At 39.4% G+C, this 102,808-nt stretch overlaps 4 protein-coding genes and 1 long non-coding RNA gene across 6 annotated transcripts; 4 read left to right on the forward strand and 1 right to left on the reverse strand.

The window, feature by feature from the left end:
• Positions 1-3,852: 3,852 nt before the first annotated feature.
• Positions 3,853-9,368, reverse strand: LOC307166997 (uncharacterized protein). Its single transcript, XM_079885854.1, has 11 exons — positions 9,075-9,368; positions 7,397-7,580; positions 7,005-7,224; positions 6,621-6,894; positions 6,353-6,530; positions 6,167-6,243; positions 5,889-6,069; positions 5,487-5,735; positions 5,229-5,400; positions 4,692-4,840; positions 3,853-4,516 (listed from the first exon to the last, which is right to left on the reverse strand). Exons 1-11 carry the CDS (start codon positions 9,363-9,365, stop codon positions 4,269-4,271), a joined length of 2,223 nt encoding a protein of 740 aa, XP_079741980.1. The 5' UTR covers positions 9,366-9,368; the 3' UTR covers positions 3,853-4,268.
• Positions 9,369-12,219: 2,851 nt separating this feature from the next.
• Positions 12,220-12,876, forward strand: LOC307167127. The gene is made up of 4 exons (XR_013822737.1): positions 12,220-12,280; positions 12,367-12,461; positions 12,690-12,735; positions 12,824-12,876. It is a non-coding gene; the product is annotated as an uncharacterized lncRNA (long non-coding RNA).
• A 39,368-nt stretch (positions 12,877-52,244) lies between these two features.
• Positions 52,245-63,085, forward strand: LOC307167004 (E3 ubiquitin-protein ligase RNF14-like). Of its 2 annotated transcripts, XM_079885861.1 has the most exons (8): positions 52,251-52,320; positions 52,613-52,731; positions 56,547-56,707; positions 57,946-58,076; positions 58,243-58,746; positions 58,872-59,094; positions 59,551-59,672; positions 61,783-63,085. In XM_079885861.1, exons 2-8 carry the CDS (start codon positions 52,652-52,654, stop codon positions 61,915-61,917), a joined length of 1,356 nt encoding a protein of 451 aa, XP_079741987.1. In that variant the 5' UTR covers positions 52,251-52,320; positions 52,613-52,651; the 3' UTR covers positions 61,918-63,085. The 2 variants fall into 2 exon arrangements, with proteins under 2 accessions (XP_079741988.1, XP_079741987.1); XM_079885862.1 differs by lacking the exon at positions 52,613-52,731 and having other exon boundaries at positions 52,245-52,320; positions 61,783-63,083.
• Positions 63,086-63,436: 351 nt separating this feature from the next.
• LOC307167225 (E3 ubiquitin-protein ligase RNF14-like) lies at positions 63,437-72,961 on the forward strand (the record flags this gene model as incomplete). Its single annotated transcript, XM_079886214.1, has 7 exons — positions 63,437-63,475; positions 67,081-67,238; positions 68,245-68,375; positions 68,542-69,045; positions 69,171-69,393; positions 69,736-69,860; positions 72,827-72,961. Exons 2-7 carry the CDS (start codon positions 67,088-67,090, stop codon positions 72,959-72,961), a joined length of 1,269 nt encoding a protein of 422 aa, XP_079742340.1. The 5' UTR covers positions 63,437-63,475; positions 67,081-67,087.
• Positions 72,962-79,490: 6,529 nt separating this feature from the next.
• On the forward strand, positions 79,491-97,947 carry LOC307167226 (E3 ubiquitin-protein ligase RNF14-like). The gene is made up of 8 exons (XM_079886215.1): positions 79,491-79,554; positions 80,203-80,363; positions 80,748-80,878; positions 81,054-81,557; positions 81,683-81,905; positions 83,783-83,955; positions 84,305-84,427; positions 97,665-97,947. Exons 2-8 carry the CDS (start codon positions 80,213-80,215, stop codon positions 97,797-97,799), a joined length of 1,440 nt encoding a protein of 479 aa, XP_079742341.1. The 5' UTR covers positions 79,491-79,554; positions 80,203-80,212; the 3' UTR covers positions 97,800-97,947.
• The last annotated feature ends 4,861 nt before the right edge of the window (positions 97,948-102,808 follow it).

Below are 102,808 nucleotides of genomic sequence, written 5' to 3' on the forward strand. Positions count from 1 at the left end.
GGCTGGTTTCACACTACGCAGATGGATACGCGTATCCGCACAACCTATATGGGCCACAAAATGATCTCGAGCCAGTAAATCCCTTGTGGCATTATCCACGGACGGATATGCCTTCGAAATTAAACGCCTCAAAGCATTTCCAAACTCGCGCACGGTTTCATTTGGCTGCCTCTTGCGCGAGGAGAAGCTCACGCGATTCCAATCAGTACTTTCACAGGGCTCTAAACATCTACCCATTGCGACCTTCAGTTGACTGAAATTTCGCCGAGCCTCATCTGGCAAGCCGCAATAAATATCCCGCGCACGACCTGACAATAACAAAGACATAAATTTAAGCTTTAATACATCATCCCAGCCGTTAATCTCCGCAGCCATTTCGAACTGTTCTGCCCAATCAGACCACTCACGCCCTGTACACGTAAATGTTTCGGGCATAAAAACAGGACGAGGCGCAGCATTTATCTCCCCCAAAAAAACACCTGCCACCGGCACGGCATTACTACCGCTGGCCGCCTCTTGCGGTTCTAACATTCTGACAAACCGTAGGCTATCAACAACAAAAAAAAAAAAAAAAAAAAAAAAAAAAAAAATTCAATGAAGTTTATAAGATCCGCAATCAGCGCTGATCTCACCGCTGCCACCAGTGTAATAAACCTCAAAACAGCCCTACGGTGGTCAAAGAACAGCCAGCCGTTTTAATCAAAGAGAACACTTTATTTCAAATACAGAGGCTAAAACTCATACGGGTACAGACAAGGTATGGAGCCAGGGAAGAGAAACACGGGAAACTCCGCAAAGCACAACACTTCACACAGTGAGTTTTCACGCTCAATACGTCACACAGTGTTTAATACTCAACATAGCACCCCAGCCTGCACAGCACACCGTGAACACACGTAAGGCGTGTTTCCTCCGTTCTAAATTCCCCAACCTCCCTCTCTAACCCGCTGTCCGTTACACAACACACAGTCACACAATTCATGTAGGAATAGATTAAAAACACTTCCCTCTCGCGGGGCAGAGAAGACCCATCTGTAGGGGGTGAGTAGTGCGAGCAGCAACCCGTCTTCCCGCCGAGGACGTCACTCTGCCATCCAGGTGCGGAACTTACAGCTCATTCGTAAAATCCCTCCGTCGTATGCATCAAGGCATTCATAGAGTCTCGGTAGCACGTGGGCATTCATTCATAGAATCTCGGTAGCACGTGGGCATTCATTCATAGAATCTCGGTAGCACGTGGGCATTCATTCATAGAATCTCGGTAGCACGTGGGCATTCATTCATAGAATCTCGGTAGTACGTGGGCGTCAACCGAGCAATATTCTGAGGTAGTCGGTGACGCTAATTCCCCCCCCTCTACAACTCAACTATCTCAAACAAAGGCAGCTAGCTAACTAGCTATCTTCATCTCCGGAGGACCTATTGTCCCCGAGAGACAGCCAAAACGTTCTCAACCAGTCACCACCTCAGCCACGCTCGGTTGCACCACACCTCTTTTTTAAAGTCCCCTTTGTCCTCCATTCACAGGTGCATGCCATCAAAGCAGTCATGTAATCAGCCAATGACGACACACTACACTACGTACACTTCAGGCACCTATATGTCCCACAATGCAGTGCGACTGTGACGTCACCACATACCTTGTATAATCACCACCACAACAAACAACTCTATGATATATTAATTATATATTTTTTAATTTAAAACGACCCAAACACACATATATACATTTGGATCATATATACATTTGGATGCTGCATTAAACAAATTCTTAAAGGGAAAAAAAATGTAAATAATAAATAAACTCCATAGCACTTGTGCAACGTAAGCAATGACGTACATCCGAGTGAACGAGACGGAGGGAAGTTAGCAAGTGAAGGGCATGACAATTTTGGACTGGAACGCAGCCCAGTATGAGAGAGCGTGAGATAGGGGTGTGCGATATGACGATTTTTGATCGTGGACGATTAAAATGTCTCCACGATCTGCTTTTGAAGAAATATCGTAGTATATCGTGCATTCTATCAGTTGCTGTTCTGTTGAACAACGCGACGTATATATTCACATCAAATGTTAACGCAGCGGAACGGGACACTGTAGTTCACAAAAGTTCATAATTTGCATGCGCTTTAATGCCTTGTTGGTTAAACATTTAAAGGGGTGGTAAAACACATTTTTTCGAAGGCTTGATTGTGTTTGTGGGGTGCACTATAACATGTGTTCATGCTTCGTTTTAAAAAAAATGCATTATTTTTCATATATTTTACCTTTATTCCACACTGATGGTCTGATGGTTTCCGGGTTCTATGAAGCCAGTCCCTCAAAAATATGCAAGGGGCTCAGATTGGTTAGCTGGCCCAGTGTGATGTGATTCGCTAACTGCCTAGTGCACGTTTTTCGGAAACGTCACGCCCATTACCTTTACCGGTAGTCTGTGCTTTGGTGGTATTAGAAATAATGGCGTCAATAAAACCATACCAATTTGAGCCCGAATCGGACCCAGAACATTTTAGTGAAGATGATCGAGCAGAACCTGTTCAAGGACGGCTGTTAAACGACGTTTCAGAATTTTTTGTTGTTGTCGTCTCATACTTTTTACATACGTTGTTATATAATTGTACCAATTATAATAGTTGCTGTTTAATTTATAACAATAATACGTGTTTGTCTATTAATAAAAGACTTTAATAAGTTTTTTTATATAAAAAAAAATATATTACTCTATTAGGTGTACATGTAATAACTGTGCAAAAATGCCAACTGAAGTGGAAAACATCTGCTGCAAAGAAATACAGAAGGTAGTGTAATAAGCTAGTACCAAAATTATGCATAATGAATTTATAGTTATGTATAATCCTTTTTTCATATTTAAAAGACGAACAAAGGTTAGTTGTACCGTATATACTCATTGTCTTACATTACTGTTTAGGTTGTAAAACGAATGATGGAAGTTCCAGACCCTCCTACATACTATGGTTGAGCATCCAGGTTTCGAACCAAACTGCTTAAAGGACAAGTTCGGTATTTTACACTTAAAGCCCTGTTTACAGATCGTTTCTGATGAAATAGAACGGTTAAGATTACATTTTGGACACATGCTCCTGTCCCGAGAATTTTAGGTTTCTTTCGCTTTCCCCCCCACCTCCAGAATGGCAGCCTATGGGCACTGGAACAATCCTTCATAAAACGCATTAAACTTTCGTTTACAAAGACGTGAAACTCACCGAGTGGTCAGGGGTGTTCACTGATATGCTCACACAAAAATCGCTGCAAAAGATGCTTTCCAACAGGTGTTTTACCATTCGTTGTAAAACTGTGGACCTATTTTTCCAAACGCCTCACACCCGTACTTCTTCCGTTGAGAGCTTGAATAATAGACACTCCAGCCCAGTTGGTGGCGATAATGCACCTTTGCAAGCAAACCACTGGCATTTCAGTTTGCGATCCGCCGTAAAAAAAAAAAAAAAAAAAAACAGAAGAAGAAGAAAACAACCCCTGAACCCCATTTCAGTTTCCAGCGGCGGAGTAATACCGTACCTCACAGCACATCCAATACAAGTCAATGGAGTTGGACAAAAACTACGATAAAACCTGTTGGAAAGCATATTTTGCAGCGATTTTTGTGTGAGTATATCAGTGAACACCCCTGACCACTCGGTGAGTTTCACGTCTTTGTAAACGAAAATTTAATGCGTTTTAGGAAGGCTTGTTCCAGTGCACCTATACAACCATTCTGGAGGTGGGGGGGGAAAAGCGAAAGAAACCTAAAATTCTCGGGACAGCAGCATTTGTCCAAAATTTAATCTTAACCGTTCTATTTCATCAGAAACGATCTGTAAACAGGGCTTTAAGTGTAAAATACCGAACTTGTCCTTTAAATCCGCATACTTTACAAAACATCAATAATATTTACAGAGCCGACTATGGACCAGTGAGGCGCAGAAATGAAGAGGAGTAAGTATTTATTATATTTAATGAAATTATGTTGTGTAAAATAATATAAAGACAATAGATTCAAAAATATACACAAGACATGTTAATCAGAAAAAAAAATTACAAAATTTGTTCTGTATTAAAGACAAAAACTATCAAAATATAAAACAAAATTCTAACATATTTACACATCACATATACATGTTTCCTATATACCACTGGTTTTATATACAATATTGAGGTTTTCTATTCCTGCCATAGGCGTTTCCATTATCTGGCCTATCGCAGCTTTGTCAGCTGGTGCTGGGGATACCTAGGACGTAGTGTGAGGGTTGTCATCCCGTCATGTGTTGTTCGCCGGATACGCCTGCAGTTTCCTGATCCAGCTGGACAGTATGTTGGGTTCCGGCCACCCCTCGACTGAATCGTGACACACGGTGGGCAATCACCTCTTCTTTGGTGGGTTTTTCAAACTGTGATGACAGAGGAGGTGGAATGGGGATTGTGTGCAGTTCGTCAGCATATGGCTTGGGATCCACAAAGACTTTATGTAGCAGAAGGCTCATAAGGTCATCGACATAGTCTGTAATAAGAGAATACCGAGTCACTCTATGGTTTTACATAATTACTGATAAACAATCTACCTTTGTTGTATAATTTACATTTGTGTAATATTTAGAATTTTTTTTTACGTTTATATTTATTTTTATTATAGCTTTTTTAATATTATTGTTAATAAAATATATTTTACAACTTACTGTACGTTGGGTCTATTTTCACTGGCTTTGCTGTGCATTCCCCCTTTTTGGACTTTGGAAAAATGAATTTATACACAGCCTGTCCTGCAGTTGTTGTTGCCTGCTCACGGTTAGCATTTTCATTATAGTGCATTGCTGCAAGATACAGCCTGTAATCATTGCACAATCCATAAAATATGCAAAGATTAGTAGACTGTATTGTTGGAAATAAACAAACAATTCTGAATAAGAGACAAATGTTCAATCAATGATTATAATGGTTACTTTCTTGCAAGAAAGGCTCACAGTCGCACAGCCAGTCAAGAGATTGTGAGAGTGCGAGCCAAGACGGGAGGCTCTCCACCTCTATATATCTCTGCTACTTATAACATAAGGCCACAGACAATGCTCCTAGCCAACTGAACCTTTTTCTGCCTTATTAGGAAAGTACATTATTTATTATAGGGAATGATCATTAATATGAATAAAAAAACATTTACATAACAATTGTTAGAAACTATGTTTATAAATATTACTGATTATGTCAAAGATTATTACCTGCACAACATTCCTATGAAAGGGAAGATGACGTTCTTTGGGGCAAAACGCAAAATCAGACTGTGGAATGCCTCCAGTGACGACGTCTGAAAGTGGTGGCTGAGCTTTTCTATATCCTTGAGAACTCTCTTGTTGTATAATAGCTTTTCCACTTTGTGGAGTGCTATTGATCCTGTATCCAGATAAAAAAATATTAATAAAATATACAAAATGTAAAAGTTTACTGTCATTTTATTTAGTGTCTCTATATAGTCATACCTGGTTGGAACCATTTTGTTGGATCCCTTGAAACTTTGTCTGGGTGTTCACACTTGGGGAAGAGGTGATTATCATGAACATGTACATTTTGTATGTGGTTCTGCAGTGAATTCCACTTCGCCACCTTTTCTGGCCCAGACTCAGATGAATTCGCACTCCAGTAAACATGGTTTTTGATGCTGTGCAACCATTTTTTCAGCACCTCGCAGTCCTTCATTTTTGAAAGTTTGTCAAGCTTCTTAGATAAACCTGTACAAAGTAAAAACTCGGTTGTACAATTATTATTTCAAGATAATCAAATTACACCAAAAGTAAAAATGAACAAGTTAGGTTGAACAGTTGAACAATTAATTGAACAAGAATCAACTTTGTATTTGATTAAATACACAGATAAATAATTACCTTTCTCAAAGTGCCACACGTCATAGAACTGAGTGATATTGCGGTCCCTCAGGTACTTCTGAATCTGCAGATGGCGATCGGTGACTATGTAGTCAACAGCTAAACCATTAGACTCCAGCTTATCGAGACAACGCTTTAATCCCTCCTTTTCCATATGATAACTGCCACCAACCTCGTTGCTCTGTTGTTGGGTACACAGCAATTCAAATATAGGAATATAAACAATAACAGATTAAAGAAAGAGTCAAAATTATTTTATATGCTTAGGAATTATTAACCTGAACTAGTTGAAGATCCAGAATTTTGTTGGTTTCCATGTGCATAATGGTGTAGCTGCCAAATTTGGCTGAGTGTCCTATTTTAAACATCATAATCATATATAGAACATTAATGAGAACATCTTTTAGGAAAAATCAAAGACTATAAAATAAACAGCATAATTTTTTTTTATACTCTAAACGTACCTGGTGTGTCAGCACGCATATCTCCAGCCACAGCAACATTTCCTCCCTCTTGCAGCTGCCTAATAAGATTCAGTCGATCTCGGTTCCACTTGTGTATTATGGTAGGCTCAATGAAATTCCTGGCATGAATCCTAAAAGTTACATAATGCATCATCTGGAGCTTCATGGCCTTGAAAATCTATGAAAATAGAAATTAAATAACATTGATACAGTTCGTATACTGAAACAACACAGTACTTTTTATTTTATTTTAATGTAATTGTAATACCTTCTCTAGTTGTTTAAAAGATCCACCGGTAAAATATGTTGCTGCAGACAATAGCAGGTTTCCAAGTGGGGTACTCCCTACAATGGGCTGGCTCTGCCACTGTCTGTGGTAGTTACACTTTTCACAAAGCTGGGTGAATGCAACAAATGTCCCCCTTCGTCTGCTCTGGACAACACACTTCATCTTACAAATTGGACATGACACAAACAGCTCTCGAAGACAGCTTTCAAAAACAATGTATTTGTTATCGCTGTGGTCGGGCTGTGGATCTATCCTAAGGCAATATAAATGAATAAATATTAGGAAGTTGCTTTCATGTTATATATATTTTGAAAACACAAATGTATTGGTAAAAATGTATGTAAATATGTATTTATATCTTACGTCAATTCAGATTCTTGAGTAACAACAGAATCTGGGTTATATGTGGAGTCATTGGGTTCGACATGTAATTCTGATTCTTCCTCCTCATCTAACACCAGACGAGGTCTCTTCCTGGGCCTAAAGATTGAGCCCCTTACTGGTGTTGATGACAGCTGCACATCAGGAAACATCTCAGTTGTTTCAGTGCCCACATCAGGACCATACAATTTTGCCTGAATGCCTACAAGTCCAAAAAAAAAAAAAAATTTTTTTTAAAGTGAGACGCATAAGCCACTTTCTAATGCACATAATTTTAAATAGCCTGTATAACAATTATAATTAAAATAAACATTATGTACTAGTACTGCATATGATAAAGTAACACAAACACATTTAATATATGTATTTCAAACCTTTGCTCCTGAAGTGGAAATTGCTGAATGTACCCATTGAAAGTTGTGTGCCCACTGATCTCATCTTGGGCTTTATCTCTGTGGCTACAGTTTCAGTCTCTATAGGGTCTGACTGACATCCAACTTCATGGAGTGTAGATGTAGTGGGGATCTCTTGGGAACTCGAACCCTGCTGATATGTTGTCTGTAAGAAATAATGACAATATGTAATCAATGATCAAATAAGAGGAAAAATACATTTGACACGTAAAAGAGTACAAAAAAAATTTTATTACTGTATAATAATCATTACACCACAAAAAAATAAGCTTCATAAACACGAATTTCATATAGGTTATAATCATTCTAACAAATAATACTACAGTCCTCAAATGGATTTTTTTTTAGTAAAGACTGCGGACCTATAGTGATCACTACTGAATGGCACCGTTACTTTTGTATTTTTTGAACGATTGTAGCCAAATATCTGTCGCAAGAACTATTAACCTCAAAACGAACACTACACATTGGCTTTACTACAGTAACGTTAGCCAAATCAAACACAGAACCTTGTTTAGCATGACTGTAGATAAACAAGCATGTAAAAAAAACAAAACAAAAAAACACATAAAAGCTCTAATCAAAGAATAATTTACACTATAATTAAAAGTTCGCTGTTGAGATTTTAAAAAAGTTTGTAACGTTAGGTGTTTGTCGGATAACGTTAAATATGAAGAGCATTTAACAAACAGCGTTGTCATTTGTTTACTTCCTTGCTACAACGTACAATTAACAATACGAACTATTACAGGAAAACAACGACGAAAAATAAATCATACTTACAGGTTGTGGGCCGTAAACAGCTTCTGTTTTTAACGTTGGAACTGCTCCATCTTTCAGAACAAGCCGTTTTGCGAATCCTGCATTGAACTCGCGAAGATTGTGGAAGCTTTCCTCCGTAAAATGTGCAGCACAGAGAGCGAGATTTGGGTAATAATTAAGAGGGACCGAGTTAAAAATAAATTTCAACCATTGATCTCTAACTCCCTCGTCCCTAGGAAGGTTGAACAAACTGGACAAGCAATCAGGATGAAAATAACAACGTCTCCTCGGCATTGCGGCAACAACACTCCAGCCTACTACACAACAACTCTTCTCCAAAACAATAGATTGTCTCGCCCCCCTTATTTAATATTCTCGGAGGAGGGGTTTATGTAAATATTGGGCTTAGTGACGTCAGCAAGCCCGCAGGAATGTCGTGTAGTCCCTAGCGGCTTCTGTAGTCCTTAGAAATTAATTTCAAACTTTAAAGTCCCACTCCGATCATATTTTGAGCTATTTTTAAACATTCTCAGTGGTCTTTAAATTATTATTATGCCGTTTTAAGCCAAAATCACAAAACCTGTGCCGTTTTCTGGGACTTCGCTTCAGCAGAGTGGGCGGAGCCGTTGGCACGGAGACGACCCTCCCCTCCTCTCCCCTCCCCTCCCCTCCCCGTTGCTGAGAACTATGACTTTACGCTAGAGTTGCCACACTGTTGCAGCACTGGCGTTTTTGCCCGGTAGATAGCTGATGTAATGAGCAAACAGGCGGGATCGTTGAATTGGCTCCTGACAGAAAAGCGCCACTTTGGGCGCACTGTGATAGCAAACAGGCGGGATCGTTGAACTAGCTCCCGACAGAAAAAAAATAAACTTACCGGTAAAGACACAGGCTGTCCAGTTGATGATGTCTTGATGGAAGGCACTGCATCCGGCTTCAAAAATAATTTACTGACGAAGCCCATTTTTTTCTCCTGCCAGTTGGTGAAACAGTCTTCTGTGAAGTGCTGACCGCAAACCGATGTGTGGTTTTTAACATTGCCGTGACCAAGGAACGTAATCCATTCATCTCTCACAGCAACATGTTTTGGTAAAGCATGAAAGCTAATACCAATATCTCTCCTCTTAGCATTGCAACCCGCTACCGCACATAGGTGTTGATCCGCCATCGTCTTCTCTATCCTCAGAACCTGAGCGGGCGGGCGGAGGAGGGGAGTATGAGCTTGTGGCCCCGCCCAGTGGAGTTACTAGGTCACAACTCCAGTCTATTTAACATGAAGTAGACAGTAGATACTATGTTATTAACCTGATTTTTATTTTAGCAAAGTTTTATGTTCATAAATGTAAATTTTCCAACTCAAAGCCATTATTATGTCTCTTCATGTCTGATAAATCCTAAACCTACCAATACTAGGGGGGTAATAATTTGGCAGGGGTCGAAATTTGGCACAACACCTGTTGTTCAAAATGGAACTGCGTCAGGTCCATTTGGACATTTTCACTTAGGGGTGTAGCCTACTCACTTTTGTTGCCAGCGGGTTAGACGTTAATGGCTGTGTTGAGTTATTTTGAGGGGAAAGCAAATTTACACGGTTATACAAGCTCTAGACTACTTTACATTGTAGCAAAGTGTAATTTCTTCAATGTTGTCCCATGAAAAGATATAATAAAATATTTACAAAAATGTGAGGGGTGTACTCACTTTTGTGAGAAACTGTATTTGAGTTTATATTAAGTTTAAAGCATAAAAAATACAAGCCAGACTAAGGTTTGCGACAGGCTACATAATAGCAAATGAAATTTGCTTAATAGCAAAGATTGATCTAAATTTAAAAATGGGCTTCTTTAGGAATTAGTGATAAACTGTGTTCTGATCCCAAAAGCAAGAAACAAAAGAACAAGTTAAATTACTTTTAGAAAATATAAAAATAAAAAATATTTTACTGAAACAAATGTTTGTGAAATTCATTCACATGACCTATGTTGCCCTCTGCTGGGGACACCAGCACGGCATTCTTACAGTATATCTCAAATGTAGCTCTTTATTTTCTCTAAAATAAAACTTTTCACCTTAGCCTAAATTTATAATTAAGGCTAATAAATTGTGAAAAAAATATTGAATAATTATCAACATATTTTGCAACAATCCAATGCACAAAGTAAAAGAGTTATAGTCACTCTCTCTTGTTTCACTGTTATTTTAGCAAATGTATTGGATCATTGTGAAAATCTGTAATTCAAAAGAACAGACCCATAAAAAGATTAAAACAAGAAAATTCTGTAAAGTCACACACCCATTAGTGTGTGATGACTGTTTTCAGTCTCTGGTGATTGTGTCTCTGTAGCGGCTTCACTCTTCACCAGCAGCTGATTCTGAGAAAATGGGACTGACGTCTAAATACTGAGAATCCTACAATAAATACTCCTACAGAGACAACATTTTGGAGAATTAGATAGTTATTAGTGTATTTAGGGTGAAGTACATAGTTTCTGCGACACTAATGCCCAGAGGCGTCGCAAAAGGGCAGGCAAGCCAGGCAATTGCCTGGGGCCGCGCATTTTAAGGGGGCCCCCGAGGGCGGATCATTCAAACAATCAGGAATGTTAAAGGTCCCATATTGTACACCTTTCTGAAGTTTTATTTTAGGTTTTGATGTCCTTAAGAATATATATTTGCGGTATAAGTACTAAAAACCATCCCAATAAATTTTTACAGCTCCTTTCTCAGGAACTCTGCTAAGAACAGATTTTGGCCTTTCTAATTAATATTCATGAGCCTCTCTTCTGATTGGCCTGTTGTTTTCTGAGTGACGCACGGCCAGGCCAACCACAGGTAACTAGGGTCATGTATGCTGTAGCCTGCTGTGGTTTGGTGATGCTCACAAGTAAGGTGAATTAAACTGTAATGATGGACATTGCTGAGGGAAATGTTATCCGGCCTTATATGTTCGAGCCGGACTCAGATCTCGAATCGGCGACGACAGGAGACAAACAACCACTTCCTTACTTTCGGCGTTATTGTAAGAGTATTATAATTACCATTAGCCTACATCAATAATGCACGGAGATTTAATGTTAAAGTGTAAATTGCAGGTTACATTTTTCACGAAGATAATGCAATGTGCTTATTAATCATAAAGATACGAACCGCCCACCATTGTTTTGTATGTTCTGTATGTTTTTTTATACCAAAATGCTGAATATAATATGAAAAGTTGGTACTTTTACAGTGGTTTTAACCATTCCGGGCATTATTAGTGGGGTAATTTACGAGATACACCCTAGTATCCATTATATCCAGTATCTGCCTGCACTACGCCATATGGCTGATATTTCAAAATAAGCTTTAACTTTAATAATGTTCAACCAAGGGAAAAAAGGCTTCTGGGGGGGTGTTTGGCTCGAGGTCATGGTGCAAAGGACCCTAGGTTGATTTTACTCCGAACCATCCCTTTAATGTTTTCCAGTGAATTAAAGAAAGGACTGATGAAGGTGACATGAATCCTTTCAGTGCACCACTTCAGATGAAGAAAGACAAAAGGACAAAAAGTTACTCAGACTATCTGTCAGTAAATGTACTTAGATGATGAGAATCATACTTAAAGGAGAACTCCGGTCAATTTTAACATTGAGCTAATTTTTTTGTAAATTTGGAGTGCTGTCAGTACAGAGAACAACGACAAAAATCGGTGTTGCCTACACCGTGTTATCCTCTTTTTAAAATTTGCACCCTGTTGACTTCAATGGGGCAAGTTTTAAACCTGCTTTTAGCCTCTTAACATCCTTGATGTGTCATTACAAGTGCACAGCTAATGTGAGTGATTCCTTCAGAGTGAACGCGGTGAATCTGACTGCAGTAGATGTGAAAGATATGAATAAAAATTATGTTAATTCAGCCAGCGCACATACAGTACCTGTATTTTCTTCCTGTTTTCGGTCGAAGTCCACAGTAGTCGATTGTCGAGTTCACGCGGGTGATAACCTATGCGCGTGAACTCGACAATCGACTACTCTGGACCTCCTGTCCTTCCCGCTGCTGAGCTTCAAACTCGAGTCCATGACGCTCCAGTCCGTAAGACAGCAGGTGAAATGTCCTGTCCTCTCCGTAACCAAGTCTCCAATATCTGCAAAGCACCACTAAACATTCCTCTTCTGTTCATCTTTTAACAGACGCCATTTGCTGCCGATATGCAATTGGCCGTAAGCTGAGGCAAGGCGGATTTGGTGCCGTCTATGAAGGCACTCGTTTGGCGGATGGCCAGAAGGTTTGATTCTTTTCTTTTTTTCTTACCACTTCTAGTTTACCAAATTGTGTTTGATACAAATTATTTCTCATCCTTTGACATCTCACTTTATCCTAAGCAAGACATCAAGACATCAGTCATATATTCACTATTTAGGGGCTCTTCTTGACCTGTTAGGATTTAAATTCTTGCTTGGAATTTATGATATGATCTCTACACACATTCATTGCTTTTTGTTTTGTCCATCAGGTGGCACTGAAATTTATCCAAAAGACGAAACACATGTATCAGCATTGTGAGTATAAGTGATTTTATCAGCAGACAAACTCAAGAGTTAAATCCCTATTTAAAACCATCTGACATCATATGTTTCTTTCTTCCAGCCTGATCATCCCGAACCTCTTCCCAAAGAAGTCGCTCTGACAATCCTGGCCAGTAAAAAAGGTCAAGCGATGGACATCATCAAGCTGCTGGACTGGCAGGATCAGCAGGACTTCTACGTCATGGTCCTCGAGCGTTTCTCGCGCTGCATGGATGTGTTTGACTTTGTGAAACGCAACGGCGGCAGCATTGATGAGAAATTTGCGCAGCACATCATGTGGTCGGCAACACTAGCCGCTGATGCGTGCTGTTGCCGTGGTAAACCAAGTTTACCATGGCGACATCAAATTAGAGAACCTGCTGATAAACGTTAAGAACCACGACATCACACTCATTTAGGGCTGGGTACCGAGTTCGATACTTTTTAGGTACCGACCGAATTGCCTCGGTAGTATCGAGTATCGAAAAATGACTTGTTTTTCGGTACCAGATTTCGATACCTAAGGGGTTAACTCGTCAACGTCAGTGCTCAAACAAATACATATGAAATGCACAACGACACGCCTAAAGTCGCTCATGCACATACACGCAAACTCTACACACACGAGACGCGCGGAACTCTCCGCGTACATACTCATATGAGACGCGCGCGCCCACACAAACTGTCCACGCACATTCTCATATGAGACGCGAGCACACACACACAAACTCGCGCACATACTCAATGAGACGCGAGCACACACACTCACAATACTCTAAAGATGTGGAAAAGTCGATCAAAAGTGTGGCTGCATTTCTCCAGGCTCGATGCCAACAGCTCGCGATGCAGTATTTGCGGTAAAATAATTGCTGCAAAGACCGGTACCACGACAGATCTGATGAAGCCCTTGACAGTGCACGGCCACGGAGTAAACATAAGAGCAGAAAGTGGCTCCGTCTTTGACTGGTAAATGAAGAGATACCTTGTTGATCACTCTGACCGTGTTTATATTGCAATAATGACCTACTGCCTTTCAAAAAAGTGTTGGTTGGTCAGAATTGTTTCAGTAAGCATTAAAGTGATCAAAAATGACCTTAAAACGTGTAATGTTAAAAAATATTTCTGTTTCAAATAAATGCTGTTCTTTTGAAATTTTTATTCATCAAAGAATCATGAAAAAATGCATCAGTTTCCAAAAACTGTTTTCATATTTCTGAAGGATCCTGTGACACTGAAGTAATGATTTTGAAAATTCAGCTTTGACATCACAGGAGTAAATTACATTTTGAAATATATTCAAATAAGATTTAAAATTGTAATACTATTCCACAATATTACAAGTTTTGCTGTATTTTTGATCAAACAAATTCAGCTTTGGTGAGCATGAGCTCTTTATAAAAAATATGTTGTTCCTTATGTATATGTATAAGGAATATTTTGTTCCTTTGTGCTTTTTTTGTTCCTTTGTCAAACTGAAAAAATAAAAACCAAAGTTTTTCTGAGGTAATGGATTTCATAAAATTGGTATCGAAAAAAGTATCGTTCAGGAACCGGTATCGAAATCAAGGTATCGGTATCGGTATTGGTATCGAAATTTTTTGAACGATACCCAGCCCTACACTCATTGACTTTGGATGTGGCGATCTCCTGACAGAATCTCCCTACACGGGATACAGTGGTGTGTATTAGTTATCTAAACTCTTGTGAATCAGTTAACTCAACACTCGTATGCTAATGGATGCTGCTCTATCCTCTGCGCATTCTCAATGGGAAAGTGCCCAAGCAACATCACTCAGCAACATTGCTTGGCAACATTGGGGTGGCAGTGGCTCAGTGCTTCATGTAAGTTGTCTACAAACTGGAAGGTTGGTGGTTCAATCCCCGACAAGCTGGATGGCGCCTTGCATGGTTGACACCGCCGTCGGTGTATTAATGAATGGGTGAATGTGAGGCAATATGTAAAGCGCTTTGGTGGCCATAGGTCTGTTGAAAGTGCTATATAAATGCAGTCCATTTACATTGCTCAAAAAGTTGCCCTGTGCATCATCACCTTTATCAATCAATTTTATTTGTAGAGCGCCTAACAACAGCCAGAAGGTGCACAAGGCGCTTTCCAGTAAAAACATCAATAGACAACAATATATAAAAACATAAATGTACATAAAAATAACAGTCAAATCGGAAGCTACGAGTTAAAAGCTTGTCTGAATAGGTGTGTTTTCAACTGTGATTTGAAAACACTCAACACGGTAATGCTTCGTAGGTTTGCTGGAAGTGCGTTCCACAGCTTTGGGCCCTGGACGGCAAATGACCAGTGTTGGAGAATTTTCCTTGATTCATGTCTAAGTATGATGTAATGAAAATGACAAGCATGACAAAATGGGTCTGAGAAAGGATGAGAGAATGGAAAATAACCAGTATGCATCAGCAAATGCAAAGTGTCAAAATACAGTATGAAACAGAGCACCATTGTGTGAGGTTTGACCAATAGAGAAGACATGTCTAGCTGTGCCAAGGTCACCAGGCGTGACAGAGGGGAAGAGATAGATTTGAGGGTGCCCATTGGGCACCTAGCGATAAGAAAAAATATAAGACATGAACACTGGCCATTGTAACTTCAGATGTCCGGACGGCCGGCCGGCTTCTCACTTTGTTGCTTGTCAATAAAGTTAATTCTTCTGACCTGGAACCTCGACTCTGAGAAACTACTTTGAGACCTGAACCAAAAAGAACTATGAATTCGCCACAACATAATTGGCGAGCCAGCCAGGAGGGACAAGGGGTCGAGGAGTGACCACGGTGGGCGTGCTGTCAGAGGCCTCACAAAACAAAGGCGCCATAAAAATAAGGTAAGCAAATTTTGCTTATATTTGTTTTGTGCTGCCCCTGGTAAGCTAGAGCCCGGTTGGTGACGGCCTTAAACAAAAGACCCCACCAAAAAGAACCTAAAAGTGATAAAAGAAGGGAGGAAACAGGAGGGTAGGTTCCAGGTTTTGAGAAAAAGTGCATGCAGTATCTGTTTGTCTGTCCATACGCAGAAGTGCGTATTCCATTCGCATGAAGGTGCATTGTACATGTGTGCGTCACAGTATTTTATGCGAAAAGTGCGTTTGCAAATTTATCTGTTTGTCTGTCCATACGCAGGAGATGCGTATTCCATTCGCATGAAGGTGCATTGTACATGTGTGCGTCACAGTATTTTATGCGAAAAGTGCGTTTGCAAAATTATATGTTGTATTGTCCCTAAACGCAGAAGGTGCGTTTTGACGTGAGAAGCACGTTAATTGAGTACGCGAGAAGGTGCGTACCGACGCGAGAAGCGCGTCCCCAACGCAGAAGACGCGTTGAAGAACGTGAGAAGCACGTTATATACGCAGGAGATGCGTATTCCATTCGCATGAAGGTGCATTGTACATGTGTGCGTCACAGTATTTTATGCGAAAAGTGCGTTTGCAAATTTATCTGTTTGTCTGTCCATACGCAGGAGATGCGTATTCCATTCGCATGAAGGTGCATTGTACATGTGTGCGTCACAGTATTTTATGCGAAAAGTGCGTTTGCAAAATTATATGTTGTATTGTCTCTAAACGCAGGTGCGTTTTGACGTGAGAAGCACGTTAATTGAGTACGCGAGAAGGTGCGTACCGACGCGAGAAGCGCGTCCCCAACGCAGAAGACGCGTTGAAGAACGTGAGAAGCACGTTATATACGCAGGAGATGCGTATTCCATTCGCATGAAGGTGCATTGTACATGTGTGCGTCACAGTATTTTATGCGAAAAGTGCGTTTGCAAAATTATATGTTGTATTGTCCACAACGCAGGAGGTGCGTTGTAACGAGAGAAGCACTTCATTGTTAGTCTTATCTGTTTTATTGTGTGCGCACGTGATCTGTTTTATGTGAGGAGAAAAGTGTTTGTGTTTGTATGTCTAAGTGATTTTTCATCTTAAAAAATAAGGAGGAAGGTCATTTCGGAGAAAATTAGCAAAAGTGACAATAATAATAAAACCTTTTACTAATAATGTTTTTTTTCTAAAAACCCAAAGTGATAGAAATTAAAAGTTAGAAATGATATAGCCGTGTTTGAGCAGAATTCATAGAAAGGACGGAGACGCATAGACAAAGTGTTTTTAACTGAGCTCTGTGCTCTGCATGGAATTACATTTGAGCCACTGTCCCGAAATTGTTACAAAGTACAAAACCTTGGCACCGCTCAGTGAGAGAAAAGGGAGTGAGAAAGCTGAGACAGACAAAGGCACATAAAATAAAACTCTTACAAGAAATAATTATTGAATCAGTGTTATTAAAAGTTTAATGGGTAATAAAACAAAAATTGATGAGAGGAAAAAAAACTAAACAAAAACAAGGTATCAAGGAACAAAGAATATTCACCGAAATTGGCTTTGTCGGCTGTTTGGCCATTCTCCGAACTATAATCGATGTGATCCGGATAGGGAATCACAGCCCATATTGTCAAAAGTTTGATTGATTGACTTCGTCTTTTCATTTGTTACAAGAAAAATAGGGAAATAATAAGTGTGTGAGAGCGGCGCTGCGTGAGTGAGAGAGAGAGACTTTGTGTGTGTGTGTGTGGCTTTGAGTGAGTGAGAGAGCGGTTTTGCGTGTGAGAGCAGCTCTGTGTGTGTGTGTGACTGAGTGTGTGTGCTTCAGAGCGACTCTGCGTGGGTGTGAGTGACTCTATGCACGGCTGTGTGACAGTGTGTATGAAATCCCGGGTGTATGAGTGTATGTGTGTCAGAGTGGCACTGCGTGTGTGTGAGTGGCTCTGTGCGCGGCTGTATGTGTAGGCCTACATTATAGCAGACTGAAAGCGTTTGTATTGAGATAAAGAAATAAGGAGAGAGAAAAGTGACAAGAGTTTTTTCACCTTATGACACCTGAAGAAAAGTACACATGTGGTCTAAAGTGAGAGATAATTACGAGGCTAGATTGCGGAAAGAAGAATGATTTTCAAGAGGCATTAAAACTAACCAAAGGTATTAAGAATCACTTCTGGTTAGAATAGATAAACTCAGAGATAGGAGTTAACAGACCAAGGGAAGGATGAGCTTTTGAAAAATTTGACAAGAATAACAAACTTGAACCAGGTTGAACGAGAGTGGCTCTTAGGGGATTGACGTGATGTGATAAAAACAGATAACTCTTGAAGCTCAGAGACCACACTTGAACAGATTTCACCTTCCCATAACTACCCTTTTGGATTCATTGCTGACAAAATTAGAAATAAAGCTAAATCCATTGTACATCCCATACCTGAAAAGAAATGCGTGGTACACTTGGCCTTGGGGTTTTGGAGGAGCCATGATTTTGAGGAACATGTATATGGTAGTGAGCTCAAGGCCAGAAAAATGGGAAAATGACACAATTGTTAAAATCGGACAGGGAGGGGAAATCAGACCAGCACAGGTAGATAATTGGACACTGGAAAAACTGGTGGGAGTGGTAGTTTTGAGGAACAACACCGACCATACCAGTCATATGTTGGTAGAAATTCATGAAAAAGACAGAAGTGCAGTCAGTTGTCAAAAAAGAGCAGTCAGTAACAACTGAGAATGTTGCAATGATGGACAAATAGGAGGGGCAGGAGAGGAAACAGTGAGACAAAACTTAAACAAAAATAATAATAATAATAATTAATTAGAAATAATTTGGCTTTGCCTCTTCATTGTTACAAGAAAAAAAATAAAGTAAAAGTGTGTGTGTGCGCGTGTAAAATGCACAGATTAGGACTATTTGAAAAAGAACGATATATTCATTTATAAAGAGAAACTAGAATTATGAAAGAACACTTGTTTCTCTCTCACATAGCAAAAGTAAATGGTGACTGTGATATGAGAAAGAGAGGCAGAAAGGAGGGGCTGCCTCTGACAGAGAGAGGAGGGGCTGCAAGAAGAAAGTGAGACTGCGTGTGTGTATGTGTGTGTGTGAGGAAGGAAAGGAGGGAGACAGAGAGAAAGAGTTCACCTTTCCTAGTTCTGACTAGCTTATAAACCAGAGAGTGAGCAACCATTTCCAACATACACTTTGAACAACACTTTGAGAGATTTTATTTATAACTGTTATCCCCACCAGTGGACCTGTAATAGAGGAACTGAATTTTAAAAATACCTGAGAAAGACTAATCAGATATCTTAATAAATGTCTGACCATCTTGCTGAAAACTAGTTAAGAATAGATGCAAGCTGGGGTTAGTAAGGAATACTAAAAAGGAGTGAAACACACTGATAATAATTAAGATTATAATGGCATCAACACCTGTAGAGATACCAAGATCAAAATATTATTTTTGCAGAGATACTATAGGACAACCCTCCAAAAATGGAGAAAGAAGCCTAAAAACAAAATGACCAGCTGAGGGAACATTAGATGTGGCTATGTGCAGAGACACTGAAACATTCATAAAAAAATAAATAAGTAAAAAGGTATTCAAAACAGTTTACTAAGAGATCAAGTAAGATTGGTGAAATCTGCTAATCCAGTCAGAATTAAAAGTAGACTAATTTCACAAATACCAGGAAAACACCAATAAAAACAATTGATAATAAATTAACCTGAAAGAAAATATGAAAATTGCTTAAATGTTAGTTGACCGGTCTATGGGGGAATTAAATTAATAAGCAGGCCTAACAGGGATTGATATGGAGGATTGCACAAACTGGTGGCCATCAAAAACACTGGAGTTTTCTCTTTAGTATAAGTGGTTTGTGTAGTTCCCAGAGGAAAATCAAATAATTGATAAAAAGGGTTATAGAAATATCTGACATTTAGAGATAAAATATTTATATAGAGAGATACATGCTAGCTGTGGGTATGACTGAGCTGTTATATAAGGACATGGCCTGTGATGTTTGCATCTTGTTGTCCCTGAGACAGTTTTAAATTTGATCCATTGCAGAAAATGAGATCTTTGGATTGTGTTACTTAAAATAACTTGTGCACTGTGTTAAATGAGCAGGATTGGGTGACCAAGCTAAACAGACATTTTTGACAGCCATACTGTATTATACACATTTCACAGTAATGAGACTCATTGATTTAATCCTAAAATGCTTGAGAGAGTAGGGATTGATATAACGAATGATGAAAATACTATATATGTGACTGAAAATAAGGCAACTCAGACAGACTGAATGGCTGCTATTTTCTGCATTCTGCAAAGAAGAACTTGCTTTATTAAAATTGCATGGGGAAACTGCTGTTATCAACCAGATGATACTTCTGAAATTTAGGGACAATTGAAAGAGATGGTTGTAGAATTTATAAAGGATGAATTTGATTCATGCGGATCTCTGAGTGTTCAATTTCCAGATGACACCAGACAGCTTTTGGGACGGCTGCCTCAACATAAACAACAGCAACTGGACTGTGCAACAAGTGAGAGCAAGAAACATAAGGACACGGCTGCAGAGAAAAGAAGAGGCGTTTGGTTGGTGGGCCTTCATCCACCCTGAAAGAGGAAGCTGAAACTTCTGAGGGGCTGGTATGGACAAAGACTGTGTTGATGCAGAGACAACCAAGAAAAACATCCTGCCATCATGCAAAATTGCCTTCTCCATGGCTTGGCCAAAAGCCAGACTGAGGAGAGGCAGAGAGACAACAGCATCCAGAGTCAAACCACTATGTCCAAACATGACACCAGACCCTTGAATGCCAACAAAGACTGACAGATCAAATGCATCGGATGAGGAGGGAAACACTCAGACAGCAGCCCAACCAGTTCAACTGATCGCTGGTCCAAGCAGAAGGGCTTCATCCTTTACTAAGTGAGCACAGGTGATCCGTTTTCATTGATCACTACAGAGACCGCTTCAAATTTCATTGATTGGCAATATTAATTGTATTTTGATTATTCACTGGTCCAACAGCAGTTCTCTATATTCTGTGAAGCTGACACTCTCTATTTGCTTTCTTTCAATAGACATTAGTCCAGCTGTAAGCATTAAAAAATGGGAGGTGAAGTGTTTGCATGACTCAATAATTAACTACAACTGACGCTGGACTTAGCATAGTGAGGGACTACTGCATTAACCAACTAGGGGTAAATGCATAATTAGATAATTGATGATGTTGTCGATTAAACAGAGAGCTTTTGGGCTCTGCTTTCAAGACAGAGCTGATATAAACTTGAGTGATACTGAGCTCTCTATCAGGAAAAAAGAGGACATAATATATTCAACAACAAAAATATGGATGATAAAGCTATGGTGCTGGTCACTCCATCTTGGTCAATAGTTAATTTTTTTTAGGTTTAGAAATAAAAATAGTAATTACACAAATTACAAACACGTGATATCACAAATGCTGTCATTACCAGGGATTGCACGATGTTGATATTGTTGGTCATGAATTCGAGATTATGCTAACATCTCCAGTCATTTAAAAGAGCATCTCATAAGCAACAGAAGAAAAGATTATGAAGAGAAATTAAATTAACAGATGAATGACAAATCAGATAAGAGAAATTGATAATGGTTCTTTCAAATGACAGCATGTCCAGACCTACCAGAAATTTTTATCTATTAGATATTGAAAAATTTGGGGTTTATGACAGCAGTGTTTAACACAATCAAATGGAAACTGATATCGACCAGCTGTGTTATTCAAAACATTTAGACACTGTCACATAGGGAATGCCACATTGCCTACATTCAGTAGCTTTTGTCATCAGAGTTGTGTTACCAATTTACAATGCGCACCTTGAAATTTAGAATAGATAATTGAATATAAAATTAAGTCTCTATCATTAGTCAAGAAGGCATAAGCAAAACCCTCAACTTCAGACTATTGGACAAATGAGGTATTAAAAGACAAATAATTACACTAGCAACCCTTTTTACTATTTTAATTTAAGATGCGAATGGTTTTGACCATTGCGCAAGGGGGGAGATTATTAGAATAGTAGAATTAGAAAAATAAAAAAAGACAAAGATTCACAAAATAATGTCAGAAAAGGAACAGCAACTCCAATAGGCTCTATCCAAGTTCCAGAAGGACCCTTCAAACATCTAGTGATGGATTATGTGGACATGATAAAATCAGTAAGAGGAAAAAGATACAGATACAGTTTTCATAGATAGATTTAGCATATGGGTCGAAGTAGAACCCTCAGCAGACCAAGGAGCAGAGACTGATAAAAAATTTAACCAAAGAAGTCATCCCAAGATTTGGCATACCATCTCAGATTAGCTCTGACAATCAACAGAACAATTAAGACTAAGATCAAGCAATGGATGCCTTAGGCCATTAGCTAAAATACACCAGCAAAATGACATGGCAAAACAGACAAGCTCTGAATTGGCTACTGGCAGAAAAAGGAGGGGTATGTGTGATGTTTGGAATTGACTGTTGTACCTTTATTCCGAATAACACAGCCTCTGATGGAGTTTTTACTAGGGCCATGAAGAAGCTGAAGGATCTGAGACAAGAAGTTGCTGAAAATGCGGGGAGATACAGAGACGTTGGATACTGGTTTGACTCTATATTTTTGACTCTAAGATCCATGCTAGCCAACGTGGCCGCCAAACAGATGATTAATGTGTCAGTCAAACCATCGGGAGTTGACATCGGGTGCACAAACACAAGAGTGCACCAAATTGGGCCAGGACTGGACGAGCTAGATGACTTCCTGTAAGGAGTTCTGGTGAAGGAGTAAGGAATGGGGTACCTTGTTATTTCTGACAGTTTGATTCTGTTTCGGATAAGAGAGGGAGGTAGTAACATTGTGTATTTTAGTTTTTGGGGTAAAATTAGACAGATCATTAGAACATGAGTAGAGCAGGGAGTTAGTTAGAGGGTTTTTAATTGTTTCTCTGATTTTTATGAAGGACCCCTTCCTGAGTGTTTTCTTTTTTTCTTTTTACACTTATAATCCTACTGAGAATATTTTTACATATAATCACACTAACAGTCACAAACATGAATATGTGAATGAGAGGGGACGATACAAGGTTTGAAGCAGGTCATTGCCCGTGGTACGAGGTAATGCAACCAGATATAAAGGGAAAAGATAAGAATGTTTTTTACTATTACTAATCATTTTATTCTTATAACAGAGTACTTCTAATATTTTAAAGTTTTTTATGAATCAAAAGTGAAGTATGTGCATAAGACTACTGGTAGATGTTTCCATGGGGTAAACAGAGAAATTAATAACAAGCGCGGTCGCCAATTGCCGGACCAGCAAGGGCAGACTCAACTGGTGGTTTAAAAGCCCGCTGTCTGCTCCAACACCAGATAGTGCCCAAGGCACCTCTGGCAACGATGGAGCAACCCAGATAGCACTCCAGGCCACCGGAAGCGCCTGTGCAGTTCCTCTGCCACCATGGGATAATCCTAATTTTGTGTCTATACACTGAAATATGTTGATTATGTTGAAAAATCAAATGTTTGAAATAATCTATCCCTTCAAGACTGAAGATAGAAAAGGAAGGTGGGATCTTTTACTCCACCCTAGTCAAGTGGGGGCGGAGATGTTTGGTCTCACTATTCCTCCAGGGTGTACCTTTGTGAGTGGGCTTATTGATAAGAGAGATGGATGGTCCATATTGGCCATGATTGAAAGATAATGGAGAGAAGCCTGATCATGAAGATACATTCTGGGACAGAAATGAAGGTGGGACTAGGATTAGTCCCAAAGGGGGGATATGTTGGAGAATTTTCCTTGATTCATGTCTAAGTATGATGTAATGAAAATGACAAGCATGACAAAATGGGTCTGAGAAAGGATGAGAGAATGGAAAATAACCAGTATGCATCAGCAAATGCAAAGTGTCAAAATACAGTATGAAACAGAGCACCATTGTGTGAGGTTTGACCAATAGAGAAGACATGTCTAGCTGTGCCAAGGTCACCAGGCGTGACAGAGGGGAAGAGATAGATTTGAGGGTGCCCATTGGGCACCTAGCGATAAGAAAAAATATAAGACATGAACACTGGCCATTGTAACTTCAGATGTCCGGACGGCCGGCCGGCTTCTCACTTTGTTGCTTGTCAATAAAGTTAATTCTTCTGACCTGGAACCTCGACTCTGAGAAACTACTTTGAGACCTGAACCAAAAAGAACTATGAATTCGCCACAACACCAGCCTCCAAACTTTTTATATTTGAACTTGGGAATGACCAGAGAGGTGAGTTCAGAGGAGCGCAGAGTTCTGGCAGGTTGGTAGACCGTTACTAATTCAGTGAGGTAGGCCGGTGCCAGACCATTGATGGCCTTGAACACAAACAGCAGGATCTTATATTCCACCCTAAACCGCACCGGGAGCCAGTGGAGCGCGCGGAGGACTGGGGTGATGTGTGAGCGTTTGGAGGTGTTGCAAAGAAGGCATGCTGTCACGTTTATTGTGTTTATTGTTTATTTATTGTGCTGGAACCTTATGGACTGCCATGGACCGTGTGCAACCAAACGCGTCCAATATGAGATTAAACAGATATGGACAACAGTGATGACGATGTAAGCTCTGCACTTTTGTGGCTCCATTTAAAGGTGCTATTCTCAAGCATTACTGGCTGAATCATGGTACCTTTGGTCGTGGATATTCAGTACCAAGTCTTCAACTGTCCATGTCCCTTTAAGACATGGGGTGGCCTGCGTACACACTTGTATCAATATTACAATTCACAAGAAATTGAAGTGTGAAGTTGTACAATCTTTCAAATGTAAAATTTGTGACTCATTTTATTTCAACACAAAAGACTACTTTAATCACATCAATTCCCATTTGAAAAGTCACAAAACTATACAATGCGTTTTTTAAAGGATGTGATTTTAAGACAATCGTATATGGAACTTATGCAACACAGAAGCAGCAATCACAAATCCTGATTTTAAGACTGATGTGATTGCACAACAGCCAGCTTTTACTGACAGTGAAATACACTCTCCAGTGTCACATGGTCATGTGGACATAGATAACACGGAAGAGTTGGGTTGTGAAAGGGATCCTTCAAGCAATATAGTGAAAAATTTCGGTTCTCTCATCTATAACATCTCTGGAAAATGCATTGATGGCCTGGTGGAACAGCTTCAGTTAATTTGCACGTCATCTACTCAGTATATTCCAAAATTAGTTGATGATATCTTTACAAAGAATGACTGCTGTTGCAATATCAAGATATTGTCAGTGAATTAGTAGACAAACTGTGTCACTGTTATGCCCTGGGTAGGGAGGAACAATAAAGGAGGAGGAAGAGAGAGCGGTGTCTACAAAAACAAATTTATTTATGAGGGTCAATTACAAAAAGTTCAGCTACGAAACCTTCAAAAACACGCGGCAGCGCCGGTTTACACCTTGGTCCTGGCCAGGGATCGATGTAAGGAGAAAAAAGTGAACCCCATGAAAGAAAGCCAGCATGTTTTTCTATACAGGACACACCTGTGCACGGTGTGCACCTGTGTATCCAATCCAGCTGATTACTCCCTGCAGCACTGCAGCGCACAACAAACGGCAAAAGAGTAACAAAGAGCAGCGGCCGTGACAGTCACTTTAATCCTTTGAATGTAGCCTTTTGGTCCCTTTTGTTCAGAATTTAAGAGAGAAAATTATTTTAAAGAAAACTTTAATGTGATTGAGCCAGTAGAGTATATTTTGGATCGAGAGGAGAATTACAGCTTTCAGTATATGCCGGTTCTTCAAACCTTACAGCACTTGTTGAATAATGAAGACATTCTAAACTGTATACTAACTAAAAATTCAAACACTTCACATTTAGCATCCTTCCATGATGGTAAATATTTCAAGCTAAATGAATTTCATGCTAAAGAAGATTTTAGCATTTCAATTAGGCTATACTCTACGTTGACAATTTTGAAATCTGCAATCCTCTTGGATCTTCGCGGAAAAAACACACACAAAGTCACAGCCGTGTACTGGGTTCTTGCTGATGTACCATCTGAACTGAGATCACAGATAACATCAATTTATTTGGCTCTTCTTTGTAAAGCCAATGATGTGAAAAAATATGTCTATGCACGTGTTCTGGAGCCTTTTTTGAAAGATCTCACAACATTGGAGAAGGAAGGTATTTTGAGTACCAGAGGTACTGTTGTTTGTGTTACAGCAGACAATCTTGGTGCTCATTCTTTAAGTGGACTTGTAGAAAGCTTTTCTGGGTATTATAGATCTATAGGTTTTGTATTGGGGACCATTCTGACTATCAGCAGAAGGAAGTGCGTTCAGGAGCTTTTCCGCCAAGAACAAAAGAGATTTACATGTTCAGACTGTTAAGAGAGATCCTGCGCTCATGCACTGTTTTAGCTTGAAGAAATGTTGTCCTATAACTGATAATTTAAGTTAGCCTACTTCCATTTTGTAACTGGGATGTTCTTCACAATCTTTTTTAAGGAAAAATTCCATTGGAATAAGCATTAAGTCCTAATCTGTTCATCCACAAGCAATATTTCACCTTGACAGAACTTAAGACCATAATTAATTTTCCATACAGGAAAATTAATAGGGAGCATTTTTGAGCATAAATGCTTCCAGAGACGTTATAGATGAGAGAACCAATTTTTTTCACTATATTGCTTGAAGCATCCCTTTCACAACCCAACTCTACAGTATGTCCACATGACCATGTGGCACTGGAGAGTGTATTTATTTCACTGTCAGTAAAAGCTGGCTGTTGTGCAATCACATCAGTCTTAAAATCATTCCAAAATCAAGGATTGGCAGGAACGCACATGAGAACTGAACATTATTAAGACTATTGTCATTCATTATTGGTGCAAAGAGACCACTGAATGATCTAGCATGGCAAGTCCTCATGAATTAAAAAGACATTACTAAACTTGTATCTCCTCTTCATACAGAGGGAACTATTTGCTACCTGGACACACTGATATCAGAACATCGTCACAGACTGTTTTTCTTCTAAGTTTTTCAAAAACTGTCTCCAAAGCACAATTTTCTAGTGCATTATCCGGACTTGATAAGAGGGTTTGGACCTCTGGACTATGCGCTTTAAGGCTAAACATAGCTTCTTTAAGCGAGCTGTTAGGTACACAAAAAGCTTCTGAAATGTGTTGATGTCACTTGCTTCAAAGCACCAAATGATGATGGCGTACCATTCACAAGCAAATGCTTTAAAACCTGCAACATGTGTCACTAAAATAACGTCACTTCCATTAGAACTACTTGATTTGGAAATACAGCAGTCTTTCAAGGAAATGTATCCAACACAAACCACTGTGGAATTGACCAGTACAGTAATACACCATGAAACTAAATATGCTGCTGGGATGGTATTTCCTTAAGGGTCAACGGGTGGACTACCAGATTTTGTTTAGATTTCACAGATTGTTATTGTAGACAGCAGTCTCAGTTTCATTGTGAAGTTACTTAACAGCTGGTATGATGAACATTTTAGGGCATTTATGTTGGAGTACTCTAAGAAATTAACCTTGAAACAACATTGTGAACTTGGTGACGCATATCACTTGACAGGATATTTTATGGGAGGTAAATGCATGGTGACATTGAAACGTCACATTGTTTACAAGAGTTAGGTAAAAAGACTATGAGAAGAGACTATTAGAAAAGACTATTAAAGGGTTAGTTCACCCAAAAATTAAAATTCTGTCAGTAATTACTCACCCTCATGTTGTTCCAACCCCGTAAGACCTTCGTTCATCTTCGGAACACAAATTAAGATATTTTTGATTAAATCTGAGAGCTGATCACTCCTCCATAGGCTTCTAAGTGATTGAAACTTGCTGGCCCAGAAAAGTTATTAAAGAGATCGTTAATATAGTCCAAGTGACTCCAGTGGCTCAATCTTAAATTTATCAAGCGACGAGAATACTTTTTGTGCGCAAAAACAAACAAAAATAACGACTTTATTCTACTATTCATTTCCTTCTCTCTGGGCCAACACAGACGCGCTACGCAAAACACTACGTAAACTAACTCGAGGCTCAGAGAGAAGGAAATGAATAGTAGAATAAAGTCGTTATTTTTGTTTGTTTTTGCGCACAAAAAGTATTCTCGTCGCTTTATAAAACTTAAGATTGAGCCACTGTTCCGAAGATGAACGAAGGTCTTACGGGGTTGGAACAACATGAGGGTGAGTAATTACTGACAGAATTTTCATTTTTGGGTGAACTAACCCTTTAAAAGACTCCATAAGTCCAACACCTGCCTTCATTCAGGTTCAGTCAGGACCACTATCATCAAATACGACTAACAATCAGCATACAGTTTGTATTGGCAGTATGGTTCTGTTCTGCGCATCGATGCAGTCTAGCATGGATAAGAGCTGGGAGAGCAGCAATAACCCCACTTAGGGTAAACAGAACAGAACCAACATGAATGTATTGCAGATATCATTAATTCAAGATTTTAAAGTACAACATAATTCGAGAATTTATTCTGATTCAAGGGGAATCAGAATGCCAAATCCTGACTGGGCGAGAGGAGGAGCTGGGGATGGAGGAGGGTAATTAGCTCCTGAGAAACGCGATAGCTGCTGATAATACTGAGGAGCTTATATATGTATACAGTGATAGACGTTGTGTTTCTATAGGTAGACGTGGATCAGCTGAGAGTCAGCTGATGTGAGCTTGACTAAAGTGACCTGCCAGAACTGACGCTACGCTTGATTTATTGATTTTTTTGTTTTTGTCCAGATGGATTTGGTAGCCATGAAAGTTGTTTTAGAACACCAGAGTGAGAAGCTAAACACTGCCTTCAGGAATACCCAGCACTGTAGAGCATTTAAATGAAATTGTGAAGGAGACATTTGGACTAGTTGAGGACCTGCTTTACTTGGATGAGGACTTTGGTGATTACTTCACACTCCTTTCTACAGACCAGATTAAACACAAGGAGACAATCAAAGTTGTGATCATTCTGTCAATAATCCTTACATTTACTGCTCAGACTGAAAATGAGACCAGTGCACGCTCTGCTACTGACACAAGGCCAGACATCCAGACAAATGGCATAGTGTCTCCACAAGACAGTTATACTATCCCCTCTTGGAAGCGCCAATAGGACATCATGGCCTGATGAAATTATCATTCCATGTTTCTGCCCAAGCAGAGGCAGTACTGAAGAATGCCAATGAAAAATTTGTCAAAGATGGTACTTTGCTAACTACTATTCAGGTCAGGTCTGAGATTTTGGAAAAATGGGTAGACTACATGTACAGCTACACAGCCTACTCCACAGGACATCAGATCAGTGAGGTGCAGAGGCTTTAGTCAAAACATACCTGTGTCTGGCAAAACCAGGCAGTCATACTGGTTGGACTGGGTGGATGTATAGTCTTAAAGGGGTGATTGAGTATGATTTCACTTTTCTAACTTTAGAGTGTAATGTTGCTTTTTGAGCATAAACAACATCTGCAAAGTTGCAACGCTCAAAGTTCAAAGCAAAGGTAGATATTTGCTTTAAAATAAATTGTTTTTAAAGGGGGGGGTGAAATGCTATTTCATGCATACTGAGTTTTTTACACTGTTAAAGAGTTGGATTCCCATGCTAAACATGGACAAAGTTTCAAAAATTAAATTGTACGTTTGAAGGAGTATTTCTGTGCCAAAAATTGTCCTTCCGGTTTGTCACAAGTTTCGGAAAGTTTTTTTCGAGTATGGGTCTTCGTGACGTCAGCTGGGGCGGAATTTCCTTATATGGGTCCTAAGGGCACTTCTCCGCGGGCGCGCGCGCACTCGTAGACCAGACAGAGAGAGAAGAGAGCGAAAGCAGTACGTTACCTCATCAAAGCGCTCTGCTCAGCTTTTGGAAGTCAGTGTCACCAAAGAAGTGGGTTTTTGGTTGCCAGGGCAAGACAACCCTGCACAGATTCCTAAAGAACCCAGCGCTAAGGGACCAGTGGATGGAGTTTGTTTTTTCAGAGACTGTTTGTTTTTGTGCAAGACTGTTTGTTCCCTGCATTTCGACGATGATTGTTTTATAAACAAAGCCCAGATTGACGGATTTGCAGATCGTCTAATGCTTAAGGATGGAGCAGTCACAATGATAAAGGTTCGCGGTCGCAGGCGGTGAGTAAGAAACTGCTTCTGTGTGTTGTTAGCTCGGCGCGTTGGCAGGTTGGCACACAGCTTTAGCTTCGCCCACACGGCCCGCCTCCAGACGCTCGTTTTTTTCCGGAAAGACTCGGTACAGCCTATCTTTCTTTTATAAATATAATAAAACTAAAGACTTTTGAAGAGATATGAAGGACGCAATACTACTCTATAGGTACTGTAAGAAAAAATTATGTGGACGTCGAAGATCTCAAAAATGAAGTTTATTACAGCATAGCAGTGGCAAGGTACACAAAGCACCTTGGGTTCACCGGCGTCAGAATGAACCCAGAACATCCAAATCTTAAACCTTTTATCCTGTTCTTAATGTAAATTAAGTTGATCTTGTTGCAACAGCTGTGGTCTGTATGTTAATGAAGTTGAGACACCCCATTGTCTGAGAAAGTTCTCTGTGTCCCACACCCAGTCCCATTCTACAATTGACTACCATTTGCTCAGGATGTAATCAACCCAAATGGTCAAGAAACAATAGAACTTGACTGCCTTAATCTCTATGATAATTAAGCCATTTTGGGGATGAGCTTATTCTAAAATATATTTAGGAGTGGAATCTGGGTCGAGGCAGACTACAATTTCTTACAGTACTCAAGATTAACAGGAGATTGAGTGAAAATGAGCATTTCACCCCCCCTTTAAGGACTACAACAAACGGCTGGTAGGGACTACACGACATTCCTCCAGGGTTAGTGACATCACCAACCCTATAAGTTACATAAACCGCAGAATACGCAGTCCATGTTGAGAAGAGTTGTTGTAGTTGAGCACATTTGTGAGTCAGCTTAAACTGTAGCATCTTTTCACATGCAATAGACCATGGTTCACCAATCTCGGTCCTGGAGGGCCACTGTCCTGCAGAGTTTAGCTCCAACCAGCTCCAACACACCTGTTCGAAAGTTTCTAGTATGCCTAGTGAGACCTTGATTAGCTGGTTCAGGTGTGTTTAATTGGGGTTGGAGCTAAACTCTGCAGGATATCGGCCCTCCAGGACCGAGATTGGTGAACCCTGCAATAGACAGTCACTCTGTGTGCATCTCACAACAGTTCCTATACAAGCGATTTATAGATTATCATGGCAGAATATGCTAATTGAAGATAGTTAACTCCACATCAGCAACATAAATTCATCAACTAACCATTCAGAGACATCCTGTTGCATTCTACATGTCGTCACTTCTTCTTGAGTCTCTCCATCTTTGTCTGACTCCGTTTAAACATAAAAGGCAGAACAGTTTCTGTCATTTTAGTGTGTGTCTGCATGAGGTAATCGGTGCTGCTAACACACGAGCTCTTGAAACCCCGCCCTCTGCGTCGGGAGCAGCAGCATATTTGCATTTAAAGGGCCAGACACAAAACGGTGCGTTTTTGCTAACCTAAAAACTTTAACATGCTATATAAAAATATCTGTGGGGTATTTTGAGCTAAAACTTCACACACACACACTCTAGGGACATCAGAGTAGAGGTCTTCACGGGTCCAAAAATTCGTGCCCGAACCCGAAAGAGACCCGTAATGTGCTAAACCGAACCGACCCGGACCCGTCTATTATTTCAAAAACTGGACCCGGACCCATGCAGATCCGAGAAATGCCAAACCGGACCCGACCTGGACCCGTCTATTATTTGAAAGCTGGACCCGAAACCGCCGGGAAGACACAGACCCGACTGGACCCGATTGTCACATATTCCACTTTAAACTGCTATTACAAGTCAATAAACCTGTTGCGAAAAATACAACTTTTTGTCTTACCTAATTTAAGGAGCCGTAGTAGCATAGTAGTCTCCTCTCCCTTCCTTGTAACGTTAACATTACCTGACTGGCTGTGATCATGCATTACAATCCTCCGACAAGAAAGTTATTCATGTTATTCCTCTCATTATTACAAGTCCAAGCTTAATCCACTCATTATTTCAGCTTTCAAAACTCCACTTGATGTCACGGTGACGGATGACCAATGCAACTTTGCACATGTAACTTACATTCTGACTCGAGTTTACTCGCATAATAACTTTGACTGTTTGCCCTTTTGAACTATAATAACGATTGCTCGTTCAGTGCCATGGCCATTGCTATCATGTCCGTGCTCTCTGCTCTGCATCGAGTCTGAATCTGACCACTAAAACTTTAAGATTAAACAAGACGGTTAATTTATATTGTAAAATCTAAAGCGCGGTTTGGCGGTCCCTCACTAAAACTCTGGTAACTGGTTGCCATAGAAACATGACACGCGCTTGAGACTGCACATGCACGCTGGCTGGATCAACCTAAAATATGCTTTTTAAAGCAATTTATTTTGAGTGTCCTAATTTTACAAGTTGCAAGTTACAAAAAAAACACAAGCAGTGTCTAATCACGGCCGGGTTTTCTCAGAGTCTGATCTAATGACTCCGATCGCACGGCTATTACACAGAATGTTAAACAGACCCGGGACCCGAAGTAATAAATTCGGACCCGACCCGGACCCGGCTGATCATTTAAAATATAGACCCGAACCCGTACGGGTCCCGGGTCGGGTCCCGGGTCGACGGGTCTCGGGTTCACTGTGAAGACCTCAACATCAGAGATTTACTTTACATCTTGTGAAAAGGGCATTATACCACCCCTTTAAGTACAAGATGGGAAATAACAGATTGAAGCTCAGAAGTCTTGGATGTCCTGAAGTTACCTGCAATTAATTTAAGAACAAGCGCCCTGATGACAGGACACCTGCAAATAATGTAAAGAAAGCTCGGAAAGGAGAAGTGGTGTTTCTTCCATGCTATCCCGCAGGAGACACTAAGGAGCAGCGAGAGGTAGAACGAAACCAACTAATTGAAGAATCAAAGAAGAGAGACAGCATAGCTATCAATGACTTGATGTGCAGAACTTTTGCACATAGAAGACACAATGTCATCAGCCTGAAGATGAGCATCAAAGACATAAAGGACAGATGGTCTGCCTTGTTTGATGTCTCGCAAGTATGGAATGATTTTAGCAATTAAAACCCTCAGTTTATATGTTTGTCAGTATTACATTCAATTGAAAGTTGTATGCAACAATCTTCAGTCCTGCTCATCTCAAAGACTTCAGTGTTGTTTTATAATTTTGATTATATCTACTCAATTTTATTTGTCATATAAAATAATTAAGTAGTTAAAATGTACAAAATTTTTGGAGTGTGAAATGTTTCACCAAAAAAGCCGTTTTCCATAGCTTTACATGCCCATTTTTTCCAGTTCTGAGGAGTGAACGACTGGGCTTAAACTTTGACAGAAGGTTTTTGAAATCACGCTGACTCTCTCTCAAGAAGTGAATCACACTTGCTCTGTTACAAGGCATGTGTTTGAGTGTTTCCTACTGATGTCACTGTTATATCAGCATCATGGTATAACAAAGCCGGATTGGGGTGGTTTGGTTTTGTCAACTCGAAACTAATCCTGGAATCCTGGAAGTCACAAACATAATGAAATGTTATCTTATATTAAGTAGATGAGTAAACTACATTTAATAAATGTGACGTCATTGATATGGCAATTGAATACAACAGAATCAAAACATTAATGCCATGATTTTAAAATTCATAAATAGGAGTACTTACAAATCTGCATGCGAGTAATGTAAATAATTTACGTTTTAGTGCTGTCAGTATGTAAATATTTTACGTTTTAGTGCTGTCAATATTGTACGTTTCTGTGTGTATGAAAAAGTAAGTAAATGTATTTCAGTCATGACAACTCAGGATAATTTGTAAGACATTTTATTAATGAAAATTAATGTACACAGGTTTGATATTGGCGGACTAGATCTGCAATGCTGCTGCTGCAGAGCAAGGATGACTTGCTTCTGCTAAATGCTCAGAACATAAATTATAGGAAACGTTTTGCTGCTGCTAGAGAGTGGGAAAACCCCCCAGAGTAGATCTAGGCAGGTGGTGCTGGGGAGGTGGAGGGCTAGAAAAAGAAGTCGCATAGTGCGCAGCGATAGTGCATTCGTTTGATGCTCCGAGGTTATATAGGGACATGTTAATGGATACGTGAAATCAATTGGCTGGGAACATTACGTTTGGTGAGTTTCATGGCTGAACTATTCATGTGTGGTAGAACCAAACTTTACGTAAAAATAAACACGATTCTCATGAGATCACGTTGGACCACTAGACCCAAAAAGAAAAAAAATGTACTCTCATAAGTCCACAGAATGTTACGCCATTTCTCTTTGGGCCAATTGATGAGTTCCTTGGCAAATTTTAACCGATTCTGCACATGCCGTTTTTTTTTTTAAATGGTTCTTTACGTGGTTAGCTTGCTGTTAGCTTAGCTTCGATCAAACGTCTTCTGACTGTATTTACAGCTAATTTCAGATCATCTTTGATCTTTCTGGAGGTGATGATTGGCTGAATCTTTGCCATTCTGACTAGGGATGGGCATTTTTCAAAAATATTGCATTCGAATATTCGGGCTCATAAAATTCGAATATTCGTTTATTTAAATGACGTTCGACGAAAAAGCCTTTATTTTTTAAGCTAAGTTAGTTTTTTAGTTTGTCACCATTTCTGAAGAAGCTTACGATTAGGCAATATACACAATAAGCTTACAATATATGTTAAAGTTTTCTTTTAATTGAAAACATTAAACAGTAGGCCTATGTGTAAACAAAAAAATATAAAGAACAAAAGGACTTAAGCTCAAGCAGCGCGAACAGAAAAAAAAACGGCTAATAAAGCAGAGTAACAGATTGCGGCATTATCGTACAGAACGTACACATACACTCGAGTCAGCATATGATTATCGTGTTTATATTGTTTCACGTTTATGTTGAGAAAAACAATAATATCCACATGCAGGCGCGCTGCCAGCAATTTATGCTCGAGTGAGAAAACGCGCTGCGCTGACAGACGTTACCATCCTATTGAAGTATTAATATCTGTTTTGTACACTGATAACGTTTCGGTTACTAACGTAACCTCTGTTCTCTCTAGAAGAGGGAACGAGTATTGCGTAGTTACTACGCTACGGGAAAGCCTTTCTTTCTCAAGATACTGAAGCCAAAAATTATCCTTAATTTTTATAATCTTGTCAACGCAGTGCGGCAGCCTGCAGACCTAGGGCAGGCTTACTAGCGTGCCCATTGGCTGCCCTGCGGCAACTGCAGCAGCCTACCGCTGAGCCCTTGGCGTGACGTCACGACCAATGAGCGCGCTTGGCGCGCTTAATGCGTCACAGCCCGCGAAAAGGGGTGTGGCTTAGCGTATAAAAGCGGGGCTCGGAGGCTGCTTCTCTGGTTTCTGTCGCATGAAGCGAATGAGCTCGTGGCGCGAGCACGGCGGGCTACGCAATACTCGTTCCCTCTTCTAGAGAGAACAGAGGTTACGTTAGTAACCGAAACGTTCTCTTACGAGAGGTTCTCTCGTATTGCGTAGTTACTACGCTACGGGAACACCCTTGTCAACGCCGTGCGCGCCCAGCATCCACTGAATGAGTCCCAGGGAGAGCCCGGGGAACGTGATAGCAGAGAGCCGGGCGGCCCACAGAGGGCTAGCGCCGTACATAAGCACACACTAGGGGGTTAGGAGCGGCACGGCCGGTCCGAACTGACAATTCCCTGTATAGTGCAGCTCAACCAGTAGAGCTAAATCACACAACGTAGCCCGCGCACAGATAGTGGGCTGGCATACGCGAGACTTAGACTGATAACACTTTCGCCTGCAAGGCGGGAACATCCAGGTTGTAAAACCTAACAAATGTGGAGGGGGAGGCCCAGCCTGCCGCTGCACAAATGTCATGAATGGGAATCCCGCTGGAACACGCCCACGACGAGGCCATGCCTCTGGTGGAGTGAGCTTGAATGCCCAATGGGCACTGCAGGTCTTTAGACGCATAAGCAGCAGCAATAGCGTCCACTATCCATCTGGACAGGCTGTGTTTCGAGGCGGCGAGACCCTTGGTGCGCCCGCCAAACGAAACAAAGAGCTGTTCCACCACTCGTTTGACTGAAGACAGTGCTATCAGAAAAACGGTTTTGAGCGTGAGGTATTTCATATCCACAGTTTCCAAGGGTTCGAAGGGATGCGCTTTCAGGGCCTCCAAGACCAGTGAAAGATCCCACATAGGAACCGAGGGGGGTCGCGGGGGGTTCATCCTCCTGGCTCCTCTAAGGAAGCGGATGACGAACTCGTTCCTTCCTAATGCGCGGCCCAGCTCTGAACAGAGAGCGCTGAAATGGCCGTGACATAGACTTTGAGCGTGGAGGGGGACCTGCCCGCGTCCAGTAACTCTTGAAGGAAACACAGTACTCGCGATACCCCACATGTCTGTGGATCGAGCCCCTTAGCAGTGCACCATCTGTTAAACACTGACCATTTCGACATGTAGAGCCGCCTCGTAGAGGCGTATGATCGTGGTGTATGATCGTGTTCATGACCCCGTCTGGCAGATCAGCGTGTAATCGTTGAGGCTCCACGCATGCAGAGACAGCGCTCTGGATGGGGATGCCATATCGAGCCGCGGGCTTGAGAGAGAAGGTCTCTCTTCACCGGTATCGGCCAGGGGGCTGAGTCTGCCAGCTGTATTAGATCCGGGAACCAAGCTTGGTTCTCCCAGTATGGGGCTAAGAGGAGCACTGTGTGGCGCGCTTCCCTGATTCTCTTGATGACCTGAGGCAGCAGAGAGACCGGGGGAAAAGCATACAGCGGGCCGCTGGGCCAGGTCTGGGCCAGCGCGTCCTCGTTCTTCGAGAAGAACTCTGGGCAATGAGCGTTGTCTTTTGACGCAAAAAGGTCGACTTTCGCTTTGCCGAAACGGCGCCACAGTGACTGGACTGTTTGGGGGTGTAGAGACCACTCCCCAGGGGGAACGTTGTCCCTGGACAGTCTGTCGGGGCCCTCGTTCAGGTGGCCAGGCACATGCGCGGCTCTCAGCGAGCGCAGAGAGTGCTGAGCCCACACGAGGAGGCGTTCTGCCAGGGTGCAGAGCGTCTTTGATCTGACACCGCCCTGGCGATTCACATAGGCCACTACCGATGTATTGTCCGTGCGGACTAGAACATGGTGACCGTGGAGGAATGGGAGGAAGTGTTTGAGCGCTTTCTCGACCGCGAGCATCTCTAGACAGTTTATGTGTAGGAGATTCTCCTGGTCTGACCAGCGGCCATAGACCGGTCTGCCTTCGAAGAGCGCTCCCCAACCTAGGTTGGAAGCGTCTGTCGAGACAACTTTCCGGTGTGAAATCACTCCCATAGTCACTCCTGTGTGATACCATTCGGCTGCCAGCCAGGGCTGCAGGGCTGAAATGCAGCTCTGATTCACTTTGACTCGCAAGCCGCCGGCCGCCCAGGCTCGGTGGGGCACGCGCGCTTTCAGCCAGCGTTGAAGCGGGCGCATGCGCAGTAAGCCCAGCTGGAGCGCTGCTGCAGCTGAGGCAATATGCCCCAGGATACGCTGGAATGTCCTCAGCGGAACCCGGCTGCCTATTTGGAGGGATGCGGCGAGGAGGCGGATGCGGCGCGCGCGCTGCTCCGACAGTCTGGCCGTCATAGCCACCGAGTCCAGTTCTATTCCAAGAAGGAAATTGACTGACGGGGCGATAGCGAGCTCTTGGTCCAGTGACCGAGAGACCCAGATCCTCCAGATGGCTGAGAAGCGCTGTTCTGTGAGACACAAGTTCCGTCTCTGACAGCGCTAGAATAAGCCAATCGTCCAGATAATTCAGTATTCGCATTCCCTGTTTTCTCAGGGGAGCGAGAGCCGTGTCCATGCATTTCGTAATGTACGGGGTGCCAAAGACAGGCCGAAGGGCAGGATTGTGTACTGATATACTCGACCGTTGAAGGCGAATCTCAAGAATGGCCTGTGACGGGGAGTTATCTGGATCTGAAAATATGCGTCTTTTAGATCGAGAGAGATAAACCAGTCTCCTGGGCGAATCTGCGCGAGGATTTTTCTGGTTGTGATCATTTTGAACGGCCGTCTCATGAGGGCTTTGTTCAGATGTCTCAGATCTAAAATAGGTCTTAACGCTCCGTCCTTCTTGGGTACGAGGAAGTAGCGGCTGTAAAAGCTCGACTCGCTCAGAGAAGGATGAACCTGTTCTATAGCCCTTTTGCGCAGCAGCTTCGCTATTTCAGCTTGAAGCAGGTGCGCAGCTTCTGAACTCACTTTCGTCTCCGTCTGTGCTAGAAAGCGCGGAGGGCGACGAGCGAATTGAAGCGAATAGCCGTGTTTTATAGTACTCAGCACCCATTCTGACGCGCCCTGAATAGCTTCCCATGCTTCCGCATGCATAGCTAGGGGTCGAATGGTCTCTGGGTTCAGATCGCCGCGCTGCGCGGGATTGGGGAACCTGTATCAGAGAGGATGGAGCGGCGTGCGCGCCGCTGGTGCTCGAACACGGGGGCTGGTAAACAGTATTGGCCGGCTGTACAGCGTTCGGTAGCTCGGTCCCAGAGGATGGAGCGCGATTTGCTGACAAACACCCCTGGCGCGAAAGCGGCGTGGGGATTGTAATGTCTAAAAGTGAGTGCGCATGCACGTGAGCGGGCGCAGAGTTTACACTTATGACACGGCCAGTGTTTGGGAGCTTAGAGGGTGTGCGACCCGAGGTAACTGAATGGCAGAGCGAGCAGCGGGTAGGTGTGAGCACAAAGTTGTGGGCACATTTACTACACTTAGTACTCGAGCGGCTTGTGTCCGCTTTATGAGAGAGCGCTCTATGCGCGTTACCATGGGGACCATGTTTGTGTGAAGCAGTGAGCACATGGGAGTGGGCACATTTTCTACACTTATGACACCTTCGGCCAGAGCCGGAATGTTTGTGAGCTTTAGAGGATCTGCAACCCGGGGTAACTGTGTGATAGAGCGGGCAGCAGCTAGGTGTGAGCACAGAGTTGTGGGCACATTTACTACACTTAGTACTCAAGCGGCATGTGTCCGCTTTATGAGAGTGCGCTCTGTGAGCGTTACCGGGGAGACCGTGTTTTGTGTGTAGCAGTGAGCACATGGGAGTGGGCACATTTTCTACACTTGTAACACCATCGGCGTTATAGAGCAAATGCTTTGATGGCTCATATGTTTAGACGCTCATAAATACTCAAGCACCATCCTGTGAGATGCGGGTTCGCTTTCTGTATGTAAGAAAGCTGGCCGCGAGCTCGGAGAAGCCAGCAGAAAAAAATATTTTTCTGCCGCCAGAGCCGGATTTGAACACGGTTCTCCAGTGCAGAAGCGTAATATTCTGCCACTGAGCCACAGGGGCACACATGAGCTTCCAGTTGGTGCGAGCATATGACCGAGCGTCGTGTTTCGGCGTTTGTTTGCAGGCGCGCGTGTATTAAAACAGGCCCGTTTACTGCAGCATTAGTATTTCCAGCCGCCTGAACTTAGAGGGGACTGAGAAATATTTATCCCGTGAGATGCGGGTTTGCTTTCTGTATGTAAGAAAGCTGGCCGCGAGCTCGGAGAAGCAAGCAGAAAAAAAGTTTTTCTGCTGCCAGAGCCGGATTCGAACACGGGTCTCTGGTGCGGAAGCCTAATGTTCTGCCACTGAGCCACAGGGGCACACATGAGCTTCCGGTCAGTGCGAGCATATGACCGAGCGTCGTGTTTCGTTTCGGCGTTTGTTTGCAGGCGCGCGTGTATTAAGACAGGCCCGTTTACTGCAGTATTAGTATTTCCAGCCGCCTGAACTCAGAGGGGACTGAGAAATATGTATCCCGTGAGATGCGGGTTTGCTTTCTGTATGTAAGAAAGCTGGCCGCGAACTCGGAGAAGCAAGCAGAAAAAAGTTTTTCTGCTGCCAGAGCCGGATTCGAACACGGATCTCTGGTGCGGAAGCCTAATGTTCTGCCACTGAGCCACAGGGGCACACATGAGCTTCCAGTCAGTGCGAGCATATGACCGAGCGTTTGTTTGCAGGCGCGCGTGTATTAACACAGGCTCGTTTACTGCAGTATTAGTATTTCCAGCCGCCTGAACTTAGAGGGGACTGAGAAATATGCGAGGATTGGAGGAAGTCCGGCCTAAGCGGGACGAAATCACTCTCTCTTCCTCCTTTCGCCGGTGCTCGTGACGTCCGCTCTGATATCCCTTGAGAACGGCGCAGTTGCGCGGCTCGAACAAAGGGAGAGAGAGCGGGAAGATGTCATTATGTGCTGTGACATCGTTTGTTTGCAGGCGTGCGTGTATAACAACAGGCTCGTTTACTGCAATATAGATATTTCTAGTCGCCTGAGCTAGGAGGGGACTGAGAAATGTGTGAGAAACGGAGGTGGCCGGAGAGTGACGCGCGCGACCGAGGCGCGGGGTAGCTTTCTTATAACGTAAAGGAAGCCAGCCCGTGACGTCTACTTCTGACATCCCTTGTGAGCGGCGCCTTGCGCGGCTCGAACAGAGGGGGAGAGGGCGTGCGTCATCCGGGGGGGGGGGGTAGCTTCCTTGTAACGTAAAGGAAGCTATAGCCCGTGACCGTCCGTTCTGACATCCCTTGTGAGCGGCGCCGTTTGCGCGGCTTGACAGAGGGGAGTAACCAGCTGGTCTGCTTCACCCCCTGATGCGACGGCAGTGCGGGCAGAGGCCGGCCGCTGCGCGTCGGTGAAGGGCGGGGGAGAAGGAGAGAGCGAGGCTCGCGGGAGGGGCTCCGGCGAGCGCTCAGCTATAACCACCGGCTCGGAAGGCCTTTGAGACCGGCGTTTTTTCTTACGCGGCCCGGAAGAGGCAGCCGGAGAAGGTGGAGGATCGTGAAACATGGCGAGTTGAGCCCGCAGGGTCGACATCGGCAAGTCCTCACACTGTTCGCAGCCGCCCGTGAAGGGCGCGGGCTGCGTGGTCGAAACCCAGGCAGAGAGCGCAGATCACGTGGCGGTCTCCGTCGCTGAGCACGGCTCTGCACGAGCCACAGGATGAGCGAGGCATTTGCAACAACGCCTCGCGCTCTTTTAGATGCAAAGTGTGTCGCGGGGCGAACACACAAACACATACAACACAGAGCAGTAAAAGGATATATTCGCCGGATAGCGAAGCAGGCAGGGAAAGCTGAAGGCGGCGAAGGCGGCCGGCGTCCTCAGGCTGAGATCCTCGGCGTGCTGGTCGCTTGTTTCGACGGCGGCTTCCTCAGAGAGCAGCGATGCGTAGAGCTTCGCTGAAAAGACAGAAATCAGAGAAGCAGCCTCCGAGCCCCGCTTTTATACGCTAAGCCACACCCCTTTTCGCGGGCTGTGACGCATTAAGCGCGCCAAGCGCGCTCATTGGTCGTGACGTCACGCCAAGGGCTCAGCGGTAGGCTGCTGCAGTTGCCGCAGGGCAGCCAATGGGCACGCTAGTAAGCCTGCCCTAGGTCTGCAGGCTGCCGCACTGCGTTGACAAGATTATAAAAATTAAGGATAATTTTTGGCTTCAGTATCTCGAGAAAGAAAGGCTTTCCCGTAGCGTAGTAACTACGCAATACGAGAGAACCTCTCGTAAGAGAACCACCAATCACAGCAGTGATGAGAGTCACATGATCAATCAAAGCTCAACACAAGCAGTTCTTCCACAAGAAAGTTAATACTAATATATATAGAAGCTGCACAGTGTCATTCACACAAACATTAAACACCATCATGGTAACACATGAAATTTTAAAAATGCAATAAACATTAATTTAACAACATTAAATGTAACATAAACCCCTAATGTACATAACTGATTAGAAAAAACGAAGAAAACTATGAAGAAACAAACATAGTTATTTCAACAAAAATACATCAAATGTGAAGTGTCACAGGGAATTGTGGGAATGTCAATTTACGGTTTTTCACTGTAAATTATACAATGAGTTGTTTTTTCACTTTCAAAAACTGTAAATTTAACGGTATGTTACAGTAAAATTACATTAAATGTACCGTTAGATCTATCACAGTTATTTACCGTATATAGTACGGAAACTTTCTGTTAACCAATTAACAGTTTTTCACTGTAGCATTTTTACAGTCTTTTACCGTTAAAATTACGATCATTTTTTACAGTGTAAGTTTCTTACAGCACTTTGCGTTTTCTTTTCTTAAACCTCTCCCTCAACGAAACTTAAAGGAAGAATATGTCTCAAAATTATTTTGCTATTAGATAAGTTATCATCTCGGATCACTCGCACTACAGCTGCGCTTACCCGCAGTCGTGATGCAGTGATGGACAGCTGTCTTTCCTCAGTCGACTGCTGTTTGGATTTCATGTGATTTCTCATTGTGGTGATGATATTATAACTCCAGATTAATTAATTAATTTGATCAAAAGTAATTCAATTTTGTAAGATCATTTAATAACCTCATTTTCGACTAGTAATTCCAAACTTCGCGAGGCAGACGACGACATTATGATAAAATGCAAACAACTTGTTAAACGCGCCACAGTGCCACCCAGTGCATTTAATTATAACTGCGAGTTAGTGCTTGGGATTTATCAGGGATTCACTGCATTTACGACCCGCAAAGTATTTACGGCTTCATAAATTCGATAAAATTCGAATAGTATTTTATTTTTCGAATAATAATTACGAAAATTCGAATATTCGTGCACATCCCTAATTCTGACTAGGCTATTCTTCAATCCGTTTTATCAGTAGTTGCTCATTTTCTTTCAAGTGTTTTAGGTTTTTGTTACCATTTTAAAGCATTTGAGATCATTTTAGCTGAGCATACTTTGCGCTTTATACACTTTCCCCTCTCCAATCAACTTTTTAATCAAATTACGTTGTTCCTCTGAACAATGTATGGAATGGCTCATTTTACTTTGCAATTCAGAAGGAAATATAATTTTCATAACAATGTGTGAAACACTTGCTTCCCTTCTTCCTTTAATAACGGACAAATAATACCTGTTTTTCCACAGAATGAGTGTATTATCTAATTAAACTTCACACTGCCATTATTTTGAATACGCCCTTTCAATGAATGAGTCAAATACTCAGAAAACAACAGACCCAACTGTCAAGATATGCATGCTGCTTGTTCTACTACTACAAGTAAATTATTTGCAATGCAGAATATCTAGCCTGGGTGCCAGCCCGAACCCCGCCCACAACATTTGTTGGTCGGGAAGTTCGGTCTGGACTCGATCCATTGAGGAGTAATTATGCCCGGCTCCCAAAAGGCCGAGCCAATCAAATTGCCAGGGCGGGCTTTAATCGATGATGGACAGATGATCTGCGGTTACGTAATCACCCACGTCACCAAAGAGCGCTTGATTTGAATTAGTTTACAACAAAGACGACTGCAGCTGGAGAATTGAGATTTCACGAGTTCACACTTACAAATAAGTCAGATAGAATAAATGCGTATATGAGATTTCACGAGTTCACACTTACAAATAAGTCAGATAGAATAAATGCGTATATGAGATTTCACGCGTTCACACTTACAAATAAGTCAGACAGAATAAATGCGTATATGAGATTTCACGAGTTCACACTTACAAATAAGTCAGATAGAATAAATGCGTATAAGAGATTTCCCGAGTTCACACTTACAAATAAGTCAGACAGAATAAATGCGTATATGAGATTTCACGAGTTCACACAAATAAGTCAGATAGAATAAATGCGTATATGACGTGCTATCCGAGGAGAGGGCTGTGGGCTCGGTAGCCATACAATTCCTGGTTGTGAGAGAACAAGACAAGAGTGAGGATTCGGGGTGGTGGAGGGATGCTGAAAAACTGTCAAGGACTGTTAGGTAAGTTGACAGAGTGAATATGCTTCCTCATGCTCAGGGTTCTCAAGTTTTATCAAAAGCTTGGAGTGAGATCACATGCGGTTGGGGGAGGAGCCATAATGGAGCCACGCCCCCACCTGTCCCAACCCCCCAATTTTACCCAAATTAACCAGCACAAATTGAAATAACAATTGGTAAATCTGATAAATGACAGAGCAATTCATCACATCAAATATACTCTTTAATGTTATATTTCAAAATTACAAATAAGTTATACAAAAATTACAAAAATATAACAAATTTCTCCAGTTTTTGAAAAACAAATCTTTTTGCATTTTGAATGTGTCTAGTCGAAATATAATGATTTATTGTGTAGTGGGACATTCTGAACAAATGACATATTAGAGTATTATTAAGGTGTGTGTGTGTGTGTGTGTGTGTGTACACAAGAGTACACACTCCAGCTTATGAAATGTGTTTTGTGTTGTAAGTGTTTGAAAAATACAAATACAAATGCAATGGCAATGATTAATGTATGTTTTGACAGGATATAAAATATTACCCAGAGCACTCTGCTTTAATACATGTAGCCTTAATGTAACTAGAAAGATTAATACAGAATAATATATAATTTAAAATAAAATAAATACATTTAAATTTATTTAAAATAAAATGAAGAAATACATCTTCATTCCTTCCCATACCCACTAACATTTCCCTTAGTTTCAGATAACGTAAGCTAGCCAAACTGAGCCAAAGCTTCTGGCCTGGTTGCAAAGTAGTTGTAGAGTTTTTGACTGCATCAATAATAATGTATACGATGGGCTATATATTAAATGTTCTAGCCTAAAAATGTTAGACGAGCTTTCTTCCAACTTACCTTCTCCGTCATTCACGTGTGTTCGCGCGATGTTGTTGGTTACCTAGTAACGAACGTACGGCGGCCGAGAATGTTCCGTCAACTTCCGTGTGTTCGCGCATCTGTGTTGCCTATTAACGAACGCAATCTGGCCGAGATACGTGCTGGCGGCAGAAAACTTCACTTTGTGTGCCCGCGCCTCGTATACAACGTTAGCTTGCAGGACAACTTGGTTGACATTGCCTTTTTAGCGTGAGAAATACACGGTGTGGCGTGTGAGCGTGTGAACTGGCTAAATTGCGTGTGTCTCACGGCCAATGCGTGAGACTTGAGAACCCTGCTCATGCTGATATAGGGTAACGTTAGACATGGTATTGTTTGATGACAAGTTGATATTGGATTGATTATTTGTACGTGCTCCTCCCGAACTTTGTTTATGAAACATCATGTGTAGATTCCGCCATCGCGTCTGTTATAGAAGATATCCACAGCGCATTCATTTTAAAAGAGGAGCAGAGAGCCGCGACATTTTGTTGGTTGAAAATATGAATGAAGAACATGCGTCATTTACTCCGTTGCTCTGATTGGTTGTAGGTCTATCCAATTGAGTGCAGAGGTTTTTTTTTTCTGGTTCGGTTGAGACACGCCCCATAATCAAATCTCTATGGAGCAGTATCAGACTCACATTCTGACTAGAATATGAGTATGACGAAGTCAGGCTACAGAATATCCCTACCAACACCAATAACAGTAGTTCATCAGTTTACTGATTTTATACTGCTATTTTTTGAATAACTATATATAATAGATGCCCCTTTTTACATTTGAGCCACTGCCTCTGAGGAACTCTCTGAATGTCCCTGATGGTGGGCATAGAAAGATAGATTAACCCCTTGTTACTTTGTTAAAAGCCCATTGTCCTCTGCATTTGAGTCCTGACAATATGCTTTATTTGTATATTGTCATCTGGTTCATGATTTATAATTACAGATTATAATTTTTATTCTATTTTAAACAACAGTTAGTTCTGGTTCTCAAATCTAATTGAGAGCCTTTTCCATCCATGTGATATTCTTCTAATTTCACACAAAAACATTTCACAATTTGTAACACTCTGATCTATACTGGCAGCATTTCTCACAGCCAGCATCAATAGCGGAGGAGACCAAGGAAACAGGAAACTGACTGTAAACAAGCTTTACCCATATGAAAAAAACCTGCATGCTTCATATACAGCAACCATATATCTTCCTTACTTAAATCGGCCAGAATTACCTTCTGTGTTTCATGTAAGGCCAATACATGTCCTATACAAAATCAGACCGATTATGGCCCATTTCATACTAAATAGCACACATACAACTTGTAGGGGATTTTTTGTGTTATATATGAATACTGTAAAAAGTCTTAGGCCTATATGAGTTTTACAAGACAAAAGTATGCAAATGTATATGGTATTAGTAGAAAATAACTGATATTCATATATAAATCATTTAAAGTTCTTATATTGAATCATATGCTAGTCAAATTAAAGTCATATCAAATTTATACACATTTTGTGTCATTTGTTTATGTTTCATACAGATATCATGTTTTGATGACCAACATCTGATTCACTTATATGCAGTTGGCAAATTTTTAAATTGTACAGTGCAGAAGCCGGTTCGAGGATTACTGTCAGAATATCACTGACCTTTATGAGGACTGTTCTACAGGATTTGAAAGAGCAGTTGAAAAGCAATGACATTGTAAGACTGTGTATATAAATACATTAATTGTGAACTGTCTGGGCCTGTTGTTTGTGAACAAATCATAACATATTATTGCAAATGAACAAAGTTGAGTCAAATATGTTTCTAGAACAGTGATTAAAATGTAGAAAATTGGCTGGAATATGTTTTTGTGTGACATGAACTCTGGTGGTGATGCACTCTAAAAACTTTTAAAGGGGGGGTGAAATGCTCATTTTCACTCAATCTCCTGTTAATCTTGAGTACCTATAGAGTAATATTGCATCCTTCATATCTCCAAAAAGTCTTTTGTTTTATTATATTTATTAAAGAAAGATAGGGTGTACCGAGTCTTTCCGGAAAAAAACGAGCGGCTGGGGGCGGGCCGTGTGGGCTAACGCGCCGAGCTGTGCTAACGCGCCGAGCTAGTGACAACACACAGACACATTATTTGTTCAACAGTTACTCACCGTCCGGTTCCAACGTACGACTGCAAACCTTTATCATTGCGACTGCTCGATCCTTAAGCATTAGACGATCTGCAAATCCGTCGATCTGGGCTTTGTTTATAAAACAATCATCGTCGAAATGCAGGGAACAAACAGTCTACACAACTCCGTTTATGCTCAGGAAAACAAACTCCATCCACGGGTTCCTTAACGCTGGGTTCTTTGGGAATCTGTGCAGGGTTGTCTTGCCCTGGCAACCAAAAACACACTTCTTTGGTGACATTGACTTCCCAAAAGCCGTGCAGGGCGCTTTGATGGCGAACTGCTTTCACTCTCTTGCTCTGGTCTAAGAGTGCGCGCGCGGCCGCGATCTTACCGGAGAAGTGCCCTTAGGACCCATATAAGGAAATTCCGTTACATCTGACGTCACACATACCCATACTCGAAAAAAACTTTCCGAAACTTGTGACAAACCGGAAGGAGTATTTTTGGAACAAAAATACTCCTTCAAACGTACAACTTAGTTTTTGAAACTTTGTCCATGTTTAGCATGGGAATCCAACTCTTTACCAGTGTAAAAAACTCAGTATGCATGAAATAGCATTTCACCCCCCCTTTAATATGATTTACTCAATTTTTTTGGTGAAACATTTTTACACTTAGAATATTGATTACATTTTTAAGCAGTGAAATCAATTACATAAACTGTATTAACTGAGTAAATGTAAGTAAAACAAATTAAATAGATCTGAGTTTGCATCTGGTACATTAACAAATAAACTTGAGTAGAAATAATTGGGGGGGGGGGGGGGGGCGCATTTAAAAACAAATATTTTTGAGTAACATTAACTGTGTTTATATGCGAGTAATATTAACTTCTTTATTTCCTCTAAACCTGTAAAAATATTACATACAACCACCGGTATAACTACATGACGTTGGCCTTTATTGTCGATGAGTATCGTTAGCCTACAGCAATACAGCATATTTTATACTATTTTAACACGTATATTACCTACATTTAAACTCATGTAACAAACATTTTCGAAGTAAAAATTAAACATTTAGGCCTAAATATTCAAGTAATTCAAGTGTAATCAACCGGTCTGTTATCCAGTATCCACCGGATCAGCGCTGGTTCCCGTGCCGGAGATGGACTCGCCTCTGCGGGGGAACTTCTAACTTTACACCGTCGTCCTGCGTCACTCACAGCCGAAAGATGCTGCGACGCGACTGACTCCATAACCAGCCAATAAACAAGCAGTGCACAGTTCTGAGGACATTTCATCATCCAATTTAGTTATATTCATTATCTTTAGGAATATAGTCGTGTGTTTTTTATGCAAGGCGTTACAATCATGCGAAAAGACAGGCGTGAGTCGACACTCGTTTAACTCGTTTAAGGTGAGTAACTGCGTTTTTCTGTAGCCTATGTTCTTTCGCATTAAATAAAATGATTTAAAGCACATTAATGATTATACAGATAAAATAAAACATACACACACCTGAATTTCACAGAGGAAATGCACCAATCCTGCGACGTTGAGAAGAGGAGAGGACTGGAGACTGGAGAGAGTTCAAACAGCGCGCGCTCACTCAACCGTTGGCGATATTTTTTTTCCCAGGATAGGGGAAGGTACCGCCTTTTTCGCCTCTGATTGGCTAGAAGGGCTCTCCAACGATTGGTTATTTGATTTGACCGTGAAACGTCATCTCACGTTCATGGCAGACTGTCGGCTAGTCAGTTTTGATCGTCTTTACAAGTAAGTCAATCCAACATAGCCTACTAAGAAAAGTGCTATATGTGCGTGTCTTCAGATTTATATTCCAAGTTCACAATTTCATAGCCTGTTTAGATCGTGTTTAGATTAGTCTTAGCTGTTTGGGGGAATTTTGTGACGAACATGTGAACTTGGGAGTAGCCTACAAATCTGACCAGCCTACATTTCGTAAACTCGCCGTGGCTCTCAAGTACTGAACAGTTAGAGTATATAAGCATATTTAGGCCTATGCATACATTGCCTGGGTTTAAGATGTATGCAATACAATAAAACGGCACTATTTTGCCCAGCTGTGTGCAGTGCACTATTCTAGACTAATGAACTAGTGATGCATCATCATGCTCAGCTTTGACTTAAGGTCCATTAAATAATACAAACAATTACACAGAGGGAACTAGGTATGGAAAGCAGTGAGACATGTAATGACTATTGTACACTGCAGTGGAGTAACATTGACAACCACCTCTAACAAATAGGCTACAAGTTTCAGAACAGCAGCACAATTAACAGAACAGTCAACAGAGTTCATTAAGGCTCCCTGAGGTGACGATAGATGTGTTGGTCCTAACTTGAATACTGCCTGCTCAACAGAAACTATTTAATGAAACTATTACGTCCAAATTATTACCAAAGTAAAGTCACAGGCATGAACATTTTTAATAGGCTATCACAGATGAATGAAGCCGCAGTCAGCTAATTGTAGAAAAGACACCACAGTATGATTCAAATATGACAGATTTTATTTATTGTGAACCTAACATTGCATAAGTGCTAGTAATAGACAATTTTAGTGCATGACGTTTCACGGCAAAATCAAATAACCAATCAGAGGAGAGCCCTTCAAGCCAATCAGAGGCGAAAAAGGCGGTACCTTCCCCTACCATCCTGGGAAAAAAAATATCGCCAACCGTGAGTTGTCGTCATGTCAGAGGGTGGGGGAGGGGTGCATTGTTTTAATTGAGTAAACTTAATAAATTTCTTATGTGTGTTAAATATTAATAATATTGATTTTATTTAAGTAATATTTGTGGTTCTTGAAACAGATTAGTTTAACTATCCATTCTCTGTATGTAAAAGATACAGATTAATCAAATCAAAAACAAACAGACTGAAAAATAGCCTCTATCTTCAGGCAGTTAAATGCTTAAATGCATAATTCACCTTCATACCTGAAACTCATGCAATAAACCCTTAAAGGCACACTATGCAAGATTTGTACCTTAATATAACAGCTTCAAAATCATTTCGATGGTAAACGAACGCGTAGTAGGGTGAATCATCCCGATAACAAAGTTGCTAAAACCAGCAATGCAAGTTTGAGAGGTGGCGCCCCGACAAATCTCGCGAGAATCACGACTTGCTTTACGGCACGACGTCACATACATCAACAACATATGAAGCAGCCTCTATGGAAGACACTAGTACACATTTCAGACGTGAATCATGGTAGAGTCTAGGGCTGCACGATATGAGGAAAAGCTGCGATGTGCGATAACATTGTTTAATATTGCAATGACGATATGACTTGCGATAAATATTCAAATGTGAATGTTAGCTATTCTGTTCCCATGTCTTAGTGCTTTAATAGGCTCTTTGCGTGATAGGTCAAACGTTTATTACAGTCTGCCTGGTTCAGATTACACGATTTTAGCGCGATTTTGGCACGATCCGGTTGACATAGGGTGTGTGGGGATTCGTAAACGACAACGGGCGTCGGGACGCAAGATTCGATCGTTTCATCTTCGATCGTTTCCATCTAGTCCACGATGGGTTGAGTATGTGAGCGAGAGCGAGTGTGCGCGAGTGAGTGAGTGCGAGCAACAGTGAGTGTGTGTGTGTGTGTGTGTATGTACGCGCGCGCGAGTGAGTGTGTGTGTGTGTGTGTGTGTGTGTCGTTTATATACTGTCTATGGTGTGTGTGCGTGCGAGTGAATGTGTGCGTGTGACGGCACTCGATGACTGGTCGGAAAGCAACGTGTAGTCTGACATGTTTCTTGTCCACAACACGACAAGATTTTAGGAGTCAAAATCGTGTAATCTGACACCGTGACTTCAGACACAAAAATCTTGTAATCTGAACCAGGCATTATTCGTCGTATCAGGCTGTCTGTTGCGATGTGTTCATCACGCGGGTTCATATCGCGATGATGATGAAAATTCGATGTATCGTTCAGCCCTAGTAGAGTCAACGAAGAAAACAAAGAAAGCGCGGTCGGAAGAGTGCAGAGACGGCTCTGCGTGAGTGGTATTTACAACAGTAACGTTAAATACAAGTACTCCACAGCAACTCTAGGGGTCCCTGTTTGAGAAAAACGGAAACTGCATAGTGTGCCTTTAACTTAAAAAAGGTGAAATAACATCTCCTTCCTACACTGCATTCCTGTACTGCACTATTATTCACTTTGCACAAACTCAATGTACATTGTGTCTATCTTTATAGTTATATCTTATTTTGCATTCTATATTATGTCTTTGTTTATTTGTTTAGATATATTCATCTATTTTCATTTACATTGTGTCTATCTTTTTCAATTGTCCCTGTTATTTATAGCTGTTTACATCGTTTATTATTCCTGCTAAATTTGAAGAGCTGCTAACGTGTTTGGCTGAAAGAATAAAGTCATATAGGCTACACCTAGGATGGCTTGAGGGTGACTAAATTATGAGATAGGCCTACTTTTCATTTTTGGTTGAACTATTGCTTCAACACTTTCTCTGACAAGCGGATGCTATGAGAATCCTGAATCCTCGAGTGAAGAAGCCCGGTCTGCGATCTTCATCAAATAAGGCACACAGCAGTTATGGATGGTGCTGACAAAGAGTTTGTAACGGCTCCTGAAGGTTTTCTTCTGATTAAAAGAATCATGCTTCAACTGATGTCTTAACTTTTAAAATCTTATTTGCAAAGAAGTCGTGTGACCTTACTTCAACACCAATTGAACATCGTGACACCCTGTGTTTGTTTGACATCTTTCAACATCTTGAAATCTTTACATCATGATACCGTGGAAAACTGAAACTAATAAAATTACATTTAAATGCACAATGTGTGACTGTATTTCTGCCCATGTCAGTATTATTAAATCAGTATCAACACACAACATTACAAATTAACAGACGAAATCCAAAAAATAACCAAACATACTGTGTGCGCCTTCTAGTCAGAAACTTACAAAACATTATGAGACATTTGGAGACATTTTTCCAAGCAAATATTCTTCTCGATCAGACACCTCTTAGTTCGTGTACGTTTGACAAAAAGGAAAAAAGTTTCACTGTGGTTCTGATATTCACCAAGCTAGCTAGATCACATGACAGGTTATAACTAGTGTTATAACCTAACAGATAGCACTAACTATTTGATGTGCATTTTACATCTGGAAGACGTATTTTTAAGAGTGTTTGGTCATCTGCAATATGTCTATAGGACGTTTCCTGTCAGATGTCAAATAGACGTTTAGAAGATGTCTTTAAGATGTAATGATTTAGAATGTATGTTAAACTGACATCTTCTAAACGTCTATTTGACATCTGACAGGAAACGTCCTATAGACGTACTGCAGATGAGCAAACACTCTTAAAAATACGTCTTCCAGATGTAAAATGCACATCAAATAGTCGGTGCTATCTACATTGTTCACCTGTAGGTGTCACTATTACCAAATTATTGCGATACTCATATACAATTTCCAAATGAACATGCATAATACACTACACAACATTTGTAATAAACACAATACATTTTCACAAATAAATAACTGAAATATTTAGAAAGAAAGTACGCCTTTATTTGTGACAGGAACAAAGTTGCCCACTCGTTTAGAGAAGAGAAGGCTATACTTAATAAAATAATTTAACAAATAATTTTTACAAATGTGTGAATCTGCTAAACAAATCCAGTGTAAAGCTCTCTTGTCTTAAATAAACAGAATCATACGATTTATTGTATTGCCTCTACGTCATTGCTTCACACCCAGTAGTGACGGAACAGCACGAGCTGATTTGACAACCGCCCTGAGCTAAGAAGAAGCAGCAGAAGAAAAAGGTAATAGAGGCTACTACTAAGTAATTTATTTTCTTGATCGGTTTTTCAGAATAAAACGAGTGAACTGATCAGTCTAGCGTTAAAGCAGCTGTTGACATAATTAAACGTAGTTAATATGTACATTTTAGTTTGACACTTTACCAAGGTCCATACCTTTTATTATTATAGGCTGTTGGGAAACATTTTTAGTATTTGATGTAGAAATGCATGTGAGGATCTGCTCTCGAACTATCCATTGTTTTCCCTATAAATACCACAGTTAGATTAAATTATATTCAACAATTGTACACAGGCATAAACAAATGACTTAAAACAGCCAACGCATAGTTGGATGGCGAATGTTTGGATGCGGAAGCGCATGATATTAAGGGACCGTCTGAAAATTACCCACTGCGTTAAAACATCGGCAAGGTACAAGCCATTTCAATGAGTTGTTAACTACATTAGCCAAGTTTTCAAAAACTTTTTGCGTTGTTTTGTTGTCGACAAAGTGAATTTTAGTAAAAAAAAAAAAAAAGAAGAAGAAGAAGAAGAAGAAGAAGAAGAAGAAGAAGAAGAAGAAGAGATCGCTAAATTTGCTGCCTCTGGCCTGTTTCCACCCAATTGGACAAAATGGCTTTTGGTTTAATGACTGTCAATGATCTAATTTCATGTTGTTTTATATTTTATTTGTTCATTATTTATTTAGTTGGATTTTAGTTGGACTTGGTCAGAACTGTTTCAAAAATAGTTATCTGCATGATGCCTGCTGCATTTGGGCTCAGTGATGTTGAATTTAAATGACATGTAAAATAAAGACATGTTATGTTACACTGTGATGTAATGGTGTTTTCTGGAAGGGACTAAAGAACAAATAATTGTATCAGCTGAAAGGCAGAATACAAATGTTTTTATTAAGTTAGATAAACATTATATAACAGTTTCAGGTTATGTTTTAATGTTGGTAACATGTCCCACATTGTCCCAGACAAACTTATAATCGTACCACATTTGGTTTGTTTGATGGTGGTCACCCTATATGTTGTACTTGTATGCTAAAACATTATAACCTCTAGATGTTTCCACACATAATTTCACACATATCGCAAATTATATTGTATAATTCGCAACCTAAATATTTGTAAAATGCTGAGAGTAATGAGACAATTGAAATTTGTTTTATGAAGGCTTATTACTAAATTAGGAAATATTAATCAGAAGATCTTGTGGGACTTGTCTGACAAGACTGCATGTACCCGCCCTTATGTGACAAAGGCCATGGGTTTGGACACAGGGCAGCTCGTTTTTTTCTGTAGGCCTATGCAAAATTTTGGTACAGTGAAATGTTCAGTCATGTCCAATCTTCAACATAAGCCTAGAACATGCAGTCAAGCCAATTGAGATTTGACATGGCCTAGAACGCATACAGATTGTTCAAACCAAAAAAGTTATTTTTTCTTATAGGTTTTAGAATTGAGAAACATCAAATGGATCGAAAACGTACAATCGCTGCTGATATTATTATTATTTTTTTCGGATACAGATGTAGCTGTAACCTAAACATTTTATTTGTATACCTATATTTAACTTTTTTTTAAATGGTCTTAACTGATGCAGTCTTAACAGTTCTAAAATTTGTTTAGAGCTTTTTGGATTCAACCCACATTATTTCCCTAATTTGTTTGAGATAAAATTGTTACATATTAATAAATTAATAATTACATAATACAAAATAACTAATAATACATATTTAATTATAAAATTATATTATTAATAAGTGTCATGTTTGTGATTTTCATTTGTCAAGTATAGCCAGCTTCTGACCATGAAATCGTGATTTTATAGCATTAATTATATTTATTCAGTATGTGTGTTATACCTTTCTTTTTTGTCAGCATTGGAAACTCCAACAGTCATTCCTTCATTTGACAGATGCCCCCCTTTTTTTGACGAGCTGCAGAGATTTCCAAGGCACTACATTTTCCTCATCCATTTTAAAACAAAACATTATTAAATTGTATACATAAAATTATTTTTAACAAGTGTCATGTTTCTTTTTTTTGTACTTTTGTACGTTATATAGACTATTACTTGACGTGATCATCAATCAATATTCAGAAACGTGTGCAGTTGTTTTATTTTTCTGATTGACTTTTTTTAGGTTGTAATCTGAAAAGAATGCTTGGTAATATTATTTTTAAAATGGGACCAACAGCTGCCTATAAAAACAATATATATTATCACAACTTAAAAACTCAGAATAACTTTCCCGGATTTAACTTGAGATAACTCAAATATCCAAGTTGTTGCTTAATAAACTTCACTTTTTAAATTGACTAAACTTAAAACTTTAAGTCAGCACAAACCCTTGAAGTTTAACATTTTTAAGTGTACAGAATGCAATTTGACTTTTACATCTTTAGAACAAAGCGAATATATTTTAATTTGATCAAATTAAGATGTGTAATCAAGAAAAAAGAGACAAAATTACAAAGATAAGAATAAATGATGTTTGAGAAGTAATGCGTCTTGTCCTTACCAATAGTAACAAAATAATTTTATATACAATTTAATAATATGAATGTACCGTAGATATATTTGTAATGTTGCGGTTGAAACATAGGAGGAAGCAGGATCCACGTGCAGCACACTTTATTTAAACAAACTCAAAACTTGACAAAGACAGACTCAGGAACAGAACAACCAACATACAACATCAAGAACTCACCAAGACTGAAACTAGACACAGGGCTTAAATACACAGGCAAACAAGCTAAACAAGATAACAAGGGGGCGTGGCTAATTCGAAACACCTGGGGAGACTACAACAAAAACAAGAACAAAGAAAAACTACAAAGGACTACAAAACATGGCACAGGACAGGAAATGACAAAAGTCCACACAAGGCAAGGGGAATACAAGACAACAAGGTGCTTTAATGTGAACAACGGCACAAACGTGGATTCTGTGTATAGGCTGATTCTGTGTGACAGCACATTTATTGTCGAGAAAAAGTGTTTTCCGACATTTGAAGTATCAACATAGAATTTTGAGGCAGCAGTAAACACTGCAGATTTCTTCATGCCATCACCTCACTGATGTAAGCGGAGGAAGGCTTCCATCTCACAAGGTCTGGTGGTCCCAGAGCTTCCTGCTTTCCCCGTTATGGCCATGGAGGCCATTCCAAAGCGTCTTGCCCTGCCGGCTTCACCCAAGCGTCTTGCCCTGCTAGCTTCACCCAAGCGTCTTGCCGTGCCGGCTCCACCCAAGCGTCTTGCCTGCCGGCTCCACCCAAGCGTCTTGCCCTGCTAGCTTCACCCAAGCGTCTTGCCCTGCCGGCTACACCCAAGCGTCTTGCCCTGCCGGCTCCACCCAAGCGTCTTGCCCTGCCGGCTACACCCAAGCATCTTGCCCTGCTAGCTTCACCCAAGTGTCTTGCCCTGCCGGCTCCACCCAAGCGTCTTGCCCTGCCGGCTTCACCCAAGCACCTTGCCCATTTACCTCATTGGAGGACTGTTATAACTGGGAATGGCATTAAACCCGAGTTGACAGCGACCAGTACATAGGTTAGAAAACTAAGATGAACACATCCAGGCAAAGCTTTTTTATACTTGCTCTTTCGGAATACAGACACAGATAATGCTGAAGTATCATGTTCACAGATAGAGGACGACTTGTATTGTGTGTACTGTATCACTGAGTTTGAGATACAGACAAATCAGCTGTGCATGACAAAAGCAGTCAGTGAGTGTGTGAGGCTCCCGTTCTTCATACGCACAGCTTCTGCGCTGCCTCCGCTCTGCTTGCGCATGTGAAACAGGTGCAAGGTGAAATTTACACTATAAAAAATGGGCAACCTCTAATTGTTCTTTCAAAGACCTATTTGTACTTTGATAAATTAAGATAATTGGGTTTTGTCCATTTGAAGTTCAAAGCGATCCTCCCACGAACACTGCAGTACGTTTAGTGTAGCGATTTATTGCGCATACAAAGTGGAGGCGGAGTTTGAGAACTTAAAGTTGCTGTTGATTTTTTATGTAAAATATTTAAGTCTATGTTTGATCATATTTGTAGACCTTAAACTATTAGTCTTTGTTAAGTATAAACAATCAACATGGGCTTGGCAGATTGGCCACAGTGGGAGTGGCCACAGTCTAGGGCAATCTAGAGTCTAGAAACCACTTTGCAATGCACTGAACCTGAACTTTGCTACAGTTTTACAATACTTGTTTTTTTATTGATCTCAGGTATGTTCAAATGTCAGCCGACCAGGAAGCACAAACAGATGAACTGCTGGCGCTAGAGAGCATATATGACGAAGAGGAGTTTCACAGGACAGAATCAAGACAGAGGGGCAAGATCAATCTGTGCCCTGAGCTTCCTCCTAACTTCAGACTGCTAGTCAAGGGTAAGATTTCATACAAGATATGGTAAAAAACAAAAAGCAAAACAACTAACTGTTTTTTTGAAAAATATTGTACTTTGAGCTATTGTACTAAGATCCTTCACGATGAACTTGATACCAAGGCCAAAAACTATTAAAAACACATTTAACCAATTGCTCTCATACTCAACAATTATGCATTTTTTCTCCAAACTAAGTCATAGTTTACCCATATTCAGCTGTTGATAAAGAGTTAGTCGTTCAAGATGTTCACTTTTGTTGTTCTTTAAACTACCAAACTCAGACTTCTTTCAGCATTTAAATGTGGACCCTGATCTCATTCTTTTTTGCTCAGGAATGAACCAGGAATGAGTCCCATGTCTTTTTCTTGAACTGTTGAACAATTCTCACTTTTTCTTTCCTCACAATTGCAAGTTTATATCACAATTCTCCCCTTTTTTTTTCCAGAATTTTTCTTCAGAATTCAGAATTGTGATTTTAAAATTGTGAAAAATATACTTAGAACTGGAAAATATGGAAGCTTGTTTCCGCCACTGGATAAAACATTTTAAAAGATAATTTCGAGTTTTTATCTCACAATTGCAAGTTTATATTGCGCAATTCTGACTTTACAGTATAACTCTCAATTACGAGATCAATTCTGAGATATTGAGGCCCGGTTTCACAGACAGGGCTTAGACTAAGCCAGGATTAGACCATAGATCAATTAGGACATTTAAGTAATTTTTATAAACATGCTTAGAAAAAAACATGCCGATGTGCATCTTAAAACTAAAAAGGCACTGATATATTTTTAAGATCAGTCAGTGCAAGTTTATTTCAGTGGAAACAGCTCAGACTTACATTTTAGTCTAGGACTAGTCTTAAGCCCTGTCTGTGAAACCAGGGGTCAGAGTTAAAAATTCTGAGATTAAAAGTTGTAAAAATAAAAAAGTATTTTTTTATTCTGTGGCGGAAACAAGCTTCCATAGAAAAAGTATACATTGTGAGACAAAAAGTCACAATTACCTTTTTATTTTTTTCTTCTGTGACAGAAACAAGCTTCCATAGGATACAGGCAGAACGAAGTGGTGCCAAGTACACAGTATATTTATTTAATTAAATCACAGATTGTGTGGATTAATAATTGCAAATAAAAGGCCACATTGCAATCTTGATTTTAATTCAGATAACTTTGGAGCTCTATTGCATGTGTTCCCCAAAGTCTTTATAAGCTGATGTTTTGTGCATATTTTTCATAGGAGAGCCATGCGTAGAGTTTGGAATATCCTTTCTACCCCCCTTGGTTCTGAGTTTTGAACTACCTACAGACTACCCTTCATCATCGGCTCCAGTCTTTACTTTAAGCTCCAAATGGCTTTCAAGAGTTCAGGTTTGTATTTTTAGCATTGATCTGAGCTTGTGTAATTAATAATAACATTAAATGATTAAATAATGTATTTTATATTTGGTATTTTACCATGATATTGGCATAATGATAATGGCATAACCATTAAGATAATCTCTGCTCAATTAATAAGTTATTTAATGTCTAAAAGATCACTGCACTTTGCAAGAGACTGGATGGACTTTGGGAAGAGAACAAGGGCAATGTGGTTCTTTTTACCTGGATCCAGTTTCTAAAGGAAGAAACTCTGGAATTTCTGAACATCCAGTCTCCCCTCGAGGTCCAAACCATTGGTGGGCAGCCTCACTGTGAATCTGGTCAGAACCAAGCAGAAGACACTGCTGTAGAAAAGAGCAAAGTGCAAGAGTTGGACCAACGAGCAGTCCAAGAAGTTGACCCTCACACAGATATACTAACCCTGCTGCTGGATTTTAATGAAGCTCAGAAACAGAAGGAGTTTGATAGCAAGGTTTTTTCCTGTGGAATCTGCTTCTCTGAGAATCTGGGTTCCAACTCTTTGCTCTTCAAAGAGTGTCAGCATGTTTTTTGCAAGGCATGTGTGAAGGAATACTTTCAGATCCAGATAAAAGATGGCAAAGTCCAGAGCCTTACCTGTCCTGAGCCTGAGTGTATGTCCTTGGCCTCTCCTGCACAGGTACTTTTTCTTGCGTGTTTGTGCCTGAGTATGAGCTATGAATAGGTTTTGACTATTAAGCACTTTAGCTGTTTGAACAGTAGCTTAAGAGGAACTAACGCCACTGTACTGCTATTATACTGTAGGTGAAACTTCTGGTGGGTGAAGATGAATTTGCCCGCTATGACCGCCTCCTCCTGCAGTCGAGTCTGAACCTAATGGCAGATATTGTTTATTGTCCACGCATGAGTTGCTGTATGGCTGTGATGATCGAGCCTGACGCCAACATGGGCATCTGCCCCTCTTGCCGATTCGTCTTCTGCACCCTCTGCAAGCGAGCATATCATGCCCTCTCTCTCTGCAAAGAATGTAAGATCTCAGTGGAGTGTCCTTTAATACACACCAGTACAATTAGGGCAAGTCAATTTCATTTGTATAGCGATTTACATTCATGCATTTAGCAGATACTTACAACAGAGGAAGCAATTAAAGCAAACACTATTCATAGTCACTATTCATTGCAATGGCAGGTTTTTATTAGAAAGCTAGATTAGCTAAAACAGTGGTGAGATGCAAAAAAGAAGAAGTGTATGTGTATGTGTGTGTGTAAACCTAAGCTGTTGAAATGTGAGTGGTAAAGCTCAGTTGGTCATTGAACACTACCCCCAGGTTCCCTACTGTCCTAGGTTAGTTTTGTAGACCCCATTTGAACAGTGATTTTTGTGGTCATCTGATCGGTTTGCAGGGTTTAATTGCTTTTCACAATACACAGGGTTATGTATTTGGTAATGCTATAACAAGACAATCTTATTTTCCTCTACAAAGTACAAATGGAAAAGGACCTACAAGAAAATCAGCGAATTCAAAGAGTAAAGGATGATGCTTTAAGCGAAGACTGGGTGAGGGATAACTCTAAAAGCTGCCCTTCCTGTCGCATTAACATACAGGTCAGCAACTATAGCTCATGACTGCAAACAGACATTTCACAGTGTAGATTCTTAATAAAAAGCTTTTTAAAATAAAGGATTCATTTTCTCTTTTTGTTGACTGAGATAAAGAAAGTGACCCAGGATCAGCATTATTGGGGCATGATTTATAAGACTCATGTTTGATCAGATTTGATTGTAAATTCCATGGATTTGTTAGTCATTAAAAGTGCCTGACATATCTGGATACATTTATTCACTAATTCTCTTTAACCTATATTTAACTGACAAAAGTACAAAGAAAAATGTCACTGACTAAATTTATTTTATTTAGTAAATTTAAACAATATTTGATTTTGAGTTAGGACAGAGGCATGTTTACCACTTTCCTTTTTATGACACTTTTTTAATCATTTGGGAATTGAGGAAATTAATTGTTGCAGTTTTGCAAGTGGAATTTTTTCCCTAATCTCTCCTAATACAAGACATCTGCTCAACAGTCCGTGCTAGTCGTTGTCTGATTCTCCTTTTCATGATGGGCCATACATTTTCAATAAGAGACAGATCTGGACTGCAGTAGTTGAGTGTCTACAAACCATACATGACAACCCTCCCGATTTGTCCGGGAGACTCCCGAATTTCAAAGCCCCTCCCGAAAATCTCCCGGACCGACCTTTCTCCCGAATTTCTCCCGATTTCCACCCGGACAACAATATTGCTACACCATCCGTCACTGGGCGCCGTTTCAGACCAAACGCTTGCGCTCCCATGGCGTCTGTCGTTGCTATGCAACCAAACTGCGCTCTCCATGATGACGACGAAGAAGTATCAGCAAAGGATTAATTGATTTCTAGCCCTCGCATTAGCTTTACTACTAGATATATTTCTGGAGATGAGAAGGAAAAACCCGCCTGGAAAAACTAGCGCACCACGTTGCTTCCACTATGAGCGTGCTCACCGCGGCCGCGCGCCTACTGTTGAAATAACGACCTTGAGCGCGAAAAAGACGCGATATGTGAACGGCCCCTAGTCTGAAATGAAAGGCAAGAACAGCTATTTATTTAGCTTTAGACTGTTACATGAAAATTTAAAAATGAAATGTCATAATTATAATGTTTTGAGAGTTTACTTATGTAATTGTTGCATTAGGCTATGAAGTAATAAATGTTTATTGATAAGATCTAGCCTAGCTATTTCATGTCTTTTCATTTACAGTAGCATGAACCACGAGTAGTCGAGTAACTCGAGTATTGTTTTGATAAGAAATCGACTAGTAGTAGTCGTGCAACCCCTAGTAGAGGAGTGTTGTTGTTATTGTACAAATTAGGGTCTAACCTCCTGAGGAGAGGCCTTAAGGAATTGAATTTGTCAAATAGCTGCTAAATGAATTACATTTTTCTTTGCGTTTGTGTGTGTGATATATATGATATATGTGTGATATATATTTCCCCCTCCCCCAGCGGCATCTCAGCATTGAACAGATGTATAGCTTTCTCCTTGAGTAACAGAGATTTGAGTTGCATTTCTTGATGGGGCTGCAGACTGACAACAGTTTTCCCAAAATGTACTCCTGAGCTCATGTGGGTATATTAACACAGTTGCATGACGGTTTCTCAAGCAATGCCGTCTGAGGGCTCAAAGGTCACGCAGATTCAAAGGAGGTTTCCTGCCTTGCCCAACACAGACTGAGATTTCTCTGGATTCCCTGAATCTTTTCACAATATATATGTAGCCTACTGTAGATGCTGAAATATCTCAATTCTTTGCAACGTTGCATTGAGAAATGTGATTTTTGCACATGGCAAAGAGCCTTTGGTGAATGCTCCTTTTACACTCAATCACAACACCATCACCTATTACTAATTCCCCTGGTAATTGTGGACTGTTGGATATTCTATAAGCTTTTTCACTTTTCGCCTCTGTCCCAACTGTTTAAATGTGTTGCAGCCATCAAAATCTAAATTGGTTTATATTTACAATTACAATTAAGTTGGTCAGTGACAACTTTGGAAATGTTAAAAATTAACTTTTGTCAGTTAAATAAAGCTTCAGGAGAATTAACAAATCACAGATTACTGATTTTATTTCATGTTACAAAATGTCCCAATTTTTCTGGATTTTGTTTTTTTAGAAAGACCTGGGCTGCAACAAGATGTCCTGCATTTCCTGTCAACAGTATTTCTGCTGGATCTGCCTTGCAGTTCTCAACAGAAACGACCCCTACAGCCACTTCAGAGGCGACACCAATCCGTGCAATAACTTTTAAGTTAAATGCTGACATAAAATGTTTTTTCTTCACATACAAAGAATAAGGTATGCGTCACAAAATCCATTACATGACTGGTTTTATTTCACCTCTAGAGGGCTGTTTTACTGTAGAACCAAAGACTGTAAACTAGACAAGTAAAAACCATAACTTTAAAAAAGATAAATTATTGCTTTAGTCCAACTGAAATTGATGTTTGCATGCAACCACACCGAAACATCATATACATACTATTCACCCTAAACAGTATCCAAGATTAGAATTATCCATCCATTTATTATCCACACTTATCCCCAAATCATGTGCACATACATAGTGTTATTATAACTGTCTGCATTTTATCTTGACAAACAGGTGCTACGGATCTCTATCAACATCTTAATCCTTGTATACAGCTTATCATATTGACTTGGTAAAGGAATAAAGTGTTTTTTTTTTTTAGGTACTGGGTCAATAATTCATTTTTAGCTAAAAATTATGCAAGAAATCCTCCATAGTGTACTATAATCTTCCTGCTCTAACAGAGTATAAACGTTAAATATATATCTGAAAAGCACAGTAAATTTCAAATTTAATATATGCTAAAGATGCTTGTGTACTTCGCTGCGATATTGTTTAAAATAGTTATTTTTTTGCTCTTGATTTAATCAGGAAATGGACACTGAAGTGCAGGATTTTTTCCAGCTTTTAATTCACTTTATTGCACTTTGTCAAATTGCATTCAAATACTTTAATCAACCAGAAAATAACATTCACATTTTCCCCTATTCATTCATCAGCTTTTGACAGATCAGAGGCAAATACATGTTGCCTATCCACAATATTTCTACATCTCAAGGTGCTTAGATATAAACAATCAGCGATGAAGGATAATTTTGCCTAATGAAAAAAAAAAAAAAAAAGGCTTTTTGAAACCTCATAAGCACACAATTCTGTGTAAAAATGAAATGAAGGTCGTTTTTCTTTTGCTGGTTAATATTATAATGTGCTGTTTTAGTAAGTTTTTAAATGTTGCACTTAGGAAGATGTTGTGAAGCCATACTTTTCTATTGTATTTGTTTGCTTTGTTATAATAAAGATTGTTGAATTTGTGGTGGTCAGTCTGAGCATCGAGAGAAATGCAACACAAATTGTATCGTCATTATTTCATAGTGTAAGTTTTGTGCATTTTCCACTGACAGCATCAACAGGATCGTATAATTTAGTTCTTGCAGCATTATGCAATGTCAACCATGGAACTAGAAATGACACACATATTTTAAAATGCAGATTTTAATGAAATATGAAATCACTATATTTTGAGTAAAGCAATGAGCATTCATTTCAAACAAAGTAGATATTTTAATACGTGTTGTGAGAAATAAAAAAAGAAGAAAGACGATTATGCATAATCACAGACAGTGAGAGATAAATAATTGTAGACGTTCTTGTAATGCGAAGGCTTTAAGACCAAGCAGAAAGACTCTGTCAGCTTCTGCCGATTTATGACATCCACAGGGAATCACACCCAGAAGTGCCGGAACACATGAAGAGCTGGTTAAACTAAGAAGAAGAAGAAGTAAGTAAGTAAGACTATTAACAAATTTAGAAGCTTTTAAGTTTCTTGGCCGATCATTCAAAATAAAAAGAGTGAACTGAATCAGTCCAGCGTTAAAGTAGGCTAGTTATTGACGTAATTAGACGTGTTAACCCTTTAATTTGTCTAGTTATATAGTTGATTTTGCACCTTACAATGTGATACCGTTTAGGTAAGTACCAGTATGCACTGAGCAACTACCCTTAGGCTACTAAAATGTATCATGCTATAGCCTACTCAAAAAAACAAACAAAAAAAAAAACAACAACCTTGGTTAATATAGTTAGACCATGGTAACCACAAATTAACCATGTTTTTGTTAGTTTAACCATGGTATTTGTATTTGTAGTCAAACAGTACAAGTGGTAATCAATCTGTCAAAAGACCATGGTACATTTTTACTATAATAATGGCTAATTTTCGTAAGGGATGTTTTGACCATCTAAAAACGTCTAAATATACTACATTTAGTTTTAAATGATATTAAACATTTGTGCACGGGCATAAAAAATTACTAACAGCCAAATGTTATTATAGCGGCATTATATAGGTGAATGTACGGACGCGGAAGCGCATGATATTAAGGGACCGTCTGAAAATTTTACCCACTGCGTTAAAACATCGGCACGGTACAAACTTTCATGCGAAAAGTTGTTTTAACATACAAAGTGTTGACCAGTAGCAGCTGCAGCTCCTGACCATAAATTTAGTTGGGGCAGATTCTGGGTCGTATTGTAAGCTATGTATGACTTTGATTAACTGCTAGTAATCTAATTTTACCTTCAAATGACTGAACACATGCAGAACACTATTGGCAGAGGTCTAGTGTCCTTGTGTAATTCAGCCTGAGGTTGGCGCTAATGCTGATTCAGGCTCTTCTACGACTTGTGGAAAAATTTAGGAGAGGAAACAAAGCCATTTTGATTCTCAGAACAATGACCCTGTCCCAAATGGCACACTTCGTCTGCACTTGAGGTCTTTTGGTCTTGCAATGTCCACCGTGTGCACGTGTCCGTTAAGTTCACAAAACTGTTGGGTGTCCCATTTGTCATTTTAGGTGCTCACTAGCGCCCCCTTTGCAACTGATATGCACCATCTCTCCAAGTATGTCCGACTGCGCCCCACGGTAGGCAAACCATGCCCCTTATCTTATGTTATGCCCCCTACAATGAAACTGCCATTCAGGATGACATCAGAGCCCTTCCCTCTGGAATCGCTAGGCTTGTTCGACTTCATGCAGCGCTGCATGACTTGAAACAGTGCATGCCGGTTAGAAATTTTTTCAGACTTGAGACACCACGAGAGCGATTCGAGAGCAGCCGACTGGTTCATTCTGCACAGCTTCTCAAGAGCGGCTGCACAAGCTCTGATGACGACACAACTGTTCCACGATTGGTCGGACTCACAGCGCGAATGACGATCACGATCACGTGTTCCGTGTTTATGCTCACACCTTCAGTTCCACTAATGCTCACAAATCAGCATTTTTATAACAAGTAAAATCTCTTTTCATGTAGTCGCGATATTATATTGTATCATGTTTATCAAAATAAAACTGATAAAAAAACGTATTTAAATAGTATATTATGTTGAACTTTATTCTATTATATTTGAACTTTTCTGTTTTACAAACAGATGCTGTATTAAGCAGTACATAAAGTATTAAATGGAAACGTATCTGGAACGTCTGTGTATTTGACAAATATTGCACTTATTTCACTTCAGCTGTGGTAAAAATATCAAACACAGTGCACTGGAAGCAGAAAGTGTCCGACTTCACGTCTCCGTTTTTTGAGCTCCTCCCCACCTGCATCCGGCCACAGCAATGTCGAACACACCGACTGGCTGCGGAAACTTAGGTAGCTGACTTGTTGCCTCATGCCCTATAAGGCAATGACTTTGTAGGCAGTGTTTGCGCATGAAGGTACCTCACAAAACTGATTTCGGGAGGCAGCGTAATGGTTTAATGATCTACATCAAAATAGAGTGACCTTTGGTGAAAACTAGGTGAATATTTAATTACTAATTACTACAATAGTCATTTCTCGCTATAAATGACATCAGAAGTGAAAATGTTGGTTAAAAATGTACATTTACACACAAATTGTCCACCAACTGCAACTTTCAGACACCATCTTTATTTTTTAGCTCAACTGTCACAGAATGGAAAGCACAGGATTGTGGGATATCAAAGGCAGTGAAGGATACATCTATGCGGTCTTCAAAACTTGATCAGATGAAGGTATCTCAGGAGACAGGAAGTGAAACTAACATTGGATTCGGACGTGCCTTGATGCCTTCCTACTTTGAAATGCAGCCTCCGGAGGCAGCAATTATCAGCTTTCGGACACAGCTGCTGATGTTGTCACTATAGTCAGAGAATGTCTAATAAGGGGAGAAGTTCCACTCTCAGTACACTTCCGGCTTCTGAACTGGTTGCAGTTCCACTCTGGTTCCATATGAGGGCGCTCACAGGACGAGTGCAGAATGAATGGAGGTCTATGGCGCTATACCCCACAAAATCCACTTTTCTCAAGATATAATTTTTTGTCTAGTACGACCAGAGACACTGCTTTACGGCAATCCAGTCACTTTGGTGATTTCGCGCTCTGCACTTTCTTTTCTCTCGAAGCATCGACAACACAGCTGACACAGGTAAATACACGTGCTAGAAGAGTTTTTGTTTTGTTTGTTTCTGGTCCCGCTTCGGATGCCACAATGCCATCAAGCGGTATCTCTGGTCATAATCAGTCCCTCACTGACCAATCAGCATTCATTAGCAGAATGCTAGCGTGTTATGGGCAACAACAACACAACCTGTAAGAAATTTAAAGGACATAAGTACTCGTTCATTCAACTTTCGACCTATAACCCATGTTGAACTTGCAAAACCTACAATCAAATCTGAGATTTCTCAACGGCAATCGGGTGAAAGAGACAAATTTAGCCGTCTAGCACCATAGACTCCCATTCGTTTTGCACTCATGGGCGATCGCCCCCAGTGGAACTCTGGTGCAACTACAACCAAAATTCGGTACAATAGGACTTAATAGGGAGTGCCCAGGCTCTCCGTAGATGGGCTCTGCTATAGTATAGCTCGTCTTCTACTTCACTTTCCTCGCTTTTTAAGCTTCACTATCGCCACTTAGTGATAAGGCATACAGATAGTATAACTTCAGCTGCGTCTCATTTCAGAGGCTCTGTACTCCAGAGGTCACATTTGAAGGCTGCATTAGTCATCAAGGATGTCTTATTTAAGAAAAGTAACCGTAATAAAGTTGACTGTTTTTCCTTGTGAGGTGTCTATTAGGCCAGAGTCTATTAGGGGCATTCAGAGACCACTTTTCATGCATTTCCAATCATGGATAAAATAAAGTCCAGCTTTGTTTTCTCATTGAATATCCTGTTTTACTTGTGAATACATCACTTTACAGAAGTTAAATGTGAATACTGTTTTATGTGGACTTTAAAACTATTTAATATTCTACATGCAGTCCCTGTTCTTGCGCTGTCATGCATCAGTTCGGCAGTTAGCAGTCTAAAAATCCATTGGAGAAGTTTCACAATACTTGTTTTTATCTCAGGAGTGTTCAAATGTCAGCCGACCAGGAAGCACAAACAGATGAACTGCTGGCGCTAGAGAGCATATATGACGAAGAGGAGTTTCACAGGACAGAATCAAGACAGAGAGGCAAGATCAATCTGTGCCCTGAGCTTCTTCCTAACTTCAGACTGCTAGTCAAGGGTAAGATTTCATCATATGGTAAAAAACAAAAAACAAAACAACTAACTGTTATTTTGAAAAATATTGTACTTTGAGCTATTGTACTAAGATCCTTCAGGTAAACTTGATACCAAGGCCAAGAGAGAAAAAAAAAAAAAAAAAAACTATTAAAAACACATTTAAACAATTGTTCTCATACTCAACAATTATGCATTTTTTCTCCAAACTAAGTCATAGTTTACCCATATTCAGCTGTTGATAAAGAGTTAGTCATTCAAGATGTTCACTTTTGTTGTTCTTTAAACTACCAAACTCAGACTTCTTTCAGTTCAAAAGTGAACTGAGGATTTTTTCCCACTTTGCATTCAGACTGTACCAGCATTTAAAAGTGGACCCTGATCTCATTCTTTTTTGCTCAGGGATGAACCAGACTTAATTCCCATGAGTCCCATGTCTTTTTCTTAAACTGTTGAACAATTCTGACTGTTTCTTTCCTCAGAATTTTTCTTCAGAATTCAAAATTGTGTTTTTAAAATTGTGAAAAATATACTTAGAACTGGAAAATATGGAAGCTTGTTTCCGCCACTGGATAAAACATTTTAAAAGATAATTTAGACTTTTTATCTCACAATTGCAAGTTTATATTGCACGATTCTGACTTTACAGTATAACTCTCAATTACGAGATCAATTCTGAGATATTCTAAGATAAAAAGTCGCAAAAATAAAAAAGTATTTTTTATTCTGTGGCGGAAACAAGCTTCCATAGAAAAAGTCTACATTGTGAGACAAAAAGTCACAAATACCTTTTTATTTTTTTCTTCTGTGACAGAAACAAGCTTCCATAGGATACAGGCAGAACGAAGTGGTGCCAAGTACACAGTATATTTATTTAATTAAATCACAGATTGTGTGGATTAATAATTGCAAATAAAAGGCCACATTGCAATCTTGATTTTAATTCAAATAACTTAGCATGTGTTCCCCGAAGTCTTTATAAGCTGATGTTTTGTGCATATTTTTCATAGGAGAGCCATGCGTAGAGTTTGGAATATCCTTTCTACCCCCCTTGGTTCTGAGTTTTGAACTACCTACAGACTACCCTTCATCATCGGCTCCAGTCTTTACTTTAAGCTCCAAATGGCTTTCAAGAGTTCAGGTTTGTATTTTTAGCATTGATCTGAGCTTGTGTAATTAATAATAACATTAAATGATTAAATAATGTATTTTATATTTGGTATTTTACCATGATATTGGCATAATGATAATGGCATAACCATTAAGATAATCTCTGCTCAATTAATAAGTTATTTAATGTCTAAAAGATCACTGCACTTTGCAAGAGACTGGATGAACTTTGGGAAGAGAACAGGGGCAATGTGGTTCTTTTTACCTGGATCCAGTTTCTAAAGGAAGAAACTCTGGAATTTCTGAACATCCAGTCTCCCCTCGAGGTCCAAACCATTGGTGGGCAGCCTCACTGTGAATCTGGTCAGAACCAAGCAGAAGACACTGCTGTAGAAAAGAGCAAAGTGCAAGAGTTGGACCAACAAGCAGTCCAAGAAGTTGACCCTCACACAGATATACTAACCCTGCTGCTGGATTTTAATGAAGCTCAGAAACAGAAGGAGTTTGATAGCAAGGTTTTTTCCTGTGGAATCTGCTTCTCTGAGAATCTGGGTTCCAACTCTTTGCTCTTCAAAGAGTGTCAGCATGTTTTTTGCAAGGCATGTGTGAAGGAATACTTTCAGATCCAGATAAGAGATGGCAAAGTCCAGTGCCTTACCTGTCCTGAGCCCGAGTGTATGTCCTTGGCCTCTCCTGGACAGGTACTTTTTCTTGCGTGTTTGTGCCTGAGTATGAGCTATGAATAGGTTTTGACTATTAAGCACTTTAGCTGTTTGAACAGTAGCTTAAGAGGAACTAACGCCACTGTACTGCTATTATACTGTAGGTGAAACTTCTGGTGGGTGAAGATGAATTTGCCCGCTATGACCGCCTCCTCCTGCAGTCGAGTCTGAACCTAATGGCAGATATTGTTTATTGTCCACGCATGAGTTGCTGTATGGCTGTGAGGATCGAGCCTGACGCCAACATGGGCATCTGCCCCTCTTGCCGATTCGTCTTCTGCACCCTCTGCAAGCGAGCATATCATGCCCTCTCTCTCTGCAAAGAATGTAAGATCTCAGTGGAGTGTCCTTTAATACACACCAGTACAATTAGGGCAAGTCAATTTCATTTGTATAGCGATTTACATTCGTGCATTTAGCAGATACTTACAACAGAGGAAGCAATTAAAGCAAACACTATTCATATTCATTGCAATGGCAGGTTTTTATTAGAAAGCTAGATTAGCTAAAACAGAGGTGAGACTACCCCCAGGTTTCTTACTGTCCTAGGTTAGTTTTGTATTTTTGAGGTCATCTGATGGGTTTGCAGGGATTATTTGCTTTTCACAATACACAGGGTTTTATATTTGGTAATGCTATAACAAGACAATCTTATTTTCCTCTACAAAGTACAAATGGAAAAGGACCTACAAGAAAAGCAGCGAGTTCAAAGAGTAAAGGATGATGCTGCACTAAGCGAAGACTGGGTGAGGGATAACTCTAAAAGCTGCCCTTCCTGTCGCATTAACATACAGGTCAGCAACTATAGCTCATGACTGCAAACAGACATTTCACTTTTTGGTTTAAAGGTGTGATCTTAGTGTAGATTCTTAGTAAAAAGCTTTTAAAAAAAAGGATTAATTTTCTCTTTTGTTGACAGAGATTAAAAAAAAGAAAGTGACCCAGGATCAGCATTATTGGGGCATGATTTATAAGACTCAAGTATGATCAGATTTGATCGTAAATTCCATGGATTTGTTAGTCATTAAAAGTGCCTAAAAAATGTATTCACTAATTCTCTTTAACCTATATTTAACTGACAAAAGTACAAAGAAAAATCTTACTGACTAAATTTATTTTATTTAGTAAATTTGAAGAGTTCAGTAATTTAAGTTCAGTAATTTCACTTAATTGGCAATGAAAATTACCTATTAATTGTCATTTAAGTGAAATTACTGAACTTAAATATACAAGCTTGATAAAAAAGATCATTCTAGAAGAAAATTTCAGATGGCACTTAGAGGCTTTTGTATCTGAACTCGTCATTTAAACAATTTGATTTTGAGTTAGGACAGAGGCATGTTTACCCCTTTCCTTATAATGACACTTTTTTAATCATTTGGGAGTTGAGGAAATTAATTGTTGCAGTTTTGCAAGTGGAGTTTTTTCCCTAATCTCTCCTAATACAAGACATCTGCTCAACAGTTCGTGCTCGTCATTGTCTGATTCTCCTTTTCATGATGGGCCATACATTTTCAATAAGAGACAGATCTGGACTGCAGTAGTTGAGTGTCTACAAACCACTCAGTAGCATGTGCAGAATGAGGCATGGGATTGTCTTTCCCTAATAAACATGGACTTCTCAGGAAAGATGTCATCTTGATGGCAGTATATGCCTCTGTACAATCCCAATATACGCCTCTACGTCAATGGTACCTTCACACATACTGTTTGCACTGATGCACCCCCATACCTTGACAGATGTTTGCTTTTGCACCTGTCGCTGAGGAAAGTGGATTCATCTGATTCATCATTCTTCTTTTAGACCATCTATGAGCTCGGGTCCAGAGAACTCAGCGGCATCTCAGCATTGAACAGATGTATAGCTTTCTCCTTGAGTAACAGAGATTTGAGTTACATTTCTTGATGGGGCTGCAGACTGACAACAGTTTTCCCAAAATGTACTCCTGAGCTCATGTGGGTATATTAACACAGTTGCATGATGGTTTCTCATGCAATGCCGTCTGAGGGCTCAAAGGTCACGCAGATTCAATGGAGGTTTCCTGCCTTGCCCAACACAGACTGAGATTTCTCTGGATTCCCTGAATCTTTTCACAATATATACACTCACCTAAAGGATTATTAGGAACACCATACTAATGCTGTGTTTGACCCCCTTTCGCCTTCAGAACTGCCTTAATTCTACGTGGCATGGCATTGATTCAACAAGGTGCTGAAAGCATTCTTTAGAAATGTTGGCCCATATTGATAGGATAGCATCTTTCAGTTGATGGAGATTTGTGGGATGCACATCCAGGGCACGAAGCTCCCGTTCCACCACATCCCAAAGATGCTCTATTGGGTTGAGATCTGGTGACTGTGGGGGCCATTTTAGTACAGTGAACTCATTGTCATGTTCAAGAAACCAATTTGAAATGATTCGAGCTTTGTGACATGGTGCATTATCCTGCTGGAAGTAGCCATCAGAGGATGGGTACATGGTGGTCATAAAGGGATGGACATGGTCAGAAGCAATGCTCAGGTAGGCCGTGGCATTTAAACAATGCCCAATTGGCACTAAGGGGCCTAAAGTGTGCCAAGAAAACATCCCCCACACCATTACACCACCACCACCAGCCTGCACAGTGGTAACAAGGCATGATGGATCCATGTTCTCATTCTGTTTACGCCAAATTCTGACTCTACCATCTGAATGTCTCAACAGAAATCGAGACTCATCAGACCAGGCAACATTTTTCAGTCTTCAACTGTCCAATTTTGGTGAGCTCGTGCAAATTGTAGCCTCTTTTTCCTATTTGTAGTGGAGATGAGTGGTACCCGGTGGGGTCTTCTGCTGTTGTAGCCCATCCGCCTCAAGGTTGTGCGTGTTGTGGCTTCACAAATGCTTTGCTGCATACCTTGGTTGTAACGAGTGGTTATTTCAGTCAAAGTTGCTCTTCTATCAGCTTGAATCAGTCGGCCCATTCTCCTCTGACCTCTAGCATCAACAAGGCATTTTCACCCACAGGACTGCCGCATACTGGATGTTTTTCCCTTTTCACACCATTCTTTGTAAACCCTAGAAATGGTTGTGCGTGAAAATCCCAGTAACTGAGCAGATTGTGAAATACTCAGACCGGCCCGTCTGGCACCAACAACCATGCCACGCTCAAAATTGCTTAAATCATCTTTCTTTCCCATTCTGACATTCAATTTGGAGTTCAGGAGATTGTCTTGACCAGGACCACACCCCTAAATGCATTGAAGCAACTGCCATGTGATTGGATGATTAGATAATTGCATTAATGAGAAATTGAACAGGTGTTGCTAAATCCTTTAGGTGAGTGTATGTACTGTATATATGCTGAAATACCTCAATTCTTTGCAATGTTGCATTGAGAAATGTGATTTTTGCACATGGCAAAGAGCCTTTGGTGAATGCTCCTTTTACACTCAATCACAACACCATCACCTATTACTAATTCCCCTGGTAATTGTGGACTGTTGGATATTCTATAAGCTTTTTCACTTTTCCCCTCTGTCCCAACTGTTTAAATGTGTTGCAGCCATCAAAATCAAAATTTGTTTATATTTACAATTACAATTAAGTTGGTCAGTGACAACTTTGGAAATGTTAAACATTTTATTTAGTCAGTTAAATAAAGCTTCAGGAGAATTAACAAATCACAGATTACTGATTTTACTGCATTTTACAAAATGTCCCAGTTTTTCTGGAAATGGGGCTGTAGTTTCTTATTCATCTTTTTTTAATTTTTTTTAGAAAGACCTGGGCTGCAACAAGATGACCTGCATTTCCTGTCAACAGTATTTCTGCTGGATCTGCCTTGCAGTTCTTAACAGAAAGGACCCCTACAGCCACTTCAGAGGCGACACCAATCCATGCAATAACCTTTAAGTTAAATCAGTAAACTATGGAGTGCCGCAGGGATCTGTGTTGGGCCCTCTATTATTCTCAATATATATGATGCCACTTGGAAATATTATAAGGAAACATGGAATTAGTTTCCATTGTTATGCTGATGACACTCAAATATATATTTCATCACGGCCGGATGAAAACGCTAAATTATCCAAATTGACAGAGTGTGTTAAAGATATAAAAGATTGGATGACGCATAATTTTCTTTTATTAAATCCAGACAAGACAGAGGTACTACTTATCGGTTCAAAAAACCGCCCACAAAACCTCTCACGATACAACTTTAACATAGTAGGATGTCCTGTTACATTATCCTCTACAGTAAAAGACCTGGGTGTTATATTAGATTGCAACCTGTCTTTTTAAAATCATATTTCATATGTTACAAGAACAGCCTTTTTCCACCTTAGAAACATTGCTAAGCTACGTAATATGCTATCAGTTTCTGATGCAGAAAAGTTAGTTCATGCATTCATGACCTCGAGACTAGATTACTGTAATGCTTTATTAGCTGGTTGTCCTGCATCCTCAATAAACAAGCTACAGTTAGTCCAAAATGCAGCTGCTAGAGTACTTACTAGATCAAGAAAATATGATCATATAACACAGATTTTATCATCACTACATTGGTTACCTATAAAGTTCCGTATTAATTACAAGGTATTGCTACTGACTTATAAAGCCCTAAACGGCTTAGCTCCAGTCTATTTAACGGATCTTTTATCGCCCTATAATCCATCGTGCTCTTTAAGATCACTAAATTCGAGGCTTTTGGTCATACCTAGGATATCCAGATCCACCAAAGGAGGGAGAGCATTTTCACATTTAGCTCCAAAACTCTGGAATAGCCTTCCTGATACTGTTCGTTGCTCAGACTCACTCTCCCAGTTTAAAACTAGATTAAAGACGCATCTCTTCAGCCAGGCATTCATATAATATTCTTAATCTTACAGTTCAAACTACAATCTGGCCTCTAGTTTATAAACGCCAGAGGAGAACTGGCCCCCGACTGAGCCTGGGTTCTCCCAAGTTTTTTTTTTTTTCTCCATTAGGTCACCTGATGGAGTTTTTTCGGTTCCTTGCCACTGTTGCCTTTGGCTTGCTCAGTTGGGGATATTTTGGGAATATTTAACCCTTTAAGGTACGCACCATGAAAAAAGCAAAGGAAAAATTATTTCTTTGCATTTTTTATTCAATTATGATAACAATAACAACAATCAATATTTTTTTTTTAAATTAGATCCTACAGTATTTTAGATACAGTGCTCTACCAAACGGTTGAGATGTCTGTTCATAGTAAAAGAACAACATTCAAAACAAGTCATATTAAGTGCAATTTCTTGACCAATAAAAAATCTGATGGTTGCTATTGATGGCTCCAAACACATCAAGAGTGAGTGTGTGTGTGTGTGTGTGTGTGTGTGTGTGTGTGTGTGTGTGTGTGTGTGTGTGTGTGTGTGTGTGTGTGTGTGTGTGTGTGTGTGTGTGTGTGTGTGTGTGTGTGTGTGTGTGTGTGTGCTGGTGCAAAAGTTCAACCAAGATTTGATTAGTACGGAGCCCCCCCAAGTCCCACTTTGTCAAAAAAAATTTATTATAACTATCTTGTGGCCTCAGGATAGTAACTCGTGGCCTCAAGATTTTGTTACTATCTTGAGACCACAAGTTACTATCTTGAGGCCACGAGTTGCTATCTTGTGGCCACAAGATAGTATCTTGAGGCCACAAGTTACTATCTTGAGGCCATGAGTTACTATCTTGAGGCCACGCCCACGAAATACTAACTTGAGGGCCACGAGTTGCTATCTTGAGGCCACGAGATAGTATCTTGAGGCCACGAGTTAGTATCTTGAGGCCACGAGATAGTATCTTGAGGCCACGAGTTAGTATCTTGAGGCCACGAGTTAGTATCTTGAGGCCACGAGTTAGTATCTTGAAGCCACGAGTTAGTATCTTGAGGCCACGAGTTACTATCTTGAGGCCACGAGTTAGTATCTTGAGGCCACGAGTTAGTATCTTGAGGCCACGAGTTAGTATCTTGAGGCCACGAGTTAGTATCTTGAGGCCACAAGTTACTATCTTGAGGCCACGAGTTACTATCTTGAGGCCACAAGATAGTATCTTGAGGCCACGAGTTACTACCTTGAGCCCACGAGTTAGTATCTAGAGGCCACGAGTTAGTATCTTGAGGCCACGAGTTAGTATCTTGAGGCCATGAGTTAGTATCTTGAGGCCACGAGTTAGTATCTTGAGGCCACGAGTTAGTATCTTGAGGCCACGAGTTAGTATCTTGAGGCCACCAGTTACTATCTTGAGGCCACGAGTTACTATCTTGAGGCCACAAGATAGTATCTTGAGGCCACGAGTTATTATCTTGAGGCCACGAGATACTATCTTGAGGCCACGAGTTACTATCTTGAGGCCACGAGATACTATCTTGAGGCCACGAGTTACTATCTTGAGGCCAGGAGTTAGTATCTTGAGGCCACGAGTTAGTATCTTGAGGCAACGAGTTAGTACCTTGAGGCCACGAGTTACTACCTTGAGCCAACGAGTTACTATCTTGAGCCAACGAGTTACTATCTTGAGGCCACGAGTTGCTATCTTGAGGCCACGAGTTGCTATCTTGAGGCCACGAGTTGCTATCTTGAGGCCACGAGTTACTATCTTGAGGCCACGAGTTACTATCTTGAGGCCACGAGTTGCTATCTCGAGGCCACGAATTACTATCTCGAGGCCACAAATTACTATCTCGAGGCCACGAGATACTATTTTGAGGCCACGAGATACTATCTTGAGGCCACGAGTTACTATCTTGAGGCCACGAGTTACTATCTTGAGACTACGAGTTACTATCTTGAGGCCACGAGTTACTACCTTGAGCCCACGAGTTACTACCTTGAGCCCACGAGTTACTACCTTGAGCCCATGAGTTACTATCTTGAGGCCACGAGTTACTATCTTGAGGCCACGAGTTACTATCTTGAGGCCACGAGTTACTATCTTGAGGCCACGAGTTACTATCTTGAGCCCACGAGTTACTATCTTGAGCCCACGAGATACTATCTTGAGGCCACGAGTTACTACCTTGAGCCCACAAGTTACTATCTTGAGGCCACGAGTTACTTTCTTGAGCCCACGAGATAGTATCTTGAGCCCACGAGATAGTATCTTGAGCCCATGAGATACTATCTTGAGATACTATATTGATCAAATATTTCTCATCAAATATGTAATTTAATAATATTAAATGTATCATTTTACCAACACTAACCCTTTTGTTCATTGTAAATAGCTAATTTTACCAACATTAGCTAATTTTACTAACATTAGCTAATTTTACCAACATTAGCTAGCTTCTCTACCCTAAAAGGACTACTCAACCGTTTGGTAGAGCATTTTTTGAAAAAATTATTTGACCCTTATAAGACTTATTTTTGTTTAATTAAGTTACATAATTCTGTTTAACATCTCCTCTGAAACGATAATATGTCAACAAAATAGTTTTACCTTTAAAAGTCCCGCCGATATGTGTCATCAAAGGATGAGTAAATTTTTGCTGTGTCACATGCTGTTTGAAGGAACAATAAAAAGGCATGCTGCTCACAGACACAGTGCCATCTAGTGGATTTTTTTAGCATTGCACAACTACACCAAACAATAGAGATGACTCATTCAGGTTGAGTTAAGCTTGATGCATTTTTCAATTAAATATAGTGACTTAAAGTGGGGTCTACCAAACGGTTGAGTAGTACCTTTTATTAATCAATAAATTTCACTAGAAACAAACCTTGTTGTATTATTTTAATTTAATACTGTGAAGCTGCTTTGATACAATCTGTATTGTGAAAAGCGCTATACAAATATACTTGACTTGACTTGACTTGACTTGACTTAAATGCTGACATAAAGTGTTTTTTCTTCACATACAAAGAATAAGGCATGCGTCACAAAATCCATGTAGATTGTGTGACTGGTTTTATTTCACCTCTAGAGGCCTGTTTTACTGTAGAACCAAAGACTGTAAACTAGACAAGTAAAAACCATAACTTTAAAAAAAAAAAATTATTGCTTTAGTCCAACTGAAATTGATGTTTGCATGCAACCACACCGAAACATCATATACATACTATTCACCCTAAACAGTATCCAAGATTAGAATTATCCATCCATTTATTATCCACACTTATCCCCAAATCATGTGCACATACATAGTGTTTTTAGAACTGTCTGCATTTATTCTTGACAAACATAAAGGTGCTACGGAATAATGGGATCTCTGTCAACATCTTAATCCTCTTATACAGTTTATCATATTGACTTGTTAAAGGAATAAAGTGGTGTTGAACACTGTTTTTTTAGGTACTGGGTCAATAATTCATTTTTAGCTAAAAAATATGCAATAAATACTCCATAGTGTACTATAATCTTCCTGCTCTAACAGAGTATAAACCTTAAATATATATCTGAAATGCACAGTAAATTTCACATTTAATGTATGCTAAAAATGCTGGTGTACTTCGCTGAGATATTGTTTAAAATACAGTTATTATTTTGCTGTAGATTAAATCAGGAAATGGACACTTAAGTGCAGGATTTTTACCAGCTTTTAATTCACTTTATCCATTTCACTTTTTCAATTCACGTACTTTAATCAACCAGAAAATAACATTCACATTTTCCCCTGTAGCCTATTCATTCATCAGCTTTTGACAGATCAGAGGCAAATACTTGCCTATCCACAAAATTTCTACATCTCAAGGTGCTTAGATATAACCAATCAGCGATGAAGAATAATTTTGCTTAATGCACCAAAAAAAACAAACAAAAAAAAAAAAAAAAACAGAAAAAGCTTTTTGAAACCTCAGTGAGCACACAATTCTGTGTAAAAATGAAATGAAGGTCGTTTTTCTTTTGCTGGTTAATATTATGATGTGCTGTTTTAGTAAGTTTTTAAATGTTGCACTTAGGAAGATGTTGTGAAGCCATACTTTTCTATTGCATTTGTTTGCTTTGTTATAATAAAACTTGTTGAATTTGTGGTGGTCAGTCTGAGCATCGAGAGAAATTAAACAAAAATTGTATCGTCATTATTTCATAGTGTAAGTTTTGTGCATTTTCCACTGACAGCATCAACAGGATCGTAGAATTTAGTTATTCAGCATTATGCAATGTCTCCCATGGAACTAGAAATGACACATATTTTAAAATGCCGCTTTTAATGAAATATGAAATCACTATATTTTGAGCAATGAGCATTCATTTCAAACAAAGTATAGATATTTTCACACGTGTAGTGAGAAATAAAAAAAGAAGAAAAATGATTGGTAATAGTAGCTTCAGCTTCTTTAACTTCATTTGTTGGGACGATTATGCATAATCACAGACAGTGTGAGAGAGAAATAATTGTAGACGTTCGCGTAATACGAAGGCTTTAAGACCAAGCAGAAACTCTGTCAGCTTCTGCCGATATATGACATCCACAGGGAATCACACCCAGTAGTGGTGGAACACACGAAGAGCTGGTTAAACTAGGAAGAAGAAGAAGTAAGTAAGAATATTAACCACTTTAGAAGCTTTTAAGTTTAAAGTAGTTATTGACGTAATTAGACGTGTTAACCCATTAATTTAATTTGTCTAGTTATATAGTTGAGTTTGCACCTTACAATGTGCTACCGTTTAGGTAAGTACCAATATGCATTGTATTGAGCAACAACCCTTACTAAAATTTATCATGCTATACTGCAAAAAAAAAAAAAAAAACCCAAAACAACCCCCCCCCCCCCCCCCCCAAAAAAAAACCCCCACATGGTTAATATAGTTAGACCATGGTAACCACAAATGAACCATGTTTTTGTTAGTTTAACCATGGTATTTGTATTTGTAGTCAAACTGTAGGCTACAAGTGGTAATCAATCTGTCAAAAGACCATGGTACACTTACTATAATAAAACCATGGTTAATTTTCGTAAGGGATGTTTTGACCAGAATTGATTTCCATCTAAATACTACATTTAGTTTTAAATGATATTCAACATTTGTGCACGGGCATACAAAAATTACTAACAGCCAAATGTTATTATAGCGGCATTATATAGGTGAATGTACGGACGCGGAAGCGCATGATATTAAGGGACCGTCTGAAAATTTTACCCACTGCGTTAAAACGTCGGCACGGTACAAACTTTCATGCAATAAGTTTTAACATACAAAGTGTTGACCAGTAGCGGCTGCAGCTCCAGACCATAAATTTAGTTGGGGCAGATTCTGGGTCGTATTGTAAGCTATGTATGACTTTGATTAACTGCTAGTAATCTAATTTTACCTTCAAATGACTGAACACATGCAAAACACTATTGACAGAGGTCTAGTGTCCTTGCGTAATTCAGCCTGAGGTTGGCGCTTATGCTGATTGGCAGGCTCTTCTTATTTCACTTCAGCTGTGGTAAATATCAAACACAGTGCACTGGAAGCAGAAAGTGTCCGACTTCACGTCTCCGTTTTTTGAGCTCCTCCCCACCTGCATCCAGCCACAGAGATGTCGAACACACCGACTGGCTGCGGAAACTTAGGTAGCTGACTTGTTGCATTGATGCTCTATAAGGCAATGACTTTGTAGGCAGTGTTTGCGCATGAAGGTACCTCACAAAACTGATTTCGGGAGGCAGCGTAATGGTTTAATAATCTACATCAAAATAGAGTGACCTTTGGTGAAAACTAGGTGAATATTTAATTACTAATAACTACAATAGTAATTTCTCGCTATAAACAGACATCAGAAGTGAAAACGTTGGTTAAATATGTACATTTACACACAAATTGTCCACCAACCGCAACTTTCAGACACCATCTTTATTTTTTAGCTCAACTGTCACAGAATGGAAAGCACAGGATTGTGGGATATCAAAGTCAGTGAAGGATACATCTATGCGGTCTTCAAAACTTGATCAGATGAAGGTATCTCAGAAGACAGGAAGTGAAACTAACATTGGATTCGGACGTGCCTTGATGCCTTCCTACTTTGAAATGCAGCCTCCGGAGGCAGCAATTATCAGCTTTCGGACACAGCTGATGTTGTCACGTATAGCTCGTCTTCTACTTCACTTTCCTCGCTTTTTAAGCTTCACTATCGCCACCTAGTGAGATAAGGCATACAGATAGTATAACTTCAGCTGCGTCTCATTTCATTTCAAATTTCACAATACTTGTTTTTATCACAGGAGTGTTCAAATGTCAGCCGACCAGGAAGCACAAACAGATGAACTGCTGGCGCTAGAGAGCATATATGATGAAGAGGAGTTTCACAGGACAGAATCAAGACAGAGGGGCAAGATCCAACTGTGTCCTGAGCTTCCCCCTAACTTCAGACTGCTAGTCAAGGGTAAGATTTTATGCAAGATTTGCTTACAAATAAATAAATAAAAACGTACTGTGATTTTGAAAAATATTGTATTTTGAACTATTATTGACTACTAAACCATGTTAATAAAACATGATACCAAGGCAAAAAACAGCAGTTCTTATACTCAACAATTATGCATTTTTTTTCAAACACACAATTAAGTCACATATTTTTCGTCTTTGCATTCAAACTGTACCAAAACTTAAAAGTGGTAAGATTTTTTTCTTGCACCTGCAAGTTTATATCTCACAATTCTGACTTTTTAAAAATGCAATTGCGAGAAAAAAGTCCATGTGTGAGATAAAAAGTAAAAAAAAATTATTAAGTCTTTATAAGCTGATGTTTTGTGCATATTTTTCATAGGAGAGGCATGCGTAGAGTTTGGAATATCCTTTCTACCCCCCTTGGTTCTGAGTTTTGAACTACCTACAGACTACCCTTCATCATCGGCTCCAGTCTTTACTTTAAGCTCCAAGTGGCTTTCAAGAGTTCAGGTTTGTATTTTTAGCATTGATCTTGTGCAATTAGATGATAACATTAAATAGTTTTGAATTTTTATTTATAGAATTATTTGGTATTTTAGTTTTGGGCATGATATTGGCATAATGATAATGGCATAATCATTAAGATAATCTCTGCTCAATTAATAAGTTATTTAATGTCTAAAAGATCACTGCACTTTGCAAGAGACTGGATGGACTTTGGGAAGAGAACAGGGGCAATGTGGTTCTTTTTACCTGGATCCAGTTTCTAAAGGAAGAAACTCTGGAATTTCTGAACATCCAGTCTCCCCTCGAGGTCCAAACCATTGGTGGGCAGCCTCACTGTGAATCTGGTCAGAACCAAGCAGAAGACACTGCTGTAGAAAAGAGCAAAGTGCAAGAGTTGGACCAACGAGCAGTCCAAGAAGTTGACCCTCACACAGATATACTAACCCTGCTGCTGGATTTTAATGAAGCTCAGAAACAGAAGGAGTTTGATAGCAAGGTTTTTTCCTGTGGAATCTGCTTCTCTGAGAATCTGGGTTCCAACTCTTTGCTCTTCAAAGAGTGTCAGCATGTTTTTTGCAAGGCATGTGTGAAGGAATACTTTCAGATCCAGATAAAAGATGGCAAAGTCCAGTTCCTTACCTGTCCTGAGCCCGAGTGTATGTCCTTGGCCTCTCCTGCACAGGTACTTTTTCTTGCGTGTTTGTGCCTGAGTTTGAGCTATGAATAGGTTTTGACTATTAAGCACTTTAGCTGTTTGAACAGTAGATTAAGAGGAACTAATGCCACTGTACTGCTATTATACTGTAGGTGAAACTTCTGGTGGGTGAAGATGAATTCGCCCGCTATGACCGCCTCCTCCTGCAGTCGAGTCTGAACCTAATGGCAGATATTGTTTATTGTCCACGCATGAGTTGCTGTGTGGCTGTGATGATCGAGCCTGACGCCAACATGGGCATCTGCCCCTCTTGCCGATTCGTCTTCTGCACCGTCTGCAAGCGAGCATATCATCCCCTCTCTCTCTGCAAAGAAGGTAAGATCTCAGTGGAGTGGCAATGTTCATAAACACAAGTAGAGTTATAAGTCAATCAATTTTATTTGAATAGCGACTCACATTTGTGCATTTAGTAGATGCTTTTATCCAAAGCAACAATAGATGAAGGAAATTGTAACAGAGCCATCAATATTCATAGTATATAACGGCAGGATTATTATAAAGCTAGATTAGGCAACCAGCTAAAACAGGTGTGAAATGCATAAAGAGGAATAAAGAGGAAGAATTTTTGTGTCTATAATCAGTGTTGGGGAAAGTTAAAAGTAAATGCATTACCAAAAAAGTAACTAATTGCGTTTCTTAGTTACTTTTATGGAAAGTAATGTGTTACATACTTTTGCGTTGCTTTTCTCACCTGGGCTGGGCTTGCTTGTTTGTTTTTTAATTATAATAAAAATTGCCCATTCACACCAAAAGGGAAAAGTTCTGAAGGAAATGCAAAATCACACCTGTACAACAAATGTTCCAGCTGTGCTTGAACAAAAAAATTTAACACAAATGTGATGTTTACATAAAGTAATTTTTGTATTAGTATATAAGTATGGTTGAATTGGATCATTGAAGGTCAGCAGCAAAGACATTGGATAAAACGTTTATTTGTGTTATTTAACATTTAATTATTGCAGGTTTGCATAATATTCTGAGTTTGCATTACAGTTATTCATTTTTCCATATTTTTGTGCAATTGAGTAAATGCATGCTCACATATCTAGAACTTTAATAACATCATGTTCACTCATGATTTCTTTCAACATGAGGGCAGGAGAGCAGTCAGTTAATACTTGGGAAAACAAAGGAACCTACTTATTTAGAAAAATTAACTGAGATAATTGTATGTAATTTTAAAAGTAATGTGTTACTTTACTAGTTACTTGAAAAAAAGTAATCTGATTGCGTAAGTTACGTTAATGTGTTACCTCCAACGCTGTCTATAAGTGCCTTGGTTAAGGCTGTGGAGAGGCTCTGCAAAGGTTTAGGGCCAGATTTACTAAACAGGGCAAATTGCTGTGAGACCCCAATAAAAGCAGGATGGGAGTGGAAAGTTCTGCAGGTGATTCACAGACAATGCACAAATCAAAGAACACAGAAGCAGCAGCTCATTTCCATTTATACCAAAGCAATCTACCAAAAGCATTGTATCTATCGCAGTCATGTCAAGTGTAAAATGGGATAAGACATGCTTTTTTTGGCTTTAAATAATGGGGAAAATAGAAAATACCAATAAATTGACTACCGCAAACCAAAGTAAATCACTTTGCGTGATTTATTCAAATACTCTCCTCCCAAAAATTGTCTGAAATTCAGATACAAAAAATATTTCACTGTGTGCCTTTAGTAAATCCGGATATTTTCATGCTGCCCTGGGTGCCATTAGTGTTGTAAAACACCACCTGAAAAGTGTTCAACTGAAGGGGTTTGCAAGGATTACTTGCTTTTCACAATACAAAAAAACATAAGCATCCTTACAGAATGTTTTTAGCGGACTGTCATTAGAATAAAATATTATAACATTATACAATATCTGTTCATTGCATCTGTGATATTTATTCCTACATCATTATTATGAATGTGATCTTGCTTTTATTGAAAAGTTCGATATATACTTAAAGTATTTTATTTATAAATATATATATATATATATATATATATATATATATATATATATATATATATATATATATATATACAGTATTGGTATGTTCTTTTACAGCATGTTTATATATGTACAGGTATATATGTATGTGTATATATATGCATATATATATATATATATATATATATATATATATATATATATATAAAAGACATTTGGACTCTCCTTTGCTCAGTATAATATTTCTGCATTTCTTTAACAGAGGAGCTTCGCAGGTTGAGGGATGCGTACCTTGCTGCCAGTAAAAAGGAGAAGGAACAACTTGAAATGAGTTATGAAATGAGGCTAATTCAAAGAGCAACGGAAGAGTCGTTAAGCGAAGACTGGGTGATGGATAACTCTAAAACCTGCCCTTCCTGTCGCGCTAACATACAGGTCAGCAACTACTAGCTCATGACTGCAAAAAGACATTTCACTTGTGTGGTCCTAAAGGTGTGATCCTTAGAAAAATCTTAGAAAAATAATTATATTTTCTCTTTTTGTTGACTGAGAAAAACAATAGACACAGAAGCAGAATTATTGGGGCCTTGTATATAAGACACGTGCATGATCGGATTTGATCCTAAATTCCATCAATTCATAAAAAAAGTGAATAAAAAAATACGGTAAACAATACTGCTTGAAATGTAGAAACATCCATCAGTTATTGTAATCTGACACTTTCCAAAAACTTCATGTTTGCGCACCTTCATCCCTGACATTTTTTTTCTTTTTTTTTTTTTAGAAAATATCGGGCTGTAACCACATGACCTGCTCCTCTTGTAGGCAGGATTTCTGCTGGATCTGCCTTGAAATTCTCGACAGAAGGGACCCCTACAGCCACTTCGTAGACTCTCTGTGCAACCAGGTAGACATCGACGAATAGTGGCTTTTGCCTATACGTTAACTAAAAAATATGGCAGATGTTTTTAGTTTGTGTTTTGTTTGTGTTCAGGTCTTATTTTGTAGTTTCTCACAGACATGTTTCCTGGTTATGTCGTGATTCCCCTGTTCCACATGTGATCTTGTAATGTGTTTCCTTTGCTCTGAGGTATCGGGTCCGATACTGTGATTGGGTACTCATTAAAATGCTCCGATACCAACATTTGCTTGTGACAAAAAAAAAACAAAAAAAAAACACAGACAATAGAGCAAACAGAGAGCAGAATGGATATATCAGAGAAGGATGTCTATGAAGTTAATGTATCGAATTAATAGAATGTTAAACAAATGAAATATTTATGCAAAATTAGCGAGCTGATACAGTAAGCGAAACACGGAGTGGATTGAGAGCGCAGCGGCTTGTCAAGCACGCATCCTTTTTTCATAGATATCGCTGGAAAGTGTGTAGTTCGGTCGGATAGGGTGATAGCAAAAAAGTAAAATGAGGAGCATATTACTAACGTTAACTGACAGTAAAGAGAGTTGCATGATCTTGATTAATGATCGTTCACTCAGCATACATGCGTAATTTGAATTAAAACTAAATCGTATGTAAGTAAAAACATGAAATGTTACATGATTTATGTATCCACCTTATTTTTCAATGCGGAAGTAAGATGTTTTCTGTGAATGTGCGAGACTTTCGATTTATTACCTGCTATAGGGAAATAACGAGAATATATTAAAGTGCCGTAAACTGTAACATAGTACATTTAAAGGGGTGGTATAATGCCCTTTTCACAAGATGTTAAATAAGTCTTTGATGTCCCCAGAGTGTGTATGTGAAGTTTTAGCTCAAAATACCCCACAGATATTTTTAAATAGCATGTTAAAGTTGTCACTTTTTGAGGGTGAGCAAAAACGTACCGTTTTTGTGTCTGTCCCTTTAAATGCAAATGAGCAGCTGCTCCCAGCATGGGGGCGGAGCTACAACAGTTTGTGTCCTTTTACCTCAAACAAACATGCACTGGAAATTTCAAAAACCTCAGGTCAGTGGAGAGACTCAAGAAGAAGTAACAACATGTAGACAACATTTCTGAATCGTTAGTTGATGAATTTATGTAGCTTATATGTTTAGTTATCTTCTAGTCATTGATTAGCATATTCTGACATGATAATCTATAAATTGTGTTCAGGGGGTGGGGTTTATGTAAATTTTAGGGTTGGTGATGTCACTATATTATTACAGGAAGGCGGTACAGTAATCCCAGAATGCTGCCTCAGACAGCATGTGACGTTGCAGCCCGTTCTCATCCCAAGGCGTCATATACTGACGCTTTTGACATTTCGTCTACATCGAACGCACATGGCACCCTTTAGCGTCAATATGAGATGCAGATAGATATGGGCCAGAAGGCGCCTCCTAGCGGTCTAATCCTAACCCTACCCCAGACCTAAACCTACCCATAACCGAACAAAGCTATCTGCATCTCATATTGACGCTAAAGGGTGCCATGTGCCTTGGATGTAGACGAAATGTCAAAAGCGTCAGTATATGACGCCCTAGGATGAGAATGCGTTGGAATAGCCCATTGAATCTTGTTCTCTTTCATGTCTTCATGTGCTTGAATGGACAAATTCACACAAAATTGTGTCAAAATGCCCATATAGGCAAGTCTCCTTGTGAAACATAGTTGGCTGAACGTAAACAGTTGAAAAGAATATGCGTGTATGTTGGATGCCTGCAGCTCTTAAAGTGACAGCAGCCTAATAAACTTACTGCTGTCTTTGTCCAATATTAAACTAACAACAAAAGAGAGAGAGAATCGTTCACTGCTCTTGACTGGTTGAGCACTGCTGGAGCAGCTCTAAATATTCACTGTGCTATTTAATTAAAGATAAAATATGATAGAGAAATTATATGAACAGTGAAAGTAACAGAAGCTCCTACAATACATTTTATCAGGCATAATTAGGCATGAAAATAACTGAAGGAAATATGTATTTGCTAACTAATTTGATTTTATAATCTTTTGGTTTCTCTTCCCAATTATTATTATTATTTTAATTAAAAATGCAATGAAAATACAGGTATCGGTAGGCTACTCGGTCTCGGCAAGTACTAAAACTAAAAGTATAAGTATTGGACTCGTTCTCGGAAAACTGGTATCGGTGCATCCCTACTTTGTGTTATGTTTTCATTGGTTTATGCATGTGTTTCTATGTTCAGTTTAGTCATTAGCTTATTGTTTGATTATTCCAGGCGTTCCTTGTTATATGATTAATCCATGTATATTTAAGCCCTCTTGTTTGCCTTACCTTGTTGTGTATTGTTAGTGTCTATCTGCTGCTGGTGAGTCTCATGTTTCTTTGCCAAGTCAAGTCTTTGCTTGTGTTCATGTTTGGATTGAATAAAACTGCTTGTTGGTTCTTCAACTTGTCTACAGTACAGTGAACTGATTTGTGACTGCAGATATCTGATTGATGAGCTATATATATTTCAAATCACTCATATGAACTGAAACTTTCCACTAGTGTTGAAGTTAATTAGAAAATTAACAATGATTTAACCATGAGAAAGTTTGTAACTATTAAAATGAATACAAAAAAATGGCTAAGCTTCATCACTACTGACACGCTGATGACACAATGTTTTTTTTTAATCTAACTTTCAAGTGGAATTGCATAGGTTACATATCCATGTGCCATCAAAGGAACATTTATACTGTGTTTATATTTATTTTACCTTGCTCTAATGTATTTTCTGCACATAATGGTATTCATAAAGTGTATTGTGTAAGAACAGAGAAACCTCTGGAAAACTACTACAGGCTATTCCTGCGAGATTTTCATTTCCTGCTGCAGCAAAGCGTCAGACAGTTCTGTTTGACCCTGGACCGACAGTGTTCATGAGCCATTCCTTCACCAGACCTACTGCTTATGCATGGGTCCAAAAAGTTCCAGTTTGTTCATGTATCTCCATAAAAGATTCTTCCAGAACTCCACAGGCCTATCCAGAAAATTCCCAATACGGGAGAAATAATTATGACAGCTAAAAAAATATAACTAAAATATATTACATTTATATATTGACTATCACTTTCAATGCGCAACTAAACTGATGTAGAGTTTTTTTTAATTATTATTTTTTTTTTAATATAGATCTACAGAAAAGCTTACATTTACAAATGTCACGGTTCTGGATTTGGGGTTATATTTATTAGCTTTTAACTGATCAGAGGCAAATATCTGTTACCTGTTCAAATTAGGGTTTTCACTGTTTTGTTTTCCCTGTGTTACCGGTTTTCTCTAGTTAGTTTCCTTGGTGGTTAATTAGTTCTATAATCCTTTTTTTAAAAAAAATCTTGATTACTCTCCCAATGTATTTAAGTTCATATGTATTCTCAATTCATATGTCCAGTATCGTCTTTATTAAACGTGGTTGTGTTAATGTTTACTCCTACAATTTTCTGAGTGTTTCTTGTGGATTTATTAAAGACTTCTCTCACTGTCTGTGACAGTTACTCTAAAATATTTGCCTATTAGATTCTCCATCAGTCTTACAGGAATCAAAAACAAACTTAGTTTAACTTTCATTATTTTCTTATTTTGGTCACTTGTATTGCTTTTATTAGATATTACAATGTGTGCTGTTTTATTTTCACAAGTACTTTTTTAAATATTAAAGGATGTTGTGAAGAACAAAGCATCGAGACTGAGAAACGCAATAAAGTTTTTATTGTTTATCAATTATTACCTGCTGTATGTTGTGTAATGTGTTAAGTATACGTTAAATGTTAAAGTGATTTTCCTGCACTGTAATGCACTCCCTCTGAATAAAGAAACTTTAAAACATTTATTAATTTAGCAGACCCATAACAATTTAATGTGTTTGGCAACAAAACCACAGACCCCAGAAGTATCAAGCAATTTTTCTGGATTTTGTTTTTAGTTGAGCATGTTTGACTACGCAGTAAAAGCATGTGTGGTTATCAACTGCACAAAATTATATATATGTTTAAAAGCTAGATAGCACATTCTATAGAAATATCAAAATAAGGTGATTAAAATAAGTTTTTCAATGTTATCATCAATGGCCTTTTAAAAGATTACATAAATCATATAAAGAACCTTTTCTTCAACATTGTAAGTTTGAAACTGGCTCAAGTAGTTTCCTGATCCTGTTCCTTCCCCAGTTCTCCTAATATTTTCTTGTTATAACTATACTCTTCTCTAAGTAAAGTGTCCACAATAAGAAAATGATGAAATTTTGATGAAAAATGATGAAAACAATGAAAGTGAAACTTAGTTTGTGGAATTTTAAAGTATATTAATTTTACCAAATTATTTTTTTCCTATAAGACTGATGGAGAATCTAATAGGCAAATATTTTAGAATAACTGTAAATTTCGTTGCTTGCATATGAACTGATGTTAAGTTAAGTAAATGTCTGCCCAGTCTCAGTGTTTGTAGGGTTGGGTCTTTTGTAAGGCACACAGTGCCAGGTAATGAGACAATACCTCACAAAAACATACAAAGCACTTGCCTTTATTCTAGAGGCCCATTCAAAAGCACCACAACCTGTCTTGCTGCTGCAATCCCTTTGGTTAATAGCAGATACTGGCTCTGAATAGGCCTCTCTTGTGGTGTGGAAAGGTTGCTGCATCTTACCCAACCAGTCCATGTGCGCTAACACCACTGCACTGCTGTTGTGGTGTACCTGCCCTCACTGTCATTCAGAGAGCAACCCAAATCTACCAAAAACCCATCTGGCTAAGAGGAACCAGGTATAAATGGACCTTAAATTGCTCTTTGACATGATAGCTGTGCAATATACATGTATTTTTTACATATTGAATTGTTTTCAGGCGTCATTCAGAACATGGTGTTTAGAATGCATTATGCACTACATTATTTTCCCTGAGTTACCAAGCTTAAATAATTGGTCCCTTGTCAAATTACTATGGAGCTTATAATATGACAAAATGATTCGAATTTGAATTGTGTAAATTTGAATTATTGACAAGTGTAATCTAACAAAATTGAATATTATGTGAAATTTTAAATAGTTCTGAATTTGATTTCTTTAAACGAATATTGAACATTTGAAATTTAACGAATTGAAATGTTTTTATGGCTCCATAATAACCCTGTAGTGCTGAAAAGTTACAAATGTATATATATATATATATATATATATATATGTATGTATAAAAAAAATAAAAAAAAATAATATATATATATATATATATATATATATATATATATATATATATATATATATATTATATATATATATATATATATATATATATATATATATATATATATATATATATATATATATATATATATATTATATATATATTAGGGGTGTGCAAAGCAGCCGGTATTTGTATCTGTATTTGTATTTGTATTCGAGTAAAATTCAAAATGGTGCAAAAATCCTTTTTTTTGTTTTGCGTTACACTTCTAATTTACGTTATAGTGTTAGTATTCTTTAATTATATCCATTATAATAATTATGGATATGCAATATTGGTTGATGTTTTTCCATAAATCCAGCAATGAACATGTAACAAGGAACGTCATTGAAAAGAAAATAACATAACAGCCATTACCAACGTTAACATTACTCTGTCAACAGCCTATTGTCTAAATTACAGAGCTAACAGAGCTACTAGTGTTGTCACGGTGCCAAAATTTCAGTATTCGGTACCAATACCAGTGAAAATCCACGGTTCTCGGTACCAATTTCGGTACCAAAGCTCAATTTAGATTAAATTACATATATTAAAGTGTATATCACGGTTACAAAGATGGAAACTGTAGTATTAAAAACACTACAATAAGATTCAATTTGTTAGATAACATTAGATAAAATAACCTAACAATAAACAATAGTTATATACTGTCGCAATTATTCTCCTTGGGGTTCATTTAAAAATACATTTTTAAAATCAAAAGTTAACATTATTTATATGTTAACATTATTTAATGCACAATGACTGAAGTGAACAAACATGACCAATCAAGTGTTTGTATTAAATAACATTCACAAACATTAATTAATGTTGTAAAAATATATTGTTCACTCAATGTGTTGATGTTAGATGCGCATTAAGTAACGTTAATGAATGGTATCTTATTGTAGTGTTACCAAATACAGGAGATAAAACGTGTTTTATTTGACTTGGCTGTACTTTTATTTAATCCAAAACTGCATTCATATTTAATTTTAAAAGGGCTTTTTAAACCTGCTAAGAGTTATCCAGCCAAGAATAAGCCTAGAACAGCTTTTCTGATGGACTGATATTAATGACATGATGACGGCTTTTTATTTAATTTCTCATCTCCATAAATATATCTAAAGCTAATGCAAGGGCTAGAAATCAATTAATTCTTTGCTGATACTTCCTCGTCATCATGGAGAGCGCAGTTCGCACCGCGTCCTCCTTTCTTATTAACAAGTGGATTTACAGCCGGAGGAAACGCAGCTTTTTGATATAAAGTTTTTCTTGTTCCCGAATACAAATATTTTTTAAGTATTTGTTCGAAATAAGTATTCGTAAAAAACACATTATTTGTGCCTTTCCGAATACCGTATTCGGGTTCGGCTCCACCCCTAATATATATATATATATATATATATATATACACTCACCTAAAGGATTATTAGGAACACCATACTAATACTGTGTTTGACCCCCTTTCACCTTCATCAACTGCCTTAATTCTACGTGACATTGATTCGACAAGGTGCTGAAAGCATTCTTTAGAAATGTTGGCCCATATTGATAGGATAGCATCTTGCAGTTGATGGAGATTTGTGGAATGCACATCCAGGGCACGAAGCTCCCGTTCCACCACATCCCAAAGATGCTCTATTGGGTTGAGATCTGGTGACTGTGGGGGCCATTTTAGTACAGTGAACTCATTGTCATGTTCAAGAAACCAATTTGAAATGATTCGAGCTTTGTGACATGGTGCATTATCCTGCTGGAAGTAGCCATCAGAGGATGGGTACATGGTGGTCATAAAGGGATGGACATGGTCAGAAGCAATGCTCAGGTAGGCCGTGGCATTTAAACGATGCCCAATTGGCACTAAGGGGCCTAAAGTGTGCCAAGAAAACATCCCCCACACCATTACACCACCACCACCAGCCTGCACAGTGGTAACAAGGCATGATGGATCCATGTTGTCATTCTGTTTACGCCAAATTCAGACTCTACCATCTGAATGTATCAACAGAAATCGAGACTCATTAGATCAGGCAACATTTTTCAGTCTTCAACTGTCCAATTTTGGTGAGCTCGTGCAAATTGTAGCCTCTTTTTCCTATTTGTAGTGGAGATGAATGGTACCCGGTGGGGTATTCTGCTGTTGTAGCCCATCCGCCTCAAGGTTGTGCGTGTTGTGGCTTCACAAATGCTTTGCTGCATACCTTGGTTGTAACGAGTGATTATTTCAGTCAAAGTTGCTCTTCTATCAGCTTGAATCAGTCGGCCCATTCTCCTCTGACCTCTAGCATCAACAAGGCATTTTCGCCCACAGGACTGCCGCATACTGGATGTAACCGCATACCGCATTCTTCAGTTTGGAGTTCAGGAGATTGTCTTGATCAGGACCACACCCCTAAATGAATTGAAGCAACTGCCATGTGATTGGTTGATTAGATAATTGCATTAATGAGAAATTGAACAGGTGTTCCTAATAATCCTTTAGGTGAGTGTATATATATATACTAAAACAGATATTATGTCGATAGCAAATATTATTATTTATGTGCTCAAGAGCGTATTTAAGTAATAAATATTCATATCACTTCTCTGCTGGGTATTTTAAAGGTCCCATGACATGGATTATTTTATTATTTTATAATGTTTCCTGGGGTGCCCTTATAATGTTAGTATGTTTTTAAGATCAAAAATTTTAATAATTTAGAAATAAAAGGCATATTTCCTAGCCTGATTTTAGCCTCTGTTTTGAACGCTCTGTTTGAAGGGGCGTGTCTGCTGTGAGACTTCAGTGTAAACGCCCATTGCTGTGATTGGCTGACATGCTTGCATATGAAATAGCTAGCATTACATGTGGAACTCTCTCGAATACTTTTACTATTACAGCTATGGCCATGTCCCAAATGGCGCACTTCATGCGTACATTCGGTCTCGTGGACTTAAATTGCGCGTGCTCGCTGAGTCTACGAGTCCGTAGGCCGTCCCATTCAGCATATTAACGCTCTGAAGTGTGCTCAGCAGCGCCCCCTTTGTACCCTTGAAGCGGTCTTCCGCGAAGCCCGCATAGATAGATGCAGGCTCCACACACTTTAACTACCCAGGAATCCTTGCGAAAGGACTTGCAATCAGACAACGGATGGGAGGAGATTTCGCTCACTGATAATTGTTGACATGGCTGAGAAGAAAATATTACGTTTTTTATGACCTAGATGTACATTTTACCAGTTATTACCTACAGTTTATTTGATAAACTGATGTCTCAAACATAATAATAGTGCGTAATACGATCACATTATGATTCATTAAATAAATAGAACCGAATGTCAGGGCTTTACTGAGTCATATGTAAACATAGTATGAATATTGATACATGTAATTCATCTGAAACTCATGCACATTTTCATTATGTGTTAACATTGTAATCTTATTTCAAATGGAACATTATGTATTATTATGTACAACTGTATACATCATTTAAATAAGCATGATGTTTCTAATTCCCAGGTGGCATGTACAATATCAAAATATAGAACTGTAAAAGGCTGTGTAGTTGACATGGAGATAAGACGTCGGAGCGCAAAAATGTGATTTCTCCTGTCCAACAACAACCAGACCGTTATTTCCGGCGTGACAATCGAGTCTGTCCCAAAAATACCTCTCAATGCGCCCTTGTGGACTTGCGCCAAGGGCCTTAAAGGTCTGCACTACATGACATCACCAAAGTGTGGACTCTGAGGAAGTCCACAAGTCCGGAGCCATTTGGGACAGGGCCTATGTTACGTTTTTACTATTACAGCTATCGAGATTAACAAATCGTGAGACGTTTTTTAAGTATTTAGATTCCCATCACATAAAAGGTTGCAGTGATGAGCATTGAGCAGATGACAGCCTGTTGATCGCGTGAATGAAGATCTTATCATTGCAACACAGTTTCTACACTCTCACTAATGATTTCACCAATGCAAACATGAGGTAAGTACAGTAAGAGCTTCGTTGTGCAGCGTAACAGCGACATTTATTTCATAACGAGTTTTGGCAAGTGTCCAGATAAACTCGCGCTGTGTGATTGACAGCTTGGGCGATTGGAAAGGGATTGTTCTTTGATCACTTTCTGTATATATTTTAATCACAGTTTAAATAAGATTATTTTCATCCTACCACGAGAAACGATGTCAAGTTGATATTTTAGTCACTGGCTTTATTTACTGATGCATAAACAGTATTGAACGATTTTGAGAGAAAGATTATCTGTCTGAACTTGAACAATTACACATCAGACTTCACATAACCCACTGGTTCTTCAGAGGCTCGGATGAAGGAACTAAAAAAATACTTTTAGTAGAAGTAGTAGCCTTTATTGTCACTTAGTCACCCAGTGAAATTAGCCATCAACCTGTCCATACAAACATACATACAACATGACAAGGGGGTCATATTTTTGTGTTCATTTGTACATCCAAACACTGAGCAACTGCCATGCTTCACTCAAGCCATGATGTCTCTCGAGGAAAAACCAATATCGCGCTCGCACAGCTCATTTTCTCATGGGCGGGCCAAATTCTCTTTATAGAAAGGGGAGGTGACCTTTCCCCTTATGACGACATAAAGGGAAGATTCTAGATTCGCCCGTCTGAGCTTTCATTTTCTCAGAAATACCCAATACACCTATCAAAATGTCTAGCCACTGGGGGACCATAGGCAGGCTAGGGGAACTCATATTAATGTTAAAAAACCTCATAAAGTGAAAATTTCATGTCATGGGACCTTTAATAAATTTTTGAAGTAGGCTACTGTTATATTGCACAGATTTACAGCAGTGGTTTTTTTAATAGTTAAGCTACAGCTACAGTATATTAATATTTTAAACTATTTTTATCCCGTTCACACAGATTATAACATAAACACACAATGCGGGGTGGATAAATAAATAATTTGATTTTTAATACCTGATTTCACAGTCACAGATATATATATATATATATATATATATATATATATATATATATATATATATATATATTTTTTTTTTTTTTTTTTTTTTTTCAAAGGTTCTAATGTTCACTTATATCTTACCTTGATGCGATTTTTGTAGCTATAGTGTATTCTTTTTATTATGTACACAAATGGACCATGGTGAACATACAGGTTTTCAACCCTGTTTGAATATAAAACCGAATACTGAATAGGCCTATCATCGGCAGCTGTCACAGTTGCCGGGCGGCAAGAATAATTCCTCCGTAGGCTAGACCGGTCTGAGCGCTTCAGATGCGCCCTTTCATATGGTTTAAAAAAAGTAGTTAAAGTAGTAAAAGTAGTAAAGAAATATACTTTCTGAAAAAAATAAAATCTCAGTGACATGGCGGCCGTCGATTCACTCAGCCCTGCAAACCTGTTGGTAGACAACTTAGTGGATAGTGTAAATATGCACTCAAACACTCTGGAGACCATCCCAGATGATGCCCCACCAGCAGAGAGGCTTTACCAGGGTGTCTATTGTGGAGCCCATCTCGGTCCAGCAGCACCACCAGGGTTAATAATTTATATTTTTCATAAGTGCCCTTTTCTGCTTTTTTAGAGCAATTCTGGAGAAAATGGGTCTGCTGGGGAGGGTAACACAAAAAACAGGCAAAAAAAAAAAAACAAAAAAAAAAATTGGGACAACTTCAAAGTAAGAAAGTTAATACACATGTCTTTGCTGAAATGTATTGTGTTGTTGTTGTTAACAAGCCATGGTTAAATTGCTCTGCCTTAGGATTGAAAGTGTCCTGGGACAGGTGAGGGTGTGAGTGGGAAACCCACTGCTGAAACTTGGCCCTGGTTTGTCCTCATGGATGAGGTGTTGGGACAGAGGCATTGCACTAACCCCCCTGTCCTCATTGCCTCAATCCCTGAGGACACACCAGGGCCGAGTTCAGCAGTGGGTGCCCACGGTGAGGAGGAGCCAGGGGCAGCACCAGCAGCACCCCCACCACCAGCACCAGCAGCAGCACGAAGGCGGCGAGACAGAGAGGACAAGTTTTTGGACTTGATCACAGAAGACATGTAACTAGAGAGGGAGGCAGAGGCGAGGAGAGCACAGGAAAGTAGGGAGAGAATGGACAGGCTGTTTTCTCTTCTTGAGAGAATGATTGAAAAATATATATTGTTTTCTATATAGGCTATTCTTGTTTAATTTTTTTTCACTTATTTTTTAAAAGGAAAGAAAAATTCTGTGCATTATTTAATTTTATGCAATACATCGGCTTTGTCTTTCATCTTTTACATTGTCTACACTAATAAAGTGACATTGCCTATAGCCAACAGTCATAAGTCAGAGAGAGCGCGCATTTAACATGTATAGCACTAAAAGATAGTGCTGCATTTTAAAACTATTAATTGCGACTATTGCTCAATTTACTATTGCAATCTCACTATTGCGTGTATGAAGCCACCCGTGAATATACTGCGTCCTGTAGCCTACCTCATATATTTTGACGGTAATTTTGCTTAATCGCAGACGAAGGCTTGGGACCAAGCAGAACGGCTCATAATAAATGATTGGTCTGGTGCGATTTATACGGCACTGTTTTTAGATTAAATGGGATTTCCCCCATTTATGGCAGGACCCATATTCGTGATCATAGCTGCATCCTCCGAAGGCCGTATTTGAAGGCCGATTGCATCACAGTGGCACGACGAAGGATGTCCCAATTCAATTCTGCATCCTTCGAAGGCCGTATTCGAAGGCCGGTTGCGTCATCGCGCCGCGACGAAGGCTACCCTGATTCAAAAGCGACGCCAAATGCGCCCTTCGTTTCCCCGTGAAAGAAAGGATACATAAATGGACACTTGGCAGCCTATCCTACCCTATTCTACCCCATAAGTCATTGCGCGCCGTTGACGACAGCATTTATTTATTTATTTTTAAAGGCGGCCGAGACTAGAGATCGGTGGTGGTCAGCAAATTCACATTTAAATGTAAGTATTATCTTTTCATTTATTCAAATAGCTAGCGAAACCAGAGTTAAAGTTTATAATAAACTTCATCTTAACTCCTTCATCACCATTGCGTGGCTTCATTTGTCAGGCAGTTTTAGGCAAAACTTGTGGTAATTACATTATTAGTTTAACGACCTATTTGTAATATTTGCACTAGTCTATCTCATATCACTCACCCAATAAAGCCCAAAACAATAAGAAAAGCAGTAAATAAAGCAATGGGGTTTCACTTTTATGTTTTTGTAGTGCTATCATGCAAGCTAACTTATGTGGTTTTAACCAAATTTGAGTATAAGTTACAGAAATATGATTTCTTAAGTATTTTGTATGCATGTCTTGTTGTGTCATATTTTGCAGTGTTAACAATACACTTAAGATTGCTCCCCTGTGTTAAGTACCCTTTTTTAGACCAATTCAGGAAAAAATGGGTCTGGGTCTAACCCCCTACAGGCAAAAAATAATAAATAAATAAATAAATAAATAAATAATTATATATATATATATATATATATATATATATATATATATATATATATATATATATATATATATATATATATATATATATGTGTGTGTGTGTCTGTATAGATGCTGAAATAATTCAATTCTTTGCAATATGTTGCATTGAGAAATGTGATTTTTGCACATGGCAAAGAGCCTTTGGTGAATGCTCCTTTTACACTCAATCACAACACCATCACCTATTACTAATTCCCCTGGTAATTGTGGACTGTTGGATATTCTATAAGCTTTTTCACTTTTCGCCTCTGTCCCAACTGTTTAAATGTGTTGCAGCCATCAAAATCTAAATTTGTTTATATTTACAATTACAATTAAGTTGGTCAGTGACAACTTTGGAAATGTTAAAAATGTAATTTGGTCAGTTAAATAAAGCTTCAGGAGAATTAACAAATCACAGTTTACTGATTTTACTGCATTTTACAAAATGGCCAATTTTTCTGGAAATGGGGCTGTAGTTTCTTATTCATCTTTTTTTTTTTTTAGAAAGACCTGGGCTGCAACAAGATGACCTGCATTTCCTGTCAACAGTATTTCTGCTGGATCTGCCTTGCAGTTCTTAACAGAAACGACCCCTACAGCCACTTCAGAGGCGACACCAATCCGTGCAATAACTTTTAAGTTAAATGCTGACATAAAGTGTTTTTTCTTCACATACAAAGAATAAGGCATGCGTCACAAAATCCATGTAGATTACGTGACTGGTTTTATTTCACCTCTAGAGGGCTGTTTTACTGTAGAACCAAAGACTGTAAATTGTAGACAAGTAAAACCCTCAAGTGCCGGTGCACAGTCTATCAAACTATCACCATTGATTTGAACAGATAACCACAAATTCCACAAAGTAAATATAAGCGCATGTGCGATGTCCAAATTCGCCTATTTATAACATTAAAGTATGCACTCGTTTTGTAAAGAAAAAGTACGTTTTTAAATGTGTAGCAGTCGGCAAGTCTTGAAACCATAGACCGTTTACTGTATTTTTACTGTGCAATCATCTTGTCACGGTCAATGTCTTCATATACTGACTACACATTTCATTTACTTTACAATTCTTCCTACCATATATAAAAGTAGCTGCATGGTCATGAGTCTTTCAAGCAGAGAACTTTGCTCATGCATGGTTTTGCATAATGATGCATTTGACTAATGGCAAAGTCCACCTTCACAAAGAAAAAAAAAATCCAATACGATTTCAGTTGGACTAAAGAATTTACATTACATTTAAAAAAGATAAATTATTGCTTTAGTCCAACTGAAATTGATGTTTGCATGCAACCACACCGAAACATCATATAGTCACATGCTATTCACCCGTATCCAAGATTAGAATTATCCATCCATTTATCATCCACACTTATCCCCAAATCATGTGCACATACATAGTGTTTTTAGAACTGTCTGCATTTTATCTTGACAAACATAAAGGTGCTACGGAATAATGGGATCTCTGTCAACATCTTAATCCTCTTATACAGCTTATTATATTGACTCGTTAAAAGGAATAAAGTGGTGTTGAACACTGTTTTTTAGGTACTGGGTCAATAATTCATTTTTAGCTAAAAATTCTGCAAGAAATCCTCCATAGTGTACTATAATCTTGAAGGTCATTTTTCTTTTGCTGTTAATATTATGATGTGCTGTTTTAGTAAGTTTTTAAATGTTGCACTTAGGAAGATGTTGTGAAGCCATACTTTTCTATTGCATTTGTTTGCTTTGTTATAATAAAGATTGTTGAATTTGTGGTGGTCAGTCTGAGCATCGAGAGAAATGCAACACAAATTGTATCGTCATTATTTCATAGTGTAAGTTTTGTGCATTTTCCACTGACAGCATCAACAGGATCGTAGAATTTAGTTCTTCAGCATTATGCAATGTCAGCGATGGAACTAGAAATTACACATTTTAAAATGCCACTTTTAATGAAATATGAAATCACTATTTGAGCAATGAGCATTCATTTCAAACAAATTAGATATTTTAACACGTGTAGCGAGAAATAAAAAAAGAAGAAAGACGATTATGCATAATCACAGACAGTGAGAGAGAAATAATTGTAGACGTTCTTGTAATGCGAAGGCTTTAAGACCAAGCAGAAAGACTCTGTCAGCTTCTGCCGATATATGACATCCACAGGGAATCACACCCAGAAGTGCCGGAACACACGAAGAGCTGGTTAAACTAAGAAGAAGAAGAAGTAAGTAAGAATATTAACCACTTTAGAAGCTTTTAATTTTATTGGCTGATCATTCAAAATGAAAACAGTGAACTGAATCAGTCCAGCGTTAAAGTAGTTTTTGACGTAGGCTAATTAGACATGTTAACCCTTTAATTTAATTTGTCTAGTTATAGTGGAGTTTGCACCTTACAATGTGCTAGCGTTTAGGTAAGTAGCCTACCAGTAGGCTATGCATGTATTGAGCAACAACCCTTACTAAAATGTATCATGCTATACTGCAAAAAAACAACAACAAAAAACCCCCCACATGGTTTTAGAGTTAGAGTTAGACCATGGTAACCACAAATGAACCATGTTTTTGTTAGTTTAACCATGGTACAGTATTTGTATTTGTAGTCAAACTGTAGGCTACACTTACTATAATAAATCCATGGTTAATTTTCGTAAGGGATGTTTTGACCAGAATTGATTTCCATCTAATACTACATTTAGTTTTAAATGATATTCGACATTTGTGCACGGGCATAAAAAATTACTAACAGCCAAATGTTATTATAGCGGCATTATACAGGTGAATGTACGGACGCGGAAGCGCATGATATTAAGGGACCGTCTGAAAATTTTACCCACTGCGTTAAAACGTCGGCACGGTACAAACTTTCATGCAATGAGTTAACATACAAAGTGTTGACCAGTAGCGGCTGCAGCTCCAGACCATAAATTTAGTTGGGGCAGATTCTGGGTCGTATTGTAAGCTATGTATGACTTTGATTAACTGCTAGTAATCTAATTTTACCTTCAAATGACTGAACACATGCAGAACACTATTGGCAGAGGTCTAGTGTTCTTGCGTAATTCAGCCTGAGGTTGGCGCTAATGCTGATTCAGGCTCTTCTACGACTTGTGGAAAAATTTTAGAGAGGAAACAAAGCCACTTTGATTCTCAGAACAATGACCCTGTCCCAAATGGCACACTTCGTCTGCGCTTGAGGTCTTGCAATGTCCACCGTGTGCATGTGTCTGTTAAGTCCACAAAACTGTTGGGTGTCCCATTTGTCATTTTAGGTGCTCAGCACCCCCTTTGCAACTGATATGCACCATCTCTCCAAGTATGTCTGTGCCCCACGGTAGGCAAACCATGCCCCTTATCTCATGTTATTGTCACGCCCGAGCCGGAATTGAGTATAGGCACAGCCTGCCAGCCGACACCCCCGAGCTACCACACCACCTTGAGGAGCTACCCCGTACCCAAGAAGAGGCGGACGACAAGAATTCTAAGATCAACACGTTTATTTATTTATTTAAAATAAATGTATTTAGCAGGCTCTTTACTGGACTCAGACAGAGAATGAAGGTGAGTGTACTTCACAGCTTTAGCAGGCTCTTCACTGGGCTCAGACAGAGAATGAAGGTGAGTGTACTTCACAGCTTTAGCAGGCTCTTCACTGGACTCGGACAGAGAGAAGGGTACGTATACTTCACAGCTTTAGGAGGCTCTTCACTGGACTCAGACAGAGAATGAAGGTGAGTATACTTCACAGCTTTAGCAGGCTCTTCACTGGACTCAGACGGAGGATGGAGGTGAGTATAGATAATACACTCTGCTGAAAATTGCATTTTTAAGTTCACTTATCTGTTCTAAAAATTGGTTAAAAAAATATGATGACGTCACATATTTTCATAGTGCCAGAGGTGCTGCTTTACGGCAATTTCTGAGTCACTTCGGCACTTCCGCTTCATGGCTTCCTTTCTCGTGGCATCGGCAACGATAACACCAGCTGCTATTTGAGGTAAGGCTCTTTAAAGAGCCTAAGAGTTATAGTTAGATTCTGCTTTAGCTTCAGGTGCCATCAAACAGGGTCTCTGGTCGTAATCAGTCGCAAGTCCGTCACTGACCAATCAGCATTCATTAGCAGAATGCTAGCGTGTTCCGGCCAACAACGGCCCAACCTGTAAGAAATCAAAAGGACATAAGTACTCATTCATTTGACTTTTGGACTATAATCTATATTGAACTTGCGGAATCAACAATAAAATCTACGTTGATTCAACGACGAGCAGGATATAGAGATACATTTAGCCGTCTAGCTCCATAGACTCCCATTCAGTCTGCGCTCGCCCGCGATCACCTCCAGTGGAATTCTAATGGAACTGCAACCAAGATCGATACAATGGGGCTGATAGGAAGTGCCAAGGCTCTCCGTAGACGGGCTCTGGTTCGACTTCATGCAGCGTCGATCTGCAGCTAACTTGAAGCAGTGCATGCTGGTTAGAATTTTTTTCTGACTTGAGACAAAGTACCGCAAGCGATTCGAGAGCAGCCGATTGGTTCTTTCTGCACAGCTTCTCAAGAGCGGCTGCACGAGCTCTGATGACAACACAACTGTTCCAGATTGGCCGGATTCACAGCGCGAATAATGATAACGTGTTCCGTGTTTATTCTCACACCTTCAGTTCCACTAATGCTCACAAATCTAAATCTAGTAAAATCTCTTTTCATGTAGTCACGATATTATATAGTATCATGTTTATCAAAATAAAACTGATAAAAAAGAAAACGTATTTAAATAGTATAGGCTTATGTTGAACTTTATTCTTTTATATTTGAACTTTTATTGTGTTTTACAAACAGACGCTGTATTAAGCAGTACATAAAGTATTAAATGGAAACGTATCTGGAACGTCTGTGTATTTGACAAATGTTGCTCTTATTTCACTTCAGCTGTGGTAAATATCAAACACAGTGCACTGGAAGCAGAAAGTGTCCGACTTCACGTCTCCGCTTTTTGAGCTCCTCCCCACAAGCATCCAGCCACAGCGATGTCGAACACACCAGCTGGCTGCGGAAACTTAGGTAGCTGACTTGTTGCATCAATGCTCTATACGGCAATGACTTTGTAGGCAGGGTTTGCGCATGAAGGTACCTCACAAAACTGATTTCGGAGGCAGCATAATGGTTTAATAATCTACATCAAAATAGAGTGACCTTTGGTGAAAACTAGGTGAATATTTAATTACTAATTACTACAATAGTAATTTCTCACTATAAATTATATCAGAAGTGGAAAACGTTGGTTAAATATGTACATTTACACACACACACTGTTCACCAACTACAACTTTCAGACACCATCTTTATTTTTTAGCTCAACTGTCACAGAATGGAAAGCACAGGATTGTGGGATATCAAAGGCAGTGAAGGATACATCTATGTGGTCTTCAAAACTTAATCAGATGAAGGTATCTCAGGAGACAGGAAGTGAAACTAACATAGGATTCGGACGTGCCTTGAAATGCAGCCTCCGAAGGCAGCAATTATCAGCTTTCAGACACAGCTGCTGATGTTGTCACTATAGTATAGCTCGTCTTCTACTTCACTTTCCTCGCTTTTTAAGCTTCACTATCGCCACCTAGTGATAAGGCATACAGATAGTATAACTTCAGCTGCGTC

The sequence above is a fragment of the Squalius cephalus genome, assembly GCF_949319135.1.
Source record: "Squalius cephalus genome assembly, chromosome: 11".
Taxonomy (NCBI): domain Eukaryota; kingdom Metazoa; phylum Chordata; class Actinopteri; order Cypriniformes; family Leuciscidae; genus Squalius; species Squalius cephalus.

What these genes read in the sequence shown, in the direction of transcription:
- LOC307166997 (XM_079885854.1), bottom strand. Translation starts at nt 9,365, where the DNA reads ATGGCGGATCAACACCTATGTGCGGTAGCGGGTTGCAATGCTAAGAGG. An exon ending in TTTCCACTTCAGGAGCAAAG is followed by an intron (nt 7,225 to 7,396) that starts GTTTGAAATACA and finishes TTGGACTTGTAG; the next exon opens with GCATTCAGGCAAAATTGTAT. An exon ending in TATGCGTGCTGACACACCAG is followed by an intron (nt 6,244 to 6,352) that starts GTACGTTTAGAG and finishes TGTTTAAAATAG; the next exon opens with GACACTCAGCCAAATTTGGC.
- LOC307167004 (XM_079885861.1), top strand. Translation starts at nt 52,652, where the DNA reads ATGGCGAATGTTTGGATGCGGAAGCGCATGATATTAAGGGACCGTCTG. An exon ending in TGCGTTAAAACATCGGCAAG is followed by an intron (nt 52,732 to 56,546) that starts GTACAAGCCATT and finishes TATTGATCTCAG; the next exon opens with GTATGTTCAAATGTCAGCCG. An exon ending in AATGGCTTTCAAGAGTTCAG is followed by an intron (nt 58,077 to 58,242) that starts GTTTGTATTTTT and finishes AATGTCTAAAAG; the next exon opens with ATCACTGCACTTTGCAAGAG.
- LOC307167226 (XM_079886215.1), top strand. Translation starts at nt 80,213, where the DNA reads ATGTCAGCCGACCAGGAAGCACAAACAGATGAACTGCTGGCGCTAGAG. An exon ending in CCTGTCGCGCTAACATACAG is followed by an intron (nt 83,956 to 84,304) that starts GTCAGCAACTAC and finishes TTTTTTTTTTAG; the next exon opens with AAAATATCGGGCTGTAACCA. An exon ending in TAGACTCTCTGTGCAACCAG is followed by an intron (nt 84,428 to 97,664) that starts GTAGACATCGAC and finishes TTTTTTTTTTAG; the next exon opens with AAAGACCTGGGCTGCAACAA.